General features: G+C 55.7%; 4 protein-coding genes and 1 pseudogene across 21 annotated transcripts in view; 4 read left to right on the top strand and 1 right to left on the bottom strand.

Annotated features, from left to right (window-relative positions):
* Window positions 1-41,853, bottom strand: part of TJP1 (tight junction protein 1) — a 93,597-nt gene extending 51,744 nt beyond the window's left edge. For 10 of the 11 annotated variants that reach the window (XM_045580443.1, XM_045580441.1, XM_045580442.1 and 7 more), the window contains exons 1-2: window positions 41,669-41,853; window positions 39,509-39,635 (exon numbers count right to left, since the gene is read on the bottom strand). In XM_045580443.1, the coding sequence (XP_045436399.1) occupies window positions 39,509-39,635; window positions 41,669-41,838 (297 nt within the window). In that variant the 5' untranslated portion in view covers window positions 41,839-41,853. Of the gene's footprint in view, window positions 1-13,608; window positions 14,179-39,508; window positions 39,636-41,668 lie in introns of those variants that run through there. The other variant, XM_045580449.1, reaches the window with a different exon arrangement.
* Window positions 41,854-50,024: 8,171 nt separating this feature from the next.
* On the top strand, window positions 50,025-61,723 carry LOC118717030 (threonine--tRNA ligase 2, cytoplasmic). The gene is made up of 13 exons (XM_045580463.1): window positions 50,025-50,381; window positions 51,599-51,667; window positions 52,283-52,429; window positions 53,195-53,293; window positions 56,314-56,480; window positions 57,237-57,399; window positions 57,835-57,972; window positions 58,095-58,172; window positions 58,252-58,352; window positions 59,607-59,711; window positions 60,508-60,580; window positions 60,988-61,102; window positions 61,307-61,723. The coding sequence occupies exons 1-13, from the start codon at window positions 50,118-50,120 to the stop codon at window positions 61,453-61,455; spliced, it is 1,668 nt and encodes a 555-aa protein (XP_045436419.1). The 5' UTR covers window positions 50,025-50,117; the 3' UTR covers window positions 61,456-61,723.
* A 1,050-nt stretch (window positions 61,724-62,773) lies between these two features.
* Window positions 62,774-68,439, top strand: TM2D3 (TM2 domain containing 3). 2 transcript variants are annotated; one of them, XM_036434607.2, is made up of 6 exons: window positions 62,778-62,923; window positions 63,327-63,419; window positions 64,295-64,452; window positions 66,101-66,275; window positions 67,128-67,203; window positions 67,743-68,439. In XM_036434607.2, exons 1-6 carry the CDS (start codon window positions 62,833-62,835, stop codon window positions 67,906-67,908), a joined length of 759 nt encoding a protein of 252 aa, XP_036290500.1. In that variant the 5' UTR covers window positions 62,778-62,832; the 3' UTR covers window positions 67,909-68,439. The 2 variants fall into 2 exon arrangements, with proteins under 2 accessions (XP_036290501.1, XP_036290500.1); XM_036434608.2 differs by lacking the exon at window positions 63,327-63,419 and having other exon boundaries at window positions 62,774-62,923.
* An 11,416-nt stretch (window positions 68,440-79,855) lies between these two features.
* PCSK6 (proprotein convertase subtilisin/kexin type 6) lies at window positions 79,856-132,636 on the top strand. 7 transcript variants are annotated; one of them, XR_006741362.1, is made up of 23 exons: window positions 79,856-80,137; window positions 86,850-86,954; window positions 88,532-88,642; window positions 89,114-89,257; window positions 90,340-90,416; window positions 91,840-91,928; window positions 93,165-93,337; window positions 95,723-95,935; window positions 97,726-97,826; window positions 98,399-98,502; window positions 102,373-102,490; window positions 104,500-104,688; window positions 105,100-105,236; window positions 108,092-108,271; window positions 108,943-108,981; window positions 110,874-110,976; window positions 111,283-111,479; window positions 112,301-112,388; window positions 112,769-112,872; window positions 113,356-113,485; window positions 113,932-114,044; window positions 114,135-114,305; window positions 132,621-132,636. XR_006741362.1 is itself a non-coding variant. In XM_045580452.1 (22 exons), the coding sequence occupies exons 1-22, from the start codon at window positions 79,871-79,873 to the stop codon at window positions 114,230-114,232; spliced, it is 2,880 nt and encodes a 959-aa protein (XP_045436408.1). In that variant the 5' UTR covers window positions 79,856-79,870; the 3' UTR covers window positions 114,233-114,515. The 7 variants fall into 7 exon arrangements, 6 of the variants coding, with proteins under 6 accessions (XP_045436408.1, XP_045436410.1, XP_045436409.1 ...); XM_045580452.1 differs by lacking the exon at window positions 132,621-132,636 and having other exon boundaries at window positions 114,135-114,515; XM_045580454.1 differs by lacking the exons at window positions 95,723-95,935; window positions 132,621-132,636 and having other exon boundaries at window positions 114,135-114,515.
* Window positions 127,956-131,612, top strand: LOC118717019 (annotated as a pseudogene).
* Window positions 132,637-139,445: the final 6,809 nt, after the last annotated feature.

Raw genomic sequence — 139,445 nt, 5'->3', positions numbered from 1 at the left:
CTCTGAGAGAACGTCTTCCACCACATGAACGGGACCCCTCGCAAACCGCGGAGCACACCAGGAGTCATACTATTAATACGAGCAGCTCCGAAGAGAGCTCATGGCTGTGGGAGCTTTTTGTTTGCTTTTGTTGGAAGGGACAGGAAACGACCACAGGAACTTCCTGTGTTCTTAACTTAATTTGGACAGAGGCCCTTCTCTGTTCGTTTTCTCGCCAGCTCCAGCTCACGCTGCAACTTTATACTTAGCATGAGTGAGGTGGGGGAGAATCAAAGTTGGAGTGGGTTGTTGTAAAATATCTACTGACACAGGCGACAGTTAAAGCATTCCGTATGCTCTGCAGAGAAAAGGAGGAGTCAAACACCTCTGGGCTCCAGGATTACAAACGCTCCGGCTCCAGGAAATGAGATGCGACCATGACAGGTCTGCTCAGTGGTCATTTTACTGTTACCGTTAACACTCTGCCCCACCTAGCTAAGATTTTGCTACATATTTGTCTTCTGGGCTTTGTTTCTATGGGGGGAAAAAGCGGCTTTTCTAGGGTACCATTGCACGCACACACATCCACACACACAATGAAGAAAAGCTCCCAACACACCTCCCCAAGAATCATCATAAAATTAGGGCGATGCCCGCTCCATGAAGGCACTACTCACCACTGTGCACTGAGGGTTACTACTACAAAGAAACGCTTACGAGGGAGGGAAATGCATTACCATCCACCGGTGAGCACTAAAGAATTCAAAATAAATGTCCTATAAATTGGAAGCTTAAAGTGATTCCATCTTTTACTGTAACCACTTTTGAAATTAGGGTTCCTGAATATAATACACCTATAAACAAAGCTTGGTGGTTTTTCTGTCAATCCTCACCCGAGCATATTTTTCCATTCGTTTTTAGAGAGTGGAAGGGAAAGGCAAAGAGAGAAACATCAATGTGAGAGAGATACATCGATCGGCTGCCTCCTGCACAGGCTGGGAATGGAGACTGCAACTGAGGTGTTCACACCAGCGAGGACTATAAACAAGTTTTGTCCAGCCTCTGCAGAGTTAACCAAGAGGGTGGAGGGGAGAATGCTGAGCATGGCATTCTCAGAGTGTCACATGTGAGTCTGTTTTCCATTTACTGCACCGCTGTCACTACCATCACTAACATCACAGGAGATGCCCAGTGAGGGGAGAGGCCCTGTGAGGTGCCCAGGGCCCATTTCTCCTTCCCCACAGCAACTCCGATGGAAGACTGATGCTACTTTAGAAAATGAATCCGTATGAAGCCTGCTTCCCTAAATTCACAGCAACTGGGCTCGCCTTCCTGCGGATGAATGGGAGGGAGAGAAAGGCCCTCTGTTCGCTCCCATAGATAAAGCCGCCGCCTTCCCAGCGTTTTGTTCCAATCTTCCCATCGAGTGCAGCCAAACCTCCCTTTAATGAGACGTCTGCTGCAAAAAGATGTTTTGTGGTTTTAACAAAAATTGACCACGATTTAATGTACTAAAACTCCTCCACCCATGTGAAGCAATGATGGTACCAGTAATTCTGCTAAGCATTAAGAATTATACTCAAATAGCCTTGGCAGATTTGGCTCAGTGGACAGAGCATCGGCCTGCAGACCGAAGGGTCCCAGGTTCGATTCCGATCAAGGGCATGTACCTTGGTTGCAGGCACATATCCAGTAGGGGATATGCAGGAGGCAGCTAATCAATGTTTCTCTCTCATCGATGTTTCTAACTCCCTATCCCTCTCCCTTCCTCTCTGTAAAGGATCAACAAAATATATCTTTAAAAAAGAGTTCTACTAAAATATACATGATCAAGATGCTGCAGTCGTTTCCGGGTTGCCTCATCCTGGCTGAGGTGCAAAATGAGAACTGCCTGCATAGCTCGAGCTCAGCTCCTGCTGACCACTCCGCTCCGAGTGGCCTGGCACCGGCATCCTCAATCCCTTCCCCGTCGTGCCATTGGCCAGTGACCGGTCCCACAATGCCTGGGGAAGGTCTCTGGAACCTTCCTGGAAGGGGTTATTGTCCTCCGTGCGGCTGTGATGACCGCACAGTTTTCCATTCTGTAAGAGAATGTTAATGCAGTGGGAGTGCTGTTAACCATGAAGCAGCTTGCACTGTCAGCCTCATCTGTTAAACATGAGCAGGAAGAGGGGCTGCAAGGACAGACAGTGCTCATGGCTCCTCTTCAAGTGAAGGAATTACTGGATTATTTTAGCTTTTGCCTTTTCTTTCTCCATTCCCAGCGACTCTTAAACCACATTTACCAAATCCCATTCGAAACTTCAAATACCTGTTTTTCACTTAGCTTTGAGGAAAACCAAACAATATTTAAGAAGATGATTTTGCTTCATTGTTAACTATGAAAGGTATTTACTCTACTGTCATTAAGGAACTTGTATTCTATTTGTGTAAGATAAGGGGGGAGATAAAAATACTAAAACAATTCTTCTCAGCATTCTAATCCAGTATGTTTCTTCTTTGGAGGAATTAGGAAAGTACACCTCTCAACTCGCTCAATGGCTTCCCCGAGAAGGGTGATGCTATAACTAGAGGCCGGTGCACAAAACCTGGGCGCGGGTGGGGTCCACAGGCCTGCCAGCCATCGGGGGGAGGGACCAGGGAAGGTTGGCCAGCCAAGGGAGGTTGGCTTTGGTTGCGGGCTCCTGTCCCAGTAGGGGGAGTGCAGGAGGCAGCCGATCAGTGCTTCTCTCTCCTCACTGATGTTTCTCTCTCTCTCCCTCTCCCTTCCTTTCTGAAATGAATAAAAATACATTAAAATAAAAATAAAGCAGAAAGCATAATTGTGTAACTTGGTCAAAGACCTTCTCATTCCCAAAGCATTCAGGTTTGTGGGAAACCATGGACAAGGTGCTGCTCCTACGGCATGATCTCAGCACCGTCTGTCACTCCTTAGCAATTAAAAAAATGCTGTTAAACAGAAAACGGACTAGAGCAGAAACAGCGAGATCAGAGCCCAAATCTGCTGTCACCCAGACAGGTGACCTTAGCTGTCCTCCCAAAGTTAGGGGATGGGATGAGATTTGCTCAAGTAAAAAGTCCTTCCTAGCCCCCAATGCCGTCAGGCTGTAATTCCAGTTTCCAATAGCATTACAGTTCCAAACGGGCTGCAAGTTCAGATTAAATGCTGCACTCCAGCAGGGGCTGCCCCGCATGGCTGCTGGATTCTGAGTTCTCCTCTCACTTCTAAGTCAGCATCGCTGACCAGAATCGCAATTTCTGAGGAAGCAAAAAACTGCATTTCAGAGTCCACCAAGAGTCTGTTTGGTTTCTTTGTTCTGCGCTCCAGCTGGCAAAGACACCGCTCAGATCACCAACGCTGAAGGGCTTCCGGCCAAACTCCAGATCCCAGTCTAGGAGGGTTCACGTCCTCCAGGGCTGACAACAAAGCAACGGGAAAAGGCCGGAGGACAGAACTGAAAGCACAGGCGAACCTGTCACTGGAAGGAGGCCCAGTGCAAAACAACAAATACAGCAAGTGCTCTCCAATAAAGAAAACCTCCCCTCCTTAACAGCACTATGGATACGAGGACAGGCAGCCAGGTCAATGTCACCACCCTGTGCTAGTTAGTAAGAGGTTCATTCGTTCGTTCATTCATTCATTCGACAAACACCGACCAGGTACACTCAGTGCTGTGGACATTAATGAGGTCCCTCCACTTCCCTAGGGCTCTGGGGGAAGGCTGACCACACTGCAGGAATGGTGGACACGAGAGGTGACCACGGAGGAGGCGAGGACCCTGCCTGCTATGAGACAGACCGGATCTCCGAGAAAGCACTTGAGCTTGAGCTAGAAGAATGGCCAGGAAAAGGGGGGTTTGTATGGGGGACAGAAACAGCATGTCGGCAAGGCCTCTGACGCTGTGATGAAGCTGCGCATGAAGCTGGCTTTGATGTGGCCGGGAAGTGCAATGTGTGGATGGAAGGAGTGAAGAGAGAAGCTGCAAGCACCATGGCAACAGGTCTCATAAAGCTACCATCATAAGCTCCAGGGGAACACAGGGCGTTTAGGCAATCAAATGACAGTCGAGCTCTTTCTGAAGGCTGCTGTGTGGGAGATGGATTGGAGGGCGGGAGACCAATTAGAAAGCTAACGTGAAAAGGGGAGGAGTCAGGGATGACAGGTTTCTGAATTGGGAGAGTGAGTGAAAAAGCAGGAAGAGTATAACTATTAGTTTAAAACCTCAATTTAAGGTGTCTGTGGAACGATCGGCAGAGATACGGACAGTGGGCAGTTCGTCTGAAGGTCAAGACCGAGATCTGGAGGAGATAAGAGCTCAGGAGTAATCAGCAAAGTAGTACTAAACCCAAGAGAACAGATCCAGTTACCTAGGGACCAAGATGACCCTGGGGACTACTAATGTTTTAGAAGAAAAAAGGAAGGACGGAACCACCTTGAGGAGAAGCCAGGGAGGATCCAGGCAAAGCAAACAGCCAGCAGTCAGTGGGCACAGCGGCCGGAAGGCTCTAAGGGGGAGGTACGGAGGTAAGGCAGAGCGCTAGCCTCCATTCTGGTTCAGGGCAGTTCCAGAGGAAAGGAACTGGACAGGTGAGAGGTGACGGAGGGATGGGGGTGGGAAGCTTTCTAGGTAGAGAAAACAGCTCATGCAAGAGCCCTAGGGTAGGAGCATGCTTCTCTCATTCATTCAAACAGTATTTGAGAGTATTATATGCCAGGCGCTGTCACACAATCAACATGACCTTTGATCTCATGGGGCATACAGTCTAGTGGGAGAACTAGATGACCAAAAAAATTCCACGATAAAAAGTAATCAGAGGCGTATATAAATACAAAAATAAAAAATAAAAAAAAAGAAGAGGAAAGCAGAGCCACGAGGGGACTCCAGAGGAACCTGGCAGGGCTCGCAGACCTGTAGGAAGGAGAGGGGCCGGCGTAGTTTGAGATCAGCAGAGGAGAAAGATGCAGATGAGGCTGGAGGCGGAGGCAGGGCCAAGAGATCCCGTGGGAGCCGATGACCATCGGATGGAGTTGAAACTGGGATTTTGAAAAGATCCTTTTAGAAAATGATTGGGGGAAGGGGGTGGTACTGCTCAGAAGGCTATCACAGGAAACCTCCCAGCTGAGCCCGGGCACTGGTTTGGGAGGTCCTTCCTCTCCATCCCCAAACCCATCCCACTAAAGACTGCATCTCTTCTTTCATGTGACTGAGATTTTTAGAAAGTATCTCAGGAGCTCAAGAGTCACTTTTTGAAACCACAGCACATATTGCTGGGCTGGGGCTCCTAACCTTCAGGCTGACATTTGTCCAGTATCCAATATATAACTACACACACACACATTAAATGTCGATACAAGTGTATGCATAGACGTGACTCCTATGTGCCTCTCCTCTGGCACTAAGATGGGCTTCACTCGGATGTTTCTAAACTAACCTTGGGGCTTACAGAGTGCTGGGCCTGGGCTGAGGGAGCCCATAGTCACCCTGAGCGGATGCTGGTATTACACCCGCTGCATTTCACCGATAAGCAATCAACTCCTTCCTAAGGGGCAGACCCAGGACTCAGAGTCCAGGGCCTAGAGCCATAAAGCCATAAAGACTTAGGGTGATTGTCCCCGAGTCCTCTCTGCAAGATCATGCCTGGTGACAGGTCCCTCCCTGGAAACGCCTCCCCGGCTGGCCTTTCTCTAAGGCACTCCCTCAGCCACATCCAAATTAAGAACTTCCGGTCACCAAGAGACACAGTCACATGTTCATGGAAGCATGATTCTTAGCAGCCAAAATCAGGAGATAACTAAATGTCCATCAATCATGGTCTAGTTCATACAACAGAATCCTGACAGCTGTCAATCATGGTCTAGTTCATACAACAGAATCCTGGACAGCTGTCAATCATGGTCTAGTTCATACAACAGAATCCTGGACAGCTGTCAGTCAATCGTGGCCTAGGCATACGACAGAATCCTGGACTGCAGTGAAGATGAATGGGTGGTAAAGCGAGGTGAGCAGTGGCTGCCCTAGGGGAGGAGGGTGGGACAGGAAGGCCACCACATATGGAGCTTGCGGTGGGGACAGTGTGACCTTACGTTTCATAGGGTGCTGTCACCAGGAAGAGGCCAGCAGTGGATGGAGCGTCTGAGCAGCTGGCACTATTCCAGTCTTTGATCTGGATGGTGTTTCCGTGGGGTTACTACACAATAATTTTTATACAGGTAATGCATTTCAAAGTGAAAAGAAAAGAGAATGCCATCAGCTGGCAGCACCTGCGGGTAAGTTACACAAACACCTGGCTTACCACCGGGTTAAGAAACTGGAAGAGCTGGCCTGGCTCCCTGTGCCAACCTCCAGCTGGAGTTGGGCAACAGCCACTTCCCGCAGCCCAGCCTGCGCTCTCTGACCCCACACTCTCTCCCGGGCCCGTGACTCACCTAGCGCCACTCCAGCAGCTCCAGACACTCGGCCGGAGCGAGAATCTCTAGTATCTGCGCACAGGAATCACAGAGCGTACACTCAGGGTACGATCAGCTACCGGAGTCTCACCATAAATACAAACAGTACCGACCAGTGAAATGTGCACAGACACTGCGCTTAGCATAGGCCATGGCCGCTGCCTTCTGACTGCAGAGGCACGCAGCATCCAAATGGGGCTGGAATATGTTTGTCTGTCTCAATATCCCAACACCTATCACTGCGAAAGACAAAAACCACCAGGAAATAAGTCTCCCAGAGTGCCTCTAGGTGCCACGTGGGCAAATTCCCTACAAGCATGCTCTGAGAAGTAGACTTGTTTTTAGTTGTTTCTGCCCAAAACACATATTTTGCCTGATTCTGGCTTTTACTGGTCTGATCCGAGTTAAATAAATGGGGATCTATAAAAATGTACTTTAAGATGATGGATTTTAAGACTGTAGCCATAAAATGCCCTCAAAACTGAAACTAGCTTTTTTATTTTTTCAATATATCTTTAGCAATTTCAGAGAGAGAGGAGGAGAGAGAAACATCAATGATGTGAGAGTCACTGATCAGCTGCCCCTCCACGCCTCACACTGGAAATGAGTCCACAACCCGGGCGGGTGTGTGTCCTGATGGGAATCGGTCCGTGGCCTCCTGGTGCAGAGGCGGAAGCTCACTGAGCCCCCTCGGCGGGCTGACACTGGCTTTCAGGTGAACACCGAGAGCAGCTGGCTCTCGCTCCCGTGGTGTCCGCACTCCGGTGACTAGTGAGCACACTCACCTAACTCCCGCCCCGAACACATCACTTTTCTCCAAGTAATCGCCCAAGTCTAACTCAAAGTCTTTTTTCCCAGCCAATCTGGCAGCAAGCCCTCACATGACGGGTTTACTAGGAATTTCATGCGTGAATACAATGAGAACTAATGAACTACAGTTACCCACGACATCCATCATCTGACACAATGCTGAGCAGCAGCAGCCACACACAACAGACTGCACAAAGCTCACAGGCAAAACTCCAGTGTGTCCAGCATCCATGATTAAGCAGCGAAATTATAAAGAAAAGCCACGGGGACAGCATCACGCACAGCATTTCACCTGCTGCTCTCTGCCACACCATGAAAACGCTGCCTGGGTGCCAACAATCCTGTGACCCGGCTCTAGCTCCCATCTGAAACAGCGCCTGGGCCTTGCCAGGTCTGCAATGTCTGTTGAAAAAAATCCGAACTGTCACATATTTCCCAGCTTGTCCGACCCTAAGCAAGCACTGCAGCCAGCAGCACCCTGTAGTTTCCCACAGCAGTATGTGCAAGGAGTCATAAGTAAGTAAATTCGATTACTTTCTAGTTCTTAACCTTTTCCCCTAGGGAAATACTTTTACTAAACACATGGATGTATCCAGATTTAATTAAAGCTTTTTAAAAAAAACAAAGAATGCAAAAAAAAACAACTGTTTCAGCAAGCCCCAAGTTTAGATTTAATTGTATCCCTTTCCCCCACCAAAAAAGTACACCAGAATGCTGTTATTATAAGATGACCACAATTGTGCTCACACGTATTTTTCATGAGTAAGCAATGTGTACTCTTTGGATTTTAAAAATGAGCTATGCATTTCACAACTGATTATTACAGTAGACAGTTGAAAACCATAAGCTTCTCAAGCACAGAGATCCAAAACAAAATGTGCTCAGTTAATGTTTGGCGAACTAGGCAAAAAACTCAGTCCTTACCGGTGCCCTCCTGGGTTTGATCATCATGTCCTGCTCGGAGAGCTGATCCTAAGGTAAGGGCCATCTGAGGTTCAATAGCTAACTCTGCATGCACAATGGTCAAGGTTTGTTCTTCAACCACAAATGGTATGTTCCAGGGTATGAATTCTGGCAACATTGGTTTTCTGTTCACTTTGGTGTGTGTTTTTCTCACCTGAGAATATTTTTCTTTTTTTCCATTGGTTTTTAGAGAGCAGAAGGGAGGGAGGGAAGGAGGGAGGGAGGAGGGGGAGGGGAGAGAAACGGATGTGAGACAGACACATGGACTGATTGCTTCCCACACAGTGCCTGGGGGACCAAACCTGCAACCCTGTACTTGCCCTTGACCGGGAATCGGGAGACCCTCAGGGCCAACACTCTATCCACTGAGCAACCGGCCGGGGCGGTTTTCGGACGCCTTACAGCAGTGCCTCTGTGGTCTGGCTGATCAGTCAGTTATTGGCATCCGTTCCTCGAGTGTAAAATGGAACTCCCTGCGCTTGTGCTCAGCACACACGCTGTGGTTAAGAATGCACCTGCTTGAGGAGGAATGGAAACAAAGCACTGGTGCCCCATAGAGGAGGAACCTGAAGCCGCCCTTCTCCCATAAATAAGTCAGGAGGTGCTCTGGGTCGGAGACAGCGCGAGGCCTATTTTTACTGCCACCTTACCCTGAAAACCCTGCTCTGAACCGCACAGGCCAATTTTAAATTCCACGTAAAACCCTCTCTCCCTAAAAGATTGTCTTTCAAAACTCAGAGATGCAAAGCAAGTTCCAGTCAAGTATTTCAGAAGCATCCTCTTAGACATCAACTCTCTTTTCATCGGATTGAACATCTGATTTTGAAGAATAACTCTAGTGATAACAAATAGCTTTACTCAGCCCACTAACTTGTCTTCAGCCACTGCCATGCGCACCTGCACCCCATACTGAGGGGTGACGAGAGCCAGGCATGGGTGGCAGGCACTACCCTTGAACTGACGGCCAGATTCGGGGTCTCTCAGTAAAAAAGGAATTTTCATCACGGTAGGGTCACACCCAGAAACTGAATTACATTTCCAAAATTTTCACCAAAATTATTCTCTGTAAAGTCACTTTCCTTAGCAGCACAGTGACCCGACTGTCTTATTCTTAGCACTGTAGTGAGTTTACATTTGGTCTCTAAATAGACAAGAGATGAAAGAGCAAGTAAAAGTCGGGGCCAGTACATTGTTTCCAGGACTGAAAACTCGGAGTGAAACTACTGTAATCTTTTCCTCCAAACCAAACAGGAAGCAGAGCCCTCCCCTCGGTATGACCGCCCTCACACTGGGCTCGGTATCTGCTGGGGGGAGGGCTGACTCCTCTTATCGCTGCTGACAGCAGCGAGAGCCTGGCTTGAATATGAATCAAAAGTCTGCAAGCCCCTAACATGAAAACATCAGCCTCTGAGAGAGAGAGATCTTTCCTAACAGTGCAGGATATTTGTGCTATTACACCACCTGGGAGAAAGGGCAGTGTATGATTTGAAAAGTAGCTAACTGAGCCCTAGCCAATTTGGTTCAGTGCATAGAGCGTTGGCCTGAGGACTGAAGGGTCCCGAGTTCAATTTCCCTCAGGAGCACATACCTCAGTCAGGCTCCTCCCCAGCCTGGGGCCTTGGTCTGGGCAACCGATCGATGTGTTTCTCTGATATCATGTTTCTCTCTTTCTCTCTCTCTCTTCCACTTTCTCTGAGAATCAATGGAAATATATCCTTGGGTAAAGGTTTTTTTTTTTTTTAAAGGTAGCTAACAGAGCTGTCCTAAAACAAATATCAGAGTTGCAACTGTAGTCAGGATTATCCGCTAAGTACATAGATTAAAGTTTGACCAGGAATGTCTACAATGCCAAACACGCCAACATAAAAAATTAAAAGCCTTTTGCCTTAAATACTATCAAAATGTTTCTAGGGAGTAACAATTATTGTATAAACTTAACAGGTCCAGGGAAATTTACTACACAACCCAGTGAATCCTCAGAAAGGACAGTGACTTTTTAGTTTACCTTTAAAGCAATCTGAAACAAACACGCATTGATCAGTATGAATATTAGAACTAATTGTAACAGCCACTCCGGATACAATTGTAACAGCCACTGATCAGTAAGTATCAATAATAGAACTACATTGTAACAGCCAGCCACTCCGGACACAATTCCTGTCTGTAAAGGCTAATTTTCAATTGTTTTGGTTCACTAACTTGGCTAATTTCTACAGTTCCTAACCTAACTTCCAAGTGTTCGTCAATTAAGGAAAGTCCCCTGTGCCCACTTGATGCAATGGTTCCTAAGAAGAGGTGTACATAATTTCCATGCCAAACCACACTACACTTTCAGAGATAACCAGGGGAAAAGGTGCTGTCCCTGTGACATAATGAAAATGTGCAAGCAGGAAGGTCTAACAAGCACATATATCACAGCACAATTTTAAATGTTATAACTTCTCAAAGTGACACAGCTTGAAAATGCAGAAGCCACTCCAACTTCCGTGATTCAACCAATGGGCATGATTCTAATAATTATTCATAGCACTTCCTTGCATGATTAAGAAGAATGCTTTGGTGAGACGGAGAGCCACCCTCCAATTCCTGATTCCAACATCTGAGTCATTTTGTATCAGATACACTAGCAATTGTGTTCTCAAATCCAGGTATGTATCACACCTATCAAAACCTTTTCCTTTATTACTTCTAAAGTCAATATTAGTACAGAGAGGCCCTTTGTAACTCAGGTATGTATTTTTTACAAGTATCCTACACTTTCTTCTAGTGTTCTATGATTTGCTTTATTTGCTCTTTTGTGAAAAAAATAAAACAAACCAGAAAAAAAGCTTTTTTTTCTGCCTATGGACTGAGGAAGAAAACTCAGACTTAAATGAAAAGAAAGAAAATTAACCAACAGTCCCGGCACTATTTACTGAATAATCCATCCTCCCTCCAATAATCTACAACATTATTTTAATCACATGTTCTAATTTTCCGTCTTGCAGCCAATTTACAATAATTATTATATGTATTCCTTGGTACAATCTTTTTATAGAAAAATTACTGGTATTTATCAGAAATTTAAGTGCACATACACTTTGACCCAAACATTATATTTTTTAAAATTCAACATATGGTAATACTACATAAGTACATAAATATAAAAATATAACACTGCTTACTACAATAGCAAAATCCTGGGAACAAGTTAGGCAATGGTGATCCCATAGCAGGTTTCTGGAACAGAAAACCGTTCAACCATTACAAAGAACATCAAATCAAAGGTATTAGATTAGAGTTCTACAAACTATTATGCTAAAAATAAAAAAGCAAGCTGCCAAATTAATGTCTTCATTTCCTTTTTAAACTGAGGGTGGGGGGGGGACACAGGAGTATGATATGAAAGAGATTGCGTACGGAGCCTACCTTTTAGTAAGCACTTCAATCCCCTTGAGAAATAAAGGTGACTTGAAAACAGATGGCTGAGTATTATTTCATTTCGGAATACAGCATTTTTAATAAAATAAGTTTTCAGCCCTCATCCACCTGCAGAACAAAGGGTCCTGGGTTCGATTCCGGTCAAGGGCACATACTTCGGTTACAGGCACCGAGGCCGGGCCCTGGTCAGGGCGTGTGCGGGAGGCAATGAATCGATGTTTCTCTCAAGTCTTTCCCTCTCTCTCTAAAAATCAATGGGAAAATATCCTCGGGTGAGGATTAAACACACACACACACACACAAATAAGCTATCAACTCCCATTCTACTCATAAGAATGTGAGAATGCGTACATCCCTACAATGCAGTATGTAACGTGTGATGCTTTCCATTACGGAGTAAAAACTTAATGCCGTAATTCAGGGGGAAAAGAATGACGCCTTCTAAACCGTCTTACCGGGCGGAAAACTTCCCTTCTCCCGCCTCCAGATAGCCTTCGAGAAGCGTGCAGGAGCGAGCACACTCAGGAAACAAAGTGGCGCTCTCTGTAATCTGGAAGCAAAGCATTCCTCCCCGGGAAGCCCCACCGACAGTACATGCTGTGCATTTATTTTAAAGTCAAAGCAAAGAAAAAAATGAAAAATAAATCCTTTTTTTTAAGTCATCATCAGATCAAATCTTATCTTTTGTTGTTCTTCCCTATCAAGTCAAAAGAACCTAATTAAAATCGTCCTTTTTTTCTTCTTCTTTTTTTTTTTTTTTTGATTAAAGTCTTCTTAAAGAAAGACTACTACATTCCTTAAAAAGAATTACCTAGGACTAAAGGTAACCAACCACTGTCTCCGGGCCTTATTATTGTACCTGCTCCCAGATACTCTGAATGAACATCTCAAATAGAAAAAGAAAAACACAAAAACCTAACACCACAAACTGCCCAAGTACTCCCATCCTCTTTCCAGCGGTGAATTTTTCTAAGGGGGAGACGTTTTATACTCTTCACACCTCTGTATTCCTGAACAACAAGTAACTTCTTTCTGGTGGAAGAGATCACAGTGTACAAAAGAGGATTTTTTTTTTCTTTCTCTTATTCTTCGAAACAAGGTTTCGAAGCGCCCAGAAAACAGCATAAGACTTCAAAACGCATAGAAGCAGGGGGAAAAAAGAAGAAAAAAAATGGAGAAAGAACAGTGTTTTTCCCCCCCCTTTTTTTCTTTTGCTGAAACTCACAGGTCTTTGTTTTCACTTTTTTTTTTTTTTTTTTTTTTTTTTAAGTTTCATCTCCTTGTCCATTCGGTAGGAGGGCGTTTGGTGTTAACTTTTTTCGAAAGTTTTCAATTCAAACAAAACTATTAAAAAAGTGGTGTTTTTTTATTATTTTTTAAAAAATTTCTGTATTAAGCTATCACCTATTTGTCCTTCTTGCTTTGTTTTGTTTTAATTTTCAATGTTGCCTTCGATAAATAATACAGGACGGGAAGAAGAGGGAAAGAAAAAAATAAAAAATAAAATAAAAAAAAGACTACCTCCTGTCCAGCTGAGTGTTTTACAGCCTCAATGCCTTATCGCCGGGGCGCGCATTCCACCGCGGGTGACATCAGATCGAAACTGCACGGTTTCGCCGGCACCGAACCTCCCGTCCCTCCGATCGCACGGCTACCGGGCTCGCTGGCGGGGGACCCCCCAACCCCCCAACCCCCCAACCCCTGGCCTCGGTTCCCCCGCCTCCCCTCCCCGCCCCCCCCTCCCGACGCCCAGAGGTTCCCGGGCGCCGGACCTGTTGCGCGTCCCCGCCCCGCCCGCCGCGAGCTCCGCGGAGCCTGGCACCGGCGCCCGCGGCGATGCACCTGCCCGACAGGGCCCCGCGCCCGCCGCCCCCGCCCGGCCCGGAGCGCCCGCCGCCGCCGCCCGCGGGGAAGAGGAGGACGAGGAGGAGGAGGGGGAGGGCGGGGCGCCGGACGGACCCCCGGCGGCCCCGGAGGCGCTCGCTCACCTTGGCGGCCGCGGCCCTGGCCGACATCTTGTCTCCCTCCGGCGCCGCGCGACGCTCCCCGGACCCGAAACTCCGCGCCAGCGGCCCGCCGGCTCCTCACGCCGCGGCGGCCCCGATAAACATCTCCCGGGAGCGAGCGAGCGAGCGAGCGGGGCTGGAGCCGGGGAGTGTGGGGGGCGGGGGCCGGGGACAGGCCGGGAGGCCCGGCCCACGGGGAGGGACTCAACTCGGACAAAAGTCCGGGGAACGCCCGCCTCCGGCCCGCCCCGCCCGCCCGCCCGGTCCTCTCTCCGCGGGGCGCGCCCGGCCGGCGCCGCCCTCCCGCCCTCTCGCCCGCCGAGTGCGGCCGCGCCGCGCGGGCCTCCCCAGCTCGGGCTGCCCGGCCCGCCGCGTCCGCCCCGCAGCCTCCGGGGACCCGCTGCCGGCCCCGCGGACCGCCCGGAGGGAGGCTCCTCGGGAAAACCGGCCTCAGCGCAACTTCGCGGGAACGACGCACGCGCAGCGTCGGCGGACAGAGCCGGCGCCGGCAACTGCGGGCGGCCACGCAAACCTGCCGGCGCGGCGCGGCCCACTGAGCATGCTCGGCTGGGAGGGGGCGGGGCCACGCTGGGGAGGCAGGGGCGCGTCGGGGGCGTGGTTTCTGTGGGGCGGGGCGTGGTGGGCGGGGCCAGCGCCCCCCCAGCCCCCGCCCGCCCGCTTCCTGCTGCAGGACGCCCCCCCTGTCGCGGAAGGAAAAGGCCAGTTTCCCGAAGTCCCTGGGAGTAACTGGGAGGCCTGGTTTCCGCTGGCCCCGGGAGTCTTCCTGTTTGTTTGTTTTTACTGAGGGTCCGGCGGAAATCGCCCCCAAGCAACAAGCCCCTGAGCCTAATCCTTTAAAAAAAAAAAAAAAACTTTTAAAGATGCTTATGCATTTTGTCCTCAATCAGCCACAGCCCCTGCACCCCCTACCTGTGCATCCTTCCTTCACCTGGGAAGTAACGGTGCTCACAGTTGCACCACGTGTTGGGGGCCTGCTGATCCATGGGAGGCTACATGCCTGTGATGTGCAGTGTGTGTGTGTGTGTGTGTGTGTGTGTGTTTCTTTCTGTAAAGTGCACCCTGGCCCTCATCTCTGAGGAACTCTTAACAAGGTCAGAATAATTACACTTAATTCTCAACAACCCGAAGTGACCTGAGTAAAACTGGTAATGAGGTCATGGGCATTCCGGGCAAGCAGGCTGGTTCAGTCACATTAGGCCCTCGAGGTCTATCCAAAGTCTTTTTCTCCAAGTGCAACAAGCCAGGTCTTAAAAAACTACAGGCTGCCATCAAAAAATGCTGGAATTCTTGCCCGGCCAGCATGGCTCCATGGTTGCGCCTTAACCTATGAACCAGGAGGTCACGGTTGGACTCCCAGTGCGGGCACTTGCCCCCATCCACCCCCCACTCCCAGCTGCAGGAGGGATCCCCAGTGTGGGGTGTGCAGGAGGCAGCTGATCTATGATTCTTTTTCATCATACATATATGTATTTTAGGCTGAAATTCTTAGTAGTGAGTGAAGAGGGGGTCTCTGGCTGCCTTGCAATTCTAAACCCAGTTCTTCCAGCTCAGCCAGTGCAAAGACATGCCGTCCACAGTCCAGTTTACTGGGCCATTACTCAAATTGCCCATCGTGCTTGTTGGCGGGCGGCCTTGATAAACACCAAGGAACATACATGCAAAGAAGCGTTCCCTACACTCTGTAAAATGCGCAGCTTCTCACACAGGCCAGGAATTCTTAGTAACCTTAAATGATAACGTCCTTAAGGAACCCAGGACACAGCCACTAAAGGTACACGAGAGCTGGATAGAAAGCATACACATCAAGTTCCATTGAATGGCTTTCTCTTTTGAACTCAGTGGTAGGAAAAGATCACACTTATCTTAACCAAGAAGTATCTGTGTGTCACACATGAACAATTAAGATTTTTCACTATATAGTACCACATATTCTGCAACCTGAAGCCGCCTGAACCAGGATAAATGGCATTCTTCAAATCAAAAGCCTTATCACCCCTCTAAGCCCCCTTGCCTAGAAATGGTTAAAGTCACTTTTTTAAAAGGTCATGTGTGTATTTTTCTTTGTTTTTAGACAAATTGTTATTTCTACTTATAAGAACTGTAATTAATATGTCCTTATGAACCAATGCTGGTGTGTTTTTTTTAATTGATTTTTTACAGAGAGGAGTAGAGAGGGATAAAGAGCTAGAAACGTCCATTAGAGAGAAACATCGACCAGCTGCCTCTTTCACATCCCTTACTGGGGATGTGCCCACAACCAATGTACATGCCCTTGACCGGAATCAAACCTGGGACCTTTCAGTCCGCAGGCCGACACTCTACCACTAAGATAACCTGGTTTTGGCCCAACGCTGTTTCTTATCAAGGTGGGAGACTTTTTATTTTAAAAGGTAGTTGTGGCCCTAACCGGTTAGGCTCAGTGGGTAGAGCGTCGGCCTGCAGACTGAAGAGCCCCGGGTTCGATCCCAGTCATAGGTCACAGAGTACCTCAGAGGCAGGCTGGATCCCCGGCCCCAAGGGGGCCCATTGGGGAAGCAACCAATCAGTGTGTCTCTCTCTCACATCGATGTTTCTCTCTGTGTCTCTCCCCTTCCCTTCCACTCTCTCTGAAAATCAATGGAAAAACATCCTGGGGCGAGGATTAATAAAAAAATAGTAATAATGGTCAAACACTGTGGTCAGAAACTAACAATACTGCCCCATCACTTTGGTTTGTTTTGGGGGAGATGCTTTCACTAAGACGTGGAAAGCAGAATTCAGCTGCCCCTTTAGCAGAGTTTACCCACGAAACACCAAAACAGTGTGGATATTCTACCACAGAGTGAAGGCTGAGGTAGGAGAATGGTTAGAGCTCCTCCAGGCTTCCGGTTGGGAAGAAATACGTGCACGCCTGAGCTTCTCCCCCAAAGTCACGCTTCCCCCAAGAACCTCCTTCGGTTCCACGGCTTTATCTCACGTCTGATCACCGCATGCACACTGAACAGGAAGCGAAACAACCACAACACTTACAGAGACAACTTCCTGTGGGATTTTTGGTGTCTGCGGCTCAGAACGAAGAAGAAGAAAAAATCACACACACACACAGCGTGTGCAAAATCTCTGTGAGCCTTAGAATGAGCCACGTAGCAAAACGGCACACACACATGTTACAGGTTTATGTTTTTTATGTATGTATTTCCGTTACAAAATATATATATATATATATATCCTTAGAAAGAAATATTTACATTGTTTCGGGCCCGAGCTAGGAGTGTGTGTAGGAAATGCAAAGGGGAAGTACCAGAACACCGTGACAGAACAGGAGGTTCTCGATTATGTCCCAGGGGAGAATCTACGACATACATGGGATCTCCAAATTTCATGCACCGGGCCTCTAGTTTATAAGAACGATCTTTTAAAATAAGCAAGATATAGAAAAGTTAGTGCAACCCCACTTAAAAAGAAGCAAATACATTTTTTATATTTCAAATAACTTTTAAAAGGAAGTAAAATATCTACATTTATTTGCAAAAGTGACAGTGGAAGGTCAACTTAGAACAAATCACTGGAGAGGAAGAGGACATTGATAATATAGACTTTTTTTTTTTTAATAGATTTTTATTGATTTCAGAGAGAAGAAAAAAGAGAGCAACACGACCATCTGAGGGAAAGCCACCCGGTTCATCCACACTAAAGCAACGTTCTCTTTGGCTGACAGAGGGTGGACACCGATGGTGAAAGCATTGAAAACTGCATGAGGGGCGTGGCTCACGCTCCAGTGGGCTCCACCCCCAGCGTGGGATGTGCAGGAGGCAGCCAGTCTGTTATTCTCTCTCGTCCTCATTAATGTTTCTCTCTCTCTCCTTCTCCCTTCCTCTCAAATCAATTAAAAAAAATTTTTTTTAAGAAGAGCATGAGTTGGATAACCTGGGAAAGGTCTTCTGGTGCAAAAGCGGCCTCATGGGGCCCTAACCCGTGTGGCTCAGTGGATAGAGCATCGTCCTGCGGACTGAAGGGTCCCAAGTTCAATTCCGGTCAAGGGCATGTACCTTGGTTGCAGGCACATCCCCAATAGGGGGTGTGCAGGAGGCAGCTGGTCAATGTCTTTCTCTCATCGACGTTTCTAACTCTCTATTGCTTTCCCTTCCTCTCTGTGAAAAGTCAATAAATTATATTTTAAATAAAAAGTGGTCTTGTGGGCACAACAGAAGTGGGGTCCCACAGGGGGCTGGTGGGTATGCGTTGTGGGGGGACCGAGGCAGACTCACCCTAAGGGCCTTGCTAGCCATAGCTCTCGGGGCTCTGAAGAGTCACCGGCCGAAGCTCTTGTCCCTCCCTGACACGACCAGGCCAGCGTGGGCTGTGGCTCTTTGTGGGATCGAACCCACGGCAGAAAGATAACATGTTATCACGCTCCATACTCTGTCTCCGGGACAAGCTCTAATTTTAAACGTGATTAATACTTCCTTTGGTGAGTGCGTAGTCCATGGAAATGAAAAGCTATATGAGAGCTGGGTGCATTCAAAAACAACACACACACACACACACACACACACACACACACACACCAGGCTGGGCTTCAATGTGTGTGCGTGTGTGCGTGTGTGCGTGGTGTGAGTGAGAGAGCGAGAGCAAGGGTTGTGTTTTGAAAGGGTGTGGTTTCCTGACTCCTGGGGTTGAGTGGAAACATTCTTGAGCCAAATGCATTTCTCCCCGATCCCGAAGGCAGGAAGAAACAGGCACCTAAAATAGCATAAAACCCTCCTTGCACGCACGTATAATCAATGCAAGTCAGCTGAGACGTGTGGGCAGCACCCCACAGTTCTCCTCCGAATTCCTTTCTCAGAGAGAGTCCAGGCGGTTGGACTGGAACATTGAGCAACACAGCCTGCTTTCCACTCATTCATTCATTTTCCGCTGTTCAGCACGTTCTTTGTGTCATCTCCTCGCCCGAGGGCATGCTTTGATTGATTTTAGAGAGAGAGAGAGGGAGGGAGAGAAGGAGAGGGAGGCACACGCATCTTCTCTCCCCCGCCTCACCCTCAATCCCTAACCTCTGGCCACCACAAATCCACTCTCTGTCTCTATAATTATATTCCTTCAAGAATATGACATCACTGGAATCACACAGTGTGTGACCTTTTTTTAATTGGTTTTCTCAACTCAGCACCATTTCTTGGAGGTTTATACACGTTGTTGCATGTAAGACAGATCGCTTCCTTTTTTTAAAAAAAATAATAATAATATGTATTTATTGATGTCAGAGAGGAAGAAAGAGGGAGAGGGAGAGAGAGAAACACCCATGATGAGAATCGTGGATAGCCTGCCTCCTGCATGCCCCTTACTGGGGATTCAGCCCACAACCTGGGTATGTGCCCTGACTGGGAATCGAACCGTGACCTCCTAGTTCATAGTCTGACACTCAACCACTGAGCCACACTGACCTGGCAGTTCCTTCCTTTTTATTGCTCAGTAGTATTCCACTGTGTGGATGTTCTGACGTCACCATTACCCATTGGAAGACATCTGAGTAGGCTCTCGGGACTAAACCTTCTATGAGTATTTGTTTTTGTTTGCTTGTTCTTATACATATACTACAGGCCTGGTGCATGAAGATTCCTACAAAAATAGCCTTCCTTCCCCTGGCTTCAATCCAGGCTGCGCAGGAACCTGTAGTCCTCGCTCACAACCAGAGCACCACTCCTGTAGCTCCCCTCTCCCTCAGAGCCCACCCCTCTCCCTCAGAGCAGGCATCCTGCCTGGCCACTCCGAGCCTGCTTATGCAAATTAACCCGCCATCTTTGTTGGGTTAATTTGTATACTCGCTCCCGATTAGGTGGTGGTTTTAGGTGGAGGTATGGTCAATTTGCATATTTCTCTTTTATTAATGTAGATTTTATTTATTTTTATTTATTATTATTTTTTTTTTTTTTAGTGTAGATTTTATTGATTTTTACAGAGGAAGGGAGAGGGATAAAGAGTTAGAAACATCAGTCAGCTGCTTCTGGCACACACCCCACTGGGGATGTGCCTGAAACCAAGGTACATACCCCCGACCAGCTGGAATCGAACCCAGGACCTTTCAGTCCGCAGCAGGCTGATGCTCCATCCACTGAGCCACACTAGCCAGGGCCTTCTATGAATATTTGTGTGCGAATCCTGGCATGCCAAGAGTTCCTCACTCTCTGGGATACGTGCCCGAGAATTCAAGCGCTCAGTCCTATCGTAAATCCATTTTTAGTTTCAGAAGGAACTGCCAAGCTCCCTTCCAGACGGGCCGTGCCATCCTACACTCCTCCCCGCGGCGCATGCGGACTCCGGTTTCCCCACGCCCCGGCCGGCGCTGTGTCTGGTTTTAGCCGCCCTGACAGGTGTGTGATGCTATCTCCCGGCTTCGTTTTGCATCTCCCTGATGGCTGGGATGTGAAACAGCATTTCCCCTGCTTATTCGCCACCTGCACATCCCTTTCTATGTCAATATCTTTTGTCTATTCCTTAAATATATTTTTATTGATGTCAGGGAGGAAGGGAGAGGGGGATATATATATATATATAAACAGCAATGATGAGAGAGAATCTCAGATTGGCTGCCTCCTGTACGCCCCCTACTGGGGATGGAGCCTGAAACCTGGGCACGTGCCCTGACCGGGAATCGAACCGTGACCTCCTGGTTCCTAGGTTAGTGCTCAACCACTGAGCCACTCTGGCCGGGCGAACATCTTGACCGTAACTTTTTGACAGCTCTGGACCATCAGCCTGCAGACCAAAGGGTCCCAGGTTGGATTCCGGCCAAGGGCACATACCTCAGTTGAAGGCTCCTCCCGGCTTGGTCCCTGGTCAGGGCGTGTGCAGGAGGCAACCAATGTATGAGTCTTGCTCACGTTGATGATCTTCTCTATCCTTCCCTCACTCTTCCTCTCTCTCTCAAAAAAAAAAAACAAAAAAAATCAATAGAAAATTACCCTCGGGTGAGGATTAAAAACAAACAAAACAAAACAAACTGGAGATAACGTTGCTCTGATTGGTTTGGCACTCAAGAGTCCCAGGTTCGATTCTGGTCAAGGGCATGTACCTTGGTTGTGGGCTCATCCCCAGTGGAGGGTGTGCAGGAGGCAGCTGATGGATGTTTCTCTCTCATCCATGTTTCTAACTCTCTAAAACAAAACAAAACAAAAAACTGGAGATGTTACTGGTCCTGCTCCCTCTGGCTGCAAAACCAAGAGACGTATCAGTCCTTGACAGCTTATCCTCGACAGAACACCCCTCGGTCAGACTCCCGGAGCGCAGAGCAAGTCGGAATTAGCCACAAAGTGAAATTACAGCATCCAGGGGCTTGCCAGCGTTTCAGATTCTGCTGACCCAGGAGCTCCAATTACAGGGGAGCCGAGGGTGGCGAAGCAGACGGTGCCGAAGGGTGGGTCTCTCCTTTAATGAGTAGCTGGGAGCCGTGTTCCATCCGCGGGCCCTTCGCACACAGACATCCATTATTGTCCGTGGGCTCGATATCTGGGCAGCAACGGCCCCCCTTGCTCTCCCCTCCCGCCCTTCTGCTCGGTCAGCTTTCTGCCCAGACTCGATCTCCACATCTGCAGTGGGCTCGGCGCTCGGCGGCCATGGTGAAGGTCAGGCCCTCCAGGCGCGTGGGGAGGGGTCGGGCTTGTACCGCTCCCGGTCAACTTTTCCCCTTTGTGGGCCCTCCTTCTTCTTTTTCTTCTTCTTCCTCTTCCTCTTCCTCTCCTTCTCCTTCTCCTTCTCCTTCTTCCTTCTTCCTTCTTCCTTCTTCCTTCTTCCTTCTTCCTTCTTCCTTCTTCCTTCTTCCTTCTTCCTTCATCTTCTTCCATGTTTTTTGGCTCAGTGGATAGAGCATCGGCCTATGGACTGAAGGGTCCTGGGTTCGATTCCAGTCAAGGGCATGGACCTTGGTTGTGGGTACATCCCCAATATGTTTTTAACTTTCTATCCCTCTCCCTTCCTCTCTGTAGAAAAAAAAAATCAGTAAAATATATATTTTTTAAAAAATAGAAGTTTTATTGGGGATCAAGTCCATAACCTGGGAATCAAACCGGTGATCTCCTGGTTCCTAGGTTGATGTTCAACCAGTGAACCATGCGGGCAAGGCTCTTCCTTGTACCTTTTTGATACTTACCTGTTATTTTTTTGTTTCTATGTTTGTTTGTTTTTAGTATGTTTTTATTGATTTCAGAGAAAGGAAGGGAGAGGAAGAGAGAGAGAGAAACGTCAATGATGAGACAGAATCATCCATCGTCTGCCTCCTGCAGGCCCTTTACTGAGGGTCTGGCCAGCACTCGGGAATCAAACCGGTGACCTCCTGGTTCATAGGTCGACGACACTCAACCACTAAGCCACACCAGCCAGGCACAAACATTTGTAATTATTATAAGAATTTATAAAGGTTAGATAAAGAGAAATATACCCTTCAGAGGGGCTCTATTCACACACACACACACACACACACACACACACACCAGCTTCACATGGAACACAATGGCTGTGCCATAAAAGCTGAATCAGAGGAACCGACACCCCCATGGTGACTTACCCACATAGCGAAATGAAAATAAACACCAGTACCACTAAAAAGAAGAAAATAATAACACAGCTCAAACAAAGCTCTATAAAATGTACATTCACAACAGAATCCAAGGTGCTTATCTTCAGGAACACGAAAGCCATTTCCGTAGACCCACACCCAGATCTGCCGGGAGTGTGGCAGCCTGTGAGAGCAAGTTACACCAGGCTACCCCGCGGTACAGGATGAGGTGGCCCTGGCCGGTGTGTCTCAGTGGATAGTGTTAACCTGCGGGCTGCAGGGTCCCGGGTTCAATTCCTGGTCAGGGCGCAGGCCTGGGAGGCGGGCTTGATCCCCGGTGTAGGCGTGCAGGAGGCAGCTGATCCATGATTCTCTCTCATCGTGGATGTTTCTCTCCCTCTCCCTCTCCCTTCCTCTCTGAAATCAATAAAGCTATATTTAAAACACACACACACACACACACACACACACACACACGCGAGCACACACAGAAATGCCACGGTGTGTTTCTCACAAGAGAGACCTACCACACGTGGGAGGAGCCACACACACCTGCCTGTCCAGCAGATGGTCTCCGGGCACGCACCACACCACCACCCGGAGCCCATGAATCATGTATGAGGCACCTGATCTGTCCCGGCTTCTAACACGTGGGGAAATGACCAGACTGCTGGGCGGCACTGCTTCCTTAGAATAGACACAGTTTGCCAAACGCTAAATCCATGTGCAACATGTGATGCTTTTGTCCTGGCCAGTGTGGCTCAGTGGAGAGAGCATCGGCCTGCGGACTGGGGGGGGTGGGGGGGGGTCCCCAGATTCGATTCTGATCAAGGGTATGTGCCTTGGTTGCGGGCATATCCCCAGTGGGAGGTGTGCAGGAGGCAACTGGTCAGTGTTTCTCTCTCATCGATGTTTCTGGTTCTCAGTCCCTCTCCCTTCCTCTCTGTAAAAAATCAATAATATATATATATATATATTTTTTAAAGGTATGGAATAAAATAAATAAAAGGAGCTTTCTGCCCATGATGGGTTGGCAGACAGCGTGCTCCCACCCTTGGCGATGGGAAGAGAGGAACTATAGAACCTCCAGGGTCCTGGCTGTCAACGCAGCTAAAAGCTTTCTTTTCCTTTTGCTTTTCCTCTCGGTGATCAGACGCCTTCTCCCTTTTAAGGAGAGCAGCGGAGGAATTCTCGGCCAGAGCTTCCCATGGAGACTTGCATGAAGGTCTGGCAGGATCGACCCCAATGTTCCTGAGTACATACACACACACACACACACACACACACACACACACGCACGCACGCACGCTCGCACACGCCTGCTCCTCCTGATGACACCCCCTGAACGCCAACACCCTTCCCCTCTCCGCTTTCGCACGGGCTTACGTCACGGACTATATTGAGAGCTCGCCTCCCGCCTTCGGAGACAGAGAAAGGCTGCTGGGATGGGTGTGTTTTATTGATGAAGAAAAAGCATCTGCTGTGTCTCCACCAGCGGTTCCCAGCGTGGGGCACACGCCCACGGGGGGGGGGGGGGGGCGATTTGAGAAGGTGTTATTCACACTGAATGTTTTGCATTCTTACGGTTCGAGGGGCCTCGCGGACAGCCTATGCATATACGCCGTGATAATATTTATGCATCTCAGTTCTCTATGATGCGTTTTGAAACTTTTTGCTATTTTTTCATAGCCCTTCATATTATTCTTATTTTCTTTAACAGTTTCATAGTGATTTCTTCCTCAATACATCCACTGTCCTTTCATGCTTTTGTTTCTCTCACGGACGCCATGTTCTTGGGAAGCTTGCTTAGACCAAGTTCATGGCCTCTGAGGCTTCTGCCATGGGAACGAGAGTTCACTTTATATATATATATATATATATATATATATATATATATATATATATATATATATATAAAATTGATTTTTTACAGAGAGGAAGGGAGAGAGATAGAGAGTTAGAAACATCGATGAGAGAGAATCATGGATCAGCTGCCTCCTGCACACCCCCTCCTGGGGATGTGCCCACAACCAAGGTACATGCCCTTGACCGGAATCGAAACTGGGACCTTTCAGTCCGCAGGCCGACGCTCTATCCACTGAGCCAAACCAGTTTCGGCAGGAGTTCACTTTTTGAACAATGAGAATGCTATGTCATAGGGGTGGGCCGGTCAGGATGTTAGCAATGCTTAGGTGGGTGTGGCCAAAAAAGGTTGGGAACCACTGGTCTAAACACAACATTTCTGTATAATTTTTAAAACTGATTTCAGAGAAGAAGGGGGAGAGAGAGAGAAAAGGAGAGAGAGAGAGAGAGAGAGAGAGAGAGACACACATCAATGAGGAGAGAGAATCATGGATCGGCTGCCTCCTGCACGCCCCACACTGGGGATCGAGCCTGCAACCTGGGCGTGTGCCCTTGACCTCCTGGTTCATAGGTCGATGCTTGACCTCTGAGCCAGCTGGCCGGGCTGTTTCTGTACTTGAACGTGGCTGTGGGCGGGTGGGGGTGTGGGGACACCGGGTGCGCACTCCACTCCGGTTCCCAAACGCACGGGCGGCATTCTTCGACTCACAATGTACACTCCCCACGCAGTGTGTCCGCGGAATGCGTGTGGGAGGTCATCTACTGCAGGACAGAGCCATCCTGAGGTCGGTACATGTTATTCATGGGCAAAAAAAACCCCCCCACAAAAATAGCCAAGACAACACGGGCTGCTTTCACAGAACTCAAAGGTCAGGTCGGAAATCTGGACGGGGGAACGTGCACGGGGCCTGGTCTGTTGAATAAGAGAACTCGCCTTTTGGGAAAACAAGTGAAGGGTAGGGTGGGTTTAATAAAAACAGGGACGCCCTGCCCTAGCTGGTTTCGCTCAGTGGTTAGAGCCCTGGGCTGCAGGGTTGCCAGTTCGAATCCCGGTCGAGAGCACATACCTGGGTGGCAGGCGCCAGCCCCGGCCCAGATCAGGGCGTGTGTGGGAGGCAGCCCATTGATGTGTCTCTCTCACACTGATGTTTCTCTCTCTCTCTCTCTCTCTGTCTCTCTTCCACTCTCTCTAAAAAATCACTGAGAGGAAAAAAACATCCTGGGTGAGGGTTAACAAAAACAATAACAGCCGAAACCGGCGTGGCTCCGTGGAGAGAGCGTCAGCGGCCTGCGGACCGAAGGGTCCCGGTTTCGATTCCAGTTAAGGGCATGGACTCAGTTGCGGGTTCCATGCCCAGTGTGGGGTGTGGAGGAGGCGGCCCATCCATGATTCCCTCTCATCAATGAAGTTTCTCTCTCTCTCCCTTCCTCTCTGAAATCAATACAAACATATTCTTTAAAAAATTAGATGCACTTCATAAAAATTTAAAAAAACAACAACAACAACAACACACGCACCAGGTTTGACTTCCCGATCCCCATGCACACGGCTGGGCAGGGCCTGGCGTGGCCGGGGCGGGGCGCCCGGCAGTGTGTATGCCTCCGCATTCTCTGGCCCCCGGAGAATGTGCCCTGTAAACACCCACCCAGGTCAAGGACGCCGAAGGAGTGAGGGAGCAGGGCCCTCAGCATGGCATCGGGGTCAGCCCGCCTCCCAAGGACTCTGCTCGGGCCACGCCCCCGCTCCCCCTCGCTGCCACACCAGCTGGGCACCATTAATAAGCATGGGGGGGGGGGGAAGAGAGAGAGAGACAGAGAGAGAGAGAGAGAGAAACAGAGAATAATCTTCCGCCCCCCCCAAAGGGAGGGGGAGAGAGAGAGCGAGAGGGGGAGAGAAACATCAATGTGCAAGAGACACCTCGACTGGTTGCCTCCTGCATGCATCCAGGCCTGGGAATTGAGCCTGCAACCCAGGGACATGCCCTTAGACCGGAACCGAACGCAGAACCCGTTGGTCCTCGGGGCCGAGGCTCTGTCCCCCGAGCCGAACGAGCGGGGGCGAGAGAACCCTCCGGAACGGAGGGCCAGAGCGCGGGGGAGGCTGAGGAAGCACGGGCAGCGCGTACGACCAGCACGTCTACTGACCCATCAGCCTGCAGACAAAGGGAGGAAGCCCGGGCCGTGTGGGCCTGATAACCGGCCAAGGTCACGGCGACGGGGCTCCTGGGCTTCCCTCCCCCTCCCCTACCCCCGCCCCCGCCCCCCCCCCCCCGGCTCCTGGGCCCCCTCCCAGGCCGGCTGGGACCCGGGGCGGAGGCATTCCCACAGGACAGACAGGAGCCACGACCCTCCTCTCGGGAGGCACCGAGTCCGGAGCCCAAGTGGGGGGCTGGTGGCACCAGGGCCGCCCGGCCAGCTGGTGGGCGGCTCCACACACACACACACACACACACACAGCGCTCGGCAAGTGTGCAAAACAGGAAATGAGGTCAGAGCGAGATCCCTCTCAGACGCAGCTGGAGTCACGGTGGCATGAAGATCTAGGTTTCCATGTTTTCACTGGTTTCAGAAAGAAAGGGCGAGAGAGAGAGAGAGAGAGAGAGAGAGAGAGAGAGAGAGAGGGAGGAGGGAGGAGGGAGGGAGGGAGGGGGGAGGGAGGGGAGGGAGGGAGGGAGGGAGGGAGGGAGAGAGAGAGAGGAGGGATGAGGGAGAGGGAGGGAGGGAGGAGAGGAAGAGAGTGAGGGAGTGAGGTAGTGATGGAGGGAGTGAGATAGAGAGGGAGGAGAGAGGGAGGGAGAGAGAGAGAGGGAGAGAGAGGAGAGAGAGGAGAGAGAGAGAGAGAGGGGGGGGGGGCGTCAATGATGAGCCTGGGCGGTGTGGCTCCGCGGTGGAGCGTCGGCCTAGGAACCGGGAGGTCCCAGGTTCAATTCCCAGTCAGGGCTGGAGCCCCAGTAGGGGGCGCGCAGGAGGCAGCCGATCCATGATTCTCTCTCCTCATGGATGTTTCTATCTCTTTCTCCTTCTCTCTTCCTCTCCGAAATCAATAATGATATATATATATATAAATTTTTATTGATTTCGGAGAGGAAGGGAGAGGGAGAGAAATAAAAACATCCATGAGGAGAGGAAATCATGGATCGGCTGCCTCCTGAGAATCAAGCTTGCAACTAGGGCAGGTGCCCTTGACTGGAATTGAACCTGGGACCCTTTTAGTCCACAGGCCGACCTTCTATCCACGGAGCCCTGCTGGTGATTTCTCCCACAGGCTCTCGAACGCTCGGGGGGAGGCGGGAGAGGGCGTCACACGGTGAGCACGCGTGTGGGATGGCGTGTGCTATCCCTCGGTTATACCACATCCTCTCGCGTGCCTCCCGTGCTCCGGGTCGAAATCCTTTCCCTGGAGAGGTGAGTCTCAGGGCATTTCCGCCCAGGAGGACTCTGCGGGGCCTTGTGAAGTGCAAATTCAAGTGCAGAATGGAAAACAAAGATGAAAGCGCAGGCTGGAACAGAAAGTAAAAAATAAAAAACAAAACAAAAAATAACAAAACCAACAACACCCTGAACCCAATTCCAAGAGACTTGAACAAAAACAGACTTTGAGACACGGGGGAGCCCGGGTCCTCGGAGGTGAGGCGGTCAGGTCGCCTCCGGGCTGCCTCGCCCCAAACATGCCGAGGGGGACCCCCGCCAGGACAACAAAGGGGTTTGGAGGCTCAGAGCTGGCTCCTCGCAGGGGGGGTGGTATTGCACAGAACAGCCCCCCACAGGGCAGGGCAGGGTGGGGGGGCCCCCTGACAGCTCGGGATGTTCCAGCAGCTCTGAGCTCTCTTTCTTTTTTGAAAATATTTTTTTATTGATGTCAGAGAGGAAGGGAGAGGGCGGGAGAGAGAGAAACATCCACGATGAGAGAGAATCATGGACCGGCTGCCTCCTGCACGCCCCCACACTGAGGATCCAGCCTGCAACCCGGGGCCTGTGCCCTGACCTCCCGGGAATCGAACCCTGACCTCCTGGTTCAGAGATCGACAGCCAACCGCCCAGCGACCCTGGCCAGGCTGGGGTGAGGAGGGGCAGGGCAGGCCCTTCTGACCCTCCCATTCCTAGGACGCGAAGAAGGAAGGAGACAGAGATGCCTAGAGCATTCGGTTCCTTCCGTTGGCTGTTTGGAAGCACTGGTCTCGTTCCTGTGAGAACAAAACACGCGCCCCCACCCGCGTGTCAGGACCAGAAAGGAACGCCCAGCAAACAGCCTTTCCCGCTCAGACAGGGAGGCCCCGGCCTGGCCCTGGGCAGCGCGGGCCCCCTGGAGATCTGTGTGTCTCCTCCCGCCGCGGGCAGGGAGATCTCCCTCGGAATCTAATAGAGAGAGAGATTTCTCCCAAGCTCCAGGCTGGCCTTGGGACGGAGAGCCAGCCTGGGCCCCCGGCCTGGCGGGGGAGCCGGGGGGAGGGGAGGGGGTGGTGTGTGGGGAGGGTGCCCGGGAGGGACCTGGGGGACTGTCGGGTGCAGAGAGCTCAGGGAATTCACGGAATGCAGGCGAATCTTCACCCGAGGACATTTAGTTTTAATATTCTTTTATTGAAGTCAGAGAGGCAGGGAGCGGGGGGAGAGAGCGAAGCATCCTTGATGAGAGAGAATCGTGGATCGGCTGCCTCCTGCACACCCCCTACTGGGGATCGAGCCCGCGACCCGGGCCTGGGCCCTTGACGGGGAATCGAACCCGGGGACCATTCAGTCTGCAGGCCGACGCTCTATCCACTGAGCCAGACCAGCGAGGGCTCCGTTGATTTTTAGAGAGAGAGAGGAAGGGAGGAAGGAGGGGAGAGAGAGGGTTGTGGGTTCCTCTTCGCTTAAGGGCACATCTCCTGCCGAAGCCGGTTTGGCTCAGTGGTAGAGCATCGGTCTGCGGACTGAAAGGTCCCAGGTTCGATTCCGGTCAAGGGCATGTACGTTGGTTGCGGGCACATCCCTGGTCGGGGGTGTGCAAGAGGCAGCTGGTCGATGTTTCTCTGTCATCGACGTTTCTAACTCTCTATCTCTCTCCCTTCCTCCTCTCTGTGAAATATCAATAAAATATATTAAAAAAAAAAAAAAAGGGCATATCTCTCTCTTGCAGGCTCGGCCCCAGGACAAGTTAGTGGCTATTGCAGAGGCAACCAATTGATGAGTCTCTCTCACATAGGCACTTCTCTCTCTCTCTCTCTCTCTCTCTCTCTCTCTCTCTCTCTCTCTCTCTCTCTCCCTCTCTCTCTCTCTCCCCCTTGCTCTCCGTCAGAGCAATTTCTAGAACGATCCAGCTTCGTGCCCTACCAAGGGCTGGGATATCTGCATGGGAATGAGAAAACACGGGGAAAGGGGCGTGCTGTATGTTTATTTGTACGAGGGAAGAAAAGAAAAAAAACCAAAATCTGGAGAACCACTTAAAGTGACACTCGCCGCCCCAGGTCTGAGTCGATATCCAACACCCGCTCTCCTGGAGGAACCAGGGGCGGGGGGCCCCAGAGCCGTCCCTCCGGAGCCGCGGGCGGAGCCGCAGACACCCAGAAGGCAGCACCGCGGGGCGGGGGTTCTGTGCCTGCCCCCTCGCTTCGGGGCATCAAAGCCCGCTTCTGGGTGGAAAGCCCAGCGTGAGCCCACTGCCGACCCCACTGCCGACCCCACTGCCGACCCCACCCACGTTCAAAGCCACGGTCCCCGCGTCTTTGCCAAAGTGCTGGCCCCTCGCTGGGAAGTCCTAACCACAGCCCCGTGTGCGTGCGCGCATGTGTGTGTGTGCGTGTGCGTGCGTGCATGTGTTTGTGTGTGTGTGTGTGTGTGTTTAGTTTTGTTGTGTGTGGGTTTTTTTAATATATCTTTATTGATTTCAGAGAGGAAGGGAGAGGGATAGAGAGTTAGAAACATCGATGAAAGAGAAACATCCATCAGCTGCCTCCTGCACACCCCCCACTGGGGATGTGCCCCCAACCAAGGTCCATGCTTTTGACCGGAATCGAACCCGGGACCCTTCAGCCCGCAGGCCGACGCTCTATCCACTGAGCCACACCGGTCAGGGCAGTTTTGTTTTGTTTTAAAGTATATGCTTTTTATTGGCTTCAGAGAGGAAAGGAGACGGAGAGAGAGAGAGAAAACATCCATGATGAGAGAGCATCATGGATCACCTGCCTCCTGCACAGCCCCTACTGGGGGACGGAGCCCACAACCCGGGCCTGTGCCCTGACCGGGAACGGAGCCGGGACCGCCTGGTTCACAGGTCGATGTTCAACCACCAAGCCCCGCCGACCGAGCCACAGCCCTGTTTCTGAACACTTTTCATCCCTCCCTTAACCTTTCCACCTGCAAAATATTTCCTGATATCATATTTACATGCTGTTTGTGGAAAGAGGAGTTTTAGCTGGGGTTTTTTTTTTGTGGGTGTGTTGTTGTTAATCCTCACCCGAGAATATCTTTCCATTGATTTTTTTTAAAGAGAGAGTGGCAGGGAGGAGGCAGGGAAAGAGACGGAGAGAGAGAGAGAAACATCCATGTGAGAGAGACACACTGCGTGGCTCTCCCCTGTACCTGCCCCCATCCCCACCAGGGCCAGGGATGGAGCCTGCCACCGAGGTGCATGCCCTGGACGGGAATCGAACCCGTGACCTTTCAGCCTGAAGGCTGACGCTCTATCCACTGAGCCACCCGGGTCAGGGTGAGAGAAAGGGGGAACGTAAAGATGACCACAATGAAGATGCTGGTTGGCGCCGAGGGAGGCGGGGAAGGAGAGAGGAACACAGTGGGGGGGGGGGGGTCTCATTCCACTAAAATATCAAAATAAACGATGTCACTGATTTCACTTCAAAGCGCCGAGGGCTTCGCCCTGCCGGCCCCGCTGCCACGCTCAGCTGGAGGCGCGTCCCTGTGCAGGAGCCAAAGGGTTTCTGGCGAAAGGTGGAGATAAGCTGCATCGCCCTCCCCCCCGCCCCCGCCTCCCCCCCCTCCGTTTTGCGAGGAAAAATAGGGAGCAGATGAGAAAACAATCTTCAAAGCCCTTCCAGACGCCGGCTCCACACCCAGGCGGGCTTCCCACACGCTTCGTGCCTTGGGGCCCTCGGGGGAGGGCGCCACCCCAGCGGGTCACGCGGGCGATGGATGCCCGTAAAGGGGGGTGGGGGGAGCGGCTCCGAGGGCGGGGGGAGAGTGTGCATTGCTTTTATTTTATAACTTATTTTATTGATTTCAGAGAGGAAGGGAGAGGGAGATAGAAACATCAATGAGAGCTGAAACCGGTGTGGCTCAGTGGACAGAGCGTCAGCCTGTGGACTGAAGGGTCCCAGGTTCGATTCCGGTCAAGGGCATGGACCTTGGTTGCGGGCACATCCCCAGTGGGGGGCATGCAGGAGGCAGCTGACGGATGTTCCTCTCTCATCGATGTTTCTAACTCTCTCTCCCTCTCCCTTCCTCTCTGTAAAAAAATCAATAAAATATATATATATATATATATATATATATATATATATATATATATATATTTAAAAACAACAACAAGAAAGAAACCTGACAGTGAGACCATGAGATGCACCTGGCTCCCCCGGCCCCCGCAGCCCTCGAACCCCAGCCCCCAGGCCCCGGAGCCCGGAGGTATCTGCGGAATGTTGCTGGGTGCAGGCCTCCTCGCCCTGCCCCCCAGGGCGGCCCGGCTCCTCGCTGGGGCTGAAATTCCATCGTCCAGTTCCTCGGAGCTCCCTCCGCTGGAATGCAGAGGCGGACACCTCCCGCTCACCGGCCGCCCCGCCGAGGGCAGCCCTAATCCCCGGGGACACGGCCGGGCCAGCGCTGCCGGAGCGCCCGGTGCAACCTGCTCCGACCGCAGCTCCGCGGGTGCCCAGAGCTGACAGGCCGCCGATGTCTCACCGCTGTCCGGAGCCTGATGCTGGGCGTGGCTGCGGCCGTCACCGTTTCCGGAGGGCGGAGGGGCTGGGGCTGGTCCCCCCACCCACCCCGCCCAGGGAGTGCCGCAGGCCCTCCTCATTCCAGGGCTGCACATCAGCCTGGGCCTGGTCCCTGGAAGCAGAGCTGGCCCCTCACCAGTGTGAGCTCAGCGGATGGCGTGTCGGCCTGAGAACTGAAGGGTCCCGGGTTCAAGTCCTGTCAAAGGGCATGTACCTCGGTTACAGGTCCAGGTCCAGGTCGGGGCGTGTGTGGGAGGCAACCAATGGATATGTCTCTCTCCCATCCATGTTTCTCTCTTCCTCTCTCTCCCTCCCTCCCTCTTCCCTCACTTCTGCTCTCTCTAGAAATCAATGGGGGGAAATATCCTCAGGTGAGAATTTTTTTAAAAAACTATTTTTTATTGAGTTTTTACAGAGAAGAAGGGAAAGGGAGGGAGAGCAAGAAGCATTGATGAGAGAGAAACATCGATCAGCCGCCTCCTGCACAACCCCACCGGGGATGTGCCCGCAGCCAAGGTCCATGCCCTCGACAGGAACCGAACCTGGGACCCTTCGGACTGCAGGCCCACGCTCTATCCACTGAGTCAAACACGTTAGGATGAGAAATTTTTTTTAATGGCATTTATAAACAAAAGATGCCAATCAGTCGACTGCTGTGGACATACTTCCAAGCTCTAAACATAGCACGTATGACCAAGAGCCCAGGAAAGCATTCCTAGACACACACACACACACACACACACACACACGCACCCACACACACACACTTCTCCTTGGGAGCGACGTCATGTGCTTGGATGGACGCTGTGGGCAGGTCGGCGTCCTGCACGTTCCCCTCTGACTCTCCTGGCGGGTGGCTCTCCCTCTTTTATCACTTTATTGAGGTCGGGTTCCCAGCCATAAACCTGACGCGTGTAAAGGGTGGGGTTCAGATGTTTCTGGGACGGACAGGCAGCCCTCAAACAGCCCAGGGAAGAAGGTCAAATCGAAGAGCAGCATTCTCTGTTCTCCCCACATCTCCCTCCCCCCTCCTCTTCTGTGTTTTCTTGGGGACCCCATCATACCGGGGCCGCCGCCCTCAGCGCCTCATCGGCACCTCCTGGTGGCCGGGAGGGGGCCGTACACCAGCACCGAGGACTTCCCTCACTGCACCATGACCCAAAACCCTCCCGGAGAAACAAGCTCTAGGGATAGGATCCATGACCTCTTTTTAAAAAATATATATTGTGTGGATTTTTTTTACAGAGAGGAAGGGAGAGGGAGAGAGAGAGAAACATCCATGATGAGAGAGAATCATGGACCGGCTGCCTCCTGCTCGCCCCCCACTGGGGATGGAGCCCACAGCCCCGTCATGTGCCCTTGACCGGAATCGAACCCGGGACTGGTCTTCAGTCCGCAGGCCAGCGATCTATCCACGGAGCCACGCCAGCCAGGGCCGAAAGCCTTTGACATGGAACGAACGCCAAGGAGACCCTGGGGACTCGGCGCCCTGCTGCAGGGAGAGGAAGGAAGTGGTGTGTGGAGGCCCGTGAGCTCCCTGCAGACGGAACGCCCGGGGGACGCCGCCCGGGCGGGCCACAGGGCGGCCGGGGCGTGGGCCAGAGAGCACACAGGGTTCCCGTGAGCGAACGGGAGAAACAGCCGGGGAATGAGGAAGAAGGGCCGCTGGTCATGTCCCTGTGATGCCATCGCGTCTCCGATTCCCTCGTGGTGTGGCTTCCCACACTTCACTTCCCGGTTTATCTTTTTTTTTAAAATATATTTTCTCGATTTTTTTTTTAATTTAATTTTTTTGTTTTTGTTTTTTTACAGAGAGGCAGGGAGAAACATCCATCAGCTGCCTCCCGCACTCCCCCCACTGGGAATGTGCCCGCAACGAAGGGGTACATGCCCTTGACTGGAATCGAACCCGGGACCCTTCCGTCTGCAGGCCGACGCTCTGTCCACTGAGCCACACCAGTTAGGGCCACTTTCTGGTTAATCTTAACCTACACGGAGACCGAGGCTCTTTTGGACACTTGATTTGATGAACATTTTTTATTTTTTTTTATTAACTGTGATGTCCATCAGTAGTGGATTGTTTATTGATTGATTGATAGATTGATTGATTGATTTTTTTTTTTTGCCAGAGAGGAAGGGAGAGGAAGAGGGAGAGAGAGTTAGAAACATGCTTAGATCGGCTGCCTCCTGCATGCCTCCTACTGGTGATGTGCACACAACCAAGGTCCGTGCCCTTGACCGGAATTGAACCTGGGACCCTTCAGTCCGCAGGCCAACGCTCTATCCACTGAGCCAAACTAGTTAGGGCTACTTTTTAAGAAAAATCTTTATTGTGGAAAATACTACCTAGTTCACATTCTCCCCCCCCCCCATGGGCCCCTTCTAGCCCGCCCCTGCCCCCCACCCCCGGCCTTCCCCCCTCTATTGTCTGTGTCCGTGGGTTATGCATCTGTGCCTACACGTTCATTGGTTAACCTCTTCCTTCCCACCCACCTTCCCTCTGATATCGGACAGTCTTGGTTGAACATTTTTGTAAAGCCACGGCCAGAGGAAGATGCTTGCAAGCTTCATTTCCTCCAAACCCATGAGCTCTTAAAAATATACATATATAAAAGCATAATATGCTAATTAGACCGGACCAAGCTGGGCTGTGAGGGAAGCCTGGGTCCCGGGTGCCAGAGGGAAGCCAGTGCTGGCAGCCGGGGGAAGGAAGGCCTGCTCTTGCATGAATTTCTTTCATCGGGCCTCTAATATACATACATATAATCTCTTGGAGAGAGAGGGGAAGGGACAGGGGGAGAGATAGAAACATGGATCATGGCTCGGCTGCCTCCTGCAGGCGCGCTCCTGGGAATGGAGCCCACAGCCTGGGCCCGGGCCCGACCGGGAACCATGACGCCCGGGGGTTCACGGGCGGACCCTCAGCCCCAGAGCCACGCCCACCCTCCATTCCTCACGCACCGCTTCCCTCAAACAAAGCTAATGCCTCGGCCTGCCACACACGTTTGTCATCGAGGCTGGAAGCCAGGTCGGATGCCTGGAACAGGGGAGGCGCAGGCACCTGCCTAGCAGGCCAGCGATCCTGCCCGGGTTCCTGTGACTCAGGCCTTCAGATCTCTCTCTGAGGAGCCATGACGAAGCTCCGGGAGCCGAGGCGCTCCTCCAGGTTCCCGGGTGGACGGACGGACGGTCGGAGGGTGTCTGGGCGAGGAGGCTTTGAACTTGGCGTCTCCAGGGGCGGGGCTGGCTCTCGGTTGGCGGGAAGGGGGGGGGGGCGTGGGGCTTCGCGGTGGAAAGAGCGAGAAGGACCCCAGGGACAGCCCGGCCCCCCCCGGCGTGGTCCCCGAGGAGCAGCCCCGTGATTCACCGCGTCCCCGGCTGCAGGATGTTCAGGAAGACTGGGCGGGGCGGCTTCGCCCGGGATTGCTTTGCTTTTCATCCCGGATCTTAAGAATAGCACGGACGTCACTGGCGGCACAGCACGGACACGGGCGCGGCCGAGAGCACGGACAGACACCGCGCTCTCCGGACGTCGCAGGAAAATAATTCCTAGGTCTCTTCTTCAGGGAAGGCAGAGCTGGCCGGTCACGGATGTCGGCTGCAAACTGGCTTTGTTGTTTTTGCTTTAAACCCTCACCCGAGGATAGTTTTCCCCCTTGATTTATAAAATATATCGTATTGATTTTTTACAGAGAGGAAGGGAGAGGGATAGAGAGCCAGAAACATCAGTGAGAGAGAAGCATCGATCAGCTGCCTCCTGCACATCCCCCCACTGGACCGAAGGGTCCCGGGTTCGAATCCGGACTGAAGGGTCCCATGTACCTTGGTTGCAGGCACATCCCCAGTGTGGGGTGTGCAGGAGGCAGCTGATGGATGTTTCTCTCCCATCGATGTTCCTTTTTTTTTTTTAAATATATTTTATTGATTTCTTACAGAGAGGAAGAGAGAGGGATAGAGATTTAGAAACATCGATGAGAGAGACATCGATCAGCTGCCTCTTGCACACTCCCTACTGGGGATGTGCCCGCAACCAACGTACATGCCCTTGACCGGAATCCAACCTGGGACCTTTCAGTCCGCAGGCCGACGCTCTATCCACTGAGCCACACTAGTTCTGGCCCATCGATGTTTCTAACTCTATCCCTCCCCCTTCCTCTCTGTAAAAAGTCAATAAAATATATTTTTAAAAGGGGGAGGAGGAGGAATAGGAAGAGGAGGAGGAGGAGGAGGAGAAGGAGAAGGAGAAGGAGAAGGAGAAGGAGAAGGAGAAGGAGAAGCAGAAGCAGAAGCAGAAGCAGAAGCAGAAGCAGAAGCAGAAGAAGAAGAATGACATTTTCTAACCCAGAAGGACCCTCCTGCTGGACACCCTGCCAGGCTGTCGGTGTCATTGGCTGGGAAGTCCTGCCCCCTTGTGGCCGCTGACCTGCTCTGTAGCCGGCCCCCTGCCTTGGGCCCGGGGAGAAGGTTTAGTTAGGTCTACAAGAACCAAGTCAGCCGAAACCGGTTTGGCTCAATGGATAGAGCGTCAGCTTGGGGACTGAAAGGTCCCGGGTTCGATTCCGGTCAAGGGCATGTGCCTTGGTTGAGCATCGACCTAGGAACCAGGAGGTCCCGGTCACGGGCACAGGCCTGGGATGTGGACTCCATCCCCAGTGGGGGGCGTGCAGGAGGCAGCTGATCCCTGCTTCTCTCTCATCATGGATGTTTCTCTCTCTCCCTCTCTCTTCCTCTCTGACATCAATAACAACATATATGTTTTGAGAGATGTGGGCTTCCCTAAAGCAGAACATGTTCTTCCGCTTCCATGTCTCATTCCAAGGCTCAGACGCCGCAGAAACACCAAACGAGTTACAACCCTCTCGTTCACACCAACAGGGACTCTCGGGCATCGGTCTCACAGCCCTCCACAGCCCAGGCTCGCCGTACACTTGAACTTCTCTGCACACAGAAGCCGAGACACCACCTCACCTACTGCACTTCCCGGAGATTGTTCGTCTGTTCAGTGTCAACATTGTGGAACTCAGACCATCCGGGCCAGCGAGTGCAAAGACATGAAACAATACAAGATGGTCTCTGAAAAGCTACAGGTGGCCCACTGTAGTTATTTATCTTACCCATATTTTTATGGATTTCAGAGAAGAAGGGAGATGGGGGAGGACAGAAACATCCATGATGAGAAAGAATCATGGACCGGCTGCCTCCTGCACACACACACACACACACACACACACACACCTCCCTCCCCCCTTGGGATCGAGCCTGTCACCAAGCCCAGGCTTGTGCCCTGACCGGGAACCGAACCGTGACCTCCTGGTTCAGAGGTCGATGCTCAGCCCCTGAGCCCCCGGGCCACGTGAGGAGACAATCATCCTTTCCCTGGACGCCCTCATTCAGCACACGGAGGAAGCTCTGTCTCTGTGTTTCTATATTTGCAGCCTCCTCTGGCCGGCGCGCCCGCCCCACTGCCCTTGGCCAATGTCACCAATTCCCTCCACACGTCCCTCCCACCCCCACGCCGCCCCAGCTCATCGCCCCGAGCATGGCACCCCGGGGTGAGTTCCGTTGTTCAGAGATTTGGGCGGGAAGGGGGGGTAAGGGGGAGGCCACAACTGGCATAGAAATGTGACAGAACTGTCAGAGCCATGACGTCCGTTCGGTAGATTTGGAAGCAGTCGTGGCTCTTCTCGTCCTGTGACTGCAGGAAACATGACATGATGCCTCCTCCCCGGGAGAGTAAAAAAGAGAGAGGAAAAGACGAGCCAGCGTGGCTCCGTGGCCGAGCGTCGGCCTATGAACGAGGTCACGTGTGGATTCCTGGTTGGTTCACAGGCCCGGGTTGCAGGCTCCATCCCCATTGGGGGACATGCAGGAGGCAGCCGGTCCATGATCATCTCTCATCATGGATGTTTCTATCTCTCTCTCTCTCTCTATCTCCCTTCCTTTCTCTGAAATCAATAAAAATATTTTTTTATTTTTTAAATATATTTCCTTATTGATTTGAGAGAGGAAGGGAGAGGGAGAGAGAGATAAAAACATCATTGGTAAGAGAAAATCCTGGATCGGCTGCCTCCTGCACGCCCACCTCTGCGGATCAAGCCCACAACCTGGACATGTGCCCTTGGCCAGAATTGAACCCGGGACCCTTCAGTCCACAGGCCAACGCTCTAGCCACTGAGCCAAACTGGCTAGGGCAATAAGAATATATATTTTTTTTAAAAAAAATTAAAGAATAAAACCTTCTCACAGCAAAGAAAGTTCTAGCAGTCTCTTTATGGCACTGAGCTCTCTTATGGACTAGGACCGCGGTCGGCAAACTGCGGCTCACAAGCCACAGGCGGCTCTTTGGCCCCTTGAGTGTGGCTCTTCCACAAAGCACCACGGCCTGGGCGAGTCTGTGTTGAAGAAGTGGCGTTAGAAGACGTTTAAGTTTAAAAAATGTGGCTCTCCAGAGAAATGTCAATCGTTGTCCTGTTGACATTTGGCTCTGTGGACGAATGAGTTTGCCAACCACTGGGCTAGGACAATACAATCCTTAGAGGGGGGGAAACATGCATGAATTTATCACACATCCATTTGAAAACCTGTCACTCTGCTTGGAAAAAAATAGGACCCCTCACGTCAATCACTTAGAATGGAAAACACCACCATTAAGCACACTGACATCTGCCCTAACAATACCTTCTAAGTCAAAGGCATGACTCGTCAAAAAAAAGAAGGAAAACCATGATTCAGCAAGAACTCAAATGCATGACAGCAAAAAGTCAAAACCATGACTAAGGTGTTTGCGGTTTATCAGATACTTAGGTTTCTACTTACATGACTATGTGGATTTGTCATTTTCTGAGATATGTATATTATTATATTATATTATATTATATTATATTATATTATATTATATTAATTATTAGTTTGAATTATATTATACACTAGAGGCCCGGTGCATGAATTCGTGCACCAGTTGGGTCCCTCGGCCTGGCCTGTGGGATCTGGCCCAAACCGGCTCCCTGACATCCCCGGAGGGGTCCCAGATTGCGAGAGGGTGCAGGCCAGGCCTAGCGACCCCAATGGTGCAGATCGGGGCCGGGGAGGAACCATGGGAGGGCGGTTCCGGCCCATCTTGTCCGGCCCCGTCTTGCTCAGTCCCTATCGGCCGGACCCCAGCAGCAAGCTAACCTACCAGTCAGAGCGTCTGCCCCCTGGTGGTCAGTGCACATCCTAGAAAGTGGTTGGCCGGCCTTAACACATCATTAGCATGTTACACTTTGATGGGTGGAGTGGCAGACCGGACCACCGGACACGTAGCGTAGAATTCAAAGAAGCGTTGTTTTCACCCCGGTGTTTGAAACAGAACCCCCCCGTGTACTATTATTATAAACGACCCGTAAGGCCACCCGTTCAGAAAGCCTGCTGGCTGATAAGCGTGCTTACACAAGCATGAGCCTGTTTGTGTTCTCATGAGAAAAACAGGTTTTTTTTGGTAAAGAGACACAAACACTGCTCATGTCCTTTGAGACGGGAGAAGAGGGCGGCACCACCTACTCACCGCCAGTTCGCAGAAGTCGGCGCTGTCCAGGCTTTTGCTCCTGTGTAGCCTCCCTTTGATGCGTCTCAGGGAAGGTTTTCCTTGGCTGTTGCTGGAAGTAGCACCATTCTCAGAGGACGGGGTCACCCTGCAGGAAGAGGGAACGTTTTAATTCTATTTTTTTTTTACATTTTTTCAAGTCCTATTTTTATAAATTGTTTTTATTGATTTCAGAGAGCGGAGACAGGAGAGGGAGAGAGAGATAGGATGGGAGGGGAAACACCCCTCGGCTGCCTCCTGCATGCCCCCTACCTACTGAGCCACACTCTGCAAAAAATAATAATAATAATAATAATTGGCAATGTGATTCAGCAAAAATCAATACCGTGACTCCGCAAAAGAATCAATCCTTGGCTTTTTGCTGAGCCACGCTTTCCATGTTTGCCGAGCCGAGCTTTCAATTGGATTAGCAAGATAGATCTGGTGGATGGAATCAGTGGGTGGGATCAGCTCTATTGGATTAGTTTGCTTACATCAATGTATGCGCTAAGCCAGCTTGCATCGGGCTGATTAAATGAGTAGGTGATATTATTGTAGCTAGACTGGACTAGCATGCTTAAATTAGGTTGATTATATTTATATCTACTACGGTAGAGGCCTGGTGCACGGATTTGTGCATCAGTGGGGATCCTAGGCCTGGCCTGCAGGGATCGGGCCAAAACCAGCTCTCCGACACGCCCCGAGGGAGTCCCGGATTTCGAGAGGGCGGTTCTCTTGTGATGCACCCGGAACTGGGCTCTCTTCTCTCCAGTTCCAGGTGCGTCACCTGAGAACCGCAGCTGCCACATCGCTGCAGCTGGGCAGCTCCTTCATTGAGCGTCTGCCCCCTGGTGGTCAGTGTGCATCATAGCTACCGGTCGGACGGTTGTGCGGTCGCTTAGGCTTCTATATATAGAAATACACACACATATATAAAGAATAACAAAGAATTGGGCAAAAATAATCCAGATGGTAAAAAATAAGTCAGCTATACAAGAACAAAAGGAAGACTTAATAAACCTACAACATGTTTCTTTTTAAACATCAGCATGGACAGCGATGACCCCCTCAAGAGAACAAAGCATCCTTCCCCCAATTGGGGAGGAGGGGGATTCCAAACCAGGGCATGAGCACAGGAGCCTGGAGACACATGCACAAAGTTTGGCTCAGGGGAGAGAGCGTCGGCCTGCAGACTGAAGGGTCCGGGGTTCGATTCTGGTCAAGGGCATGTGCCTTGGTTGCGAACACATCCCCAGTGGGGAGCGTGCAGGAGGCAGCTGATGGATGTTTCTCTCTCATCCATGTTTCTAACTCTCTCTCCCTCTCCTTTCCTCCCTGTAAAAAATCAATAAAATATACATTTTTTTAAAAATACACAAAGCAGCTGAGGTCACACTAACCCTGACGCTTTCCGGGGAACGCTTCAGCAGAAGCCAGTAAAATGCTAATCTTCCTTTAGGAGTATGAGGCTTCAGAAACCTTAAGAGCTCACTTAAAAGGTAAATATTAAAACGGCCTTGGGTTGCTATGCTTACGATGACGTGTGCAACTGCCTGTAATTTGCTCATTAAAGAAACCAAGCAAGGACTTGGATACGATAGCCATTTCCTTTTATGTTTTCTTTCTTTTCAAAAAAAAAAATATATATATATAAATAAAAAATTCTAGAGGCTTGCCCTGGCTGGTTTGGCTCAGTGGATAGAGCACTGAAGGGTGGACTGAAGGGTGCCGGGTTCGATTCCAGTCAAGGGCGCATGCCGGGGCTGTGGGCCCCATCCCCGGTGCGGGGCGGCGTGCAGGAGGCAGCGGGACCCAGGATTCTCTCTCCTCCTTGGTATGTCTGTCCCTCTCCCTCTCCCTTCCTCGGTGACACCAATAAAAAGATACATGTTTCCAACGTGCAATGCAGCCCGCGGGAGAAAACCCCGCTGTGGGGGCCTCGCGCTCTGGGGGCGGCGATCCCCGTGCCCCGTAGGAACGGGGGCGCGTGCAGAGGCCCCCCCAGCCCGGCCCCTCCAGCCCGGCCGCCTGTCCACCTGTCCCGGGGCCGGTCCTCCCTCCGCCCCCCCCCCCATGGGGACGTAACGGGACATAACGGAGCAGGGCGCGTGCGGGCCCTCCCGCCCCCGGGCCCGCGCTCACCAGAGGCGGCGGCGCAGCGGCAGCAGGCTGCCCCGGTTGGCGGGCGTGACGCCCACCGCCATCTGCAGCACCGTCAGGTACTTGTGGTACCGCATCCCGGCCCCGCCGCCGCGCTCGCGGCCCGCCCGCCGCCGGCGCCGCCGCAGGCACAGCCCCTCCAGGCGCCGCATAGGGCCCGGCGCCGGCCCGCGGCTGCCCGCTGCCCGCCGCCCCGCCGCCGCCGCCGCCGCCGTGCGTGCGGGCGCTCCCGCGTCGCCGTGCGTGGCCGCGGGCGTCACCCTGCCCCCCCCCCCCCGCCGCCCGCCCGCCCGCGCGCGCGGGGCACCTGGCACCGCCGTCTCCGGGGTGATGGGGGGGGCCCGTCCTGGTCCGCCGGGCCCGGTCCCCCCAGAGACCCCGCAAACACAGGCTTCCCCGCGGGACGGCGGCTCCTACCTCCCAGCCAGAGCGGCCCGAGGTTTTGTGTGTCTGTAAATTGCATAGACATATTATACATATGCACATGGATGTGTGTGCAATGTACAGGCTCATGGGTATATGTATGTCTATGCAATTCACAGGCACGTGTGTACGTGTATGCGTGTGCACTTTATAGACGTGTGTATATGTGTGTATATGCAATTTATAGATGTGTGTATATGTGTGTGCAAGTTATAGACACGTGTGTATATGTGTGTGTGTGCAATTTATAGACACGCGTGTGTATGTATGTATATGCACTTTATAGATGTGTGTATATGCGTGTGCAATTTATAGGCACATGTGTATATGTGTGTATATGCAATTCACAGACACATGTGTATGTGTGTGTGCAATTTATAGACACGTGTGTATATGTGTATGCAATTTATAGACATGTGTATGCGTGAAATTTATAGACACGTGTGTATATGTGTGCAATTTATAGACACATGTGTGTGCAATTTATAGACACGTGTGTATATGTGTGTGCAATTTATAGACACGTGTGTATATGCAATTTGTAGACACGTGTGTATATGTATGTGCATGCAATTTATATACACGTGTGTATGTGTGTGTGTATGCAACTTATAGACATGTGTGTATGTGTGTATATGCAATTTATGGGCACGTGTGTATATGTATGTATATGCAGTTTATAGACACGTAAAATCTCCAGCCACTCTCAGCTGAAAACAGACACGCAGGTTGGAAGGTTTCACATATGCATATATGTATGTGTGTGTGTGTGTTTGTATGTGTATGTGCATGTACTAGAGGCACAGGGCACAAAATTCATGCACCAGTAGGAGGGGTCCCCTCAGCCCAGCCTGGACTCTCTTGCAATCCAGCACCCCTCGGGGGATGTCTGGCTGCGGGTTCAGGCCCAGGCCCACAGGCAGCTGGGTGTCCCTCTGGCCATGCAGGACCACTGCCTCCTAACCACCTGCCTGCCTTTGTGATGGCCCTTACCCACTCGTCTGCCTGCCCACCCGCCTGACCGCCCCTCACTGCCTCAGCCTCGGCCCCGCACAGCACCGTCCGGAAGGTCATCAGAAAAGACGTCCGGAAAGCTGTTTGGTCTCATTAGCATAGTACGCTTTTATTATATTTATATGTGTGTGTATATATATCCCCAATATATATAATGTTTGCATGTGTATACACAGTAGACACATATGGATACACGTGTGTATAGACATGTGAACACACCTATACACAAATGCGTGCACACATACTAGTACATGCAGTCCTGACTTGCCCGGTAGCTCAGGACAGCAACTATGAACCAAACCAAACTATCTTGTTAGTCAACGGGAAAAACTAAGAGAGCGCTGGGCTCTTTAAACAAAAAAAAATGTACCCACATATCCCACCCTCTTCATTGATGGTTATCAATGTCAAGGGAAATGAAAAGTAAAATAAATAAAAACGAATCGCTGAATACACCGTGGTTTACCAGGTTCCAAACATGGAGAATTCAAGTGTCTTATTTCTTCTTTTATTTTTATTTATTTTTAGAATATATCATTATTGATTTCAGAGAGGAAGAGAGAGGGAAAAAGAGGTAGAAACATCAATGATTAGAGAGAATCATTGATCCGCTGCCTCCTGCACATCCCCTACGGGGGATCAAGCCTGCAATGATCGGGCATGTGCCCTTGACCGGAATAGAACCTGGGACCCTTCAGTCTGCAGGCTGACGCTCTATCCACTGAACCACCCGGGTTAGGCCAAGTGTCTTATTTCTTTGTCAAGTTTGTCCAACTCTCAGCCGGCTTCATTTATTCCCGGGCTGTGGGCTCGATCCCCAGCAGGGAGCATGCAGGAGGCAGCCAATTAAAGTTTCTCTCTCCTCATGGATGTTCCTCTCTCTCCCCCTCTCCCTCCCTCTCTGACATCAATAAAAACCTTAAAAACAACAATGATAAAAACACAGGGAGCATGAATGGCTGAACCATCAGTTCTTCCTGTGGCTGGTCCTTCGTTAAGAAGGGGCCTCAGACCCCAAATTTAGGCTTTTTTTTTTTTTTTTGCCAGTCGGGGAAGGCGGCTATAAAAAGATACGACGAAGGAAAAACTAGGACCAACAACAAGAAGGAGAACTTAATCACAGCCCTCTCCACCCACCACCAGGAGCCCCACACAGCCATAATCAGGCTGATGTGATTAAGACAACAACCCCTAATTTTCCTGACAGCAGTGGGGTTTTTTTTTGTGTGTGTGTGTGTTTTTTAAAATATATTTTATTGATTTTGTACAGAGAAGAAGGGAGAGAGATAGTTAGAAACATCAATGAGAGAGAGTCATCGATCAGCTGCCTCTTGCACACCCCCTACTGGGGATGTGCCCGCAACCAAGGTACATGCCCTTGACCGGAATCGAACCCGGGACCTTTCAGTCCCCAGGACGACGCTCTATCCACTGAGCCACACCGGTTTCGGCCTGACAGCAGTGTTTTGGTGGAGCCAGTATTTTGGACTCCTGCCTCCTCAGAGCCGGCATCCTAATGGTTCGAACATTCTCAACGGTGAGTGCGTCTGCTTTCTGTATTCGAATACATTGGAGGAGCCCTCACCGGTGTGGCTCAGTGGTTAGAGCGTCGGCCTGCAGACTCAAGGGTCCCAGGTTTGATTCTGGGCAAGGGCACGGACCTTGGTTGCGGGCACATCCCCAGTAGGGGGTGTGCGGGAGGCAGCGGATGGATGTTTCTCTCTCATCGATGTTTCTGTCTATCCCTCTCCCTTCCTCTCTGTAAAAAAAAAAAATTAAAAATCAATAACATATGTATTTTTAAAAATACATTGGAGGATATATGAAGGGGGCAATGCGTTTGTCCCACCAGGCAGTAAAGAACTTTAAAAAAAAAACAACCATTCATGGTGGTGCCGTGTGTGTTTTTTTTAAAAACATGAAGAGAAGTGAGGCAGTTGCTTTGAATTTAGGAAGAACAGCACGTATATAATTAGCGACGTCCCTCTTCGGTTTGGATTGTAACTTGTTTCCTGCTTAGGCTATATATAGGGGCGGGCGGGGGGATGTGTATGAGTAAGAATCAGAAAAATAATAATGTGGGCTATTCATGAACCGAAAATAGTCCTTTCTCTGACCGGTGGGGCTCAGGGGCTAGAGCGTCAGCCCATGGGCTGAAGGTCCTGGGTTCGATTCCAGCCAAGGGCATGGACCTCGGTTGCGGGCACATCCCCAGTGGGGGGCGTGCAAGAGGCAGCTGATGGATGTTTCTCTCTCATTGATGTTTCTATGTCTTTATTCCTCTCTCCTCCTCTTTGTAAAAAAATCAATAAAATATATTTTATATATATATATACACACACACACATATATATATTTAAAGATGGAATCTCTTCCTAGTGAGTCAAATCTCAGAAATGCAAAAGTCTCAACAACCAGGGTCTTAGGTATGGAAACTCAGAGATTGATAGGCTGCCTTCCTTCTCTCTCTTAAAAAAAAAAAAAAAAAAAAAAAAATATATATATATATATATATATATATATATATATAATTGATTTTTTTTTTACAGAGAGAAAGAGAGAGGGATAGAGAACTAGAAACATCGACGAGAGAGGAACATTGGAAGGAAAAGAACGATGTAAAGGAAAGACAGACAGATCCCGGTGGAATCTGCAGAAGGGCCCGTGGTCTCCTGCTCGGCATTTGCTGCCTTCTGGGCAGAGCTGGCGGTGGGCGTGTGCGGTGTGATGGCTCTGGTTCCCCCCGGAGCTCACTGCAGACAAAGTGGGGGAGGGGTTGGTGCGGGTTCAAGGCGCAGCGGCTCCCAGTGTCCGGCGGAGTCAGCTGACCAGGAAGCCGCCGGACACAGAGGCCCTTTATGCTTTGATGCTGGGCCCCGCGGGCCTGGCCGCCCCAGGCACAACCCCCCATTCATTTGTCCCCTTTGGGTGTCTGTGCGTTGGTGTGTGTGTGTGTGTGTGTGTGTGTGTTTGGGATTCGTGTTGCTGCAAATGACAGCAGTCAGGGGTGGCTGCATGTGAGAGCAGGATTTTCTGGGTTATTTTTATTTATCAACTATTCTTTTTTTTAATATATTTTTATTGATTTAAGAGCGAAAGGGAGAGGGGGAGAGAGAGAGAAACAACCATGATGAGAGAGAATTGTCGATAGGCCGCCTCCTGCTTAAGCCCTGAGCCAGGCAGGAGCCTGGAACCGAGGGACATGCCCTCGGCCGGAATCGAACCCGGGACCCTTTGGTCCATAAGCCGACGCTCTATCCACGGAGCCAACCCGGGCGGGGCTGCATTTTGACTTTAAACCCAGGTCCGTCTTTCAGTCCTAAAACACAGAGCCGAAGCCGGGACGTGTGGGTTTACTTGAACCAAACGAAAAAATGGTGTCTTTCTCCGCCTCTGCAAAAGGCGGCCAAGGATTCACCCCAGTTTTCATTATAACACTGAGCCAACACCGCATGCAGCCCTTTGCTCTGAGCGGAGGGCTCCATTTTAAAATATATATATATATATATAATATTGATTTTTTTTTACAGAGAGGAAGGGAGAGGGATAGAGAAACATGGATGAGAGAGAAACATCGATCAGCTGCCTCCTGCACACCCCACATTAGGGATGTGCCTGCAACCAAGGTCCATGCCCTTGACCGGAATCGAACCTGGGACCCTTCAGTCCGCAAGCCAATGCTCCATCCACTGAGCCACCCGGATTCTGACGAAATGTGTAAGTGGCTCTCAACCTTCCTAATGCCACGGCCCTTTAATACAGCTCCTCGTGTTGTGGTGAGCCCCAACCGTAACATTTTTTCCCACTGCTGCCTCATCACTGTAATTCTGCTGCTGTTCTGAATCGTAAATACCTGTGTTTTCCGATGGTCTCAGGCTCCACAGCAGCGGCTCTCAACCTGTGTGTCGTGTTCTCAGCAGTTCTCAGCAGGGTCCTCTAAGACCATAGAGTCCAGTGAGATGCTTTCCCGTTAGTGTTTAGTTGGAGAGAGTGGAAGGGATAGAGGGAGGGGAAAGGAGGGGAGATAGGAGAGAGAGAGAGGGGAACATCAACGAGAGAGACACATCGATCAGGTCGCAGGCTGCTCGTGCCTGGGTCTGGGGATCGAGCCTGTAACCCGGGCACATGCCTTTGAATGGGGAATCAAACCTGCAAACCCCTGGGGGCCGGCACCCTAACTACTGAGCCACCCGGCCAGGGCTGAGCTCTTACTTCGGAGCCGAGGCGCGAGGGCCAGGGGCCAGGTGTGCGTGGAGACGGAGACTCCGCTCCCTGGAGGTCAGGTTCCTCGGCGGAGGCTCCTGGGTGGGGCCGTGTGTTGCCGTGGGACGGAGGCTGTTAGCACTTTTCATAGATGAGGGCGTTACGCCCCGGAGGCTCTCCTTGCAAACCAATCAACCTGGATGTCGAGACTTCGCGGCTCAGAGCCAGTCGAGAGCCACCCACAGGGAGCCACAGGGCCCGTGTCAGCGTGTACGGGTGACGCGGGCAGGCGTGGATGCCGAAAATAGGGCACTTTCACCCCAAGTTGTTTTTTTGTTTTGTTTTGTTTTGTTTTGTTTTACAGAACACAAGTGAACCCCTTTTATCCGTGGAGATACCTCCATCATCAATAAACTGGCAGAAATGTGTCTGTTGGGATTTCCACTGCCTTGTTTTGTGCCTGAGGCCAGCCCCCTCTCCGTTCCCCCCGGGCCCCCATAATTATGGGGAACCCAACCACTGTGTCCCATGATTGAATGGGGGAGATGACCCTGGGTCTGTGGGCTGAAGGAGCACACGGCCGGGTCTGGCTCTGCCCTTTAGCTGTATAGCCTTTTTTAAAAAAATTTTAAATGTTTTTAAAATTGGATTTTAGACAGAGAAAAGGAGCGGGAGAGAAAGAGAGAGACAGAAGCATCAAGGATGAGAGAGAATCATGGCTCAGCTGCCTCCTGCACACCCCATACTGGGGATCAAGCCCACAACCCAGGCCTGTGCCCTGGATCAGCATCGAACCCAGGACCCTTTGCTCTGGAGGCCGATGCGCTATCCACTGAGCCAAACCGGACATTTTTTTTTTTAAATTGAGTTTTAGAGAGAGTGAAAGGAGGGGAAGAGAGAGAGAGAGAAATATCGATGTGAGAGAGACACATCGATTGGTTGCCTCCTGCAAGCCCCAACTGGGGCTGGGGATGGAGCCTGCAACTGTGATATGTGCCCTTAACCAGCATCGAACCCGAGGCCCTTCAGTCCGGGGGCCCATGCTCTATCCACTCAAACCGGTCAGGGCAGTGGGCGGCAAACTCATTCGTCCTCAGTGCCAAATATCAACAGCACAATGACTGACGTTTCTTTGGAGAGCCACATGTTTTAAACTTAAACTTCTTCTAACGCCACTTCTTCAACGTAGACTCGCCCAGGCCGTGGTATTTTTCTGGAAGAGCCACACGGAAGGCCCCAAAGAGCCGCAGGTGGCTCGAGAGCCGCAGTTTGCCAGCCACGGGGCTAGGGCATACACTTATGTTTAAAATATCCGTTTACTGGTAAAGTACACGCCCAGGGATGGGCTGGGGCAATGTACCTTATATTGGGCAGCACTTGGAGCCTCACGGAAGACTGGACCAGCGGTCCCAGAATTGGTGGCTTTCCTTCCCGTTAGCCATCAAGTTAATTGGACGCCGAGTCGAAAATTCTGAAGGAAATGCTGCCATCTGGTGGGCATTTTGCAGTATTACAGGGCACGGTTTTTTTTTTTGTGTGTTTTTTTTCTTTTCTCTTTTTAAATAGACTTTTGGAGCAGTTTTACGTTCACAGTAAGGGCCAAAACCGGTTTGGCTCAGAGACAGAGCGTCAGCCTGCAGATGGGATGTGCCTGCAACCAAGGTACATGCCCTTGACCGGAATCAAACCCAGGACCCTTCAATCCACAAACCCGCCAGGGATCAGTGGCCACTTTTTTAAAAATTGTAATCTTTATTGTTGAGATTATTACAGATGTCCCTCTTTTTCCCCTCATAGCTCCCCTCCACCCGGGTCCCACCCCGCCCCAGGCCCTCGCCACCCTATTGTCTGTGCCTATAGGGAATGCATACATGCACATAAGGGCTTTGTCTCATTTCGAGCCTTGAAGCCAGGTGAGAGACTAGTGGAAGCCAGAACTTGGGAGGGCGGAGTCAGGAGCCATTCCCGGGAGGGAGATGCTAACCTTTCCAAGATTTTAGACCTTTTGCGTTCAGCGGACGCCCGGCGACAAGCGAAGAGCGTTGAAAGCACCTTGAACTTATTCGGGCCCCGCCCCGCCCTCCAGGCCCCGCCCCTGCGGTCTACGTAACCTCAGTCCCACCCCTCCCCGGCGCCCCGCCTCCCCAGGTCCTATAGCCCCGCCCCTGCGCTGTACGTAGCCGCAGCCCCGCCTCTGACGATCGCCCCTCCCCCTAGTTCCCATAGCCCTGCCCCTTCGCCGTACGTAATGGTAACCCCGCCTCTCCAGTTTACGTGGCTCCGCCTCTACGGTCTACGTAAGGCAGCCCCGCCTTTCCGGTTCCCATAACCCCCCCGCCCTTACGCTGTGCGTAACGGCAGCCCCGCCTTCCCGGTTCCCGTAGCCCGGCCCCTACGCTTTGCGTAACGGTAGCCCCGCCTTCCCGGTGCCTATAGGCTCCGCCCCTACGCTGTGCGTACCGGCAGCCCCGCCTTCCCGGTTCCTATAGCCCCGCCTTTGCGCTGTACGTAACTGTAACCCCGCCTCACCCAGTATAACCCCGCCCCTGCGCTGTACGTACCGCAGCCACGCCTCTCCGCGTGGCTCCGCCTTCTAGGTTCCCATGGCTACGCGTTCCCATGGCCACGCCCCTGCGCTGTACGTAACCGCGGCCCCGCCTCCCCAGTTCCCAAGGTCCCCGCCCGCCCGTCGCCCTGCCCCTCACGGGTGTCCGGTCCCCGCTGCCCCTTCGTCCTCCCCGTCCCCCGCGGCTGCCACGGCGCGGCGCCCTCGCTGAGGGAGGCGGGCGCCATGGCGGCCGAGGCGCTGGCGGCCGAGGCGGCGGCTTCGCGGCTGCAGCGGCAGGAGGAGGACGTCCGCTGGCTGTGGGCGGAGGTCCAGCGCCTGCGGGACGCGCAGCTGAACGCGCCCGACCGCGGCCCGGCCGGGGGGCCCTGCCTCCCGCGGGAGGTGGCGCGGCTGCGGGCGGAGAACCAGGACCTGCGGCGCCGCCTGTCCCGCCTGCGGCTGAGCCTCGCGGAGGAGCGGAGCCGCCGGGCGGCGCGGGAGGAGGAGGCAGGTAGCGGGCGGCGGGACTCCCTCCGCGGGGGGCACCCTGAGCCTGCTTTTCCCCGGTCCTTCCCGGCCCCTGCGGGCGTGCCCTGCCCTCCCGGGACCCGGGACCCTGCCTTCCCCGCGGCCGCCGGGCTGGCCAGTTTGCACGCTCAGCTCCGCTCAGCTCCCCGCTTCCATCGCTGCCGCCCGTGATTCTGCAGGAGCAGAAGAGCCATTTCCTTTGCTTGGGGATCCTTCCCCCACAAAAAATTGCTGGCATGTTGAAAGTTCTAGTTTTCGCTTGGGCGCGTTGGGGTTTTATTGTCTTGAGGTCTGTGTGTGGAGCATCATTATTTAGTGCAGGATTTCACTCTTTTAATTCATTGAAGGACAAGTTACTTTTCTGCAATGTCATACAATTCCTATGTTTAGTGGGCACAGTTCTTGAAAACCAGGGGCCCCTATCCCCATCTTGGTGAAAAAATGGGCTGCGAGTCCCTGGTGGCAGCCACACCACCGTTTTCCAGTGACATTACTTGTTTAAAGTCTAGGGGAGGGGGGGCTTTAAAATAATTAAATGTATTTAGGTTTAAAATGCAGTAAGTATATAAACATAGTTCTGCAGGCGTGGCTCTGTGGTTGAGCATCCACCCATGAACCAGGAGGTCAGGGGTCGATCCCCAGTGTGGGGTGAGCAGGAGACAGCTGATCCATGATTCTCTCTCATCGAGGATGTTTCTATCTTCCTCTCCTTTCCTCTTTCTGAAATCAATAAGTACTTATGTATATATATATTTAAATATTTTAAAATACATCTCCAGTTCTTAGCAAGAATATAGGGGAATTCCCAGACAGGAAGGACCAAACTTCAGAAAACAACGTGCCCAATGAGGGCTGTAGGGGTTGCTTAGGACAGCCCAGAGCCCCCAAACAGGGGTGGGGGGCACTTGCTGCCTGCTGGCATGTCCCCCTCCTCCCTCAGGTCATATTGATTTTTTTACAGAGAGGAAGGGAGAGAACTAGAAATGTCAATGAGAGAGAAACATCGACCAGCTGCCTCTTGCACACCCCCTACCAGGGATGTGCCCGCAACCAAGGTACATGCCCCTGACCGGAATCGAACCTGGGACCTTTCAGTTCGCAGACCGATGCTCTATCCACTGAGCCAAACCGGTTTCGGCTGCTGCTCTTTCTTGTCGCGGGCATGAGCTGTTTACCGTTTACCTTTCTCTCCCCAGCCTCCTTCTAGTCCAAACCAAGAAGAGGACATTCAGAATGCGAAGGGGGAACAGGAGCCTGACAGCCAGGTAAGTAAAAATGCTGCCTGTGATTCATATCAGCACTCAACCACCAAGCCACGCCGGCCGGGCCTGTGCTGCTTTTAGTGTAATTTACCATCAAAGATTTATCCCCCCCCCGAGTTTTATTTTCCCATCATTGTAAACATATTAACAAGACTGCGGACATCAACCAATTTATGAATATTGATTGCCTATTCATGAGAAAGAAACCCTATCGCAAAACAAATCGAGAAAACTCAGAAAATACGAAATGATGAATTGACTTGTAAAAAAAAAAAAAAGCGTTTTCTGCTTGACTGAAAAATTCAAGGGTCCTTTATAAAGAATACTCTTACTCTTTAACTTAATGTACTTGTTTTTCTGGTTAATCTTCACCTGAGGATATTTTCCTATTGATTCTTAGAGAGAATGGAAGGGATGGGGGAGAGACAGAGACAGAGAGAAAAAAACATCGATATGAGAGACACATTGATTGGTTGCCTCCTGCACTTGCACCCAACCAGGGTTGGGGATTAAGCCTGCAATTGCGGTATGCGGCCTTGACCGGAATCGAACCTGGGACCCTGCAGTCCACGGGCTGATGCTCTATCCACTGAGCCAAACCGGCTTTTCTTTTAAAAGGCCAGAGTCCCGGTGCATGAGGACAGCCCGGCTAGGGAGGCGCTGCAGCGGATCTGCGGGGTGTCCCTCCCCGAGAGCAAGATGATGACAGCCTGGGAGGAGGCCCAGGAGGAGGCCGGCAGCCGAGACCACAGGAGAATCGGGAAGGTAGGGCTGGCGTCTCTTTCCTCCCTCCTCCCCCCCCCCTCGCCCCTGAGATGGAGCAGGACTTTGTCAGCTCGCCCCTCTGTCCCCAAACCAAAGTGTCCCAAAAGTAACATGTGTCCTCCTAGGTGCTTAAATATCTTTTAAAAACATTTTACTGATTTCAGAGGTGGGAGGCGGGGAGAGAGGAGAGAGAGAAACATCAATGAGGAGAGAATCATGGTCCGTCTGCCTCCTGCACGCCCCCTACTGGGTATAGAGCCCGCCGCCCAGGCCTGTGCCCTGACTGGAAGTCAAACCCAAGTCATGGGTCGAAGCTCAACCACTGAGCCAAACCGGTTTCGGCTAATTTCTGGTCTTTTCGCCATGTTTTCTCCCCGTGGCATCCGTCCCCCGAGATGCCAAGTGAGAAAGTCAGCAGGAAATAGAAGGCGGAGCAGAAGCTACGGCTCGAAGGGTAGCGAGACCGTCCATCCACAGTGTCGCTTCCCGGGTGCCGTTGGGGGCCGTTGGGTGGAAGTCCCGAGGGACAGTGGGTGCCGTGGCTGGGGGATGGGAACGGGGCCCGGCACATGTTATGTGTCGGCACGTGTTATGTGTCGGCACGTGTTATGTGTCAGCGCGTGTTATGTGTCGGCACGCGTTATGTGTCGGCGCGCGTTATGTGGCGGCGCGTGTTATGTGGCGGCGCGTGTTATGTGTTGGCGCGTGTTATGTGTCAGCGCGTGTTATGTGTCAGCGCGTGTTATGTGTCACGTGTCGTTGCAGGACCAGGAGCTTTTCTTCTTCCACGACCTGAGCCCCGGGAGCTGCTTCTTCCTCCCGCGGGGAGCCTCCGTCTACCACACGCTGCTGGGCTTCATCCGCGTGAGCGGGGAGAGCGGGCGGCTCCGGGCCAAAGGGGGGCAGAGCTCTGAAGGCGCTCGGCCGCAGGGCACACGCGTGGGCGGGCGTCCGTCACGGGGCGGGACCGCGGACTACGGGGTGACGTCCCTTCCCGCGCTCTTCGTCTCCGTCACCATGGACCAGCGACAAGGGCCAGGGCCCGGTGCCGAATGCCCGTCCCTGGCCCGCCCCCTGCTGTCTGTCAGGACGGACAGCCCTGGCCGCGCACTCTGGTGGCCCGGGGCGGGTCCCCCGGTGACTCTGTCCTTCGGGTCTTCTCGCTCCAGAGGCTTCTTCCTGTCGCCGTCCTGTGCTCGCGCTCCTCTCCCCCCATGGCGCGTCTTCCTCCTCCTCGCTTACCCCTCCCATTGGGCTTCACCAAGCCCTTTCTCCAGGAGCTTCCTGGGGAGCCCGGCCCGCGTGGCTCCGTGGCTGGGCATCGACCTCTGAACCGGGAGGCCACGGTTCTTATCCCGGTCAGGGCACAGGCCCGGGTTGCGGGCTCCATCCCCAGTGTGGGGCGTGCAGGAGGCAGCTGCTCCATGGTTCCCTCTCATCATCGATGTCTCTCTCTCTCTCTCTCTCCTTCTCCATCTCCCTTCCTCTCTGATATCAGTAAAAATATATTTAAAAAAAAAAAAAAAAGGAAAACTTCCCGGGGACAGAGCACGTGGCGTGTGCCGGTGGTTCTGTGCGGCTCACTCGTCTCCCTTTGTCCCCTCTTCTCGCGCTGCGCCCGGGGCGCTGCCCCCCGGGGCTCTCGCCTGGGCTGTGCGTGCTGCCCAGCGGCCGGCGGCTCCCGCGAGGCCGTAGGCGGCCATCAGAGGGCAGGGCGGCGAGGCTTGAGGAGTCGCTGACTGTGATCAGAGGCGCCAGCGGGGGGCAAGCCCATCCTGACTGCTGACCTCTCTCTTTGCTGGAAAGGCATCCAGGCCCGGCACCCCGAACTCTGCAGGCCGCGGGAGGAGCGCGCTGAGACGAGGCGGGGCCTCCGGGGCGGCCTCACAGGGTCTCTTGTCTCTCGCAGATGCGACACAGACCTGGCGGGGGGCGGCCCCAGGCCTCCCTGCGTGAGGCGCAGGGTGCGCAGCCCTTTAGACACAGCCCCAGGCCTCACACGCCAAGGTAAGGGTGCTGGGGGGAGGCCTGCGCCCCGAATGTTGGGATGGGCACGGGGGCCAGACATAGCCGAGGGGATTGCCTTGGCCTGCAGCACACACAGAAAGCTGCAAAATCGGCCCGGCCGGCGGGGCTCAGCGGTGGAGCGCCGACCTAGGAACCAGGAGGTCACGGTTGGGTTCCCAATCAGGGCGCAGGCCCGGGCTGGGGGCTCCATCCCAAGTAGGGGGCGTGCAGAACGCAGCCGATCCATGATTCTCTCATAAGTGTTTCTGTCTTTCTTTCACTCTCCCTTCCTCTCTGACATCAGTAAAAATATATTTACTAAACACACACACACACACACACACACACACACGAGTGGCCTACAGCAGGAATGTGTCCTTTCCCTGTTCCCGAGGCCGGCAGCATGAAATCCGGGCGCGGGCAGAGCCGTGCTCCCTCTGAGACCCTCGGGGAGCCCGTCCTCCCTGCCTTCCCCAGCCAGGGCTGGCGTGTCCGTCACGCTGGGCTTCCCTGGCGGGTCAGTGCCTCCCTCCAGTCTCCTGCCTTCCCCTGGCGTCCTCTCTGCGTATCTTTGCGTCATCTTCCTCTTCATCTGTTCCCTCCCTCCTTCTCTCTCTCCCTCTCTCTCTCTCTCTCTCTCTCTCTCTCTCTCTCTCTCTCTCTCCAAACCTCCTCTTTTTATGAGGAAGCCTGGCCCATTGGATTAAGATCCACTCCAGTGACCTCTGAACTGACCACCTCGATAAAGACCGTTTTCCGATCGGTTCGCGTTCTGCGCTCCTCTAGCTTCTCGGGGGCAGGGATACCATCCACCCGGACAGCGGGCGCCCCCATCTTCCCCCGGGGACCCGGTTCCCACGGGCCTGTCTTTGCTGGGTCCCTGGGGTTCTCCGCTGGCCGCTGTGGGATAAGGACGGGCCTGAGGCTCCTCCCTGCACCCCCGACGTGGTCTTCTCACTCTGCTGTGTGCCAGTGTCCCTGGAACCGGGGCGGCATCCTGCCCAGAGAGCCGGCCGGGCTCTGCCTGCGGGCTCCGTAGCATCGGGGGCCCCACGTGGGCAAGGGACGGTGTCCGCTCCCTGCAGAGGCAGGTCTGGTGCCGGGGTTTTGCGTGTGAAAGCATGCTGTCCTTGGCCACCGCCGTCCATTACCGAGAGAGAAAGAAAATATTCTAAAGGCTTCCCGAGAGAGAGAGCACAGACGTGGTGTGGGGTACCGGAACGGCAGTGCTGTTTTCGAGAGGAGACAGAACCGCTGCCTTAAACATGTGGGTCCCACAGCCTGGCCGGCGTGGCTCAGGGGTTGAGCATCGCCCTATGAACCGGGAGGCCGCGGTTCAATTCCCGGTCGGGGCACGTGCCCACGTTCCAGGCTCGATCCTTAGTGTGGAACGTGCAGGAGGCAGCCTATTGGTTTCCCTCTCATCCATGTTTCTATCCCTCTCTCCCTCTCCCTTCCTCTCTCTGTAAAAATAACTTTCGTAAAAATCTCAACAATAATAATAATAATAATAACTGTGGGTCCTAGAGGCCTCTGTCAGCTGGAGCAGGCTGCTTCCAGATCCTCCCTGCCCTGCCTTCCTGATCCTAAAGGTGAGCTCTCACCTCCGCTCCTTTCCCGCTGGCCTTGGAGGTTCATGCTTTCATAAACAAACGCGCTCTGAGTAGCATCCCAAAGACTTAAAGCATCGTGCGCCGTCGCATACGGTAAAACACACATCCCCGACGTGAGACACAGGCGTGTGCATCCCCCGTTCCTGACCCCGAGGGGACCACGCCCAGCTGAGGGCCCGTCCTCCCAGGTGGACACGGTGACCCTGAGCACACGGGCCCCAGGGCAGGCCTCCTCGGCGCTGACCTCCCCTGTCTTCCCCGCAGGAGGAGTGCCACCGCCGTGGCTTCATGGAGGTGCTCTCCCCCAACGTGCTCAGCAGCAAGCTCTGGGAGGCCTCAGGCCACTGGCAGCTTCACAGCCAGAGCATGTTCGCCTTCGACGTGGACAAGGACACGTTCGCCCTCAAGCCCATGAACTGTCCGGCACACTGGTGAGCAGTCACGGGCAGGCAGGCGGCCGGTGTGGCTCGGGGCTGGGCGTCGTCTGTGCACGACGAGAGGTCACGGTTCCATTCCTGGTCAGGGCACACGCCCGGATTGTGGGTTCGATCCCCAGTAGGGGGCATGCAGGAGGCAGCCAATGGATATTTCGCTCTCACATTGATGTTTCTCTCCATCTCCCTTCTCCACTCTCGAAATACCAATAAATTAGTCTTTTTTGTGAAAAAAAAAAATTTTTTTTTTCTTATTGATTTTAGAGAGGAAGAGAGAGGGAGAAAGAGATATAAACATCAGTGATGAGAGAATCATGGGTCGGCTGCCTCCTGCACGCCCCACACTGGGGATCTGCAACCCAGACATGTGCCCTGACCGGGAATCGAACTGTGACCTCCTGGTTTGTAGGTTGATGCTCAATCACTGAGCCACACCGGCAAGGCAATAAACTGTTCTTTAAAAGAAAAAATGTGGCCTCTGGAATGAGTTATAAACAGTGAGTGGGAATTCCCTGGGTGAATGGGAGCAGGAGGCTGCCTTGTGGGAGAGGTGCATTCTGGGAGAGAGGGTAGACAGGTCCGTAGGGCGCCGGAGCCATGCAAGTCCAAGGTGCGGTGACTCACAGGAGAAGAAATTTCTCTGACGCTGGCGACCTCCTAAGGACCAGAATAAAGAGGGACCCGTCCGGGGGCACCCTCGTGACCTGTTATGGTTCCACTCATCGCTTGGCCCTCTCTCCGCCTCTTTTCCAGTCTCATGTTTGCCCACCGCCCGCGGTCCTGGAGGGAAATGCCCGTGCGGTTTGCCGACTTCGGGGTTCTTCACAGAAGCGAGCCGTCGGGAGCCCTGAGTGGCCTGACCCGGGTGCGGCGCTTCCAGCAGGACGACGCCCACATCTTCTGCACCGAGGAGCAGGTGGGCGGGGCGGGGCGGGGCGCCCGCCTCAGCCCCTCAGGGCCTCCCTGAACTGCAGAGTTCAGTCTGGCCTCTGAGGTCTCCTTCAGCATCACAGTCTGTGATTCTCCAGTCGGGGTCACAGATCAGTAATCTCTTTTAATTGTATATATATATATTTCACATCAGAGAGGGGGAGGGAGAGGAACATCAATGAGAGAATCACGGCTCAGCAGCCTTCTGCACGGCCCCAAACAGGGACTGAGCCTGTCACTCGGGCACGTGCTCTTGACTGGAATTGAACCCCAGGTCCCATCAGTCTGGAGGCCGATGCTCTACCCACTGAGCCACACCAGTCAGGGCTGAAGTCGATAAAAAGATATTTAAATTTATTTATTTATTTATTTGTTTGTTTGTTTGTTTATTAATAAAACATTTCCTTTGCCCTCTTTTCAGGTCGAAGAGGAGATCCGGGGCTGTCTGCAGTTCTTGCAGTCCGTCTACTCCACGTTCGGCGTGTCCTTTCAGTTAAACCTGTCAACGCGGCCGGAACACTTCCTGGGCGAGCTGGCGTTGTGGGACGAGGCTGAGGAGGTGGGTGGGGACGGAGTGGGGACTCGGGGAACGCCAGGGTGGCCGCGGCCACCGGGTGCGGAGGGCTCAGAGGCCCATGTCCCGCCAGCCCGGCACGCTCTCATCTCTCTTTTCCTCCACAGCAGCTGCAGAAGAGCCTGGCGGACTTTGGAAAACCGTGGAAGCTGAGCCCAGGAGATGGGGCGTTCTATGGCCCTAAGGTAAACGGGCCTCCTTGTGGAAGGTCAGGGGAACAGAGAAGCGGGATCCATGTCTGAGCAGCCCTCGCTGGCTTTGCAGATCGACGTCAGCATCAAGGACGCCCGGGGCAGGTCCCAGCAGTGTGGGACCATCCAGCTGGACTTCCAGCTCCCGAGGAGGTTTCGCCTCACCTACGTCAGGTGCGTGAGTGCATGTGGGCCTCGGTGTGGTGCTACATCCTGGCCACGTGGCACTGTTGCGTGCTGAGAGCTCTTTATATAGCACATGTGTCAAACACAAGGCCCGCGGGCCAAATCCGTCCCGCCAGGCCTTGCAATGTGGCCCGCACCGCGCTGTCATCACTGCACTCTGCTGCGTTTCCATCACAATGACAGTTTATGACTACAGTAAACCATTCGGCCCGCGATTTAGGCTGGATTTTAGATTTTGGCCCCTTCTCTGATTGAGTTCGACACCCCTATTATATAGTCTACATGTAAGCCCTCGGGTGTGTATGGGATTTGGTAGTATTTTCTCCTAAGCTGTAGCTTCTTTTTTAAATAAATAAATAAATAAATAAAAGAAAAGAAATATATTGTTATTGATTTTGGAGAGGAAGGGAGAAGGAGAGAAACATCCATGATAACAGAATCATTGATTGGCTGCCTCCTGTACGCCCCCGACTGGGGATCAAATCTGCCACCCGGGCATGTGCCCTGACCAGGAATCGAACCGTGACCTCCTGCTTCAAAGATGGATACTCAACCATTAAGATACACTGGCTGGGCTGCTGCTGCTTCTCCTGCTGCTGCTGCTGCTGCTGCTGCTTCTTCTTCTTCTTCTTCTTCTTCTTCTTCTTCTTCTTCTACAGTGTCTTGATGTTCCCTTTCATTTTAGGTTTTGTATTTCACTGATGTCTAAGTGATGGAGTTTTTCTCTTATGGACCATGTCTTTGGCATCACATCTGCACACTCTTTGCCTAAGCACAGGCAATGAAGATTTCCCCTACGTTTTCAAGTGTTGACTTTTACACTTGGGTCTACAGTCCCACTTGGAGTCCAAGTCTTAGACTTTGAGGTGTGAAAGTTTAGGTCAGAGTTCACTGGTTGCATCTAGGTGTCTAATTATCCTAGCATCACTGGTTGGAGAGAGCATCCTTTCTCCATTGACTTTGCCATTGTACTTTTATCAAAACTCAGCCAGGCTCAGCCGGTGTGGCCCAGCGGTTGAGCATCCATCTATGAACCAGGAGATCACGGTTAGATTCCCAGTCAGAGTACACACCCGGGTTGCAGGCTTGACCCCTACTAGGGCGCACGCAGGAAGCAGCCAATCAATGATTCTCATCATCGATGTTTCTCTCACTCCCTCCCTCCCCCCCTCTTCTCTGAAATCAATAAGAAACATGTTTTTAAAAAATAGAGCCCTGACATGTGCCGTTTTCCCTCCCCAGTAAGGACGGGGACGACAAGAAGAGCCCTGTGATCATTCACCGCGCCATCCTGGGCTCCGTGGAGAGGATGACCGCCCTCCTAGCGGAGAGCTACGGGGGGCGGTGGTGAGTGACGTGGGGGAGGGAGCACGTCCGCTACTCCTCAGAAGCCACGTCTGGAAGGGAAAGCTGCCGTGGAAGAACACCAGTGGCTCCCGTCTCACCAACAGCCAGCATCCCCTCGACGAGTGAAAAACTCCCCTCACTCTGCCGAGCCAGAAGAGACGGGCCGGCGACAGGAAGCCGTCTCATCGGCCTTTGGGGGAACCCAGCAGCGCTATAGAGTCATCTCCTCGCCGTTTCAGGCCTTGGAAAGTTGGAATCTGGGAATCCCAAGGCCCACACTCCCAGGGGAGCACCCCCTCCTGCCATCCCCCCTTCACTCCCAGGTGTTGACCTCGTGGGGGGCCCTGTGATCACTGACTTGGGAGGAGACCCTGCAGCACAAAGGGCCCTGAACAGCAAGCACGTTGGCACACACCCAAGAGGGCTGTTCCCCAAGCCCGGCCCCACTGAGGGGCGAAATGGGGGGGCGAAATGCCCTCAAGTGTGATATATATACATACATACACATATATATACACATATGTATGTATATATATATATATATTTGATTAGAGAGGAGGGGGAGGGAGAGATAGAAACATCAATGATGAGCCCTGGCTGGTGTGGCTCAGTGGATACAGCGTCAGCCCGCAGACTGATTCTCCTCATGGATGTTTCTCTCAATTCCTCTCCCTTCTCTGAAATCAAGTATTTTTTAAAAACTATTGAGTGAGAAATCTCCTAAAAAAATCTTTGGTTATTTTTAATCATGTAACAACTGGTCATTCTGAAAAGACACGCATTTCCTATTTCTCAGGCCTTTCTGGCTGTCTCCTCGTCAGGTGATGGTCATCCCCGTGGGGCCGACTTGTGACAAGTATGCACTTCAGGTAAAATCAGACGCACTTGCCCTAACCAGTTTGGCTCAGTGGATAAAGCATCAGCCTGCGGACTGAGGGGTCCCGGGTTCAATTCTGGGCAAGGGCATGCACCTTGGGTGCGGGCACATCCCCAGTAGGGGGTGTGCAACAAAGACTTTGGTTGTTAATATATTTTTATTGATTTCAGAGTGGAAGGGAAAGGGGGAGAGAGAAAGAGAGAGAGAGAGAGAGAGAGAGAGAGAGAGAGAGAGAGAGAAACATCCATGATGAGAGAGAATGACTGATAGGCTGCCTCCTGCATGCCCCCTACTGGAGGTTGAGCCCACAACCCAAGCATGTGCCCGTAACCGGAATCAAACCTGGGACCCTTCAGTCCTCAGGCCGACACAATAATGGAGCATTTTCTATTCTTGTAGGTCTCCAGCACGTTTTTTGAAGAAGGATTCATGGCTGACGTCGATTTAGATCATAGCTGTACACTGGATAAGAAAATCCAAAACGCCCAGCTGGCTCAGTATAATTTTATCTTCGGTAATTTAAAGTTGCATCTGTTCTCCTAAATGCTTGTGTGTTTTTCGTTGGTTTTTTTTTTTTGTTTGTTTGTTTTTTGTTTTGTTTTTTTTAGCACTTTAATTCTATACTGAAGAAAAAACTCAAGACACCGGTCATGTGATTGCTCGCTTGATCTTCTGTAAATGGTTGATTTACGATGCTATTTCCCTTTCTTCTCCGCAGTGGTTGGAGAAAAGGAAAAAGCAAACAGCGCTGTCAACGTTCGAACAAGGGACAACAGAGTTCACGGAGAGATGTCAGTCGCTTCTGCCATGGATAAATTGAAGAATCTCAAGAAATCGCGTACACTAAATGCCGAGGAAGAGTTCTGAAGCCCTTCCTTGCTCTCCCTTCTGTGTAACCTTGTTTTGACCCCCGCCCCCCCAAAAATGCATTTTTCTTCAATAAAGTTAGAACTTCTGAGAACTCTGGGCACTGCCGGTTCCTCTGCTGGGGGCGGCAGAGGAGGAGACAACGAATGAGTAGCCGATTTATGTCCGAAGTTTAATTCACTCATGTGTCTGAGAACAAGCCTGGGGAAATTTCTAATTTCCTAAATGTCTCGAGAGACTTATATGGGAAAATGTTATTGATTGAAAAGAAAGGGACATACCAGGAAATGAAGATTATGAGGTGGTGTTGCTAAGATTTGTGATTCTCAGAATATAGGTTTTAAATAAAAGTCTGCAAGCTCTTTGGACTATGGCAGAAAATCTTATTTTCTAGTAACAGTATGTTCTTATTTGTTTTAATTAACCAACAATCACAGAGAAGCTAGTCCGAACTTTGGGTTATTGACAAAGAACTCAGGTTCAGTATTTTGAAATCATCACGCAGGATGCCAGGGGCTGTCTCCCCTCCCCAGAGCTCGCCTCCAGGGAGGGACCCAGGCTTCGGACCCCCATCTGACATCCCAGGCTCCTGTCCCCGTACCCGAGAGGCCTGGAATCTGGCCTCTTCCAGTCCTAAAGGAACGTCTGGACTTAACAAGTGTCTTGAACCCACAGCAGCTGCGGAGAGATGCCAGCTGGGTACAGGCTGGGCCAGGCCCCAGGATCGGGGGCCACCTGGCACAGCCGAGAGCCTCAGTCGCTTCCCATACAGTTTGGGCCACAGTTTCTTCATCTGCAAACTAGGCCTTGAAATGGAAAGCCATCCAAACCGTCGCACAGCCGACACCGGTGTGGCTCAGTGGATAGAGCATCGGCCTGCAGACTGAAGGGTCCCAGGTTCGATTCTGGTCAAGGGCATGTATCTTGGTGCGGGCACATCCCCAGTGAGGGGAGTGCAGGAGGCAGCTGATGGATGTTTCGTTCTCACTGATGTTTCTAGCTCTCTATCCCTTTTCCTCCTCTTTGTAAAAAAAATCAATAAAACACGCACACACACAAAAACCTGTCGCACAGTACCTAGCCCATGGCGGCTGTGTCTAAACATATCTATCCAGCCAACGTGCCGTTTCAGGTGTGCCTTTCTGCCCCGGTGCCCTTCCCCGGGACTCTAGAGAGGGACGAGCGCCTCGTCCTTGGGCACAGAAGGCGCTTGGAAACCAAGGCAACCAGTCAGCGTCGCAGCTGTCAGCGCGCTCCTCGGGGTGAGGAGGCGGGGCCGAAACGCTCCAGGCTCCTCCCCTTCCGGCGCGCAGGCCGGCGCCCCGCCCCTCAAAGGACCTCTAGCCCGCGCCCCGGAAGTGCGTCACGCCGGCAAAGATGGCGGCTGCGGCGGGCCTGCCGGGGTTCCTGGGCCGCCTCTGCCGGGTGCTGCTCTTCCTCTCGCAGTTTTACATCTTGTCGGGCGGTGGTGAGTTCCAGGCCGGGGCCACGTCGGGGCTGCGTCTGGCTGGGTGGCCGGGGGCACCCCTGAGACCTACGGGAAGAGGGCGGAGCGGGGTGGCCGGGCGCTGCGGCCCCAGTCTGGCCGCCGCCGCCGGGCGCGGGGGACGCCCCCCGGCGCGAGGACCCCTGGGCCGCGAGTTCCACCCGGAGGGCTCAGGGGGCGCGGCCCGGGCTGTGGGCGATTTGCTCCCTCATTGCCCACAGACCTCAATGGCGTCGACCCTTGGCGTCTCCTGCTTCCGTTTTCTGGGCAGCGGAGTTGTGAGGTTTTTTTCCCCACGAGCAAGTCATTGCGTGGCGTGGACCCTGCCGCTGCCCACTGCACGGAGGTGTCCATGCCCCAGGGTAACCTGTTTCTCTGATTGTAGGATCCTTGAACCTAGAGCATTCGCAGCCGCTGGCGCGGGCCATAAGGGATCCGGGCGCGACGCGCCCTTTCACAGTGGTTCCCAGGGCAGCAGGTACTGGACGTTTTTGTGTTCCGGTAAATGTGTGTACTTACATGTGCTGGGTTCTCCCTCGCTTTTGGTGGGTAACATGTCGTTTAGCACAAGAAGTCACTTTCCTTCCCACCCACCCCCCTTTTTATCATTATTATTATTATTATTATTATTGATTTCAGAGAGAGGAAGGGAGATGGATAGAAACATCCATGATGAGAGAGGATCATGGATCGACTGCCTTCTGCATGCCCCTCTACTGGGGATCACACCCGAAGCCTGGGCATGTGCCCTGACCTGGAATCAAACCCTTTCCTCCTCGGTTCAAAGGTCGATGCTCAACCACTGAGCCACACCGCCTGGGCTATGTAATATTTGTTATGAAAGACTATGCGCTTAGAAGGGAGAATTTAGTTTTATGAGAATCACTCTGTTATGGTGGTGCTGCCATCTTCTGGACGTCCTGCCCTCCCCGTAGGCTGGCCCCCTTAGTGTGGGTGTGGAGCGGAAAGCTGGAGCTGGCCTGGGGAGTAGGGGAGGAGTGTGAAGGCAGCTTGGTGTGGTCCCCTAATGGGGATCAAGCCCGCAACTGGGGCATGTGCCCTGACCGGGAATCGAACCGTGACCTCCTGGGTTCATAGGTCAGTGCTCAACCACTGAGCCACCCTGGCCGGGCTCAATGCTGTTTTCTAAGCTACGGAGCTGTTTTATCGGGTCATAGAGCTGGCTGTTGGCAGAGCCCTGCTGTCATTGCAGCTGTCACACTGGCTCCAGCTTTGCTTTTTCCAGTCCCTCCTTGCTAACCATCATGTCCCGTAACCTTAGGAAATGGTGTGTGTGTGTGTGTGTTTTAAATCGGTGCTCTAAGAGAATAGCTTCTGTCTGGCCTCTCGCAGAAAGCACCGATATCCCGCCCTACGTGATGAAGTGCCCGAGCAACGGCTTGTGCAGCAGGCTCCCCGCCGACTGCATGGAGTGCAGGACGAACTTCTCCTGTGTCTACGGGAAGCCTGTCACCTTTGACTGCACAGTCAAGCCTTCTGTGACCTGTGTTGTAAGTGCTGCCACCGACCTGTTCTAAATAAACTCGCTGTAAACCGGGAGCTCCCGGGGGAGGTTAGACCGGAGGGCGGGATAAGTTCTGAAAGAAAGTGCTCTGCGTCGTGTATGTAATATTTTAGGACGAAAGCCAGCTTGGACAAAAAACTGGAGCCTCCAGGTCAGGTTTGGTTACATGGGTTCAGATGGCAGTTTTTTTTAATCTATGTATTTTTTTTTTATTGATTTCAGAGAGGAAGGCAGACAGAGACATGTCAATGATGCGAGAGAACCATTGATTGGCTGTCTCCTGCATGCCCCCCACTGGGGATGTGCCCTGACCGGGGATCAAACCGTGACCTCCTGGTTCATAGGTTGATCGCTCAACCCCTGAGCGACGCCATCTGGTCTGTTTAAAGGCTTTTAGAGTCATGTGTGTGATTGTCTGGCACATCGTAGGTACTTAGTGAAAATGGACAAACTTTGCTGTGGAAGGGAACCTTTCCAGAATTCATTTTCTTTGTTGCTTGTTTTGTTTTTTCTTTTAATATATTTTATTGATTTTTTTTTTTTTACAGAGAGGAAGGGAGAGGGATAGAGAGTTAGAAACATCGATGAGAGAGAAACATTGATCAGCGGCCTTTTGCACACTCCCCACTGGCGATGTGCCCTCAACCAAGGTACATGCCCTTGACCGCAATCGAACCCGGAACCCTTGAGTCCGCAGGTTGACGCTCTATCCACTGAGCCAAACCGGTTACTGCCAATAAAAAATATATATATTTTAAAAGAAGTGTTCATGACAATATAATGTCAAGTGCAGGTAAGAAAGGTTACGAAATGCATTTAGTGTAAGTCCGCGTCTATGAACGTATATTACAGAAGAAAAAAGTGAAAAAAAAATTTTTTAAGATTGGGTCTCTCTAGAGGTTACTGCCTCCCCCCCCCCCCCCCCCCGTAATTTCCAAATGTACAGCTTACAAAGAACACGCGCTCCTTGTGTGAGCAGAAAACAAAGCAATGACTTCTAACAGTGGAATTGAAAAGTCTGGTCTCAACAGCTCAGGCCCCCAATGTTCACGTGGATCCCTGCTAGTGGGTCTCCTGAGTTGATGATTTTCGGGGGGGGGGGGGGGGGGGGAGGGGTGCCTGTGGGTGTGTTGGAAGCAGCCCTGGACTGTAGTGGGGATAGTAAGGGTGATTTGAGACTGGCAGGGCCTGGACTCTCGACTCCGAACTTGCAGTTGTCCTTCCAGCTGTGCGTGCTCTGGCTTTGGTGTAAAAGTGTGCTTGGTTGTTGTTACAGTTAGCCAGGTAGAAGGGATGAGCTCACCTCCCCACTCTGAAATAACCTTAGTGCTTCTGATGTGCGTTTTTCTAGATGTCTTTCCTATATATTTATGGGTGTATATTTTTATGATTATAGGATCATACCATATACACCGAGTGGCCAGATTATTATGCGTTCGGAGATCATCATAATCTGGCCACTCAGTGTGTTTTTGCTTTGGATACATAACAGTTTGTATCCAAATATTTCCTTTCCACTTCCTGCCGGATCATGGAGTATCTGGCACACTGTGCCATGTGACTGTGTGGTTCTGTTGACACATTAATAAGCTCCTCTGTGATGACTGATGAGATCTGTGTCCTCTGCCGCCTAGGATCAGGACCTCAGATCCCAGAAGCACTTCGTCATCAACATGACCTGCCGGTTTTGCTGGCAGCTCCCGGAGACGGACTACGAGTGCACCAACTCCACCAGCTGCATGACGGTGTCCTGTCCCCGGGCGCGCTACCCCGCCAACTGCACCGTGCGGGACCACGTGCTCTGCCTGGGTGAGTCGGGGGCCGTGGGGCCCGGGAGCGAGGCGTTTCCCTCTGAGCTCGCCTGTGGGGCCTTAACCACTCGCTTGAGAACCCAGTCCAAGTGACTTCACCAGAAGCATTCATCAGCACTTGGGAGTCCTGCCAAGCTCCATTAATACGAAAGGGAGCCATAAACACCCAGGACATTTGCCATGCTCTTATCTTGTAAAATGCAGCAATAGAACCACAAGACCACATCCGTAAGGTATGAAGTTTAACGCGCCGTCATTGGGTAGTTTATTATTTTTTAAAGAGAGGGGAAGGGAGAAGAGAGAAACAGTCGTGTGAGACCGTAACATTGATCTGCTGCCTCTTGCACGCTCCCTGCCGGGCATGCCCTCTGACCAGGAATTGAATCGTGACCTCCTGGTTCGTAGGTTGATGCTCAACCACGGAGCCCCGTCGGCCACGCCTGATCTAACATTTAAAGGTCTTTCTTTTTCTTTTTCTTTTTCTTTGATTTTTTACAGAGAGGAGATAGAGAGTTAGAAACATCAATGAGAGAGAATCGTCAATCAGCTGCCTCCTGCACCCCCCCACCTACAACCATGTCCTCCTCCTGGGGATCAAGCCCCAAACCCAGGTGTGTGCCCTTGACCGGAATCCAACCTGGGGCCCCTCAGTCTGCAGACCGATTCTCTACATACTGAGCCAAACCAGCCAAGGCAGGTCTTTCTCTTTACCACTCCCCATGGTGGGCATTGCTGTGCGGAGGCTGACTTTTAGGTCTTTAGTTACAAGGCCATTAGTGCCGTCAGGCCTCTGTGTGAGAGGATGTCTGTACCCGGGTGTCTAAACGGAGCGTTTTCTTTTTCCTGAAAGGTAACCGCACGTTTCTCAAGATGCTCTACTGCAACTGGACCGGCGGCTACAAGTGGTCCACAGCCCTGGCTCTGAGGTGAGCCGCTCCAGTGAGCTGGGGGGCCGGTGGGAATCGGTGGGGTCAGTGGAACCTTCCAGACACGGAGCTCAGACCCGAGGAGGCGGCTGTGGGAGGCGTCCGGGGGTCAGAGCAGCCCTTTGTGGAGTTTGGCAGGAAGCCTGCACCTGCCTCAGCTGAGTCGTTCCAGAGCATCAGAGCCACCGAGGGTCCCCAGCCTGATGTACCTACCGCGAGCCAGTAAGCCCTGCGTACTGACTGCAACAGGCGATTTAACTGTTTCCTTTATTATAAAAGTACCACATGCTCCATAGTGAGCGCCGGGAAGGTGAGAGTGACCAAAGGAAAACTAAAGCCACCTATCACCCGGCATCCTGAAATAATTATAGATTTATATTTTTACACACTTGTATTTGTCCAACTCCGCCAAGGACCCGAGATGGAAAATATTTGGAGTTGCAAAGCGTGTGCTAGTCCTGTGACCCCACAGAGGGCTGGGGTCTGGAGATGGGGCGGTGGGAGGCGTGTGGTGGATCCGGTCCTGTTTGTCCTTCCAGCATCACCCTCGGCGGCTTCGGCGCGGACCGGTTCTACCTGGGCCAGTGGAGGGAAGGCCTGGGCAAGCTCTTCAGCTTCGGCGGCCTGGGCATCTGGACGCTGATCGACGTGCTGCTGATCGGGGTCGGCTACGTGGGGCCCGCGGACGGCTCCCTCTACATTTAGCGGCGTCCGTGCTCCTGGAAGGCCTTGGCCCGGAGGAAGGGTGACACGGTGTGTTTTTAATGTACAGTATCTGTACTCGGCCTGCCTCGATGAAGGTAAAGTTAAAGAAGGAAACACTGGACCATGCTTCTCTGGAATTCGCTTTCATTTGCCTGAATGTATTTTTTTTTCTGTGAAAAAAAACGGACTCATTGGACTAGAGGAACACGCTGCAGCGATTGGAAATGGATTTCATTCCCAGGGCTTCATTTTCTGTTGCTCAAGTCCACGTGTACCCCCGGCTCTCGGCCTGCAGAGCCTCTCAGCTGTGACGTGCGAAGTGGGCGGTTCATTCTTTAGCCCCGTGAGTGACCACCCGCACTTCTGTGCCCCGTGAGTTGTGCGATGTCGTACATATGTCTGGTCTTCGTCTGTGACTGTTTAAAGTGACCTAGAGCTTCCAGATCTGGAGACTGGTTTGAACCTGATTAGTGATGTAAAAGGTTGTGCGGGGACGGAAGAGTTAATAAAGTTATAACTGGCTTTAAGAAACATTAGAGGCTGTTTTCTGTATTAATAGATCATCTTGAGTAATTGAAGAAGCTTTACCATTAAGAGGTAAAATGTGCTCTCGTTTGTTTGGCCTGGGGACTGAAGGGTCCCGGGTTCGATTCCATTCCGGTCAAGGACACATGCCCGGGTTGCAGGCTGGATCGCCAGTGTGGGGCGCGCAGGATCAATGATTCTCTGTCATCATTGATGTTTCTCTCTCTCCCTGTTTCTGAAATCAATTTAAGCAAGAAAAGCTATTTAACATATACACACACACACCACACACAAACACACATTTTTTATTGATTTCCAGAGAGAGAGGAAGAGAGAAATACCGATGTGAGAGCAAAACATCCATTGGCTGGCTCCTGCACGCCCCCCCACTGGGAATGGAGCCCCAGCCCACCTGGGAATCAAACCGGCATCCTTTCCATGAACGGGACGACGCCCTACCAACTGAGCTACACCGACCATGGCAGGAAAGGCAATTATTAATCCAAAATGGATTTTACAAAGGTTTCTTAGAAAACGGCATTTTCCTTCGGACTGGGGCACCTGTGAACAAGGAGAAGGGGTAACCAGCCTGTCAGGTTTGGGAGCTGGGAAGTGGTTTTGGAGAATATCTCCGAGAATCTCATGGGGTTTTCTTCACCAGGTATTTGTTGCCCTTTACCTGTAAGGGGACTGTGGGCACCTCGCCCTTGAAGATCTGCTCAGGTGTATCTTGGTGTCACCGAGTTGCAGTTCCAGCTCCGGCCACTAGGTGGCGCATCCCCTTTACATTTGAGCCTTGAGATCAGCTGATCAGAGGGGGGGACACACAGCGCCCAGGGCTCTGGCCTTTTGCCATTCCTTTTATTGAGATTCTGAGAAAAGACATCCCTTGGGCAGAAAATTCCAACAACAGAAAGTCCACAAGAATTTACATACATGATTAACAAATTAAAGTTGCCTCAACTACCACTATCTCAACTAGACAATGAGTTAATAGCTCCGACCATTCAGAGCCATCAAGGTTGGCCAGCTCCCTTCACATTTTACTAACAGTGACAATGTTGGGTTTCTGGCAGTGAGCATCTATCGCCATCAGAATATCATACCATCGTGTACAATCCGTGAGCTGTTACCTAACCCGAATAGAAGCAAGGTGTCTGGCGGGCATGGCTCAGGGGTTGAGCATCAACCTAGGAACCAAGAGGTCACAGTTTGATTCCCGGTCAGGGCACAGGCCCAGATTGCAGGCTCAATCCCCAGCGTGGGGCCTGCAGGAGGCAGCCGATCCATGGTTCCCCCTCATCATGGGTGTTTCTCTGTTTCTTCCTCTCTTTCTCTGAAGCCCCTGTTGTCACTGCCTTGTGCCTGGGACCCTCCAGTGGCCTCTCACCCACTGTGTCCCTGTGGCCTGTCCAGCTCACACACAGACCCTGTCACAGAGGCTCCTGCGTCGCTCTGCTGTGCCAAATCTTCACCCAACCCTTCCCAGCTCCCTGGCTCCCACCGAGACAGCCTCAGCCCCTCTGAGGGTGACAGGCCAGCGTGACCCACCCTGCCCCTCAGGGATGTCACCCCCTGGCCCTGCTCCCCACGTGGCTACCTCTACCCTCAGGGCCCGCTGCCCCCTCTGGGGCTCCCGACCTCATTTCCTGCGTCTCTCACATGTCACCAGGAGTGGAGGGGCCCACCCACCCCACCCAACCAGCCAGCCACCAGCCAGCCACCGCCAGACCATGTAATTGCCGCCTCCCAGGGCCCCTCTGTCCTCTTTTCCTGCTGCATGTGCCTCTCCATCACGTCTCGTTTCATTAAATGCCCTGTTTAGCTCTCTTCCTTTGGAAGGCAGCCCGCAGGGTCCTTCTCTAATAAAGCCTCTGTCCTGGTTAAAAAAAAATAAAAATAAATAAAATAAATGCCCTGTTTACGTCTGCCTCCCCCGGGAGAGCTTAACAGAATGTCCACCCGGGGAGAACAGGGTGTGGGCTGTGTCCCTCCCGCCTGCGTCCCCAGGGTCCCGTTCCCTCCACCACAGCGCTGCTGAGCTGCTGAGCCAGGGAGCCGTCGGCTCAGAGCCGCTGCCCCGCTCCCTGCCAGGCGCCCGCGTCCCAGGGCCCACGCACCCAGGGCACATCCACGGGGAACAGGCAGGCCAGTCCGCATCCGAGAGACCCGACCAAGTGATGGGTGGCCCCTCAGCACGTCCACAGGGGACAGCGTCCAGGGCTCTGCGTTCTAAGAGGCCCTTGGAGCCGGGCTGGGGCCCTGCAGGTGCGGCTTCGTGGCTGAGCATCAACCTAGGAACCAGGAGGTCTCGGTTTGATCCCCGGTCAAAACACAGGCCAGGGTTGTGGGCTCGGTCCCCAGAGTGGGGCGTGCGGGAGGCAGCCGATCCATGGGTCTCTTTCATCGTGGGCGTTTCTGTTTCTCTCTCCCTCCCCCTTCCTCTGTGAAATCAATTCAAATATATTTCAAGAAAATTTTAAAAAGGAACAAATGGGCCCTCAGGATCGCAGGGCCGAGGTGCGGGCAGACAGGAGCCTTCCCTGCCGCCTGGGGGTCTCCTTCTCCTCTGCCCGGAGCCAAACGCTGGCGGATCCCCCCAAAAAAAGCTGGTCTCTCCCAGCCTCGCGGGCCACGTGGCCACAGCGGCTCCCGCGCCAGGACCACGGACAGCGCACAGCCCACGGCCACGTGCCCCGCCCGCAGCAGGTGCTCCTGCGGCCACCGAGGGAGGAGGGCGTGTGATGGACATTGGAACAGGACCTTGTCTTTGCCAATAAAGCAGGGATAAACCCCACTCCGTTCCCCAAGAACCGAGCTCGTGTGTGTGTGTGTGTGTGTGTGTGTGTGTGTGTGTTTTAGAGAGAGTGGAAGGGAGGAAGACAGGGAGAGGCATGGATGCGAGAGAGACACATCCATTGGTTTTCTCCCTCACGTGGCTCAAACCAGGGCTGGGGATGGAGCCTGCAACCCATGTACGTGCTTTATTTATTTTTTTAAAATATATTTTTATTGCCGAAACCGGTTTGGCTCAATGGATAGAGCATCGGCCTGCGGACTGAAAGGTTCCGGGTTCGATTCCGGTCGGGGGCGTGTACCGTGGTTGCGGGCACATCTCCAGTAGGGGGTGTGCAAGAGGCAGCTGATGGATGATTCTCTCTCATCGATGTTTCTAACTCTCTATCCCTCTCTCTTCCTTTCTCTGTAAAAAATCAATAATTATATATATATTGATTTCAGAAAGGAAGGGAGAGAGAGAGAGAGAGAGAGAAACATCAATGGTGAGAGAGAATCATGGATCGGCTGCCTCCTGCGGTACACCCCCTGCTAGGGATTGAGCCGACAACCCGGGTATGTGCCCTTAACCAGAATCGGACCTGGGACCCTTCTGGTTTGCACTGAACCAAACTGGCCCGGGCATCTTTTTAAAAATTTTTTTTTAAACTTTTTTCTTTTATAAAAAGACTTCTATCCCGCAGCCCCTGCCAACAGTCCCGCCTGCCACCTGTGGGACGGCCTGTCCCAGGTCCCTGCCAGCCCCAGGGTGACCCAGGCGACCTTCAAACCCACTCTTCACTCTCCGGGCCTCGGGCGCCTGCCGGGGCGGCCGCCAGGGATCCTGCAGCTGAGGCTTCTACGAACCACGAGGTCACCGTGCAGGACGCCCGAGCCCAGCCCCGCCGGAGGCCGCAGGACGCAGCTGCCCCGGTCGGTGACGCGGGCCCCGGCTCCCTCGCCAGCAGCCACCTCCCCGGCCCAGCTGCAGGGCTGGGTTTCCTGCAAACCGCGATGCTGGAGCTGGGCCGCCCGCCCCGTGACCGGCCGTGTTTATCCTCCTCGCCGACCCCAGGGACGGCCGTGGGCCTCCCGCCCCTGCCCCCGCCGCCCGCCCGAGGTCTGAGCCGCTGCGGTTCCCCCAACGCCAGACGCGCCAGCAGCTGGGCGTCCCCTGAGGACACCCCCGCACCCCAGCCCGTCCCCCCGCCAAGCCTGGAGCCATCTGCAGGGTTTGCTAATCTCTCCCGTAAACAGTTGTTTTCCCAGCGTTAAATATTAACAGAGCGAGCGGCTCAGCAGCCGCGTTTTAAATATTGAAGTCACCGCCGCCGTGCTGTCCCAACGCGACCCACCCCCCCGCAGACCTGCTGTTCGAAAAATGGGGCAGGCTGCTCAGACACAACATGGCTTCCCACGTGGGCTGGTGTGCTCACAAGCTGCCCCTGGCAGAACGTGTTTCTGGCCCTGGCCAGTGTGGCTCAGCGGATAGAGCGTCGGCGTGCGGACTGAAGGGTCCCGAGTTCGATTCCCGGTCAGGGCACAGGCCCGGGTTGCAGGCTCGATCCTCAGTGTGGGGCGTGCAGGAGGCAGCCGATCCATGATTCTCTCTCCTCGTGGATGTTTCTCTCTCCCTCTCCCTCTCCTTTCCTCTCTGAAATCAATCAAAGAGAGAGAGAGAGAGAGAGAGAGAGAGAGAGAGAGAGAGTTCAAGCCGAAGGTCACTGCCCCCGACGCCCTGTTAGGTCGGGGGGGGCGGCTGGGGGCCCCCAGCCAGGAAGGATGAACTCCTTGTGAGTGATAATCACACGCTGCTGCGCTTGGTCTCGTCCAAATATTTGGAATGCAGCGGAGGCCGAGGCCGGAGCGCGGCCGGCTGTTTACCGGGATGTGCGGCTGTTGGTCATGTTAGGCCTGTGTGTACCAGACCGCTTCCCGCCCGCGGCAGCCAGGGCTTCGCAGGAAGAGGCCGTTACGATGGAAATGGTATGTTTCGGGGTTGGTTTTAAAAAAAAAATTTTTAATAAAATCCTTGGAACCAGTGGAAGGCAACAGGCAGGCAGCTGCAGGTGTGGAGCGGGGTGTTCCCCCCGCCCCCCCTGGCCCTCCAGCCCTGGGCAGAGAGGTCCATGCTGAAAAATTGCATCCCGCAGCTGGGAGACAGGAAACGGAGAAGGGCTGAGGGCAGGGACTGTGGCATCTCTGTGCTCGCCCATCCCTTCATCCGAGGGGCCTCAGCCATACCCAGGGAACGGGAGTGTCTTTGTCACTGGAGGATGGATCTGAAGAATTTGTTTTTAAAAAATATATTTTATTGATTTTTTACAGAGAGAAAGGGAGAGAGATTAGAGAGTTAGAAACATCTATGAGAGAGAAACATCGACCAGCTGCCTCCTACACGCCCCCCACAGGGGATGAGCCCACAACCAGGGTACATGCCCTTGACTGGAATCGAACCCGGGGCCGTTCAGTCCGCAGGCCGACGCTCTACCCACTGAGCCTAACTGCCTAGGGCAAAAATTCCTTTTTTGTTTTTTTTATTTCTGGCTAATCCTCACCTGAGGATACAGATATATATATATTTTTAATGCATTTTTATTGATTTCAAGGAGGAAGGGAGAGAAAGGGAGAGAAACACTGAAGATGAAAGAATCATGGATCGATTGCCTCCTGCATGCCCGCTCCTGGGAAAGGAGCCCGCAATCCGGGCGTGTGCCCTGCCTGGGAATCGAACCCTGACCTCCTGGTTCCTAGGACCAAGCTCAACCACAGAGCCACGCTGGCCGGCAGAGCAGCAGTTTTCTAAGCAAACCTTTGGTCCAACACCCTGTTGAACGCCCTCTCTCCTGCTCTGGGTTCATAGGGAAGGTTGTGGCCCAGCTGGGACCTATCGCCGATGCCTTCTGTTCCCTGTGCCCTCTGCTCTGCACCCTCTCCGATTCTCCTTAGTGTCCTGGTTGCCTGGAACCCCTTCTCTTACCCCCTCGCCCCCTCCTCTGGGTCCCTCTTCATTGGGACGTGGGAGGCAAAAATCCACCGTCTGACCCCACCAGCCCGCCGGCCCCGAGTGGGGTGAGCCCTTAAGCTGGGCAGGATAAACGCATAATTGGTTTTGCCTGAACTTGGGGAGACTAGGTCTGAGGGGGAGCCGTGGACCCTTTCAAGTTCTGAGCCGGTCGGTGCCGTGTGTCTGAGCCCCATGGACTTCCCGTCCTCTGCTCGCCGGCGTGGGGGCCGATGGGAGAGAGGCCAGATTTGCCGCAGCAACGTGTGTGTGTGTGACTCCAACAGGATCCCGGCCCCATGGGGCGGCTTGGTGGCCGAGCATCCACCTAGGAGCCAGGAGGTCAGGGTTCGATTCCCGGTCAGGGGCACAGGCCCGGGTTGCAGGCTCCATCTCCAGGAGGGGGCGTGCAGGAGGCAGCCGGTCGTGGATTCTGTGATTCTCTCTCATCATTGGTGTTTCTCGCTCTCTTTCCCTCTCCTTTCCTCTCTGATCGCATGCCCACTCCCACCCCCACCCCCCCATCACCCTGTAGACTGTGACCAGGGGGCATGGGGAGGGGGGCAGGGCTGCCACCTGGCTCCCAGGCGCTGAGGGAGAAAGAGAAAATAGCAATATTAAAATATTTCTTCTAATTGTTACCCTTTCGAAGTGCATGAATTCGTGCACCAGGCCACTAGTGTGTGTGTGTGTGTGTGTGTGTGTGTGTGTGTGTGTATACACTGAGTGGCCAGATGATGATGATCTCTGAACGCATAATCATTTGGCCACTCCGTGTATATCCTATATCATAAAAGGCTAATATGCAAATTGCCCCCTCCACCAGGGGTTCGACCAGCAGGCAGTCCGGCCAACCGCCCATGTCCCCTCCCCCTGGCCAGGCTGGCCGGACTCCACCCATGCACAGATTCATGCACCGGGCCTCTAATATATAATATCTAATATGTATTTTATATACACACACTGAGTGGCCAGGTTATTATGCGTTCAGAGATCATCATAATCTGGCCACTCGGTGAGTATTAAACCAGAAAAGTCAAATGCAGGAAGGGTCGGAGGTGGAGGCCTGGGCCTCCCCATGGGGAAAGAGAATGGCCAGGTCACTCTTGCTTTTCGTCACACGCCTCCTCCTGCCGCACATGCGTGGGGAAAACATTCGGAAATGCCTCCCGTGGGTAAGCTCAATGGCGGATTCGGGAATGCCTCCCTGCGCTGAGACCTGGCTCTGAAACCATGTGGATGGGACGATTCTCAGACCTTCAAGGCGAGAGGCTACGGACCACCCGTCCCCCCTCTGACACCTGGGCCTCGGGAATGGGGTTTAGTCAGCGGCCAGCATCCCTTCCTCATGGGTATTTCCGACCAGAACATTTAGAAGGAGAATCCTGGACCAGCTGGCTGGGGATGGAGCCGGCAAGCCAGGCCTGTGCCCTGGACCAGGCATGAATCGAACTGGTGCCCTCCTGGTTCCTAGGCCGATGCTCCACCACCAACAGGGAGCCACGCCGGCTGGCAGGGCACCCACCGCTCGGACTTTGAAATCAAGTCAGCCGTTTCGGGGAGAGGGCGGAACCCCACAGATCCCTCACCTGTTTCCCACGGAGAAGGTCCTCACCCCAGCCGGAAATTCAGGTCATCTCGCTCCCGCCCCGCCCGGGATGTTTTCAGTGCCGTCAGCATCTCCGCCGACATTCCGACATGACATTCCGTTCACATGTCGTGAGAGTTGCATTGTTCTCCCCTTTAATGACCCCGTGGGTGTCCGTCCCCCTGGGGCTGTGGGTCGCACCCCTCGCCAGCCCAGCCTCCGTGGGCAAAGCTCTCAGGGAATCACGCTGCCTGGAGGTCAGAGGGCGCACCGTCCACAGCGAGAAGCAGGCCCTGGCCGGTGTGGCTCAGTGGATAGAGCGTCGGCCTGCGGACTGAAGGGTCCCAGGTTCGATTCAGGTCAAGGGCATGGACCTGGGTTGCAGGCACATCCCCAGTAGGGGGCGTGCAGGAGGCAGCCGACCAATGATTCTCTCTTGTCATGGGTGTTTCTATCTCTTTCGTCCTCCTTATTTCTCTCCAAAATCAATAAAAATATATTAAAAAAAAAAACAAATACAAATATGTGTTGGTAGCAGAGGTTTGTGCTATGTCAGTAGCTCTCTTTGCCTTTTTTAAAAACATGTATGTTTTTATTGATTTTTAGAGAGAAGAAGGGAAAGGGAGAGTGAAATAGAAATGTTCAATGAGAGAGAAACATCACATAGATTGGTTGCCTCCTGCACGCCCCCCCACCCCCACTGGGGATCCAGCCTGCAACCCAGGCATGTGCCCTGACTGACGGGGAATCGAACCCGGGACCTCCTGGTCCATCAGTGGACCTTCACCCACTGAGCCACGCCGGCCAGGCACACGGTCACACCCGCACACAAGCGGATGGCTTCGGGGTCTCCTCTCCCTGCCTCCTGAGATCTTGGCCCCTCCTGGCCCTGAGTGGAAAGCCATCCTTTATTTCCCCCCAATTCCTGCAGAAACGGGGCCCCGAAGGCCCGGAGGTGGGCGGGGAGGGCTGGCCGGCCCGGGCTCCGTGTCCAGGGGTGTCCCCTGTTGGGTGGGGTGCTGAATCGGACTCGCTGGATGGAGTCTGGGGCTAGGCAGGGAGAGAGGGAGGGCGCTGAAGGGTGGGAGAGGCCTGGGAGAGGGTGGGGCCCTTGCAGGGGGCTCCCCCAGATCCTCGCCTGCCTCCCAGCCAGGAGCCCTTTGGTTTCATAACCCCGTGACTCATTCTGGAGGCATGAGTCACCCCAGCAGAGGTGGGAGAGGAGGGGGCGTGGTGGGAACAGCCAGGTCGCTGTTCACGGGGGCCTCTCTTGGAATCCGCGTGTGGATTTCCCACACGTTCCCTCTGGCCCCCCCTTTAAAAAAAACATTTGTATGGATGTCAGAGAGGAAGGGAGAGGGGAGAGAAAGAGAAACACCCGAGGAGAGAGACTCATGGATGCCTCCGGCACGCCTCCCCTCCTCGGGGTGGAGCCCACAACCCAGGCGTATGCCCTTGACTGGAATTGAACCCGGGACCCTTCCGTCCGCAGGTTGATGCTCTATCCACTGAGCCGAACCAGCCACGGCTCTGGGGGATGTCTGACCGTCTGGGGCGAGGAGGGCATGGAGCAACTACAAGCTGTCCCTCTCCGACGAGACTCTCCCTTTCTGTCTAGCACATCATCCCTGTCGGAAGAAAGAGCCTTGTGAGAAACGCTGGCTCCTTGTCAAACAAGGATCGTGGATCTAGCAATTATGTGTCACCGTGTTCCCTTCATAAACTCCCACGTGGAAATACAGTGTCAAACAAGCAAGGAATGTCGGAGCAAAAAAAAAAAAAAAAAAAAAGGTGAAACTCCAACTCCCTGAGTTGGCCTTCCCAAACTGAGAGTGAGCGCTTTGCCCTTCAGCCGCTTTCCCTTTTCGCCGTGGCTGCCGGGAGGCTCACGGCCCCGCGCGTGCTAGAAAAGCACGGGCGTTGGTTTCCTCCTGACCACGGTGGTGGGGATGCCTAGAGTGCCCACCTCGAAGAAACACAAACAGAAGTTCAGTGACAGGCAGGGGGAGAGTGGAGAAAGGCCTGCGGAGAGGAGGGCATGGGAAAGCTAAGCTGCCTGGCCGGAATGGCCGGTCTGTCTGGGAGCAGCGTGTGGCTCCATGGGGCTGGGGGGAGGGGAGGATGAGCAAGAAAGACAGCCCCATCTTGCTAGGGGCCAAGAGGGCTGAGCTCCAAGCCTGCTCTCCACCCTGCTGGCGGCAAAAACTCCAGAGAGAACCAAGACTGAGGTCGGGGCCCGGCCGGTATGGCTCACTGGTGGAGAGTCGACCTAGGAGCCAGGAGATCAGGGTTCGATTCCTGGTCAGGGCACAGGCCCGGGGTTGCAGGATTGATCCCCAGTGAGGGGGCCTGCAGGAGGCAGCTGATCCATGGTTCTCTCTCATCATGGATGTTTCTCTCCCTCTCCCTTCCTCTCTGAAATCAGTAAAAATTAATTTCAAACAAAACAAGAAAAAGCCATTTCCATAGTTCTCCAGGACGCACCGACCCCGTGTCCCTTGGGTTCCAGGCTGCCCCGGCAGCACCTGAGAAACTATTCACCCCGCTTTCGAGCTGTGACGAGCCCCCACTCCACGAGGGAACCCCTAATGTGGAGCAGGCCCCGGACTCCCTCACAAAAGCCAACACTTATCAACAGCTTACCACACGCATGGGCTCCTGGCATTCTCTCAACAGCCCCCCAGGGGTGTCACCACTGCATTCCCCAGATCCCACAGATACCCAGGGGCAGCTTGGGGTGCCGCTAGCTGCCCCCGCCTCCTGAGGTGGCCCCAGCTTCCCAAAACCACTAGGTGTCTCCCCGGAGCCCCGCGAATGGTCGTATATCTTTGCCTCATTCAACACCCCCTGCAATCAGGTCTCCTTTGGGGGGACAGGGCCATCACCCCGCCCTTCCTTGGGACTACTTTTTAAATATATATATATATATATATATATATATATATATATATATAGATAGATATAGATATAGATATAGATATAATTTATTTCAGAGAGGAAGAGAGAGAGAGAAATGGAAACATCGATGATGAAGGAGAATCATTGATTGGCTGCCTCTTGCATGTACCCCACTGGGGATTGACCCTGACCAGGAATCCAACCCATGACCTCCAGGTTCACAGGTCAATGGCTCAGCCACTGAGCCAGGCTGGTTGTGCATAAACTTAAATATATATATATACATATATATATATATATATATATACACACACACACACACACACACACACACACACATATATATTATATATATTATTGATTATTTTTCAGAGAGGAAGTGAGAGAGAGAGTTAGCAACATCGATGAGAGAGAAACATCCATCAGCTGCCTCCTGCACACTCCCACCTGGGGATGTGCCTGCAACCAGGGTCCATGCTCTTGACTGAAATCGAACCTGGGACCCTTCCGTCCGCAGGCCGACGCTCTGTCCACTGAGCCACTCCATTTTCGGCATGATTACTTTAAAAAAAAATCTATATATCTTTATCTTTATCGATTGATTGCAGGCAGAAAGGGGGAATTCAGTCCATAACCAGTGCCTGGGCCCTTGGCCGGGAACCGAACCGGCACCTCCTGGTTCCTAGGTCGAGGTTCCACCAGGGAACCAGAACCTGGACCCGGTGCGCCCGCAGGAGGAGCCGGGCCACCTGTGCGGGGCCAATGGGGACGCGGCCGCCGCCCACCAGGTGGGAGGGCGCGGCCCGGGACTGGCCTCCCCGCCGGGTGCGCCCTGGGCCCTCCCCTCCCGCTCCTCCCGCCTCCCGGGGGTCACGCGGGGTCACGGCCGCCGCTCGCTCGCTCCCGGGGGCTGCCCGGCGCCTGCGTCCCGCGGACCCGCCAGAAGTCGGCGAGGAGTTCCCGGCGCGGGGCGTCCGGGCCCCCAGGGCGCAGGGCGCGGGGCGCCACCGGGGCGCGGGCGGGAGCGCGCCGCGCCGCCTCGTCCCTCCCCGCGCTCCCCGGCGGCGGCGGCGGCGGCGGCGGCGGCGGCGGCGCTTCCCCGGCGCGCGGGGCGGCTTTAAAAGGCGGCCCCCGCCCCCCGGCGCACACTCGCCGCGGAGCCCGCCGCTGCCATGCCGCCTCCGCGCGCTCCCGCCGCCACCGGCCCCGGCCCCGCCGCCGGGGACGCGGGGGGCGCGGGGGGCGCCGCGCGGCCCGCGCCCCGGCCTCTGGCGGCGCCGCGCCCCGGGACGTGGCTGCTGCTGCTGCTGGCGCTGCCCGCCGCCTGCCCCGCGCCGCCGCGCCGCGTCTACACCAACCACTGGGCGGTGCGCGTGCTGGGCGGCCCGGCGCAGGCGGAGCGCGTGGCCCGCGCGCACGGCTACCTCAACCTGGGCCAGGTGAGTGCCCCGCGCGCCGACTTCCCGGACACCCTGCCCGGCGCCCCGACTTCCCGGACACCCTGCCCCGCGCCCCGACTTCCCGGACACCCTGCCCGGTGCCCCAACTTCCCGGAGACCCTGCCCGGTGCCCCAACTTCCCGGACACCCTGCCCGGTGCCCCAACTTCCCGGACACCCTGCCCGGTGCCCCAACTTCCCGGACACCCTGCCCGGTGCCCAACTTCCCGGACACCCTGCCCGTGCCCCAACTTCCCGGACCCCTGCCCCGCGCCCCGACTTCCCGGACACCCTGCCCCGCGCCCCAACTTCCCGGACACCCTGCCCGGTGCCCCGACTTCCCGGACACCCTGCCCGGCGCCCCGACTTCCCGGACACCCTGCCCGGCGCGCCCCCAACTCCCCGGACACCCTGCCCGGCGCCCCGACTTCCCGGACACCCTGCCCGGCGCGCCCCGACTTCCCGGACACCCTGCCCGGTGCGCCCCGAACTTCTCCAGACACCCTGCTCGGCGCGCCCCGATTTCCCCGGACACCCCGCCCGGCGCGCCCGAGGGCGCTGTCCTCCGGGCCCACCGGGTTGTCCTGGGCCCCTGAGGCCCCCGCCCCGGTCCCCGGTCCCCCGATCCCCCGATCCCCACGCCCTGGACGGAGAGCCGGACCCTGAGCGCGCGCCCGGGCGCACTGCGGGGCGATGGCCGGGCCCCCCGGGCCCCCCGGCGCCCTCCCTCCGCCCTGGGCCCGGCTCCCGGAGCGGGCACCGCCCGGGGCCCTGGGTCTCCGGCCGGAGAGTGGCGACGAGTCGGGTTTTGGGGATGAGGGCGCAGGGCCCCGCAGCCCCGGGGGTGGCCATGGCCGGGCCGCGCGGGAGGGGAGGAGGTAGGGTGTGGGGTGGGGTGTTGGCTTGGTGTCCAGGCTTGGGCCATGGCCCCGCGAGCGAGCAGGGTGACCCCGAGACGAGTCGTTTCCCGGATTCAGTGGGAACAGGGACCCAGGGAACAGCGACGGGGACAGGACAAGGTGCCAGCAGTCAACAAGTTGCTGGACTGATTTCGGGGTGACTGGCAGCCAGGTGCCAAGCAGGGGCGTGAGCGGCCCGGGAGCCAGCAGCAGCCGGCTGTCACTCACGCTGGCCCTTCGCCCCAGAGGCCGGCTGGTGTGGCTCAGTGGATAGAGCACTGCAGACTGGAGGATCCCGGGTTCCATTCCCGGCAAGGTTGCATGCAGGAAGCAGCCAATCATTGATGTTTCTCTCTTTCTCCTCCTTCCTTCCTCTCTCTCTAAAAATAAAAATAAAATTTAAAAAATGCTGGCCCTGGCTGTTTTGGCTCAGTGGATAGAGCACCCGCCTGCGGACTGAAGGGTCCTGGGTTCGATTTATTTATGTATTTATTTCTTAAATATATATTTTACTGCTTTTTTTACAGACAGTAAGGGAGAGGGATAGAGTTAGAAACATCCATGAGAGAGAAACAAACGTCCACCAGCTGCCTTCTGCACACCCACCACTGGGGATGTGCCCGCAACCAACGTACATGCCCTCGACTGGAATCAAACCGCAGGCCGACGCTCTGTCCACTGAGCAACACCGGCCAAAGCTTTATTTATTTTTAAAAACATATTTGTATTGATGTCAGAGAGGAAGGGAGAGAGAATCACCGACCTGCTGCCTCCCGCCTGCCCGCCCCCTACTGGTGGGGATGGAGCGTGTAACCCCGGGCATGTGCCCTGACCGGGAATCGAACCGGGACCTCCTAGCTCTTAGGTCGGTGCCTAACCATTGAGCCTCCTGGGCCAGTGGGCGGGCTGGGCCTGGTACTCTTCATTCAAAACCAGCCTTTGTCCCCCTCCCCCAGCAGCAGGTACATGTGGAAAAGGACCCCGGGCAGCCGGCTGCCTCTCCCTCCTTCCCTCCCTCCTCAATGAGAACGCTTCAAAAAGCCTCTGTGCCTTCCCAACCCTGGAGGTTTTGTGACTCATAAATGCGACGACGACGGAGATATTCTTAGCTTTGATTTACGGGCGAGTTCTCCGAGGGAGCAGGGGCCAGGATGGGAGCGATTTCGAGTCCGCACAGAAAGCGTGTGTTACCCCCCACCCCCCCCAGACCGACCAACCGACGGACCGACCTGGATGCCCGGTCTCTGTCCTCCGTGAGGTCCCCTCCCTGAAGCCTTGCCTGGTACCTGCCCTGACGCTCAGCCCGGCCTCGGTCCTGGCTCTGGGCTCGCCCCTAAGTCCTGACCCGGCTCTTCTCACGTTTCTTTTGCTCGGCGGGTACCCGATTTCATGGGGGGGGGCCAGAGGGCATGGGGACAGGTGGTGATCACCGTCCTCCGATGCTGGGTGCCTTCTCCGGTGACAGCGAGGCACCCTGCCCTGGCCGTGGTGGCTCTTTGGTTAGACAGATGAGGAAGGGTCCCAGGTTCGATTCCCGGGCAGGGCATGTGCCCAGGTTGAGGGCTGGATCCCCAGAGAGGGGGCGTGCAGGAGTCAGCTGAGCTGTGATTCTCTCTCATCATGAATGTCTCTCCCTCTCTCCCTCTCTCTTCCTGCCAATCTGGAATCAAAGAAAGAAAAATAGGCATTTGGCCCTGGCTGGTCTGGCTCAGTGGTTGGGACGTCTGTCCACTGAGCCAAACCAGTCAGGGCGAAAGAGGATTTCTTGAAAGAGAGAGAAAGAGAGAGAGAGAGAGAGAGAGAGAGAGAGAGAGAGCGCCCCCCTGGCCAGTGTCATTCATGGTTACAGAGCTGGCCCACCCATGAGAGTCCGGGTTCGATACCTGGTCATGGGCATGTGCCTGGGTTGCAGGTTCATTCCCCGGGAGGCCACCGAATTTTTGTCTCTCTAACATCGATATTTCTCTCTCTCTTTCTCCCCTCCCTCTCTTCCACTCTCCTTAAGAATCAATCAGGCGAGGATTAACAACACCAAATTAATAATCGTAAAGTATATATGTGTGTGTGTATATATGTATGTATGTACATATATATATATACACACACATTGATTTCAGAGAAGAAGGGAGAGGAAGAGAGAGAGAGACATCCATGATGAGAGAGAATCTTTGATCAGCTGCCTCCTGCACGCCCCACACTGGGGATCGAGCCGTCCAGCTGGACATGTACCCTGACGGGGAATCGAACCTGGGACCCTTCAGTTCACAGGTGGCCGTTCTGTCCACTGAGTCACACTGGCCGGGGCCTGAATAGTGATTTCTGGAAGTTAGGCATCCCTCCTCGGAGCACCCCGGCAAATTGGGGCAAACTCGGGGCACACAGGAGGAGTGGGGGCAAGGGCAGGGGAAGAATGAGTGCATTATTCCACGGAACTGCTCTCATTTATAGACTCGCCGAGTCCTATTACCGTATTTCCCGGCGAATAAGACGACCCCCTAATTTTACAGTTAAAACGTAGGGTTAGGCCTATATTCGCTGCATAGGACTACCCCCCACTTCTGAGGCAACACCAGCTCTTTTTTTAATAGACCGCCTCTCTGACGCTGGCCAATCTGAGCAGGCTTTTTACTAGAACACAGTGTACATGTTCTGTACCCAAAGCTACACTGTGTTCTAGTAAAAAGCCTGCTCAGATTGGCCAGCGTCAGAGAGGCGGTCTATTAAAAAAAAAAAAGAACTGGTGTTGCCGAAACCGGTTTGGCTCAGTGGATAGAGCGTCGGTCTGGGGACTGAAAGGTCCCGGGTTCGATTCCGGGCAAGGGCATGTACATTGGTTGCGGGCACATCCCCAGTAGGGGGTGTGCAAGAGGCAGCTGGTCGATGTTTCTCTCTCATCGATGTTTCTAGCTCTCTATCCCTCTCTCTTCCTCTCTGTGGAAAATTAATAAAAACATATTAAAAAAACACACACAAAAAAAACAGTGCATTTTCCTGAAAGCGGCCTCAGAGGGCACGCTAGAGGGAGAGTCTGAGAGAATAAGGACAGAGACATGAAATACTTCGTAATGAAAAGGAGGAAGCATCGCCCGGCAGGCGTGGCTCAGCGGTTGAGCGTCGACCTAGGAACCAGGAGGTCTCGGGTTCGATTCCCGGTCGGGGCACAGGCCCGGGGTGGGGGCTCCATCCCCAGTGGGGGGCGTGCAGGAGGCAGCCGATCCGTCGTTTCTCTCTTCCTCTCTGAAACCAATACACAACCTATTTAATAAAAGGCTAATATGCAAATTGTCCCCTGGGGAGTCCAACCGGGAGTTTGCTCGCTATGATGTACACTGACCACCAGGGGGGGGTGGGGAGCAGGGGGGGCCACCAGCAGTGGTGGTGGTGGGGTGCTGAGGGAGCGAGGGAAGGAGGAGGCAGGGCGGCTGGGAGGCAGGGAACCTGGTCGGCCTATCGCTGTCCGGGCCTTGGGCCCTACCTGTAGTGCATGGATTTCGTGCACCGGGTCTCTCGGTAAAAAAAATCAGAGGACGGTCTCCCAGGCTCCGAGGAGGGACGCCTTACTTCCAGAAATCACTATTCAGTTTGCCACACGTGGGCCCCTGGTGGACGTGAAAGGGGGCGGCTGAGGCCGGGTAAGGGCTTCGGGAGGAGAACGTGAACTTGACTGTGTCGAAATGAGCCTTTTCAGGAACCCACAGGAAGTGCAGCAGCTTAATTACATGCTCGGGGTTGGGGAGAACGAGGGTGGGTAGGAATACGTGTTGCAGAAGGCCAATTTAGGAGGCTGGGAAGTTGGGCAAGCATCTTCCCGTCGGCCACAGCATATTGCCGTGTGTCTGTGTGACCGAAATGGGAAGCAGGGGGTTCTCAATTAAAAAAAAAATAATAATAATAATATATACATATATATATATATATATATATGTATATATTATTAATTTTTTACAGAGAGGAAAGGAGAGGGATAGAGAACTAGAAACATCGATGAGAGAGAAACATCGATCAGCTGCCTCCTGCACACCCCCCACCTGGGGATGTGCCTGCAACCAAGGTCCATGCCCTTGACTGGAATCGAACCCGGGACATTTCAGGCCGCAGGCCGACGCTCTATCATCCACTGAGCCACACAGGTTTCAGCTCAATTTTTTTTTCATTAAAAAAAAACTTTTTTTTTTTTTTTTTTGGAATGCTTTAAAGAAAATAACAACAAACCTCCCATTCTCTCTCTCTCTCTCTCTCCCTTCCTCGCTCTCTCTCTGGACTTCCTTCATTATAAACACCAGGTAGCCCCGCACTGGCTAAATATAGGCGCTCGGTGTGTTTATAACCTTCCCGGGCGGAAGCCAGCCGGGCAGGACGGAATTCATTTGGTTTTTTACGGGCCAATTAGTCGTGTTTCTCTTCAGCAGCCCCATGGGGACCCGTCGCGTTATATAACCGAGCCCTGTCGCCAGCGGCTTTTTAACCAGGAGCTCCGAGCAGACAGGCCCTGGCCGGGGCCGGGGGTGGGGGAGGGATCTGCCTGGGTTAGGGCATCGCCTCGATAGGCCAAGGATGCCGGTTCGATCCCCGGGCAGAGCACTTGGAAGAATTAACCAGCGGCCCTGCCAGTGTGGCTCAGTGGACAGAGCGTCGGCCTGCAGACCGAAGGGTCCCGGGTTCGATTCCCGGTCAAGGGCACAGGTCCGGGTCACAGGGTCGATCTCCACTAGGGGGCTTGCCATGCAGGAGGTGGCAGAGCCATGGTTCTCTCTCGTCAATGATGTTTCTCTCTTTCCCTCTCCCTTCCTCTCTGAAATCAATACAAATGTGTAGAAAAAATAAATAAATAAATAAATAAATAAATAAAAGAATCAACCAAGTGAGTGCATGGATGAGTGGAGCACCCATCAATGTTTCTCTCTCACTCACTCCCTTCCCCTCTCTCTCTTTCTCTAAAATTAATAAATAGGAAAAGAAAAAGTTTATAAAAAGCAGAAAACGAACAGCAGCCTCCAGAAAGGAGAACATCTGCTAGGGCCAAGGGCAGGCCAGGGAGCTACACAGCGAACATTTGTCGCTGAGATCTTACTGGGCCCGTTCCCAGCTGCTTATCGGCTGCTCCTCCCGGGAGGCCTGCAGGCGGCTCCTACCCTGCAGCCTGGGAGGGAGGGAGAGAGGGAGGGACGCCTGTGGCCTGACTAAAGCATGTGCTTGACCCCCCCCCCCCTCTTCCCCCTAGCTTGCGGACTCCAGAGCTTACAGACTTGCACCTGCGTCTGAGGTCACGTCCACGGGCGGCCTGGGCGGGCGGGGGGACCTTTGAAATGATCTGATCGGATGTCATTTGGGGTGGAATCTGCCGGTCCTTGGCGCCTCTGCTGAGAATCAGACGGGATCCCTATATCCTCTCTGACATCAACCAAAACACATCAACTGGCCCTAACTGGTGTGGCTCAGTGGATAGGGCGTTGGCCTGCAGACTCAAAGAGTCCCAGGTTCGATTCCCATCAAGGGCATGTACCTCGGTTGCGGGCACATCCCCAGTAGGGGGTGTGCAGGAGGCAGCTGATGGATGTCAGAGAGGAAGGGAGAGGGAGAGAGAGAAACATCCATGATGAGAGAGAATCCTGGATGGGCTGCCTCCTGCACGCCCCCCACTGGGGATGGAGCCCGCAACCCGGGCCTGTGCCCGGACCTGGGAATCGAACCGGGACCTGGTTAGTGGGTCGGTGTCCAAGCACCGAGCCACGCCGGCTGGCCGGGCGGGGTGTGGGGGTTTGGAAGCCGTTTAGGGGACTGTTCACCAATGACGCCCCGTTTCTCGCCTTGCAGATCGGGAACCTGGAGGATTACTACCACTTCTACCACAGCAAGACCTTCAAGAGGTCCACGCTGAGCAGCCGGGGCCCACACACCTTCCTCCGCATGGACCCCCAGGTGTGTCTGCGTTTTTCTGTCTTCGTTTTTGTTTTGTTTTTTTGTTTTTTTAATTCTATTGATTTCAGAGAGGAAGGGAGAGGGGGAGAGAGAGACAGACACATCGTGATGAGAGAGAGTCACGAGTCGGCTGCCTCCTGCACACGCCCTCCTGAGGATGGAGCCCACAGCCCGGGCCTGTGCCCTGACCGGGAATCAAACCGTGACCTCCTGGTTCCCACGTCAAGGCTCAACCCCCTGAGCCACACCCCCGCTGGGCTCCAAGTACTTTCTGTGTGTGTGTGTGTGTGTGTGTGTGTGTGTGTTCTGTTTTGTTTTAATCCTGACGGGAGAATGTATTTTTCATTGATTTTTAGAGAGTGTGGAAGGGAGGCAGAGAGAGAGAGGGCGGCGGAGGGAGGGAAACATCGATGTGCGAGAGACACTTTGGTCGCTTGCCTCATCCACGCACCCTGACCCGGGCCGGCCATCAGACCTGCGACCCAGGCGCACCTGCCCTTGAGGCTGGACCGGAACCCGGGAGCCTTCGGTGCGTGGGCCGGGGCGCTAACCACTGCGCCCGCCGACCAGGGCTCCGAGTGCCGGGCGTCCCGCTGGCCGCGCCGAGGGCCCCGGGCCGGTCGCTGGGCTTTCTCCGGAGCCTGCGAACGGGAAGCGTTTGTTTTCGGCGTGTCCTTTGGCCCGTGGCCGGTGAGGCCTCCCGCATTTTTGTGAGATGACTCGTCCCGGTTCCCTTCCAAGCTGGAGCGCGGTCAGTGGGTCCGAGGCGGCGGCTGCTGCTGCTGCTGCCCGTGTCTCCCGGCCCTCGCGTGTCCGGGGGACGATTCCGGCTCAGCCCCGGGGCCCGCCCTCGCGGCTCCCGGCCAGAGGGATGACAGAAATAGGAAGATAGAGATGTCATGCGGCCGCTCCTCCTGGGCGTGGAGCCGCCAGCCCGGGGCTGCGTGTTAAATGTGTTTTTACTGCTTTCAGGAAGGAAGGGAGAGGCAGAGAGAGAGAGAAAACATCCGTGATGAGAGGGCATCATGGACCGGCTGCCTCCTGTCGAGCCCATGGACCTTGGGTGCGGGCACATCCCCGGGAGGGGGTCTGCAGGAGGCAGCTGATGGATGTTTCTCTCCCATCGATGTTTCTCACTCTCTACCCCTCTCCCTTCCTCTCTGTAAAAATCAATAAAAAGTGTTTTCAGAAAAAAAGTCAATAAACTATATATATTTAAAAACGTCTCCTTGGAACGTACCAGGGAAGGCATGGACGAGGACTCAGATATTCATGAGAAGCACACCCTCCCGTCACACCCAGGCAGAAGCCGCACAAAATCGGGAGGCCACCTGACATAAATCCCAAAGCCTGGAGCACTGACCCAGGAACCAGGAGGTCACGGTTCGATTCCCGCTCAGGGCACCCACCTGGGTGGCAGGCTCGATCCCCAGTGTGGGGCGTGCAGGAGGCAGCTGATCTGTGATTCTCTCTCCTCCGGGATGCTGCTCTCTCCCCCTCTCCCTCCCTCTCTGGCATCCATGCACGTATGTTACGTAAATAAACACGTGTCGTCACCGGGCTGCCTCCCACGACAGGTGAAATGGCTCCAGCAGCAGGAAGTGAAACGCCGGGTGAAGAGGCATGTGCGGGCCGACCCCAACGCCCTCCACTTCAACGACCCCATTTGGTCCAACATGTGGTATCTGGTGAGTGGGCACTGCAGGCTTGGTCCCCGGCCCTGGTCAGGGCCTGTGCAGGAGGCAACCAACCGATGTGTCCCTCTCACATCGATGTTTCCCTCTCTCTCTCCCCCTCTTTCTCTCTCTCTCTCTCTCTCTCTCTCTCTCTCCCCCTCTCTCTCTCTCTCTCTCTCTCTCTCTCTCTCTCTCTCTCTCTCTCTCTCTCTCTCTCTCTCTCTCTCTCTCTCTCTCTCTCTCTCTCCCCCCTTCCCTTCCACTCTAAAAACCAATGGAAAAATATCCCCAAGTAAAGGCTTAACAACAACAAAAAAGGCAGGTAGAGACCCCCACCCTTGCTTTTCCGGAAATTGAGGAAAAGAGCATCTAGGCCATAGGGGGCGCCAGAGAGCGTCTCCTCCGGCCTGCATGGGGCCGCCCGCGCTGGGCCGGCTCTGTGTCCGCCCCGGGTGAGGACTGTCCGTGTGTCTCTCCCCACAGCACTGCGGGGACAAGCACAGCCGCTGCCGCTCGGAGATGAACGTGCAGGCGGCCTGGAAGCGGGGCTACACGGGCAAGAACGTGGTGGTCACCATCTTGGATGACGGCATCGAGAGGAACCACCCGGACCTGGCCCCCAACTACGTGAGTCTGGCCTGGGCGGCCGCGCGTGCATAAATGGACGGTCGTGTACGAGTTTTATATTTTATTTTTCGTTTTTAAAGTCTATTGCCGGCAAAGTGTTTTTTTATTTCTACTTTATTTTTTAAAAACATACTGATTGATTTCAGAGAGGAAGGGAGAAAGAGAGAGAGAGAGAGAGAGAGAGAGGGAGAGGGGCACATCGGTGATGAGAGAGAAACATGGAATGGCGGCCTCCTGCACGCCCCCTACCGCAGTTGAGCCTGCAACCCGAGCAAGTGCCCTGACTGGAAATTGAACTTGGACCTCCTGGTTCATAGGGGATGCTCAGCCACTGAGCCACGCCGGCCAGGACTGGCAGCTCAGTTTTGAAAGTGAAATGTACTTTCCTAAACGCTGCCTTTATCATTTACTCAAAGCGCGCGTATATATGTATATATATATTTTTTGAAATCCTAAATAAAGATGATGCGTTATAGATTTGTACGTCTGAAAGCAATGCAATCTTATTGACCAACTAGAGACCCGGTGCACGGAATTTGTGCACTGCAGGGAGGGAAGGGCCCCTCAGCCCGGTCTGCTCCCTCTCACAGTCCAGAACCCCTTGGGGAATGTCCAACTGCCGGGTTAGGCCTTTAAACAGGCCGTCGGACATCCCTCCCACAATCCGGGACCACGGGCTCCTAATTGCTCCTCTGCCTGCCTGCCTGGTTGCCCCTAACTGCCTCTGTGTGCTGGCCTGATTGCCCTTAACTGCCCCCCCGGGCCTCCCCCTCCCCCTCCCCCCGCTGGCCTGGTCACCCCCTCACTAACCCTCCTGCTGGCCTGGTCGTAGGCAGCCATCTTGTGAGGGCATGAGGGTTAATTTGCATATCACCTCTTTATTATATAGGCTGTCACCCTGATAAATTCAATTTAAAAAAAAAAAAAGGGAAAGGAAAGGAAACCTAGAGAAGGTGACAGTGAGAGGGACGGGGTACGGAGTCCGTTTTTCCCTCTGTTTTCTGATGGAGGCGCACTGGTAACGTGGGCAGGATTGCCACCCGGTGCCACACCTCCTCGCTCACGAAGGCTTAATTCCGTAGGATTCCTACGCGAGCTACGACGTCAATGGGAACGATTATGACCCGTCACCGCGCTACGATGCCAGCAACGAGAACAAGTAGGTCTCCCAGCCCCTCTTTCCTGCCGTCCCCCTCCCTGGAAATGGCCCGTTGGAGGGCTCCATGCTTGAGTGTCAACCTGTGAACCAGAAGGTCGCGGTTCGATTCCCAGTCCCGGCACATGTCTGAGTTCCAGGCTCGATCCCCAGTAGGGGGCGTGCAGGAGGCAGCCGATCCATGGGTCTCTCTCCTCATTGGTGTTTCTCTCTCTCTCCGTCTCCCTTCCTCTCTCGAATCAATAAGAAATATACTCAGCCCTAACCGGTGTGGCTCAGTGGGTAGAGCGTCGACCTGCGGACGGAAGGGTCCCAGGTTCGATTCCGGTCAAGGGCATGGACCTCGGTTGTGGGCACATCCCCAGTGGGGGCTGTGCAGGAGGCAGCGGATCGATGTTTCTCTCTCATCGATGTTTCTAACTCTCTCCCTCTCCCTTTCTTTCTGTAAAAAAAGTCAATATATTATATATATATATTAAAAAGAAATAGATTTTAAAAAGTAGATTAAAACACACACACACACACGCACGCACACCATGGTTGTCGCCATCACTCTGCTGCCAAAGGGGGTGGCATCGGGAGGCGGCAGGTCCCTCGGGCGCTGTCTGTCCGTGGCGGCCCTCGGGGTCGGAGTCCAGCCGCTGTCCTTTCTCTGTCAGGGTGTCCCAGGCCTGAGCTTTTTTTATTTTTATTTTTTGCATCCTTCCAAAAATATTTACAGGAAGGAGAACAAAAGCCCCTTTTCTCTCTCTCCCCGCTGCTGGGCCAAGATGCATCCTACCCCAGGCTCCCGTTTCCCTTTGTGGTCGGTCCGATTCCGACGGGCAGAGGCCCGTGCCCTCCTGGCACCGCGCGGGGTGGCTTGTCAGGTCCGGGGACTGAGGAGGCCCGCTCGGGGACTGCCGTCCCGGCCTCCCACCCCGGTGCCCTTCGCTCCGCACGGAGCCCGTCCGGGGTGCAGGGCGCCTCCGTCTGCAGCCTCACACCCACAGGGCACAGAGGCAGGGCCGTGGGGGGCGGGGAGTGGGGGGTGGAGACGGCCCCTGAGCGTGGTGACCCCATGAGCAGCCGGGCGGGCAGGCGTGGGGCGGAGGACGCAGGCTTTTGGGTCCAGGCTATTTTTAACGGCGGTTTTACACGGGCATCCCTGAGCCTCGGCCCCCGGGACCGGTTCTCAAAGAGGCGTTGTTCTCGCAGGAGGGACGGAGCTCGTGGCGGCCGGCCGGGGTCATGGGGGAGGCGGGGAAGGCGGAGGGAGAGAGGGGGGGGGGGCAGTTTGTTTGTTTTCCTGGCGATTTCTTCCTGGCTCCTGCCTCCGTGGGGTGGGACTGGCAGGAGGGCCGTGCGGGGACGGCGCACCCAGTCCCCCCAGCGTGCCCGGCCGCGCCCTCACTGCGTCTCGCCGTGTTTTTCTTTGGTTTTTCAGGCACGGCACGCGCTGCGCGGGCGAGGTGGCCGCCTCCGCCAACAACTCCTACTGCATCGTGGGCATCGCCTACAACGCCAAGATCGGAGGTGAGGCCGGGGCGCGGGGCTGGGAGCTGCCGGACTGGGAGCTGCCGGGCGGGGCAGGGGGCGGGGCGTGGATCTCGGCAGCAAACCTGGCACCGAGGTGTGTGCCCCTGACCGGAATCGAACCCGGGACCCTTCCTTCACTCCGTAGGCCCATGCTCTACCCACTGAGCTAAACAGGCCAGGGCAGGAGTGACCTGTCTTAAATAGGGTCATTCATTTAGGAATGGTAAGACCAGCAGGCCAGGAAACAAGGGTGTTTCAGTGTGTTACCCCACAGTTCTCCTGGCGGGGCCCACACCACACACACGCACACACACACACACACACACACACACACACGGTGGGAGCGGGGGGGGGAGACACAGGGTCAGGCAGGAGGCAGCGGGTGGGGAGTTGGGGGGACACGAGGTCTGGGCCTGAAGTCTGGCTGTGGTTTCTGCAGGAAGGAACAGGCCCGGCAGGTTCTGCAGGTTCGGGATGGGACAGTTTCCAGGCTCTGGGTGTGGGGCCGGCCCTCGTGGTCTCGTGCCTGGCCCCGGGGTGACTGGGGATTGGGGCAGAGGCAGAGCGCCTGGCAGTGTGAGAGTAGGAGTCCTCAGAGCAGGTGGTTGGGTGTGGCCTCCAAAGGAACTCACGTGGGCAGGCGTGGTCTCTAGGAATTGGCTGATTGGAGAGGGGAGAGGAGGAGGGGGATGGTGGGTGGGGGGTACCAGTCCCTCCAGACTCAGCCAGGCCCCAAGGCATCAAGGCCTGGTTTCCCCCAACTGCCCTCCCCTGCAGGCCTGATGGCCCCCAACGGCCTCTGCCTCGGCCCCCACCAGCGTGGCTTTGTCCGCAAGTACGTCCAGGTGGATGTCCGGTCTAATTGGCATATTACCCTTTCATTAGAATAGATAACAATAATAGGCATGCCTGCCCAGCTGGGTATGGCTCTGTGGTTGATCCTAGACCTAGGAACCAGGAGGTCACGGTTCGATTCCCGGTCAGGGGCGCATTGCCCAGGTTGTGGCCTCGATCCCCAGTGTGGGGTGTGCAGGAGGCAGCCGATCCATGATTCTCTCTCTCACCCTTGATGTTTCCATCGGCCTCCCTCTCCCTTCGGCTCTGAAATCAATAAGAATATATTTGTAAAAAAAAAAAAAAAAGTGCAGAAAAACAAAAGGAGGGCAGACAGGCCCCCCGGCGGTGGGGGCTCCCCAGGGGGACGCGCACCCACCGGGCCCTCTGTGCTTCCAGGCATCCGCATGCTGGATGGGGACGTGACAGACGTGGTGGAGGCCAAGTCGCTGGGCGTGCGGCCCAACTACATCGACATCTACAGCGCGAGCTGGGGGCCGGACGACGACGGGAAGACGGTGGACGGGCCCGGCCGGCTGGCCAGGCAGGCCTTCGAGTACGGCATCAAAAAGGTGTGAGGGACCCAGGGCTGCCGGACGCACTCGGGGGGCACGGGGGGCGCCCAGAAAGGGACTCGGCCCTGCGGCCAATGGGGCTCAGTGGGTAGAATGTCGGCCTGCGGACCGAAGGGCCGTCCCAGGTTTGATTCCTGGTCAAGGGCGTACACACCCAGGTTGTGGACTCGATCCCCATTAGGGGGTGTGCAGGAGGCAGCTGATCAGTGATTCCCTTTTGTCATTGATGTTTCTCTCGCTCTCTCTTCCTCTCTGAAATCAATCAATCAGTATATACACTGAGTGGCCAGATGATGATGATCTGTGAACCCACAGTAATCTGGCCACTCGGTGTATCTCCTATATCATAAAAGGCTAATATGCAAATTGCCCCCTTGACCAGGAGTTCAACCAGTAGGCAGGGCGGCCAACCACCCTTGTCCCCTCTCCCTAGCCAGGCTGGCCGGACCCCACCCATGCACGAATTCATGCACCGGGCCTCTAACACACACACACACACACACACACACACACACACACACGGAGTGGCCAGATTGCTATGCGTTCAGAGATCATCATCGTCATCTGGCCGCTTGGTGTACACGCTAGAGGCTTGGTGCACGAAATTCGTGCACTCAGCGGGGTCCCTCAGCCCAGCCTGCACCCTCACGCAGTCCGAAAGCCCTCGGGGAATGTCTGACTGATGACGGCTTAGGCCCACTCCCTACAGCTTATTTTGTTCAGAGAAACACCAGTGATGAAAGAGAGAGACTCATGGGCCGGCTGCCTCCTGCACGCCCCCTCCTGGGGATGGAGCCTGCACCCCGGGCCTGTGCCCCAACCGGGAATCAAACTCTGACCTCCTGGTTCCTAGGTGGACGCTCCACCACTGAGCCGCGCTCCCCCTCCCTGCAGCCGGCAACACGAGATGTGTAGAGTTTGCGTGGCGGGGGTGCGGGGGGTAGCACCTCTCCAGGGGGCTCATCGGAGCAAAGCTCTGGGTGCTGGGCCTCCAGGTTCGGGGCGCACAGAGGATGCTGCAGGCTCCGCCTGGGAGGCCCAGCCCCGTTGCTCTGCGTCCCTGTGAGTCAGAAAGGCGGGGTGTGTAGGGCGGAGGGAGGGGGAGGACTGGCGCTGACCCAGCTGTAACAAGCAGGGTGGTGAGGCGGGCGGCAGGGCGAGGACAGTTTCTTGGAGCCGATGTGAGGCTGTGGTCAGCGCCCGGTGGCCCTGGGTGGCCCAGCAAGCCCCAGGGCCCGGTGACGCTGGCAGGGCTGTGGGCCGGACACCCAGGCATTCCCGGCAGCATGTGCCTCCGGCTTGTCCTGTTGGTGAGAAGGGAGAGGAGCCACGTGTGGGGGGCAGAGGGCCTCAGGCCCTTTTATTCATTCATTCGTTTTTTTAAAAAACATACATTTTATTGATTTTTTTTACAGAGAGGAAGGGAGAGGGATAGAGAGCTAGAAACATGGATGAGAGGGAAACATCCATTCAGCTGCCTCCTGCACACCCCCTACTGGGGACATGCCCGCAACCAAGGTCCATGCCCTTGGCCGGAATCGAACCCGGGACCCTTCAGTCTGCGGAATGACGCGCTATCCACTGAGCCAAACCGGTTTCGGCCACTCATGCATTTTAAAATATATTTTTATTGATTTCAGAGAGAGGAAGGCAGAGGGAGAGAGAAACATCCCTGACGAGAGAGAATTAAGGGCACAGGCTCAGGTTGCAAGCTCGATCCCCATTGAGGGGGCGTGCAGGAGGCAGCTGATCCGTGATTTTCTCATCATGGATGTTTCTCTTTCTCTCGCGCTCTCTCTCTCTTTCTCTTCCTCTCTAACTTCAACAAATCAATATATATATATATACATGCACACGCACACACACACACTAGAGGCCCGGTGCACAAAATTCATGCACTCCGTCCGCAGCCTTTGGGGGATGTCTGACTGACACCTGAGGCCCGGACCTCTCGGTTCACGGTGGTTCATGGGCTGATGACGCTCCACCGCGGAGCCACGCTGGCGGCCGGGCCACTGTTCCTCTCCTCGTGGGTTGGGGTTGGAGTACGTATGTTCTAGAATGTCCCCAGCCCAGGACCCCTCCTTTCTGACCTTAGGCCTTCTCCCCTCGAACCCCACCCCCTGCCCCACAGTCCTTCACTGCCTGGGCTGGTGCAAGCCGAGCCCCACAATGCCGGCAGCTCCCTCCGGGGCCGTAAACACGTCTCCTCCTCTGGGACTCGGCGCCTGCTGCCCCCTCCATCACCCGCGCCCGGCTGATGACAGGCTAATTCTAAGCCGCAAATTGGAGCTGGCGAGGCCCCTGTGCGCGCCCGCCCCGCCCCGCCCCGCCCCGCCCGGCTCCGGCAGCTGATGGCGGCCGCTCCTCCCCTCCCTGCAGGGCCGGGAGGGCCTGGGCTCCATCTTCGTCTGGGCCTCGGGCAACGGCGGGCGAGAGGGCGACCACTGCTCCTGCGACGGCTACACCAACAGCATCTACACCATCTCGGTGAGCAGCACCACGGAGAACGGCTACAAGCCCTGGTACCTGGAGGAGTGCCCGTCCACGCTGGCCACCACCTATAGCAGCGGCGCCTTCTATGAGCGCAAGATCGTGAGTGCCCGGGGCGGGCGGGGGGGGGGCTCAGAATGGGGCTCCCGCCCTCCGGGGACCAGTTCCTTTTCCTCGGAACAAGAAGAGGAGTCCAGGCCGGTGCGGCTCAGTGGATAGAGCGTCGGACGCCTTTGGACCGAAGGGTCCCGGGTTCGATTCCGGTCAAGGGCATGTGCCTTGGTTGCGGGCACATCCCCAGTGTGAGGTGTGCAGGAGGCAGCTGGTCGGTGTTTCTAACTCTCTATCCCTCTCCCTTCCTCCCTGTAAACAATCAATAAAATATATATTTTTTTTAAAAAAAAAAAAAGGAAGAAAGAAAAACAAGATCAAATAGCCCACCAGACATGGCTTAATTTAAAAAAAAAAAAAGAAAGAAAAAGATATTTTTATTGGTTGCAGAGAGGAAGGGAGAGGGAGAAGGAGAGAGAAACATCAATGAGAGAGAATCACTGACCGGCTGCCTCCTGCATGCCCCCTCCTGGGGATCAAGCCCGCACTCCGGGCCTGGGCCCTGACCCGGAATTGGACGGGGACCTCCTAGGTCATGGGCTGATGCTCAACCACTGAACCACACTGGCCAGGCAGCCCCCCCCCCCCTTTTTTTTTTTAAAAATCTTCTGCCTCCTGCCGCTCAGCCACGTCTTTCCCGATGGCCCATGGACTTATTTTTACGTTTTCGGGGGAAGCAGGCAGGCTCCCTCTCCTCCCCCCTCGCCCTGCACGCACGGAAAGGCCGGTCCCCACGGCAGCCGCCAGCTTGGCAGCGGCCGGGCCGGCTTGCGAAGGTACTAATTTAGGTTGTTTTCCTTTCCCACTGGAGCGCGCGCCCTGGGCCGGGCCGAGGGGCCCTGAATGGTTTCCTGTTCCCGTCGGAGCCCAGCCCGTGGGCACAGGGCACTGGCTGAGCCTGGGGGGCGGCCGAGGGGGGCCCGACCTCCTGGTTCCCGGTGGACGCTCAGCTCCGGAGCCGTGCCCGCTGGGTCAGGGGGGCTGTTCCTCGTGTCTCAGCGCCCGCCCCTCCTCCTCACCGCCCCCCCCCCCCGCCCCATCCTCACCCCACGGTGGTCTTGTTCGTTCCTATGGCGGGTGCATTTGTTACTGTGAGAGCAAAGCCCAGCAGCTCGGAGCTCCTGGTACGAAGGAAAGCGTGGTCGCCCAGAAGGTGTCCAGGCCGGCCAGCATGGCTCAGGGGTTGAGCATTGACCTAGGAACCAGGAGGTCACAGGTTCGATTCCCGGTCAGGGCACAGGCCCAGGGTGCAGGCCCCATCCCAAGTGTGGGATGTGCAGGAGGCAGCCGACCCATGATTCTCTCTCCTCATGGGTGTTTCTCTTTCTCTTTTTCTCTTCCTCTCCCTTCCTCTTTGAAATCAGTAAAAAAAAAAAAAAAAAAAAATTATATATATGTGTGTGTGTGTGTGTGTGTGTGTATTTTTATTTTAAAGAATGGCCTCCTCCATCCCCAGCCTCAGGACCACACCTGCCTAGGTCCAGCATCTTTTTATTTTAAATACATTTTTCTTGATTTCAGAGAGAGAGAGAGAGAGAGAGATGGAAATATCAATGATGAGAGAGAATCGTGGGTCGGCTGCCTCCTGCACGCCCCCTACTGAGGATCGAGCCTGAAACTCAAACGTGTGCCCTGACCAGAATCCAACCCTGACATCCTGGTTCCTAGGCTGATGCTCAGCCACAGAGCCACGCCGGCCAGGCAGGACCAGCAATCCTGAGTGTCCCGGCCCCCGAGTTCTCAGAGCTGACCTCCCCCCGCCCCCTCCCTCCGCCCGCCAGGTCACCACGGATCTGCGCCAGCGCTGCACGGACGGGCACACGGGCACCTCGGTCTCGGCCCCCATGGTGGCGGGGATCATCGCTTTGGCTTTGGAAGCCAAGTAAGTTCCCACTCACTCCCCTCCTTTTTCTTTTAAAGCCTCTACAGTCTGCGCTAATGACAGAGTAAGATCCGGGAGTGAGTGTGCCAATGAACACAAGATGTCAGGAGGCAGCCCATCCATGATTCTCTCTCCTCGTGCATGTTTCTCCCTCTCCTTTCCTCTCTGGAAATCAATAAATAGTATGTATGTATTTTATTGATTTTTTTTTTTACAGAGACGGAGAGAGAGGGATGGAGAGTTAGAAACATCGATGAGAGAGAATCATCGATCAGCTGCCTCTTGCACACCCCCTACTGGGGATGTGCCCGCAACCAAGGCACATGCCCTTGACCGGAATCGAACCCGGGACCTTTCAGTCCGCAGGCCGACGCTCTATTCACTGAGCCACACCGGTTTCGGCAATAAATAGTATTTTTTTTTTTTTAGAAAAAGAGGGTGTGAACGATCCCTCTGCCCGGGCATGGAGCCACCACGGCTTCCTGGCATTGCAGGCTGGGGGCTGGCCCCCTCCCCTGTGCTGCCGTCCGTCCGTCCATCCGTGCGACCTGTGTGTCCCTCTGCCCTTGCAGCAGCCAGCTCACCTGGCGTGACGTGCAGCACCTGCTAGTGAAGACTTCGCGGCCGGCCCACCTGAAGGCCAACGACTGGAAGGTCAACGGGGCTGGCCACAAAGGTGCGGGGCCCCGGGGGCGAGCAGGGCCAGGCACCCCATGCTGGTGGGTCCTGGGGGGCGACCCTGGAATCTGTCTCGGGGTGCCCTGAGTTCTCGGTGATTCCCGGAGAGCTCTGATGGTGTGTCATGGTTAAAAGTGTCCTGGAACCTCAGCATGAGAATCTACGGTCACGAGAATTCAGGATGCCCCAAACTAGTGACTTTTAAAAAATACATAAATATATATTTTATTGGTTTTTTTTTACACAGAGGAAGGGAGAGGGATAGAGAGTTAGAAACATTGATGAGAGGGAAATATCCATCAGCTGCCTCCTGCACGCCCCCTCCCCACCGGAAATGTGCCCACAACCAAGGTCCATGCCCTTGACCGGAATCTAACCTGGGACCCTTCAGTCTGCAGGCCGACGCTCTCTCCACTGAGCCAATCTGGTTAGGACTCAGGTCCCTCTGCTTCAACTCCGCCCCTGATACCACTCCTTGGGAAGTACAGGTCACGCCCTGTGACCCCTGACCCAGGGGACACTCCCCTTCCTGTCAGGAGGCCGGGGGCCAGGCCGGCGCGTCTCCATCTTGCAGGAGTGGGGTGGCGGACCCACATTTCCAGCTTGGCCTGGTGAGCGAGGGAGAGAGATGGTATCTGCTGCCTCCGCCGGGCCTCGGAAATTAAACTTGAAACCCTCTCCCCCGGCCAAGTTCAACATCGGCCAGGCCAGTTCACGTGTGCTCTGTGGCCTGCGTCCCAGGCAGCCGGGAGCTGAAGGGCGAAAGGGGAGAGGCAAGGGGGGTCAAGCCTGGAGCCTCCGGGCGTTGTTTTCCTCTGGTTTTATTTTATTTAAACACGAGAGGCCTGGTGCACGAAATTCATGCCAAGTGGGAGGGGGGTGGTCCCTCAGCTTGCCCTGCACCCTCTCCAATCCGGGAGCCCTCGGGGATGTCCGGCAATCAGGGACCACTGGCTCCTAACTACTTACCTGCCTGCTGGCCTGATCGCCCCTAATCCCTCTGCCTGCTGGCCTGATTGCCCCCCACCGCCCTCCCCTGCCAGCCTGATCACTCCTAACTGCTCCCCTGCTGGCCTGATTGCCCCCCACCGCCCTCCCCTGCCAGCCTGATCACCCCTAACTGCTCCCCTGCTGGCCTGATTGCCCCCCACCGCCCTCCCCTGCCAGCCTGGTCACCCCTTACTGCTCCCCTGCTGGCCTGATTGCCCCCCACCGCCCTCCCCTGCCAGCCTGATCACTCCTAACTGCTCCCCTGCTGGCCTGATTGCCCCCCACCGCCCTCCCCTGCCAGCCTGATCACCCCTAACTGCTCCCCTGCTGGCCTGATTGCCCCCCACCGCCCTCCCCTGCCAGCCTGGTCACCCCTTACTGCTCCCCTGCTGGCCTGATTGCCCCCCACTGCCCTCCCCTGCCAGCCTGGTCACCCCTTACTGCTCCCCTGCTGGCCTGATTGCCCCCCACCGCCCTCCCCTGCCAGCCTGATCACCCCTAACTGCTCCCCTGCTGGCCTGATCGCCCCCCACCGCCCTCCCCTGCCAGCCTGGTCACCCCTTACTGCTCCCCTGCTGGTCTGATTGCCCCCCACCGCCCTCCCCTGCCAGCCTGGTCACCCCTAACTGCTCCCCTGCTGGCCTGATCGCCCCCCACTGCCCTCCCCTGCCAGCCTGGTCACCCCTAACTGCTCCCCTGCTGGCCTGATTGCCCCCCACCGCCCTCCCCTGACAGCCTGATCACCCCTAACTGCTCCCCTGCTGGCCTGATTGCCCCCCCACCGCCCTCCCCTGCCAGCCTGGTCACCCCTTACTGCTCCCCTGCTGGCCTGATCGCCCCCCCACCGCCCTCCCCTGCCAGCCTGGTCACCCCTAACTGCTCCCCTGCTGGCCTGATCGCCCCCCACCGCCCTCCCCTGCCAGCCTGGTCACCCCTTACTGCTCCCCTGCTGGCCTGATCGCCCCCCCACCGCCCTCCCCTGCCAGCCTGGTCACCCCTTACTGCTCCCCTGCTGGCCTGATCGCCCCCCACCGCCCTCCCCTGCCAGCCTGGTCACCCCTAACTGCTCCCCTGCTGGCCTGATTGCCCCCCACCGCCCTCCCCTGCCAGCCTGGTCACCCCTAACTGCTCCCCTGCTGGCCTGATCGCCCCCCACCGCCCTCCCCTGCCAGCCTGGTCACCCCTTACTGCTCCCCTGCTGGCCTGATCGCCCCCCACTGCCCTCCCCTGCCAGCCTGGTCACCCCTAACTGCTCCCCTGCTGGCCTGATCGCCCCCCACCGCCCTCCCCTGCCAGCCTGGTCACCCCTTACTGCTCCCCTGCTGGCCTGATCGCCCCCCCACCGCCCTCCCCTGCCAGCCTGGTCACCCCTAACTGCTCCCCTGCTGGCCTGATCGCCCCCCACCGCCCTCCCCTGCCAGCCTGGTCACCCCTAACTGCTCCCCTGCTGGCCTGATCGCCCCCCACCGCCCTCCCCTGCCAGCCTGGTCACCCCTAACTGCTCCCCTGCTGGCCTGATCGCCCCCCACCGCCCTCCCCTGCCAGCCTGGTCACCCCTTACTGCTCCCCTGCTGGCCTGATCGCCCCCCACCGCCCTCCCCTGCCAGCCTGGTCACTCCTAACTGCTCCCCTGCTGGCCTGATCGCCCCCCACTGCCCTCCCCTGCCAGCCTGGTCACTCCTAACTGCTCCCCTGCTGGCCTGATCGCCCCCCACCGCCCTCCCCTGCCAGCCTGGTCACCCCTAACTGCTCCCCTGCTGGCCTAATCGCCCCCCCACCGCCCTCCCCTGCCAGCCTGGTCACCCCTTACTGCTCCCCTGCTGGCCTGATCGCCCCCCACCGCCCTCCCCTGCCAGCCTGGTCACCCCTTACTGCTCCCCTGCTGGCCTGATCGCCCCTAACTGCTCCCCTGCTGGCCTGATCGCCCCTAACTGCTCCCCTGCTGGCCTGATTGCTCCCCACCGCCCTCCCCTGCCAGCCTGGTCACCCCTAACTGCTCCCCTGCTGGCCTGATCGCCCCTAACTGCTCCCCTGCTGGCCTGATCGCCCCTAACTGCTCCCCTGCTGGCCTGATCGCCCCTAACTGCCTCTGCTTCAGGCCCCGCCACTGTGGCTTTGTCCAGAAGGAGGACCGGATGGCTGAGTGGAAGATGTCCAGTCGACCCCGTCTCCTTAGCACATTACCCTTTTATTAGTATAGTAGGTATTTTATTGATCTGAGAGAGGAAGAGAGAGGTAGAGAGCGATGGAAACATTTGTGATGGGAGAGAATCATGGACCGGCTGCCTCCTGCACGCCCCACACTGGGCATGGAGTTTGCAACCTGGGCCTGTGCCCTGGCCTGGAACTGCACCATCTGTGACCTCCTGGTTCCTAGGTGGACGCTCAGCCACTGAGCCATGCCAGCTGGGCAAGGAGTAGAGATTTTATTGTTTTTATTTTGTTGTTGTTAAAATTCACGTGAGGGTATTTTCCCATTGACTTTTAGAGGAAGTGGGAGGGAGAGAGACACATGGATCAGTTGCCTCCCGTACATGCCAGGACCAGGGCCTGGTGGGGATCCAGGCTGCAACCAAGGGACATGCCCTTGACCGGGAATCGAACCCGGGACCCTCCCATCCGCAGGCCAGGGGGCAGGAGTAGAGTTCTTAGACTGAGGAGCGCAGAGGATCTTGGTAGCGATCCTCAGTCGGGTGCCCCGGGAGTCGGTCGGTTGGTCGGTCGGTCGGACGGCCGGTCGGACGGCCGGATGCTTCCAGCCCTGAGCAGCCCAGGTGGTCTGTCCCCTGGCTGTGGAGGTCCGGGGTTGGGTGCACTCCGTCCAGGGGAGTCGGGGCCGGCGGGGAGGGCCCCAGGTCTGAAGGGCCTGTCTCTCTAGTCAGCCATCTCTATGGCTTCGGCCTGGTGGACGCGGAAGCTCTGGTGCTGGAGGCGAGGAAGTGGACGGCGGTGCCCGCACAGCACACCTGCGTCGCCTTCTCGGACAAGAGGCCCAGGTGAGGCGGGCCCGCGGGGTCCCCAGGCTCCTGGCCCTGACCCTGACCTTCACGCTGACCTTCACCCTCACTCTGACCCTCACCCTCACCCTCACCCTCACCCTCACCCTGGCCCTCACTCTGACCCTCACCCTCACCCTGACCCTCACCCTCACCCTGACCCTCACCCTCACTCTGACCCTCACCCTGACCCTGGCCCTCACCCTCACTCTGACCCACACCCTCACTCTGACCCTCACCCTCACCCTCACTCTGACCCACACCCTCACTCTGACCCTCACCCTCACCCTCACTCTGACCCTTACCCTCACTCTGACCCTCACACTGGCCCTGGCGCTGGCCCTCACTCTGACCCTGGCCTTGACCCTGATCCTGACCCTGCTGCCAGGAAGTCCGTGGGAGGTGTGTGCTCATTCGTTGGCGGGCACACACACACACACTCTCTCTCCTGGACTGAAGCCGGGAAGGAATGGTTTCTTTGTGTTTATCTTGTTTTGGTTCATCCTCACCCGAGGCTATTTTCCCCAGGGGTTCTTAGTTATTTAGTTATTTAAAGTTATTTTATTGACTTTTTTACAGAGATGAGGGGGAGGGATAAAGAGTTAGAAACATCGATGAGAAAGAAACATCCATCAGCTGCCTCCTGCACGCCCCCCAACAGGGATGTGCCTGCAACCAGGGTACGTGCCCTTGACCGGGAATCGAACCCGGGACCCTACAGTCCGTAGGCCGACGCTCTATCCACTGAGCCACACCGGTCAGGATGACTCTTTTATTTTTTTACTGTATGTTTTTATTGATTTCAGAGAGGCACGGAGAGAGAGAAACATCTGTGATGAGAATGAATCCTGGATCGGCTGCCTCCTGCACGCCCCCTCCTGGGGACTGAGACAGCCACGGAGGAGGGGGGAGGGCTGTGGGCTGTGGACCGGTGGGGCGGACGGACGGATGGACGGATGGGAAACTCTGGGAGCGGGCCATGCAAGCAGTCAGCCTCCCCAGCCCACGTGCGGTGCACACACATCATGTGTCCGCGTGTTTACGGTCTCGGGGGGGGGGTGACATCATTGTTTGTGGCCGTGTCTGAGGGTTTCTCATGACTCAGCGAGCGATGTCATTCCTGGGGGGACGCTGAGCCCCGGCTTCCCGCCTCCCCTCCTCCACTGCTGCTCAGCAGCCATAGGACCTTTCTGTCTTCGTCTGTTTTTAAATATGTTTTTACTGATGTCAGAGAGGAAGGGAGAGGGAGAGAGAGAAGCATCCATGAGCAGAGAGAGTCACGGACCGGCTGCCTCCTGCACGCCCCCCACTGGGGATGGAGCCCACAACCTGGGCCTGTGTCCTTGACCAGGACTCGAACCCTGACCTCCTGGTTCCCAGGTCGACGCTCAACCCCTGAGCCACACTGGCCGGGCTCCATTCTTTTTTTCTAAATTTCCACCCTAGCCGGTGTGGCTCAGTGGATAGAGCATTGCCTGCAGACGGAGGGGTCCCAGGTTCGATTCCGGTCAAGGGCATGGACCTTGGTTGCGGGCACATCCCCATTAGGAGATGGTGCAGGAGGCAGCTGGTCAGTGTAAATGTAAATAATCAATGAAATATTAAAATAAAAAAAACACAAAAATTTTCTCACCTAAGTTTCCATTGATCTTAGAGAAGAAGGGAGAGAGAGAGAGGGAGAGGGAGGGATAAACATGGACCAGTTGCCTCCTAACTGGGGATCGAGCCCGCCACCCAGGCCTGTGCCCTGACCGGGAATCGAACCCATGACCTTTCGGTGCTCGGGACAATGCTCCGGCCGGCGGAGCCACCCCAGCCAGGGCCTCTCTGAGCGCACCCCAGAGGACAGCCGTCCTCCGGGCCGGCCGTCTCCTGCAGCAGGGACGTCCGCGAGGGTCCGCCGGGGAGGGCCGAAGCCGCTCTCCCCAGGGAGAGGGGGCGGTGGGGGCCCCAGAAGCCGCCCCCGCACTCACCGCCCCCGTGGGTGACCAGGTCCTCCCCCCCCCCAGGAGCATCCCCGTGGTGCAGACGCTGCGGGCCACGGCCCTGACCACGGCCTGCGCCGACCACTCGGACCAGCGGGTGGGCTTCCTGGAGCACGTGGTGGCCCGCGTGTCCATCTCGCACCCGCGCCGTGGCGACCTGCAGATCCACCTCGTCTCCCCCTCGGGGACCAGGTCCCAGCTGCTGGCCAAGAGGTGAGGCCGGCCTGGCCCCGGGGGGCCGGGCGGGGGGCCGGGGGCAGGTACAGGGTGTCCATGGCCGGCAGGGAGCCACGTGGGCATCATCGCAGTCTGGACTCTCTCACTGACACCCCAGCTGCTTCCCCCGGCAACCAGGCGGCCGGCCGGTCCATGACTCCTCTCCTCATTGATGTTTCTCTCTCTCTCCCCCTCTTGCTCCCTCTCTGAAATCAATAAAAAGATTTTAAAAATAAGACTTAAAGAAACGAGGGTGGGGCAGCAGTCCTGGCCTTGCCTGCCCCTCTACCTCCGACGAAGACGAGGGCTGTCCTCACCCCAGCTGCCCTGGTCCCCCACCCCCCATCCCCGCCCTCTCCCAGCCCCCCTCACAGACCCTCATGTCCTGGCCCCGGTCTCCCCTCGCAGGCTGCTGGACCACTCCAACGAAGGCTTTTCCAACTGGGAGTTCATGACGGTGCACTGCTGGGGCGAGAAGGCCGAGGGGGAGTGGACGCTGGAGATCCAGGACATGCCGTCCCAGGTCCGCAACCCGGAGAAGCAAGGTCAGAGGCGCCCCGCTCCCCTCGCAGCCGCTCCGTCGGCTCGAGCGCTTTGCTTTCACCCTTTTTGTTTTTTTAAACCGGAGGCCGAACGCCGGAAGATTTGTGCAAGAGCAGGCCTTCCTTCCCCTGGCTGCCAGAGCCCACTTTCTTTCTGCCTTCCCACGCTGCCCAGAGACCCGGAGCGGTAGGGGGCAGTGTTCCTGCCTGGCCACTCTGCGCCCGTGTATGCAAATTAACCCGCCATCTTTGGTGGGCCAATTTGCATACTCACTCCTGATTGGCTGGTGGGCGTCGTGGAAGGTACGGTCCATTTGCATCTTACGCTTTTATTAGTGTAGATGAAGGTGAAAGGCACATGATACACACGTCACAATTTTTGTCATTTTTAAAAAAAATAGGATTTTATTGCCTTGGCTAGTTTGGCTAAGTGGATAGCGTGTCGGCCTGCAGACTAAAGGGTCCCGGGTTTGATTCTGATCCAGGGCACATACCTCGATTGCAGATTCCTCCCTGGCTCAGCCCCTGGCCACAGTGCGAACAGGAGGCAACCCATCGATGTGTCTGTCTCAGATGGATGTTTCTCTCTGTCTTTCCTTCTCGCTCCCACGCTCTCTAAGAATCCATGGGAAAATATCCTCGGGTGAGGATTAAAATGATAAATAAATCATTTAAAAACTTTAAAAAAAAATAATGTTTTTACTGATTTCAGAGAGGAAGGCACAGAGAGACTGAAACATCAGTGAGGAGACAGAATCATGGATCTGCTGCCTCCTGCACGCCCCCTTCTGGGTCTTGAGCCCGGAACCCAGACATGTGCCCTGACCGGGAATCGAACCCATGACCTCCGGGGTCATTGTTTGACGCTCAATCCCTGAGCCACGTCAGCCAGGCTCCCCCTCAGATCTCCACAACTTAATTGTTTTGTTTCGTTTGTAAGCCAGCTCCGCTCCGCTGGCTGCAGGCCATTCTACTGACTGTCCTGTGCTCTGTTTTACTTACTCAATCTCTGACTGTTCCGTTTCCAACAACAACTCAGAACAAACGCCAGCTCTGTGCCCATGGCCGCCGAGTGAAGCGATTCCAAATCTCAGATAAGACCCGGGCTGTGCGAAGCAATCAGGGCGGCGGAGTGATAAGCAAGCTCCAGGAATGCTGCCTCTGGCACATTGGACTCAGTGTATGGCCCTCGCTTTAAACCTGCTTTCAAAAACACCGAATCGCCGAAACCAGTGTGGGTGTGGCTCAGTGGATAGAGCGTCGGCCTGCGGACTGAAGGGTCCCGGGTTCGATTCCGGTCAAGGGCATGGACCTTTTTCCAGGCACATCACACTGGGGACCGAGCCCACAACCAAGGCTTGTGCCCTGACCAGAACTGAGCCCAGGACCCTTTAGTCCACAGGCCTACGCTCTATCCACTGAGCCAAACCAGCCAGGGCTCCATTGATTTCTGAAGGGAGGGAGGAGAGGGAGAGAGAGAAACATCGATGTGAGAGAGACACGGGGTGGGTTGCCTTGGAACGCACCCTGGCAGCTGCATTGACCTGAGTCGAACCCAGGACCCTTCCATCCTAGGGCCCACGCCCCACCCACGGAGCCACACGGCCGGAGCTGCATAGGGGGTTTTAACTCCGTGTTACATTTATTGGGCAGAGCTGGCATTCCTGTGTGTGTGTGTGTGTGTGTGTGTGTGTTGACATAGTCTGTCCCAGCACGGCTGTATGGAAATGCAGGGCCCGGATTGTATAACCCACACTTTCAAAGTGTGCTTGTGTGTTTTTATCCACCGGGCGTCAGCCTGAAACAGATCCCCGGGTTCTTCTGGGCCTCTCTCTCTCTCTCTCTCTCTCTCTCTCTCTCTCTCTCTCTCCTTCCCTTCCCTCCCTCTCTCTCCCTCTCTCCTTTATTTATTTGTTTTTAAGATGGCATTTAAAAAACATTTTAGTTAGCCCTGACCCAGCGATGTATTCCCACGGATGAGATGAAGAGAAAAGGAGGGGGAGAGGGAGAGAAACATCTATTTGTCGTTCACTTGGGGGCGGGGTCATTGGTTGATGCCTGTGTGAGTCCTCACCGGGGATGGAACCCTCAATCTTGGTGTCTCAGGACCATGCTCGAACCCCCTGAGCTTTCCAGCCAGGGCCCACAGCTTATTAAAAAAAAAAATTAAACTTACATTTTCTAGAAAAATGGATGGATGTGAAAGGTAGTATATGCTGTGGGGTTTTTTTTGTTTTGTTTTGTTTTTTTCCATGTAGATACACTGAATGGCCAGATGATTATGTGCTCAGAGATCATCCTAATCTGGTCACTCAGTGTATGTGAGTGTGTGTGTGTGTTTGTGTGTGTATGTACGTGTGTGTGTGTGTGTGAATGAGTGTGTGTGTGTGTGAGTGTGTGTGTGTGTGTGTGTGTGAATGACTATGTGTGTGTGTGTGTGAATGACTGTGTGTGTGTGAGTGTGTGTGTGTGAGTGTGTGTGTGTGTGTGTGTGAATGAGTGTGTGTGTGTGTGTGTGTGTGTGTGTGAATGAGTATGTGTGTGTGAGAATGAGGCCTGCGTCCCCCCACGCTGGCCCAGGGCGGGTCCCTGACCGGGGGGTCCCTGACCGGGGGGTCCCGGACGGGGCGGTCCCTGACCGGGGGTCCCGGACGGGGCGGTCCCTGACCGGGGGTCCCGGACGGGGCGTCCCTGACCGGGGGTCCCGGACGGGGCGGTCCCTGACGGGGGGGTCCCGGACGGGGCGGTCCCTGACCGGGGGTCCCGGACGGGGCGGTCCCTGACCGGGGGTCCCGGACGGGGCGGTCCCTGACCGGGGGTCCCGGACGGGGCGTCCCTGACGGCAGCCGGCCCTGCAGGGAAGCTGCGGGAGTGGAGCCTGGTCCTGTACGGCACGGCGGAGCACCCCTACCTCACCTTCAGCGCCCACCAGTCCCGCTCGCGGATGCTGGAGCTGTCCACCCCGGCGCTGGAGCCGCCGCGGCCCGCCCAGCCACCCGCCCCGGCCGAGGGCCCGGAGGACGAGGAGGACTACACAGGTACGGCCGGCCCGGGCGGCGCCTCCTGCAGGGACTGGTCTTCCAGTTCTTTTTCCTTGTTCTGTTTGGTGCGTCCTCCTTCCCCCCCGGGATCTTTTCTTAGCCATGTTCAGGGAGAGTCGGGGAGAGAGAGAAACATCGATGGGAGAGAGACACCTGGATGGACTCCCTCCTGCACACGCCCCGGCCAGGGTCTGGGCTGCCCAGGGGCCCGCAACTGAGGTCCGTGCCCTTGACCGGAATCGAACCCGGGACCCTTCAGTCCGCGGGCCGACGCTCTATCAGAGCCACGCCCTGAGCTAGGGCTGGTTTTCCACTCTGAATGCGTGGGGCTGGCCGGGCTGGCGAGGCTCCGCGGTGGAGCATTGGCCTGGGAGCCAGGAGGTCAGGGTTCGATTCCCGGTCAGGGCGCAGGCCTGGGTCGCGGGCTCGATCCCCACGAGGGGGCGTGCAGGAGGCAGCCGGTCCATCGTTCTCTCTCCTCATGGAAGTCTCTCTCTCTCTCTCTCTCTCTCTCTCTCTCTCTCTCTCTCCCTCCCTCCCTCTCCCTTCCTCTCTGAGATCAATTTAAAAAAAATATTTGAAAACAAAAAGAAATCGTGGGGCTCCTCCCGGCGGACGCGGGGGTCAGGCGGGGGCCGCAGTAACGCTGCTGATTTGCACCCACACAGCTCGGTCCTCCCAGGGCCCTCTGAGCGTGTCCCAGACCTGTAAGTACGCGCCCGGCTAGTAAGTATGTCCTCGCATCCTGGCCGGGAGATCGACGGTCCTCTCTGTGCGCAACCAGAACCGAGCCTGCCCCTCCCCCGGGCCCCCGTCTCCCAGCCTGAGCCCCCCAAGCCCACCCCCTCGCCGTCCCTGTGGCCAGCGCGAGCCGAGGACCAGGCTCCTCAGGAGCCCAGGGGGTCGGGTCACGTGGGCAAAGCGAGGAAGAGATGTTGGCCGGCCTCGAGGGCCGCCGTAAACACCCACGATTGGGCCCTGACCGTGTGGCTCAGTGGATAGAGCGTTGGCCTTTGGACCGAAGGGTCCCAGGTTCAATTCCGGTCAAGGGCATGGACCTTGGTTGCGGGCACATCCCCAGGAGGGGGAGCGCACAGGAGGCAACTGATGGATGTTTCTCTCCCATCGATGTGTCTGACTCTCTCGCCCTCTCCCTTCCGCTCTGTAAAAAAAAAACCAATAAAATATATATATTTTTTTTTTTAAATATATTTTATTGATTTTTTTCTTACGGAGAGGAAGAGAGAGGGATAGAGTTAGGAACATCGATGAGCGAGAAACATCCATCCGCTGCCTCCTGCATGCTCCCCCTGCTGGGGACGTGCCCGCAGCCCCAGGCCTGAGGCCTGAGCGGGAACCGAGCCGTGGCCTCCTGGCTCACAGGCTGACGCTCGACCGCGGAGCCATGCCGGCCGGGCCCAGCGCGGGCACTCGTTACCAGGCAGCCCCTCCCTCCGGCCGCAGGGCGAGGGCCTTGGACTCTGCCGGTGGGTGTAGCTGTCCCCCCCTCTCCCCGATCAGCCCACGCGATGGGCGCGAGACTCGGCGCTTCTGGTTGGGCACATTTCCCTGGGCTCGGCACTCCCCCTGCGCCATGCATGGCGGTCCCCCCGGCACCCTGGGTGCTTGGAGTTACGTAGTCGCTGCAGGGATGGGGGGGGCGGAAGGGGACACCACGGAGCCCCCTCCCTCCGCCCCCCACATCCCGTGTTGCATCTCGAGCATAAATGACGGGCGATTCCGTTTAATTCCCTGGAGCGTGGACCGTGGAACTACGTGCGAATGGGCTAATCGGCTGGTGATTTATACATCGGGCTCAGTAATCATTCACAAATGAACGCGCTTTTTTCTTTTTTTTCCCCCCATAACACCTGCCACCGGAGCTCCCCTGTGCCCCCGGGGATCTCGCGCGAAGGCTGGCCTGCGGTCGCGGTCGCGGTCGCTCGGGCTTGCCTGAGTGTGGCCTCGATGGGCGGGGGGTGTCTGTGGGGCGAGGGGGGCGAGGGGGGGCTGTGAGCTGGGGACCAGGAGGCTCCCCGTCCGCCGAGGTGACCCCGGGCCCCGCGGTGCCTTCAGACAGCTTTAGGCCGGGGAGGGGGTCACATCAGCGACATCAGACCCTCGGGGAGGGCAGCAGCCCCGGCCCCTGAAAGCCCCATTGTGCGCGGAGAATGGGCCCTTGTCCTCCCCGCGTCCCTCTGCCGCCGCCCTAACGCAGACTGGGGGGCGGGGGGCGGGCTTTCTTCCTCTTTCTGGAGACGCCAGCCGCCCGCAGGCAGGGCTCCCCGGCCACTGCTTCGCAGGAGGCTGAGGCAGGCCCGTTGGTCACCCCTCAGTCCGGGGCCCGTCCGGCAGAGGCCGGGTGGGACCCCACGTGGGCGCCGATCCCAGTGCCGCCGGCAGCGGGGGAGCCGCAGGGCACCCCCAAACCTCTGCTCTGCCCCCCGCCGCTGCCGGTGGTGGGAGGGAGGACAGATGGCGGGGGACGGCGGCCAGCGGGTGCGCCAGATGGGCAGTTTGCAGGGGAGGGGCCGGGGCCTGCCGAGGGCGGGCGGAGCCAGGGTGTCCGTGGCGAAGGCGGTGCCGTCTCCTCCCGCAGGCACCTGCCACCCGGAGTGCGGGGACAAGGGCTGTGACGGGCCGGGCGCCGAGCAGTGCCTCAGCTGTGTCCACTTCAGCCTGGGCAGCGCCAAGGCCGGCAGGTACGGGAGCCACCGGGGAACGGTCTTGGCTTTCTTGCTGATCCTCCCCCCGCCGGGGGGGTAATTTCCCATTGATTTTTTAAGAGAGTGGAAGGGAGGGAGGGAGGGAGGGAGGGAGGGAGGAACACCCATGTGAGAGAGACCGGGGCCGGGAATGGAGCCTGAGGCCCGATGGTGCTTGGACCGGCGCTCCAACCACTGAGCAACACCAGCCACGCCCCTCACACCCCTCCCCGGGCCGGCGGGCGTGGCCGGGGGCGCGGGGCGCGGCCGGGGGGTGAGGTGCCCCCTGCTCTGGCCCGGCAGGAAGTGCGTGAGCGTGTGCCCCGCCGGCTACTTCGGGGACGCGGCCGCCCGGCGCTGCCGCCGGTGCCACCGGGGCTGCGAGACCTGCTCGGGCCGGAGCCCCGCCCAGTGCCTGTCCTGCCGCCGCGGCCTCTTCCACCACCAGGAGGCCAGCGCCTGCGTGAGCCGCTGCCCCGCCGGCTTCTTCGCGGCGGAAAGTAAGTGCCACGGCCCCGGGCGGTGCGGCTCAGTGGTTAGGGCGCCGGCCTCTCGGACCGGGTCGATCCCCCAATCAGGGCGCATGCCCAGGTGGCCGGCTCCATCCCCATCCTTTGGGGGCGCGGGGGGTGGTGTAGGAGGCAGCCCACCATCCATGATTCTCCCTCGTCACTCATGCTTCTCTTCCTTCCTCTCTGGAACCAATCTGCGTTAATAATAAAAATTAAGAAAAAAAGAGTGAGATGCCGATTGGCCGTACCGTCCTGGCGCCCACCGGCCGGTCATCAGGAACGGGCATGCACATGAGCCCGACCAAGATGGCGGGTTAATTTGCATACACGGGCGCCGAGCGGCTAGGAGCCGGCCGGCAGCCGGAAGGAAGGCCCGTTCCTGGACGAATCTTCGCGCATCGGGCCTCTGGTGGAAACACACTTAAAAATAAAGGGGGCAGCCGAAGCCGGTGTGGCTCAGAGGATAGAGCGTCGGCCTGCGGACTGAAGGGTCCCAGGTTCGATTCCGGGCGAGGGCATGTACCTTGGTTGTGGGCGCATCCCCAGTGGGGGGTGTGCAGGAGGCAGCTGGTCGATGACTCTCTCTCTCTCATCGATGTTTCTAACTCTCTCTCTCTCTCTCCCTTCCTCCCTGTAAAAATCAATAAAAAGTAAAATAAAAGGGGCATAGAAATGACAGCCGGCCGCCTCGCTGGGCTGGGCGGGGAAGGGGGTCCCCGTTCTGGGGTGCATTTCCCTGGCCGGCCTGGCCCAGCGGCCGGCTCGGATTGCACCCGCTCTCCCCTCCCTCCGCCGTCTCCCTGCCTCAGGCCAGAGGAGGTGCCTCAAGTGCCACGCCAGCTGTAAGAAGTGCCTCGACGACCCCGAGAGGTGCACCGTCTGCAGGGAGGGCTTCAGGTGGGCCCGGGTCGGCTTCTCTTTGTTCTTCTTCCCTTTTCGTTTTCGTAGTTGAATCGCCGTGTCTGTGCCCGGGGTTCACTGAAAGCTCAGTCCTCGGGGGAAAGGTTCAGCGCCTGTCCTCACCGGACCCTGGTGCTTCTCTCTCCTCTCAAGCTCCGCGCCCATCTCCTCTGAAAATGCTTCCCGGGGCCCGGCCGGCGTGGCTCCGGGCGTCCGGTTCCATTCCCGGGCGGGCGGGGCGCAGCCCGGGTGGCGGGCGTGGTCTCCAGCGGGGGCCGAGCAGGAGGCAGCATCACGGATGTTTCTCTCTCTCCCTGTCCCTTCCTCCCAGAAGTTAATAAAAACTCTTTTTTAACTGCCTTTCCGCCCCCCGACAGCCTGGCCCGGGGCAGCTGCCTTCCCGACTGTGAGCCGGGCACCTACTTCGACTCGGAGCTGATCCGCTGCGGGCAGTGCCACCCCACCTGCCGGACCTGCGTGGGTGAGTGCGTCGCTGCCAGGCGGCGGGGCCGTGGGGCCGGCAGTCCTGGGACCCGGGCCCCTCTCTCGGGACCTCCTGGGTGGCCGGGAGGTTTGCGGGATTGAATACGAAGATTGGGGGTCAGGAGGTGCTGTGTGTGGGCGTGAAGCGTGAATTGGGGGAGAGGCGAAGGTTCCGGGGCCCGGCCGGTGCTGGTCAGTGGTTAGCGCGTCGCCCTGTGAACCGGCCCCGCTTCAGAGGGCGGAGCCACAGGGCGAGGCTCTCGCAGGAGCAGGGCCTGCTGGGAAAGGGAGCATTGGAATCGGGGCCCACGAACTTTTATTTTTTATTTCCGTGTGTGTGTGTGTGTGTGTACACGTATATACATGGCTTTGTTTGTTGTCTTGTTCTGTCTGGGTCGTGGCCTCCGGACGCTGGGCCTGGGCGGGAGCGGGGGTGTGGGCTGCCCCTGATGTCGCTCCTTCGCCCATTCTGCGCCCCCAGGCCCCGGCAGGGAGGAGTGCATCCACTGCGCCAGCGGCCTGCACTTCCGGGACTGGACGTGTGTGTCTGCCTGTGGTGAGGGCTTCTTCCCCGAGGCCATGCCCGGCCTGCCCCACCGCGTCTGCCGGCGGTGAGTGCCTGTCTGCTGTTTATACTTTTTAAGTACATTTCATCGGTTTGTTTACAGAGAGGAGGGGAGAGAGAGAGAGAGGTAGCAGCATCGACCAGCTGCCTCCTGCTCGCCCCCCACTGGGGATGCGCGCGCAACCCAGGTCCATGCCCCTGACCGGAATCGAACCCGGGACCCCTCAGTCCGCAGGCCGACGCTCTATCCACTGAGCCGCACCGGCCAGGGCTGCCCGCCTTCTTAATTTATCTGTATTGGTTGCTGGTGACAGAGAGGACGGGAGAGGGAGGGAGGCATCAGTGATGAGAGGGAACCGTGGACGGGCTGCCTCCTGGGGATCATGCGTGCACCCCGGGGTGTGCCCCGGCCAGACCAGCTCTGGGGCCTCCGGGAGCCGGGGCCTGGGCCCCCTCCGGCCGCGGAACCGTCCCCCGCGTGTCCCCCGGCAGGTGCGACGAGAACTGCCTGAGCTGCGAGGGCTCCAGCCGCAACTGCAGCCGCTGCAGGGCGGGCCTCACGCAGCTGGGCGCCTCCTGCGTCGCCAACCACACCTGCAGCAACGGTGAGCGCGGGCGGGCGGCGGGCGGCGGGCGGCGGGCGGGCGGACCCCGCGCCGGCCGCCCCGAGTCTGACCCCCGCCCCCTCCCCCCAGCGGACGAGACCTTCTGCGAGATGGTCAAGTCCAACCGGCTGTGTGAGCGCAAGCTCTTCGTCCAGTTCTGCTGCCGCACGTGCCTCCGGGCCGGGTAGAGGCGGAGGCCAGGCCGCCCCGTCTGACCGTCCGTCCGACCGACCGCCCGTCCGACCGACCGTCCGCCCGACCGTCCGTCCGACCGCCCGCCTCTGACAGCTTTACCGCCGCGGGGCCAGGCCCGGGGGGTGGCGGCCCCTCCGGCTAGCACCCCAGTGGGCACCCGGGCCCCGCCTGGGCACCCCCACGTTTACCGAATCTTCAGACCAAAGCGAACGGCAGGTGCGGGGCCTCCCGTCACCGCTCGCCGGGGTTCGAGCCTCTCCAAGGTCAGCCTCAGCCGCCACTGGTCCGGCCGGCGGGGCCCGGGGCCCAGCCCCCAAGCCGCCCCTCCATCAGGCGGGGACTGTGCCCCGGGGCAGGTGGGGGCTGTGTCTGCATCGTCCCCTTCGGAGGCCGGGACCGGGACCGCCGGGACGGTCAGGCCCCCGGCCCCGAGCGGCACCCGGGTCTCCCGCCCCAGTGCCCGGCGCCCAGCGCCTCCAGCAGGTGCCTGTCCCCGGGGAGCCCGGCCGGCGATGGTGCGTCCACGGCCGCACCTGCCGCTGCCAGCCTGTGTGCGTGAGCGTCGGCGGCTCCGGCTCCCGCCGAGGGCTCCCCGGAAACCCGCCGAGCGAGCGGCTCCCGGGCCGGGAGCAGCCTTCGCCTTACACCTCCTCTCGGGCTGGTGGGGGCCCCCTCGGGGGGGGATGTGACCCCGGCACCCAGGGACACGCCCGCGGAGCAGAGCAGTGTCCGCCCTAAGTTAATAAACGCGTGAACAGCCCACGGCCCAGCGTCTTTATTCCCGGCTCGGCGATGACACGTGGGAGCACCAGCCGGTGTGGCTCAATGGTTCAGCTTCGACCTAAGAACCAGGAGGTCATGGGTCTGATTCCTGGTCAGGGCACAGGCCCGGGTTGGGGGACTCGCAGGAGGCAGCCGATCCATGATTCTCATCATTTTCTCTTTCTATCGCTCTCCCTCCCTGAAAAAACTTAAATATATATTTCTTTAAAAAGAGACAAACGCGCTGGCGGCTGTCCGGCTTGCGGGGCTGCGGGCGGGGACGGCCTGAAAGGGAGGTGGCAGCGGCAGGAGGCCTGGGAGGAGGCACTCCAGGAGGCAGAGGAGGTGGTGTCTCTCTCGGGAGGACCCTGTGCTGGGGCCGCCTGACCGTGGCTGCAGGGTCGCAGGCTGGGGGTGAGGGTTGGAGAGCAGAATCCCTCCCGAAGGACCCGCAGCTTCCAGTGCCTGGTAAGTCCGCCTCCGATTCTCAAGCAAATATTCTTTTTGTCTCTGTTCTTTGGAGCTTTGAGTGCAGAGGAGACCGTTAACACCACCGATGCTGCCTGAACTGGTGTGCTCAGTGGACAGAGCATCAGCGTGCGGACTGGAAGGTCCCGGGTTCGATTCTGGTAGAGGGCGTGCACCTTGGTTGCAGGCACATCCCCAGTAGGGGCGTGTGCAGGAGGCAGCTGGTCCATGTTTCTATCTTATCGATGTTTCTCTCTATCCCTCTCCCTTCCTCTCTATGTAAAATCAATAAAATAAAAAATAAAATAAATAAAAAAACTTTCTTAAATTCTGATAAGCATAGTGCCAAGTGCACGTATGTGGATGGATATATTATAGATGTGCTTTGATACGGATGCTATTTTGAATAACAATCTTCAAAATTCATGTCATATTTTGTGAAGGCGTTAACATCAAAAACGTCGAGTTTAATGCCAAAAAAAAGAGCATTTGCGGGAAGTTCTAGTTCATCATTAATAGCGGCATCTATGGGGGGGAAATCCCCGTTATTAGTCCATATACCTGCGAACACCGCTTGTGTGAGGTTATGTCGCCGTCTTGTGGACACATCTGGTATTGCACCGTTTAAACTTTTTTTTTTCCCCCCTCCAGCCATCCCAAAGCAAACGTAAGGTGATAAGTACAGCAATCTTAAATTACCCGTGTGATAGCCTATGACCCCGCAAATGTTATAATTTTTTCTCCCAAATAGCAGGGGCGATTTCCTGTAAACCAGGGCCTGCTCCTGCACAAATATCCCCATCGGGTGTTCCCTCTGATGCGTGTCTGCCTTCCAGTCCTCTGAGGGGATTCCACTGTGGCCCGTTGTCCCAGGAATGCCCTCGGCAGGCGGCCCGAGACCCCGCCGACACCCCCTTCCCTGAGAGGCGCACTTTGCATGGAGTCTTCGCCTCTCCCGGCCCCCCTCCTGGAACCTGTCACAGACTGGAGCGCTTTAACGCTTTGCAGAAGCGGCGGATAGTAATGTCTGGAATCGGGGCCCCTGCAGGCTGCAGAGACGCCCCCAGAAGGCAACCAGAACAGGGCACGGAGCCAGGCACCCCGGACCTCCGAACCCCAAGAGATGGGGAGCTAGGGGGACCCCCCTCGGCAGGGGTGGATCAGACCCATGCAAATGCAGTGGGAGCGCTAAGTTAAGGCGGTGGGAACCCTGAGTTAACAGTTAACAGCCCGCAGCCAAGCAGTCTTTCTCTCCGGGCACAGCGATTGCACCTGGCTGCGCCCCTGCAGTGTGGCTCAGTGGTTGAGCTTCGGCCTGTGCACCGGAAGGTCTCAGATCCGATTCCTGGTTCGATGTCCGGGTTGGGGCTTCCACGCCTGCTGTGGGGGTGCAGGAGGCAGCCGATTCTCCCCGTGGATGTGGATCCCTGTCGCTGAAACTAGTGAAAAGGGGCTATTTTCTCTCAGAGACAAACGCGCTGGCGGCTGTCCGGCTTGCGGGGCTGCGGGCGGGGAAGGCCTGTCAGGGAGGTGGCAGCGGCAGGAGGCCTGGGAGGAGGCACTCCAGGAGGCAGAGGAGGTGGTGTCTCTCTCGGGAGGACCCTGTGCTGGGGCCGCCTGACCGTGGCTGCAGGGTCGCAGGCTGGGGGTGAGGGTTGGACAGCAGAGTCCCTCCCGGAGGACCCGGCGCTTCAGTGCCTGGTAAGTCCGCCTCCGATTCTCAAGCAAATGTTCTTTTTGTCTCTGTTCTTTGGAGCTTTGAGTGCAGAGGAGACCGTTAGCACCACCGATGCCCTCCGGCCGGTGTGGCTCAGTGGTTGAGCTTTGATCTCTGAACCAGGAGGTGGTGCGGCTCCATTCCCGGTCAGGGCACAAGCCAGGTTGTGGGCTCCATCCCCAGAGTGGGGTGTGCATGTAGCAGCCAATGGATGGTTTTCTCTAATCTTTCGTATGTCTCTCTCTCTCTCTCCCTCTCCCTTCCCCTCTGAGATACATAAAATATTGAATAAAAACATATTTTTCTTAAAGCCCGGTAAGCAAAATGGCATGTGCACATATGTGGATATATATGCAATTTGGTACTTATGCTATTTAAAATAAACAATCTTCAAAACTTCATGTCATATTTTCTGAAGGCGTTAACATCATAGGTATTTAACACCTAAAAACGTCGAATTTAATGCCAAAAAAGGAGCATTTGCATGGATTCTTAGTTAGTCATTAATAACCGCATCTATGGGGGGAAAAATCCCCGTTATTAATCCATACACCGTTTAACACCGCTTTGGGGAGATTATGTCGCCGTCTTGTGGACACATCTGGTATTGCACCGTTTAAACTCCGCCCCCCCCCTTCGCAGCCATCCCAAAGCAAGAGTACCGTAAAGTGACAAGTATAGCCCAGAGGCCTCTCTTCATGAGCAATCTGACATTACCCGTGTGATACCCCGTGACCCCGCAAACGTTTTAATTTTTTTTCTCCCAAATAGCAGCGGCGATTTCCCGTAAATCAGGGCCTTCTCCTGCAAACCATCCCCATCGGGGTGTTCTCACTCTTGCGTGTCTGCCGTCCCGTCCTCTGAGGGGATTGCAATGTGGCCCGTTGTCCCAGGAATGCCCTCGGCAGGCGGCTGGAGACCCCGCCGACACCCCGTTCCCATGAGAGGCGCACTTTGCATGGAGTCTTCACCTCCCTGAACCTGTCACAGACTGGAGCGCTTTAACACTTTGAACTGGCGGATACTAATTATGGAATTTGGCACCCTAGAAACTCCACAGACGCCCCCAGAGAACGCAACCAGAATCGGGGAACGTAGTCAAAGGGCCCTGGATCTACAAACCGCAAGAGAACGACCGTCCAGCTACGCCATTGCTCTGGCCTGAACGCCCAGCAGCGGGCTCTTTAAGCTGGCCTCAGCAGTTAATGTTGCTTAGCAACAGGCGCAACGCACGCTGGGAAGTGTAGTAGGAGTGGATCCTGTGTTCTCCCGGAAGTGCGTCACGCGCCAATCGTGAATTGCGTCAGCGTCGCCGCGTTGCATGCGGGAGGTGCGTCTAGCGTCGGTCGCAGTGCATTCTGGGAAGTGCGTCATACGTCAATCGCGAAGCCCGCCGGGAAGTGTGGCGGCGTCGCCGCATGGCATGCTGGGAGGTGCGTCTTGCGTTGGTCCTGTGGCATGCTGGGAAATGCGTCGTGCGTCGGTCGCGAAGCATGCTGGGAAGTGTGGCAGAGTCGCCACGTTGCGTGCCGGAAGGTGCGTCTTGCGTCGGTCGCGTGGCATGCTGGGAAGTGTAGAGCCATACGACCGGAAGTGCGGCTGTTTGGGAGGCGGGACAAGACGGGAGGCGCGTCTAGGTGAGCGCGGGGCACGCCGGGAAGTGTGTCTGAAGCCGAACAGTGGACTGTGTGGCGGGAGCCCCGGGCGCCGCAGCCGGAGGAGGAGGCGGCGGGATGGCGGAGCGGAAGGCGGAGCGGATGGAGCGGGCGGCGCGGTGCTCAGCGCCTTTCGGGGCCGCGAGCCGGGCCTTCGGGGTGAGCGCGGGCAGCGGGCGGCCTCGGGGCCCCCGCGGTGAGCGAGCTGCGCCGGGAGGTCCGGGGTGCGTCCGGCCGGCGGGCCGGAGGGACCATCCCGCGGGCTCCTGGCCCGGCCGGCGGCTTGGGGACCGGACTGGGGTCACTCCCGGCCCGGACCCGTGGGCCCGTGTCCGGTTCGGCCTCGGGGCGCCGGGTCTCGGTCTGATCCGCTCGGGCGCCGAGCCTGGACTCGGGGGCCGTGAACCCGGCGCCGAGCGAGCGGCTGGTTCTCAGGAAACACGGTGCGCGATGGCGGCAGAGTGTGGACAGGGCACGTGCTGGTGCTTTTTTCTCTCTTTAGAGAGAGAGGAAGAGGGAGAGGGAGAGAGAAGCGTGGATGTGAGAGAGACCCATCGGCTGCCTGCCTCCCGCACACGCCCCGCCCGGGCCAGGGATCGAACCTGCCTCCCAGGTTCGTGCCCTTGACCGGACTCGAACCCGAGACCCTGGGACGCTCGGGCCACAGCGACCGCGGCCGAGTCCGTTCTCTCTGATGAGCCGGGGGGAGGCGAAGGCCGGGAGGGAAGCGATGGTCTCCCTGCGCCTCCTCCTTCGCCGCTTCGGTGGCCCCGGCCCCCAGACGCCCCATCAGGAGGCCGGTCTGTCCTGGAAACGGCGCCGCGGGGCGGTGAGGACTCGGAACTCTCCAGTCCCTCCCGGGGCTGTTCCTTCTTCCGCGAAAGGCTCAGCCCCTCCAAGCCGTGGCATCCTCCACCCCCGCGTCCCATGTCAGACCCGAGAGAGGGCGGGCTCCCCGGGCCAGGGCAGCCAGCTGGTCAGTCAGCCCCGAAATGCCTCCTCCACGGCCTGGACTTCGTGAAAGGAAAGTGCTCTCAGGCCCTGGCCCGGTTCCCTCAGTGGTTAGCGCGTTGGCCCATGGACTTGAAGGGGCAGGGATTTATTCGAGGTCAAGAGCAGGTCCCTGGCCCTAGCCGGCTTTGCTCAGTGGATAGTGTGTCAGCCTGTGGACTGAATGTTCCCAGGTTCGATTCCAGCCAAGGGCACATGCCTAGGTTTCCGCCCAATTCCCAGTGGGGAGTGCAGGCGACAGCGGGTCAGTGATTCTCATCATTGATGTTTCTCTCTCTCTCTCCTTCTCCCTTCCTCTCTGAAATCAGTTTTTAAAAAATAATTAAAAGAAGAGCAGGTACTTGGGTTGCAGGCTCACTCTGGGACCCAGTTGGGGTGTGTGCAGAGCCCATGTGTTTCTCACATACATGTCTCTCTCTCCCTCCCTTCCATTCTCTCTGAAAGTCACCGGAGAGTGAGGATTAGCAACAGCAAAGAAGCGGGAGGACTAATGGGCAGCTCTCTGTTGGGCCAATCAGGTGCCTCAGGAAGAAGGCGAAGAGCCGCTGCCTTAGGGACGGGATGGTTCAGTCTGTGCCCTGACCTGGAATTGATCCCGAGACCTCCTGGGTTATCTGGTGCCAATCACTGAGCCACCCTGGCCTGGTCTAGGCGAACACTTTATGAACTGAATGCTAGCTTTTTGAACCAAACTACCGGAAGTTCTGCTAATGTACTTTAGCACCTTTTAAGCTCATTAATGCCCGTGGGCTTTTCCTCTCTATTTCACAGGATATAAAAGCCCTGTCATGGAGGATCTGGGTGTGACCTACACCAGCTCGATGCCATTGGTTTTCTGACAGTGAAATCCGGAAGCTGGACGGCTTCCCCCTGCTGAGGAGACTGAAGAGCCTCCTGGTGAACAACAGCAGGACATGGTGAGTGTCTGCGGGGCCGGCGATCTAGTTCCCGGTGTGAACGCTGTGCCCGCTGCCGGTTCCACCTGCACCTTTCCTCTTTAGAAGACACTTTCCCGTCCCAAGAGCGCGATGCCTCCCCACCCTCCACTGCTTCAGAGGTGCAGTCAGCTGAGAGGCCGGCAGCTGCACTTGATGCTTCGAAGCAGAAGCAGCCACTTCTCGGAAGCACAGCCTTGACCTGCCCTCCCCCTCCCCCCCTCCGCCCCCTGAGCTAAAGAAGGCACTGCCACCAGGGCAGTCAGTCCTACGGAGAGAGCTGGGACCAGGAGTGTGTTTGGGAACAGGGTGGTGTCGGGGAAAGGGGCATTTTGTTTTAATACATTTTACTGATTTTTCACACAGAGGAAGGGAGAGGGAGAGAGAGCTAGAGACATCAATGAGAGAAACATCGACCAGCTGCCTCCTGCACACCCCCACCGGGGATGTGTCCGCAACCAATGTACATGCCCTAGACCGAATCAAACCTGGGACCTTTCAGTCCGAAGACCGCTCTATCCACTGAGCCAAACCGGTTTTGGCCTTAATAGTTTTTTAATTGCTGTTTTTTCCCCCCCACCTACAGCCTTGCTGGGGCAGCTGAATTCCTGAATGAGCTGGGCACCTACTCAGAGCTGATCCGATGTGGCCAAGGCCAGCCCAACTGCAGGACCTCCATCGCTGGTGTGGAGGAGCAGAAGGCTGTCGATTCTCACCATGGATTTCTATCCCTTACCCTAAAATTCATAAAAATACCATTTATTGATCAATATGCCTGGTAACACCTCTTTTGTGATGTTATGTCGCCGTCTTGTGGACACATCTGGTATTGCATCGTTTAAGCTTTTGTGTGCGTTCTTTTTTTTGGTCCAGCCATCCCAAAGCAAAACTACAGTAAAGTGACAAATATAGCACAGAGACCTCTGTTCACGAGCAATCTGACATTACCCGTGTGATACCCCGTGACCCCGCACACGTTTTAATTTCTTTTTCTCCCAAATAGCAGGGGCGATTTCCCGTAAACCAGGGCCTTCTCCTGCACAACCACCCGCATCCGGGGTTCCCTCTGATGCGTGTCTGCCCTCCAGTCCTCTGACGGGATGGCCATGAGGCCCGTTGTCCCAGGAATGCCCTCGGCAGGCGGCCGGAGACCCCGCCGACACCCCCTTCCCTGAGAGGCGCACTTTGCATGGAGTCTTCGCCTCTCCCGCCCCCCTCCCGGAACCTGGCACAGACTGGAGCGCTTTAACGCTTTGCTGAAGCGGCGGATAGTCATGTCTGGAATCGGGGCCCCTGCAGGCTGCAGAGACGCCCCCAGAAGGCAACCAGAACAGGAACCGAGCCGAGGCGCCCCCGACCTCCGAACCCCAAGAGATGGGGAGCTAGGGGGACCCCCTCCTCAGTGTTGGATCAGACCCATGCAAATGCAGTGGGAGCGCTAAGTTAAGGCGGTGCTCACCCTGAGTTAACAGTTAACAGCCCGCAGCCAAGCAGTCTTTCTCTCCGGGCACAGCGATTGCACCTGGCTGCGCCCCTGCAGTGTGGCTCAGTGGTTGAGCTTCGGCCTGTGCACCGGAAGGTCTCAGATCCGATTCCTGGTTCGATGTCCGGGTTGGGGCCGCCACGCCTGCTGTGGGGGTGCAGGAGGCAGCCGATTCTCGCCGTGGATGTGGATCCCCGTCGCTGAAACTAGTGAAAAGGGGCTATTTTCTCTCAGAGACAAACGCGCTGGCGGCTGTCCGGCTTGCGGGGCTGCGGGCGGGGCAGGCCTGTCAGGGAGGTGGCAGCGGCAGGAGGCCTGGGAGGAGGCACTTCAGGAGCCAGAGGAGGTGGTGTCTCTCTCGGGAGGGCCCTGTGCTGGGGCCGCCTGACCGTGGCTGCAGGGTCGCAGGCTGGGGGTGAGGGTTGGAGAGCAGAGTCCCTCCCGAAGGCCCCGGCGCTTCAGTGCCTGGTAAGTCCGCCTCTGATTCTCAAGCAAATATTCTTTTTGTCTCTGTTCTTTGGAGCTTTGAGTGCAGAGGAGACCGTTCAAACCACCGATGCCTCAGGCCGGTGTGGCTCTGTGGTTGAGCTTCCAGCTATGAAGCGGGAGGTCGTGCAGTTCGGCTCCCGGGCAGGGCACATGCCAGGCTGTGGGCTCCATCCCCAGAGTGGGCGTGCGGGAGGCAGCCCATGGAAGGTTTTCTCTAATCATTGCATTTCTCTCTGTCTCTCTCCTTTTCCCTCGGAGATCCCTAACTTATTAAAAAAAAAAAAAAAAAAAGATTTGCCGCAGCCGGTTTGGTTCAGTGGAAAAGCATCAGCCTATGGACTGAGGGGTCTCGGGTCCGATTCCAGTCATGGGCATGTACATTGGTTGCGGGCACATCCACAGTGGTGGTTGCGCAGGAGACGGCTGGTCCATGTTTCTCATCCATGTTCCTAGCTTTCTATCCCTCTCCCTTCCTTCCTGTAAAAAATCAATAAAAATATATTTTCTAAAAAATAAAAAATAGACTTTCTTAAATCCCGGTAAGCATCATGCCAAGTGCACGTATGTGGATGGATATATATATGCGATTTGATACGGATGCTATTTTGAATAACTGTCTTCAAAACTTCATGTCATATTTTCTGCAGGCGTTGATATCATAGATATTTTTACGCCTATAAGGGTCGAGTTTAATGCCAAAAAAAAGGAGCATTTGCAGGGAGTTTTAGTTCATCATTAATAACTGGATCTTTAGGGGAAAATCCCCGTTATTAGTCCATATACCTGCTAACACCGCTTTTGGAAATTATGTCGCCGTCTTGTGGACACATCTGGTATTGCATCATTTGAACTTTTTTCTTTTTTTTTTTTCTTTTTTTTTTTTTTCCTCCCCCCAGCCATCCCAAAGCAAAACTAGAGTAAAGTGACAAGTATTGCTTCAGGAGCAATCTGACATTACCCGTGTGATACCCCATGACCCCGCACACGTTTTAATTTCTTCTCCCAAATAGCAGTGGCGATTTCCTGTAAATCCTTCTGCACAACCACCCGCATCTGATGCGTGTCTGCCGTCCAGTCCTCTGAGGGATCGGAATGTGGCCCATTGTCCCAGGAATGCCCTCGGCAGGCGGCCGGAGACCCCGCCGACACCCCCTTCCCTGAGAGGCGCACTTTGCATGGAGTCTTCGCCTCTCCCGGCCCCCCTCCTGGGACCTGTCACAGACTGGAGCGCTTTAACGCTTTGCAGAAGCGGCGGATACTAATGTCTGGAATCGGGGCCCCTGCAGGCTGCAGAGACGGCCCCCGGGAGGCAACCAGAACAGGGACCGAGCCGAGGCGCCCCCGACCTCCGAACCCCAAGAGATGGGGAGCTGGGGGGACCCCGGTCGGCAGGGGTGGATCAGACCCATGCAAATGCAGTGGGAGCGCTAAGTCAAGGCGGTGGGAACCCTGAGTTAACAGCCCGCAGGCAAGCAGTCTTTCTCTCCGGGCACAGCGATTGCACCTGGCTGCGCCCCTGCAGTGTGGCTCAGTGGTTGAGCTTCGGCCTGTGCACCAGAAGGTCTCAGATCCGATTCCTGGTTCGATGTCCGGGTTGTGGCCGCCACGCCTGCTGTGGGGGTGCAGGAGGCAGCCGATTCTCGCCGTGGATGTGTATCCCCATCGCTGAAACCAATGGAAATGGGTTATTTTCTCTCAGAGAGAAACTCGGTGGCGACTGTGCCGGCTTGCGGGGCTGCTGGCGGGGAAGGCCTGAAAGGGAGGTGGCAGCATCAGGAGGCCTGGGATGTGGCACTTCAGGAGCCAGAGGAGGTGGTGAATCGGGAGTACCCTGTGCTGGGGCCGCCTGACCGTGGCTGCAGGGTCGCAGGCTGGGGGTGAGGGTTTGAGAGCAGCGTCCCTCCCGGAGGCCCCAGAGCCTGGAATGCCTGGTAAGTGCACCTCTGACTTTCAAGCAAAAGTACCTTTTGTCTCTGTTCTTTGGAGCTATGACTGCAGAATAGACCATTAAAGACACCGCGTGCCCTCCATCAGGCCCCTGTGGCCCAGTGGTTGAGCTTTGATCTCTGAACCAGGAGGTGGTGCGGTTCCATTCCCGGTCAGGGCACAAGCCAGGTTGTGGGCTCCATCCCCAGAGTGGGGTTTGCATGTAGCAGCCAATGGATGGTTTTCTCTAATCTTTGGTATGTCTCTCTCTCCCTCTCCCTTCCCCTCTGAGATACATAACATATTGAAGAAAAACATTTTTTTCTTAAAGCTCGTTAATCAAAATGGCATGTGCACATATATCCAATTTGATACTTATTCTATTTAGAATAAACAATCTTCAAACCTTCATGTCATATTTCCTGAAGGCGTTAACATCATAGGTATTTTAACACCTAGAAACGTCAAGTTTAATGACAAAAAATGAGCATTTGCAAGGAGTTTTAATTCATCAGTAATACCTGCATCTATGGGAGAAAAAATCCCCCTTATTAATCCATATACCTGGCAACACCGCTTTTGGGATGTTATGTCGCCGTCTTGTGGACACATCTGGTATTGCACCGCTTAAACTTTTTTTTTTTTTTTCCTGCCATCCCAAAGCAAGAGTACAGTAGAGTGACAAGTATAGCACAGAGACCTCTGTTCACGAGCAATCTGACATTACCCATGTGATACCCTGTGACCCCGCAAACGTTTTAATTTTTTCCTCCCAAATAGCAGGGGCGATTTCCTGTAAACCAGGACCTTGTCCTGCACAAATATCCCCATTGGGTGTTCCCTCTGACTCATCTCTGCCCTCCAGTCTTCTGACAGGATTGCCATGAGGCCCGTTGTCCCAGGAATGCCCTCGGCAGGCGGCCGGAGACCCCGCCGACACCCCCTTCCCTGAGAGGCGCACTTTGCATGGAGTCTTCGCCTCTCCCAGGCCCCCTCCCGGAACCTGTCACGGACTGGAGCGCTTTAACACTTTGCAGAAGCGGCGGATACTAATGTCTGGAATCGGGGTCCCTGCAGGCTGCAGAGACACCCCCCGGAAGGCAACCAGAACAGGGACCGAGACGAGGCGCCCCCGACCTCCAAACCCCAAGAGATGGGGAGCTGGGGGACCACCCTCGCAGGGGTGGATCAGACTCATGCAAATGCAGTGGGAGCGCTAAGTCAAGGCGGTGTTCACGCTGAGTTAACAGCCCGCAGGCAAGCAGTCTTTCTCTTCCGGGCACAGCGATTGCACCTGGTTGCGCCCTGCAGTGTGGCTCAGTGGTTGAGCTTCGGCCTGTGCACCGGAAGGTCTCAGATCCGATTCCTGGTTCGATGCCCGTGTTGGGGCCGCCACGCCTGGTGTGGAGATGCAGGAGGCAGCCGATTCTCCCCGTGGATGTAGATCCCCGTCACTGAAACCAATGGAAATGGGTTATTTTCTCTCAAAGAGACTCGGTGGCGACTGTGCCGGCTTGCGGGGCTGCGGGCGGGGAAGACCTGAAAGGGAGGTGGCAGCATCAGGAGGCCTGGGATGTGGCACTTCAGGAGCCAGAGGAAGTGGTGAATCGGGAGTACCCTGTGCTGGGGCCGCCTGACCATGGCTGCAGGGTCGCAGGCTGGGGGTGAGGGTTTGAGAGCAGAGTCCCTCCCGGAGGCCCCAGAGCCTGGAATGCCTGGTAAGTGCACCTCTGACTTTCAAGCAAAAGTACCTTTTGTCTGTGTTCTTTGGAGCTATGACTGCAGAATAGACCATTAAAGACACTGCATGCCCTCCATCAGGCCCCTGTGGCCCAGTGGTTGAACTTCGAGCTATGAAGCAGTAGGTCGTGTGGTTCCATTCCCGGTCAGGGCACAAGCCAGGTTGTGGGCTCCATCCCCAGAGTGGGGTTTGCATGTAGCAGCCAATGGATGGTTTTCTCTAATCTTTGGTATGTCTCTCTCTCCCTCTCCCTTCCCCTCTGAGATACATAACATATTGAAGAAAAACATTTTTTTCTTAAAGCTCGTTAATCAAAATGGCATGTGCACATATATCCAATTTGATACTTATTCTATTTAGAATAAACAAATCTTCAAACCTTCATGTCATATTTCCTGAAGGCGTTAACATCATAGGTATTTTAACACCTAGAAACGTCGAGTTTAATGACAAAAAAGGAGCATTTGCAAAGAGTTTTAGTTCATCAGTAATACCTGCATCTATGGGAGAAAAAATCCCCCTTATTAATCCATATACCTGGCAACACCGCTTTTGGGATGTTATGTCGCCGTCTTGTGGACACATCTGGTATTGCACCGCTTAAACTTTTTTTTTTTTTTCCAGCCATCCCAAAGCAAGAGTACAGTAGAGTGACAAGTATAGCACAGAGACCTCTCTTCACGAGCAATCTGAAATTACCCGTGTGATACTCCGCAAATGTTTTAATTTTTTTCTCCCAAATATCAATAGAAAGGGCGATTTCATGTAAACCAGGGCCTTGTCCTGCACAACCATCAGCATCGGGTGTTCACTCTGATGCGTGTCTGCCCTCCAGTCCTCTGACGGGATGGCCCTGTGGCCCGTTGTCCCAGGAATGCCCTTGGTAGGCGGCCAGAGAGCCCGCCGACACCCCGTTCCCGTGAGAGGCGCTCTTTGCTTGGAGTCTTCACCTCTCCCGGGCCCCCTCCAGGAACCTTTTACAGACTGGAGAGCTTTAACATTTTCTTGAAGTGGCGGATACTAATGTCTGGAATTTAGGACCCTACAGGCTCCACAGACGATCCCCGAGAATCCAACCAGAATCGGAGAACGTAGCCAAAGGGCCCTGGATCTCCAAACCGCAAGAGAATGGGAGCCAGGCTCCTCCATTGGTCTGGCCTGGACGCCCAGCGGCGGGCTCTTTAAGCTGGCCTCAGTAATAAACGTTGCTTAGCGACAGGCACAACGCACGCTGGGAAATGTAGTGGCAGCGGACCCTATGTACGCCCGGAAGTGCGTCACGCGTTAGTCGCGATGCACGCCGGGAAGTGTGGCAGCGTAGCCACGTTGCGTGCCCAGAAGGTGCGTGTGGCATCGGTCGCGTGGCATGCTGGGAAGTGCTTAAGGTCAAGAGGTACGACCGGAAGTACGGCTGTTTGGGAGGCGGGACTGAAGGGAGGTGCGTCCTGGTGAGCGCGGGGCACGCCGGGAAGTGTGTCTGAAGCCGAACAGTGGACTGTATGGCGGGAGCGCCGGGCGCCGCGGCCGGGGGAGGAGGCGGCGGGATGGCGGAGCGGACGGCGGAGCGGATGGAGCGAGCGGCGCGGTGCACAGCGCCGCGCGGGGCCGCGAGCCGGGCCTTCGGGGTGAGCGCGGGCAGCGGGCGGCCTCGGGGCCCCCGCGGTGGGCGAGCTGCGCCGGGAGGTCCAGGGACCATCCCGCGGGCTCCTGGCCCGGCCGGCGGCTTGGGGACCGGACTGGGGTCGCTCCCGGCCCGGACCCGTGGGCCCGTGTCTGGTTCGGCCTCGGGGCGCCGGGTCTCGGTCTGAACCCTTGACCAGTTCTGCTGATGGGCCTCGGTGCCTTTCAGTCCTGTCGTTCCTCCCGTGGGCTTTCCTCCGTCACAGGATATAAAACCCTTGTCATCGGGAATCCGGGTGCCACCTTGGACCAGTTCGATGCCATTGGTTTTCTGACAATGAAATCCGGAAGCTGGACGGCTTCCCCCTGTTGAGGAGACTGAAGAACCTCCTGGTGAACAACAACAGGACATGGTGAGTGTCTGCCGGGCTGGCCATCTGGTTCCCGGTGTGAACTTCAACAAGAACCCCACAGAGAAAATAGTGCAAATCTCCCCTTCCGCCCAGTGCCCTGTTATTCCTTCCCCGATGCTCCCTGTGACCTTGCAGGTGAACATCAGTGGCTTGTCCCCTGCTCTGTGCTCGGGGGTTTGTGGGAACGCCCCGGAAGGCCCCGTGTGGACTTGTCTCCCTTGAACTTGACCTTGGCTCTTTGCAGTATTCTCAGGAACCCCGTGACCAACAAAAAGCACTACCGCCTGTACGTCATTTACAAGGTCCCCCAAGTGCGTGAGCTGGACTTCCAGAAGGTGAAGCTCAAGGTAAGTGTGACTGATCGGGAGTCAGCATCCCCTGGCGGGTTTCAGGTTTGATATTGTTATTGGGGTTTTTAAGTGTCTAACGGTTTTGCTGTCGGTTTGTAACGCTAACTTGGGAAAGAAAACGTTGTCGGATTTTCCCCGCGGCCTGGTCCTGGTCCTGGCAGCCTGTGGGAGGAGCGGGCGGCAGGGCCACAGGAGCTGGCCCTCCGTGGGGAGCTGGCAGTGTCCCCTTCGGCAGCCTTGTCACGGGAGTGGGCTCCCTTTACCGGGGAGGTTTTGTTCTTGCCTTAAACCAGGGCTGGGCACCTCTTCTCTGCCCAGGCCCTCTGGAGAGTTACAAGGTCATTCCCGGGCCACCAGAGTGATGGGCTTGACCATCAGCCCCTCCGTGTGGCCCAGCACGTAATCACTCCCACAACGCCTCGCAGGGCCAGGCCAAAGGATTTCTTGGGCGGATGTTCCCACCCCCATTTTAAACCTTCTTTGTGGTTTTTATGTTGTGTATTTTAATAAGTTTTTATTGATTTCAGAGAGGAATGGAGAGGAGGGGAGAGAGGAACATCCATGAGGGAGAACCATCAATCGGCTGCCTCCTCCTTGCGCCCTACTGGGGATGGAGACTGCAACCTGGGCATGTACTGTGACCTGGAATTGAAAGCTGACCGATGCTCAACCACTGAACCACACCAGCCGGGCACAGTAAATGTTTGTTAACGGAGAAACTAGGAGCTATTACTTGCCCAGACTCCGGCTTGAATTAAGCGCAGGAGCCAGTGGAAGTTGGGGCAGCTCTGGCCTTTTACATTTTCCCAGGACGTGCGAGTTTCAACAGCTGGTAACTCTGTGTATGGAGTCAGTGTCTGCCTTACTTTTTTTTTTCTTCTTTTTTTTCTCTCCCTAAGTTTTTACTGAAAGATCCTGCTTGGATCAGTGAGAAATGCTGACTTTATAATGTTGCCTCCTATATATCCAGTGCCGTGATCCCATCGGAATTCCGTTTTGTAGCACTTCAGGGCACGCCGTGATTATTTCCCCTCCTGGAGGCGGGTCTGTGTTTCTTTAGCAATTTCGGAAATTCATGTTTCGGGTTTTGGGCGGATTTCTGTGCCGATTAAACCCTTCCCCCGGCATTGATTGCACTGGAACCGCTTCCCGTTGCCATTGAGAAAGGTTGTGGGGCGGCGGGTGGGCGCGGAGGCAGTGACGGTTTGTCCGTCCCCAGAACGCCATAGCGAGCGCGTCGACGCTGGCGGAGGTGGAGCGGCTGAAGGGCCTGCTGCAGTCGGGCCAGATCCCCGGCAGGGAGCGCCGAGCAGGTCAGAGCGCACGTCTGTCTGTCCGTCCGTCCGCGTCCTGGGCCATGTCACCACAGTGACCCCACGCAGTTCAGGGCCTGTGGCCGCCCGGCCTGACCTTCACGGTCCCTGCAGATGCTCCTGGGGGAGAAGCGATGCAGAATGTAGTGTCAGAGGGCCTGGGCTTTTTTTGTTGATTTTCTTACAGAGAGGAAGGGAGAGGAATTGAGAGTTAGAAACATTGTGCCCTTGACCGGAATTGACCCCAGGAGCCTCCACTCCACAAGCTGATGCTCTAGCCACTGAGCCACACTAGTCAGGGCTCCAAGGTCTGTGGGAGGACTCAGCAAGGTGCTTACTTGCAGCACTTGGCACCGGGTCTCCCTCGGCGAGTTCAGGATGAGCACGGGCGGGCTGGGCACGGGGTGTCAAGTGGAAACTCACAGTGGTGCACCCTGCCTGGTTGGCTAGACCAGTGGTCGGCAATCTCATGAGTCCACAAGAGCCAAACGTCAACAGTACAACCGTTGAAATTTCTTTTTTTTTAATATATTTTATTGAATTTTCACAGGGAGGAAGGGAGAGATAGTTAGAAATATCGATGAGAGAAACATCGACCAGCTGCCTCCTGCACCCCCCCCACTGGGAATGTGCCCATAACCAAGGTCCATGCCCTTGACCGGAATCGAACACAGGACCCTTCAGTCCACAGGCTGATGCTCTATCCACTGAGCCAAACCAGTTTTGGCTGAAATTTCTTTTGAGAGCCCTTTTTTTTTTTTTTTTAACTTCTTCTAATGCCACTTTTTAACATAGACTCGGCCAGGCCGTGGTATTTTGTGGAAGAGCCACACTCAAGGGGCCAAAGAGCCGCATGTGGCTTGCGAGCCGCAGTTTGCTGACCACAGGGCTAGACTGTGGCCGGGCCCCTAGCGAGGCTGGCAGCTGGAAGGGCCGCTGGAGCTGAAGGCGAGTGAGCCGTTCAGAGACGGTGGTTCCCACGGGGTGTCCCGGGCCCTGGGGGTTGTGAGGCCTGAACCTGGCGATATTTGTTCACGTCTCACTTAAGGAAGTCCGTCGTGAACCAGACGCCTCTGCCATCTTTTTCTTTGGGACGTGATCAGCAAACTGCACTTGCCGCTCTGTTGACTAATGAGTTTGCCGACCACTGGCTTTGTGTCTCCTCAGGCCCCGGCAACGACGGGGAGGAGGAGGTGGAGGAAGACACCATCGCCAACGGCTCCTGAGTGTCTGGGGCCCGGCCGCCGGGGACAAGATCCTGCCTTGAACGTGGAATGTTGGCGTCAAGCTTCGCCGAAGGCTCCCGCGGCTGCAGTAGTTTCTAATTCACATTCTGAGCTCTCACCGCCTGGTCCTCAGAGCGGAACAGACACCCACTGCCTGCTGCCCGGGCTGTGCGCCCAGTGGTGTGTGTGTGTCTTTAAGCTGGACTAGGCCTCCGTCTGTGAAACCTTTGGATGTTTAAACGTTAATAAAACTGGTGTGAACGGCAGCCGCTGTTTGCTCTCAGCTCTTGCTTTCTCCTGCCCAGGCTGGGTGACGGCCCAGGCACGGAGGGAATGACTGGGGTTTCTCAGGTCTGAGCACACCGTGGACACAATGCCTCTTGCCACTGACCAGAGCAAGCCACCAGGGCCACCCCGGATCAGAGGCCCGGAGGTGCGCTCCCCCTCCTTGAGCCCACAGGGAGGGTAGGGCTGTAAAGAAGGACAAACTAGGTCCTTGGCTCACTGGATAGTATCGGCCCTTGGATTGAAGGGGCCTGGGTTCGATTCCAGTCAAGCTCACATACCTCAGTTGTAGGCCAATCCCCAGCCCTGAATTGGGGGAGTGCAGGAGGCAAGCAATTGATGTTTTTCTTTGTTTCTCCCCCTCCCTGCCTCTTTAAAGTCAATGGAGCCCTAGCCGGTTTGGCTCAGTGAGTAAAGGGTCCCAGGGCCCATGCCCGGGTTGCAGGCTCCATCCCCAGTAGGGGGCGTGCAGGAGGCAGCCGATGGATGATTTTCATCACTGATGTTTCTATCCCTCTCTGAAATAAAAATATTAAAAATAAACTAAAAACAATGGAAAAATGTCCTCGGGTGAGGATTACACACAAAAAAAGGGGTGAACCCGGGCCAATCACAGTCTCCCCTGGACAGTGACAGAGGTCTGGATGCTACCTTTGTTTGTTTTTGCAAATAGCACCGGAGCAGCGGTATTAAGCAATCATTCGCTGAAATAACTAAGGTTCTAGGTGAGCGAGGTGACTGCTGGTTAAAGGGACCAGCCAGGCTAGACAGGGAACCACAGAACTGCAACATGCTAGGGACTGAAATGAGATCCCATCACTCACACTGGTGAGGTGAACTCTATAGGACTTGAATAAGCCATGTCACGGTGCACATACACATACATGCACTGTAGCCCACAGTATAGCATTTCAAGTACTTAGTTTTTGCACGTGTTTAAAAACACCCTGCAGCCGGAACTGGTTCGGCTCAGTGGATGGAGCCTCAGCCTGCGGACTGAGGGGTCCCAGGTTTGATTCTGGTCAAGGGCACGTACCTTGGTTGCGGACACATCCCCGGTGGGGGCTGTGCAAGAGGCAGCTGGTCAATGTTCCTCTCTCATCGATGTTTGTAGCTCTCTATCCTTCTCCTTTCCTCTCTAAAAAATAATATGCTAAAAAAAAACCCACAAACAGACCCTGCAGGCATAAACCAGGGAGCAAGCGCGCCCTCTGGTGGGAAGAAAATGGTAATGCAGGGTGCGGAACAGGTGTTTGCTGGTATTTTTATAACCACACACATCCCGGATGCCCAGGACATAAAAATGAAACCCTTAGGGGGTTATTTGGGAAAGACGTTAGCCAGGTTTCCCAATGGATGAGTTAAACTTTCCTTGTGATTTTTTTTCTTCTTCATTATGTGGACTTTTTATTATATGTATCTGACCCTCCTCAGTAAGCACCAATTTCCCCCCAGTTGCAGCCCTGCCTGCAACAATGAGCAGAATATCGGTCCCGAGGCCATAGATCCGACGTGACGGCTTATGTGGTGCAAATGCCCTTGATTAACGGGAGTGGAAACGGGCCCACTCGTGTTCCTCCCATGAGGGACTGTTACAGAGACCCATGACAATCAAGGCGGGAGAGTTTGGAGATTCACTTGTTTCACCGCGGTGGGCTTAGAGAAAAAAGATTTCAAATTGTGAGCAAAGGTACAAGCAGAGCTTCCCTTTTTATTAAGGAGCTCTGTGCCATGAGCGGTTATCTCGCTCGCTGCTGTCCTTGAAAACAAACACAGCCAAATGTATGGGCATACCTAGTCTTGGCCTGCAAGGTCAGACGGCTAATTTTATGATCCTCCTTTTACAAGCAGGCTAGAAGGCAAACATTTTTTCAGAATAAGAGGCCGTCTTAGAAAAACAGCAGGAAATCCCAAACAGCGGCTGTTTTTTGTTTTGTTTTGTTTTGTTTTTACAAAATAGGGGTTCTCCTTCTCAGGACTAGTGAGAGCCTCCTCAGACCATCGAACGCTCACACTTCCTTCCAAACCCATTTCTCCGTTCGTTTTATTCTTGCTCCTCCCTGCACTTCCTGTGTGCAGCGCCCAGACTCCTAGGGCCTGGTGCCGGGTGTGCTTTTCCTGAAAACCCTGGAACACACACACAAGAGAAGGTCCTTTTCCACAAGCTCTTGGCCTGTTGTGTGAAGCGGAGGGCTCCGGGGCTGGGACCCTGTGACAGGGTCGCCCTCTTGTGGTTCGTAGCTGTTACTGCTACCAGGAGGGCTCTTTTTGGCCCAAAGAGAGTCCCCTCCGGACCTTTTCCTTCCTGGTCCATCACAGCTGGTTTCTAATGACTGTAAGGTTTGAGGCGCAGGAAACTGACCACCAAGGAGCTTTAAAGTAAAGTTTATTCCCCATAATGAGCGGGACTCATTACGGAGGTAGAGAAGTCAGAATGGAAGGAGTCGGGAGGGGGGATGGACCCAGCCGGGCTGCCGCCTGGACGTGGAGGATCAGCAGCACGTGACTGGTCTGGGGGTCTTTTTAAGGGGAGGAACAGGAGAGGGTTGGACCCAGGGCAGAACAGGAAGGGGTGGGCTCCAGGACACTTTGGCAGGCACTGATTGATGGCTCAATGTCTTGGAGATGTCTCTGTGACAGGTGCCAGTAATGTCATAACTCCGCCCACCAGTTGGGAGGAGGGAGAACCTTATAATGACCGCCGTTACCAGCATGCCCCAGGGTGACATCGCGGTCCCCGAGTTTTGGGGACCCTGTTGGAGGCGAGGATTTGAACTGCAAACGGTCAGCTAGGATCTCGAAAGGGGATGAGCCAGCGGCGAGGCAGGGCTAGAGGCTCGGGGGTAAGCGGCAGTCCGGATGGTCCCGGTGCCCAAATAAGGTCTGAGAGCCGTGGCTCCTGGCTCTCGGGTGGGAAACGGGTCGGTGTCCCCAGCAGACTGACCGGGAATGTTCGGACCGGAACCCGGATCCTCTGACCGCCGCGGTGGAAGAAGGAAGCCGCAGGCAGAAGGTGGCCGGGCCACGGTGGCGGTTTATTGAAGAGCAAGCACAGACTCCCCCGAGGGGAGAGGGGAAGGGGCCCACGGAGCTCCTTTTCCCTGCGGCTTGTTCATGGCCGTCCCGGCTAGCACCGCGGGTTTGGCACATCCCGGTGAATACCGCAGAGCCCGCGGTATGCACGGGCACACCTTGTAAAGGCCGCAGGGCCTTGTGCCTTGGTGTCCCCTCTGATGGGTCACTGTATCCCCGGGTTGGTTACTATGGAAACTCCTGAGCCCAAAGGTCCAACCTCACATGGGACAGGTGAGGTTCTCCCCGCTCCGCCCTTATTGTTTCCCTCTTCCCCCTGGGCTTCCTCCTCCTCCTCCTGGAGGAGGGGCTCCTTCCCCGGATTTAGTAAACTCAGGCCTTTTGCAGGTCCCAGCGGCCTCATTCTATGGAAATGCACCTGTTGCAGCTGTTCAGCTCTCCCATTCGATAGAAATAGACCTTCTGCTGCTCTGCAGCCCTGTGCTTCCTCCTTGGTCCCCGTAATTTCTAAACTTCCCTAAGCCTGTCCTGTGTTTCAAGCGGAACAGCGTCAGGCAGTGTACGCGGGCCGTAAGGGTCCCGGGTCCCCTTGCGACGGAATGCTCACGCTGCAGGGGCGGCGAGGCCCTCTGCACAGAAGTTGGCGGGAGGGGAGGGGTGGCCCACGTTTTCTCTGCTGCTCTCAAAAGGCTCCCTTTCATCTGTCTGTGCTCATGTGAACTGTGGGTGGCAAGATTGTCCGCGCACATTGCCTGTGTGCCCCCGAGAAAGACCCCAGGGCCCCCACACCTGCCTCAGGGCAAAGGGAAGGGCAGTCCCAAAGGGAACGTGCCTTTATGGCCGCTTGAGTGCACAAGTCCCATCTGGGCCTGGGAGCCAGCTGCTGCCGGACACAGCGGGGCCACGGGAGGAGATGATCCCCAACCAGCAGCATCTGTTTCCTTCTCGCCGGCGCCTGGGGTTCGAGGCAGTTTCCGGGAACTGTTTCACCTACTTCAGTGAGGAACAGGCATGTTTGCTGAATGGGAAACGGGGACATGGGCCCCTTCCTGTCCCCCCCCCCATTCCCACCCCATGGGGGTACAGTGAGGCCACCAGTGATGTGTAAGCAGGCTGTGAGGCCGTGGGAGCCTGGCCGGCTCCTTGGACTAAGAAAGGCCACGGAGAAACCGCTTCTGGGCGTGAGCCGGCATGGTCGCCGCTTGCCCCAGGACACAGCTCCTCAGTCCCCCACGGGCCCTGCCGGGCTTGTCTTCTGTCTCCTATAGAGCCTCGCTGTGGGGAGTCTGGGCTGCGGCAAAACCACGGCACCGGCGCCCGCAGGCGGTCCCCGGTGCGACCCATGTGCAGGCCGTGTGGGACACGGAGGAAAACGTGGGTGCAAAGGTAAGTCCTGCTAGGAACACACATGTCTCGCAGCCAGTGCTCTGGGCTCTTTGCCTGATACATGCCACGGCCGAGTGCATTTCGTGTCTAGATGTTTAGTGACATGAAAGCAACCGCTGCAGGTAGGAGGGGGTGAGCATTCGGAGTAGATGAGGAGCTCTGGGGTCTTGGGCTGGAGGACAGGTCAGACCCAAGCCACCTCTGCTTCCTTCCTCTGTCAAATGTCCTGAGAGCGAACCTGACAGAGCCTCAGGGACTCCACGGAGAACTGTGGTCCCCCATTTGAGCCACGTGTGCCACCAGGGTCCAGCCAGGGGATAGGCCCCTCGCCGGGTGTATCGACCAGAGAGGATTTTTAACTCAGCCAAGTAAGGTAGGAAAGGGCAAGTGGGGAGAAAGCACAAGGTTGCCAGGTCTGATTGGGTGACATGTAGCTCCCCGCCACCTGTGAACGCTGTCCCCAAGGACGGGGTCCCGGCACACTGGGCCCCCTGTCGGGTTAGTGGCTTCTGCACCCAAGTGTCTCTGGGACGGTGTGATCCGGCTCGGCCTGCTGGTCTGCGGGCAAGGAGCCCGGCTGTTAGATCCCTAAAGGCAAAGCACAAGAACAGGCGGAGAGAAAATGAAGACGATCAGAGCGTGTTTTCCGTGTTAGGACCCGGTTTCAGTTGTAGACTACAACCCACCCCGGCCATGGCAGTCCCTTGAGGACTTGCAAAGCTTCGGCTTGGCGGTCAGTCCCCGCACGGGGGGCAGCTAAGTCCTCCCTGAGAGCGTGCTCGCGTGTCCCGGGAGTTCCCACGTACCCCTGGGGCCCCAGGAAGTCGAGTGGGGAGTCTGTCCCCCTCCCGGAAAAAAAACAATTCCAAATGGGCCTTCTGCGGCCAGGGTCTCGCCATGCTGGCCTGGAGGTCTCTGCTGGTCACTTTGGGCCTTGCTGGAGACTCCCCCCCCCCCCCCGCCCCCTTCCGTTCGAGCCGGACTCGAGACGCTCTGAGGTGAACGAGATGAATTTGGGGGTCTTGGGGGGCAGCGGTGGTCTCTCGACCCCGCCCTTGCCCCCGCCCCTTCAGATGCATCTTTGTTTGACTTTTGTCCCATCGGCAGTCGCTACCTTGCCGTCACTTTTCTATAGCTCCGGAGCCAGGTAAGGGCTAAAATTTGATCTCGATGCCGAGGCAGAGTTCCAGGAGCCCGGAGGCGATATCAGATTGCCCCCGGTTACTCTCCCATTCAAAAATTCATCCCCTTCTTGGGAGATTGTACCACCAGATATATAAGGTGTGTGCGCCTCAGGGCGAATCCTGGCTGAGAAGTGAATGCCCTTGGGGCCGGGGGCCAGCACCGCCGGGGTCCGCCCCCGGGTGCTGCTTATCCCCAGGGCTCGCCCGCTCCTGGGAGCGCCCATGGGCCGGTCCGTAGGGAGCCGCAGGAGCCCACCCGGCCGTGGGGGGGCCTCCGACCTCCCGGGTCTGCCTGCTCGGTCTGCCGTGGGGGCCGAGTTGGGTGCCGGCCCGCGGGTCTGCCTGCTCGCTCGTGGAAGCGCCCGAGGGCCCCGTCCAAGGAGCCGCAGAGCCCACAAGGCCGTGGGGGCCGAGTTGGGTGCCGGACCGGGGTTCGAGACTGCTCGCTCGTGGAAGCGCCCGAGGGCCCCGTCCAAGGAGCCGCAGAGCCCACAAGGCCGTGGGGGCCGAGTTGGGTGCCGGCCCGCGGTTCTAGACTGCTCGCTCGTGGAAGCGCCCGAAGGCCGCGTCCAAGGAGCCGCAGAGCCCACAAGGCCATGGGGGCCGAGTTGGGTGCCGGCCCGCGGGTCTGCCTGCTCGCTCGTGGAAGCGCCCGAGGGCCGTGTCCAAGGAGCCGCAGAGCCCACAAGGCCGTGGGGGCCGAGTTGGGTGCCGGCCCGCGGGTCTGCCTGCTCGCTCGTGGAAGCGCCCGAGGGCCCCGTCCAAGGAGCCGCAGAGCCCACAAGGCCTTGGGGGCCGAGTTGGGTGCCGGCCCGCGGTTCTAGACTGCTCGCTCGTGGAAGCGCCCGAGGGCCGTGTCCAAGGAGCCGCAGAGCCCACAAGGCCGTGGGGGGCCTCCGACCTCCCGGGTCTGCCTGCTCGGTCTGCCGTGGGGGCCGAGTTGGGTGCCGGCCCGCGGTTCTAGACTGCTCGCTCGTGGAAGCTCCCGAGGGCCGCGTTCAAGGAGCTGCAGAGCCCACAAGGCCGTGGGGGCCGAGTTGGGTGCCGGACCGGGGTTCGAGACTGCTCGCTCGTGGAAGCGCCCGAGGGCCGCGCCCAAGGAGCCGCAGAGCCCACAAGGCCGTGGGGGCCGAGTTGGGTGCCGGCCCGCGGTTCTAGACTGCTCGCTCGTGGAAGCGCCCGAAGGCCGCGTCCAAGGAGCCGCAGAGCCCACAAGGCCATGGGGGCCGAGTTGGGTGCCGGCCCGCGGTTCTAGACTGCTCGCTCGTGGAAGCGCCCGAGGGCCCCGTCCTAGGAGCCGCAGAAGCCCACAAGGCCGTGGGGGACGAGTTGGGTGCCGGCCCGCGGGTCTGCCTGCTCGCTCGTGGAAGCACCCGAGGGCCGTGTCCAAGGAGCCGCAGAGCCCACAAGGCCGTGGGGGGCCTCCGACCTCCCGGGTCTGCCTGCTCGGTCTGCCGTGGGGGCCGAGTTGGGTGCCGGCCCGCGGTTCTAGACTGCTCGCTCGTGGAAGCGCCCGAGGGCCCCGTCCAAGGATCCGCAGAGAGAGCCCACAGGGCCGTGGGGGCCGCGTTGGCGCCCACCCGAGGGTCTGTAGCGATATGCCCAGTTTAAGGAGCGTTTCATGATTCTTAAGGCGGCTTCATTGGTTCATTCTGAGATTTGGTATCCCCAGGGCTGTGGGGTTGTTTCGGCAAATGGCTGTCATAGCAGCGCCCTCAGGAGCCCCCTTGGGGGGCTCCCAAGGGGGCTCCTTGGAGAACCGGAGGGGAAGGGTGTCGTGCTGCTACGAAATGGGGCCGGCGTGGACCCTGCAGGGAACGAGTGGAGGGCATTGGCAGGCTTGTCCACGGACACTGGGTGCCGGTCATCTGGTGAGGCTTTTCTGGGGCTTGTTACCGAGGTGGGGGCCGGCCCACGGTATAGTCGGAACGCGTGTAGGACGCTGCGGTCCTGCGGAGGCGCGCTCCTTCATGGAATTTCCCTGGGATCCGGGGATGGCCCGGAGGTGTAAGGGCCTTGTGCCCCAGTGCCTGAGAGAGCCCCAGGGGCCGTGGCACCATCAGAGGTCGCTGCTGGGTCTCGGTGCTTACGTGTAGTGGGAAGCTTGTGCTTTTACAGGGAGATGGGCCTTTGCTTTAAGCACTTCCCGACCCAAAGCGTGTGTGGCTGGCCCAGGAGGGCAAACCAGGTCTCGTGGACACAGGGATGC

This window comes from Pipistrellus kuhlii, unplaced genomic scaffold (assembly GCF_014108245.1).
Source record: "Pipistrellus kuhlii isolate mPipKuh1 unplaced genomic scaffold, mPipKuh1.p scaffold_m20_p_128, whole genome shotgun sequence".
NCBI lineage: Eukaryota > Metazoa > Chordata > Mammalia > Chiroptera > Vespertilionidae > Pipistrellus > Pipistrellus kuhlii.
This window is presented reverse-complemented; position numbering and strand designations above follow the sequence as displayed.

Bases quoted from the DNA above. Each gene is read 5' to 3' on its own strand.
- LOC118717030 (XM_045580463.1), top strand. From the start codon at position 50,118: ATGGCGGCCGAGGCGCTGGCGGCCGAGGCGGCGGCTTCGCGGCTGCAG. The intron at 58,173-58,251 runs GTAAACGGGCCT...CTGGCTTTGCAG, and splicing joins GGGCGTTCTATGGCCCTAAG to ATCGACGTCAGCATCAAGGA. The intron at 61,103-61,306 runs GTAATTTAAAGT...TCTTCTCCGCAG, and splicing joins TCAGTATAATTTTATCTTCG to TGGTTGGAGAAAAGGAAAAA.
- TM2D3 (XM_036434607.2), top strand. From the start codon at position 62,833: ATGGCGGCTGCGGCGGGCCTGCCGGGGTTCCTGGGCCGCCTCTGCCGG. The intron at 62,924-63,326 runs GTGAGTTCCAGG...CTCTGATTGTAG, and splicing joins TTACATCTTGTCGGGCGGTG to GATCCTTGAACCTAGAGCAT. The intron at 66,276-67,127 runs GTGAGTCGGGGG...TTTTCCTGAAAG, and splicing joins GGACCACGTGCTCTGCCTGG to GTAACCGCACGTTTCTCAAG.
- PCSK6 (XM_045580452.1), top strand. From the start codon at position 79,871: ATGCCGCCTCCGCGCGCTCCCGCCGCCACCGGCCCCGGCCCCGCCGCC. The intron at 105,237-108,091 runs GTCAGAGGCGCC...CCGGCCCTGCAG, and splicing joins CCGCAACCCGGAGAAGCAAG to GGAAGCTGCGGGAGTGGAGC. The intron at 112,389-112,768 runs GTGGGCCCGGGT...GCCCCCCGACAG, and splicing joins GTCTGCAGGGAGGGCTTCAG to CCTGGCCCGGGGCAGCTGCC.